General features: G+C 39.4%; 2 protein-coding genes across 9 annotated transcripts; one reads left to right on the forward strand and one right to left on the reverse strand.

Moving 5' to 3' along the window:
- Positions 1-20568: 20568 nt before the first annotated feature.
- On the reverse strand, positions 20569-63441 carry MED23 (mediator complex subunit 23). 8 transcript variants are annotated; one of them, XM_086743316.1, is made up of 31 exons: positions 63309-63441; positions 62902-63085; positions 59041-59072; positions 58845-58932; positions 57965-58089; positions 57708-57819; positions 56357-56455; positions 55616-55717; positions 54587-54656; positions 52840-52952; positions 51517-51612; positions 50921-50938; positions 44066-44266; positions 42512-42655; positions 40874-41019; positions 40082-40327; positions 39751-39893; positions 39012-39186; positions 37152-37315; positions 35889-36013; positions 35206-35411; positions 34076-34256; positions 33122-33292; positions 29179-29395; positions 27821-28057; positions 26242-26407; positions 25276-25348; positions 24067-24281; positions 23094-23214; positions 22367-22498; positions 20569-21681 (listed from the first exon to the last, which is right to left on the reverse strand). In XM_086743316.1, the coding sequence occupies exons 4-31, from the start codon at positions 58929-58931 to the stop codon at positions 21508-21510; spliced, it is 4059 nt and encodes a 1352-aa protein (XP_086599442.1). In that variant the 5' UTR covers position 58932; positions 59041-59072; positions 62902-63085; positions 63309-63441; the 3' UTR covers positions 20569-21507. The 8 variants fall into 8 exon arrangements, 7 of the variants coding, with proteins under 7 accessions (XP_086599442.1, XP_086599438.1, XP_086599439.1 ...); XM_086743312.1 differs by lacking the exon at positions 62902-63085 and having other exon boundaries at positions 63312-63441; XM_086743313.1 differs by lacking the exon at positions 62902-63085 and having other exon boundaries at positions 59041-59069.
- A 7144-nt stretch (positions 63442-70585) lies between these two features.
- Positions 70586-117599, forward strand: ENPP3 (ectonucleotide pyrophosphatase/phosphodiesterase 3). Its single transcript, XM_086744840.1, has 25 exons — positions 70586-70976; positions 76206-76284; positions 79500-79622; positions 80672-80797; positions 82236-82296; positions 84617-84714; positions 87346-87425; positions 87973-88092; positions 89528-89637; positions 91028-91093; positions 91945-92017; positions 93384-93492; positions 93652-93780; positions 95205-95236; positions 98071-98198; positions 100014-100080; positions 103366-103453; positions 105688-105857; positions 105968-106019; positions 106776-106930; positions 110822-110957; positions 111926-112003; positions 113448-113580; positions 115248-115404; positions 116994-117599. Exons 1-25 carry the CDS (start codon positions 70860-70862, stop codon positions 117165-117167), a joined length of 2661 nt encoding a protein of 886 aa, XP_086600966.1. The 5' UTR covers positions 70586-70859; the 3' UTR covers positions 117168-117599.
- Positions 117600-138642: the final 21043 nt, after the last annotated feature.

Consider the following 138642-nt stretch of genomic DNA (forward strand, 5'->3'; position numbering starts at 1 on the left):
GGCTATCCAGAATTGGGAAAAAAAAATTCCCTTTGTCAGACCCAAACTTGGAGCCTGATACAGACCTCATTAATTGCAATACATTGAGTTGATCCTTAATTTCAGTGGCTTTTTGCCTGAAGACTTTCTGGAGGTAATTTCAACACAGATAAAAGGGTGTTTGGAGGTCATTACATTATGGATGAACACTCTTGGTTATACTCCAATGTCCATTCCCATTTACATGCAGAGGCATAGGATTTTGTCACTTTTCCTCTTCTTGTAGGTTGTTGTTAGAACCCTACAGAAAAGAAATTATACTGAACATGATTAAACTGTCAGACTTTTGAGGTCTGCTCATTGCCCATATGGACATGCTGTAAAAAGCTGATATAAAAGTAGGCATCAATGCAGAGAAGGCTGGTACTAATTTCTCCCACAGCTTGTACCATGAAGGAACTTCTCCCCCTGAAAGTGGCCATGGTGCTTGTGATTCACTGGAGTCTTTCTTCAGGGTTACTAGCCGCATCCAAGCTGATGCAGACACACAAAGCTTCGTACTTTCATCTGTTCCCATTTCAAATTAATACAACATTAATTATAGGGGGAGGGGAGCAGTAACTATTTTTGAACAAATTAAAATACTCCATCATGTGCTTTGTGCTTTTTTTCCTAAGCAACTGGGGTTTTTTCCCTCCTCATTAATACTTTTCTCTGAGGATGCTAATGACTCACTCAGTAATGATACCATTGCTTTTAGTTAATCAGTACGTTAGCAATCACTGCTGGTGTCAAAATGAAACCAACCTCCCCATGTCCCATTGAGTATAATTCACACAGTGAATGTTAAGCAGTGAAAGCATTTGCAACAAAAGGTGTGTCATAAGGTAGCTCTTTTACCCAGATACCTTTCTGTTGCAACCACCATACCAAATTCATCATGAACTGTTAATATTTGTTCTCCGTAAATAATATATTTCTCTGCATTTTCTTCTCATCTGCAGAGGGGAACAGTTACACAACTAGAAAGGAGTCTAACCCTCTATAAAATGGAAATAAAAAGTTCTCAGTTGAATAATTTATCTAAGGATAAAATAGGCGATGCAAGGAAATAGGCTACAGTAGAAACTTTTGAGGAATTACCCATTTACATATCAGTGTTGTAAAACTTTGATGGCTGGAACTAGAGATGCTGATCTTGGCACTCTCAGTTTTTTACTACAGTTTAGATATCCATTTTTACAATAATCTGTCTTTTGTAAAGATGAGAAGAATGTTGGTTTCATATTGCAAGAAGCCTGGATAATCTTCCTGTCAATTTTGAAGTTTTATTCCTCTAGCAGAACATGATGGGAGCAACTGGCAGGTAACAACACCTTATCTTACTATCATGGTAGACAGAGCATGTGAAACAAAACCACAAATTGATGAAGAGTTGACTGAACTTATACCATCTGGTTCGCTTGTTATTATTTCTATAGGTAGATTGGCAAGAAATCATTGACAGCAGAGGGCAAAAGGGGACTCACATTCAACACTGAAAGTACAGAGACACCCAGCATCAAGGAGAAAATGCGAACAAATGGTAGCCATAGCCCTGCTCTGGTGTTCCCCAAACTCTGTGCCACGTCGAGGCATAGCACATTTGGGAGATTCAGGGTAGGAATGATTTCATTTGTAGTTCCAGATTGGAGATGTTTGGGAGGAAGGACTGCAAGCTGCTGCTCTGGAAGGAGGGCATACACAAAACAATTTGAGAAATACACTCATCATTGTTTTCTCTTTGTAAGGCATGCACAAGAATTTCAGAGAAGTGTGTTTCCAGCATACTCACAAAGCTCAACAGGTATAAATGCTGACTGATGTAGTTCTTTCCTGAGCCATTTTAAATTGAACCCTAAAATAAGAAAAGTAAATTTTGCATCTTATAACAGCCTGGATTAATTTCAGATTCTGTTTGCTTAGCCCCCATAAATTTGCCATTCTGAATACTGCTCATTACTGGTTGCTTATTTCAGATTTTATTTGTGGTTTTACACCCTGCTGCTGAACTTCGGACACTTTGCACTGGACTTCTCATACATGTCTTCTCCCATTGAAATTTCCTTCTTTTGTCTGCATTCTGAGGCAGCAAGACAGATTGCCCATAAGTACAGACACTTGGCTGGAGGATACAGAAATTTTTTAATTTGTTTTCCATTTCAATCGCTATCTCCTATCAGAGTCAGTGGAAAGGCTCCCATGAACTTCATCAGTTATCAGACTGAGTCTTTATTGAACATCTGCCTTGACAATGATGAAGACAGAAGCTCTCTATTTAGCCAACATAAAGGTAAAAGAAACATAGTAGAAATAGATCAACTTCAACACTGTTGAATATTTTTCCTGCAAGGAATGAAAAAGGTAGTTTAGCCTCTCAGTTTAAGAAGAATATCAGCACATCAGCTAGAATTCCTCTATTTTCATTATTTCTGGTTGGCCTGGAGTAGAAGGTACAAGAGAAGATTATAGGAAGACCTCCTTGAATTTTCTAGGATAATTAGCTGAAGTTACATTTTTTACTCAGTTTAATTTATAATCCTTACACAGTATCTGATCAAACATGCAAAGCATTCCTCCTAACAACACCCTTATAGAGCAGAGGTGTATGAGAAAAGATCACAGCTTCAGAGAAAGAGTAAACAATGTAAGCTATATCCTCTGAGTTTGATCTAGTGCCTTAATGCAAGATGATCCACCTCCTCCAATCTGTAGCACAAAAGCTTTCACAGTGAAGCTGTTGTCTTCCTATTAGACTGGACGCCATTTAGATGCACACCACTGACAAAGCTTGAAATAGTCTTAATATCCACATATTGAAGGAGATCCTTAGCATTTTATGCAAGCAAGGTTAGTGTAATAAACGTTCCCAATTTCTGTGATATTATCAACAGAAGGCACTAGAGAATTAAAGTTCCCCAGGAAAGAAGGCAACATACACCCGACCCCACCGATCTCAAGGGTACCGAGTAAACAAATATATATATATTTATTGTTTGCAAGAAAATGTAAATCACTTCTTATAACTCAATTCTGCCTGAACTTCCATAGGAAATCTTTTTCATAGCTAACCTTCAGTCTTATTGAATCTTGCAAAATAAAAAAAAAAAAAACACAACACAGAGGGGCTTGTTGACAGAGTGGCTTCTTGAGCAAGCAAAGCCTTTTGAACAATCTTTAAAAATACATATATATGCTCCCTGCAAGAAAGCAAGTCTTATACATTATTGGGTCACTTCAGAATAGTTTTTTTAAAATTCTTTTTAGAAAGAAGAGACATTATGAGGATTATGTGGGACACATTCCTCATCAATTACTTTTGTCTTTATTCTGATGCAGTATTTATCGGAACGTTTGGGTCACTAAAGCTTTATTTCCCTAGTATGTTGTATGTTTTCACATTCATAGCTCCCTGATAGTGTCATCCCTGATCTGCCTCTGCTGAACCTTACAAACAAACAGGTGAAATTCTCCCCCTTTCTACCTATGCGCACAAAGCGGTTAGGTCTTCCAGCTCAAACAGGAATGACACCATCAGCATTAACTTCCAAGCAGCGATAAAAGTTTCATAGCTTTTCTTCACCACCAGACTGTGGTGCAGTCAGTCAATTCACTTCTCTCTCTCTCTCATTTAAGGCAAAAGCTGTGAATATTAAGAGAATAACATAAAAGGTTAGTTCCATCTTTGGCTTATGGTGGTATGGCTGCTGATGAATTCAAATTAGAAAATTCACAGCTAATTAACTCACTAGGTAGCTGCTTGTTGACGTAATTTGCTCTATTTGTGATTTAAATTATTCAAGGATAAAAATAAGGCAGTTTCCTACTCACTTTTTTTTTTTTTTTAAAGTTGAATTGGTACCAGTGCTTTTGTTATCCTACTCCTCCTTGCCAAAAGCCAAACAAAGGCCCCTACTGAAAAAAATGTTGCATCATCGAGAACGTTGCATGGTAAAATGACCTCCCCAGGCAGGTTTAAGGGGGATTGACCTTGCTCAGATAAGGGAAGTGCACAGAAACCATTGTTAAAGAATGAGTTTTGTGCAAACAAACTCTTCCAAGTCCAAGAACTTGCGCCACGTTTGCAATCGCCTGTTAGCCAAAGGTGAGGGCTGTGGGAACATGCTGGTAAGATGCGTGGGAAGCACAGCACAGTCAAAGCAAAGGGAGAGACCACCGCAAGATACTGGGATCCAGAGGGCCAAAACCAGGCTGTTTTGAAGAGTTTTAGAAAAGGTATAGAGTAAGAGTGGACCAGGTGTACAAATGCAGTGGTTTAGGCCCACAGGTGAACAGTAGGAGCTGCCCTGTCCTCCTCCATGCTTGGAAACAAACAGCTTTAATTAACCCAAAACAAGGATTATCCTCTCAGATGACAGCAACTTAAACAATTTGATGAGTCATTCAACTAAACCAAAATATGTTGTGCATAATTAAACTCCTTTCAAATTTGTTTTCTAATTTTGCTTCCTTTCTATACCAAAACCTGTTGTTTTGATTGAAACATCAAACCATTCCCATCCAACAGCAATAACATGAAGCATTTTGACTTTTTCAAACCAAGATTTCGTTTCCATGTCTTTTTTTTGTCTCTTTTTTTTTGGCTGTTGAGGCATTTTCCAGATCTGTGTTGCAAGTGGAGAGAGTACAAGAAGAACTGACCTATTTGTAGACGAGCTTTCTGAGGTGCATCTGGGGCTGTTTCTGAGGTGCTAGTATGCTACAGCTACAATACAGAGGACTATATAAATGTGTATATACAACACACAAACAGATTTAGAGAGGAACTGGACAAGATTCATTAATCATTGCTATACAGGACCCTGTGAACACAACTTTCAAAAGTAAATTCTTAAACTGCACATTACGAATGCTGGGGGGATATGCTGAGGAAAGGAGCATGTTTTGTTTTGCTGTTCCTTAGAGTCTGGCTCTAAATTTCTGTTTCTGTGGTGAGTCAATAGCAGTCCTGGGCAAAAGGACACAGAGAAATACTTTACCCTAACAATTCGAGTACTAAAACATTCAAAAATATAAATAAAACGTAAACATGACTGTTCATACTACCTTTCTGCATAGCAAGACTGTAGAATATATATTTTAAAAGATTTTATATTTCTATATTAAATTAGTGACATATATTGAATTATTAAATACATAATTATTAAATTATTTAACTACAAGTAAAAAAAAAATTAAATAAGATTTCTGTTCTACTACAATAATTATTTTTCCTCCCCTCTTGATAGAAGCCTACATTAAAAACTCTGACTTTGGCCCAGCTGGTGGTGGGGAAAAAACAACCCATCCAGAGATGGCTTTTGCTTTTCTGCCACTATCTTGTGGTCTGTTGTGTTACCACAAGGTCTTCAAAATCCAGAAGCATCTTTCGCTCTCCAAAAGCTTTCCTGTAATCTGCCTTCCACAGCTTTTCTCTTGACAGGGAATTGCTGCATTTGCAGAAATGGGAAACTGTAGCAGAAAAGTCTCCTGGTAAAGTCATATTGCACTTATCAGAGCAAAAAGTAAAAGTTCTTGGTTCACATAGGGGATATTGCAGGGCAGATGTCCTAGGTTAAACTCACACAGTAGAGGCCGAGCGCAGTGCTATGGCTATGCTGCTCGGCAGGATGAGGCAATGTGCCATGTGGTTGTTGACCAACCCTACGTGGAGTGGGTCACAGGGACATGAATAAGCACTGCCTCTACGTTTGCTGCAACACACATTTGCCTGTCCTGCACTACCACGCATGACACGGTGTTTGGGCCTGAGAAATTATTCAGACTACGCAGAACCTAACCCACGGCATCTCCAGTGCACTGCAAGGTCTCTTCCCCTCACCTGGTCTCCTGATCCCAAGCCACCACACAGAATGTCTCTGCACAGCAAGAAACCACTGGAGTGCATCTTTCCTTTCTGTTTCACTTAAAACCACACTTACAAAGAGTTCCTTTCTGCTTTTTTTTTTAATTTCCTTGTAATTTTATGTCCTAATCAAAGCACTTCTGAATCCCCCACTCTGCTATTGCAGCGGTTTAGGAATTGAAAAAATGATAATAGTCTTTCCCTAGCTGACAAAAAACGAAGGAACATCACTGATTTTTATTGCTAAAATAAAACCAAGAAAACAACTGATGAGTATAAAATCTTGCATGTGATACATTTTCTTGTCTTTAATGTAGAATTTGTGTTTGTGTCACAATTTGACTGCTGTTCAATACATGCGTCTGACTTTGCTCCTTTGTAATGGGTTGTTTGAGCAAACTCTAAGATTGCATTTCTTACTTTTGAGGGGTTTTTAATTCTCTCATTTACTCTAATGCACAAAATCACAATTCTGCATATTACTGAATACCTTGCCACACTTATGCTTTGCTAAACTCAATTCCACATGGTTTTGGAGCACTATCACATCAAGGTTTGTTATGGCTACAGCACTACTTGGTTTAAAGGTGAACACCCAAGCCTGGATAACTGATCTTTGGAATATATAAAGCTAAAATAGCACTAAATTGCCATCTACCATCTGCTGGGAGTTTGTATGACAAGTGTATAATACTGTGAAAGAGCATCCATTCTGAAGTGGAGAATGTACACAGTTTCATTCTTTCAAAATATTCTTGATTCTATGATTCTTAGTGGGGCAGAATCCAGCTCCTCTGGAAGCCAGGAATTTTTATTGAAGCAGCAGCATTATAATTACAATGAAGGTTATAATGCTAGTATAAATCCCTGCATTTAGTCCCCCTCCTCAGGAAGTTACAAAAGATTCTTCTAAATCGTTATTTATTGATTTGGTTTCAAGGATCTTAACCAAAAAAGATGAACAGCAGAGGACTATTTCACAGCATTCCCCGCAGGAGAAGCAAGGCTCTTGAGAAGCGCTGTGTAGACATCTCAAGGAAAAGTAAATTTCAGAATCAGAAGGTCTGGGGCTTCAGAGCACTTAATGTTGCAGCACAGTTGTGCCTAAAAGCCCTGCTGAGGAGAATTAAAGGTCTGTTTTACATGTTACTGAGAACAGATGGAATAAGAAAGAGAGTTTCTGTCCCAGGGAACTTTAAATCTTGTATGGGATGAGACACAATAGACAAACACATTAAACATGCAGGCAATTTGGCCAATGTAAAATGATCACATTTAGTATGAGCATCAGCTGAAGCTGAAAGACAGTTTAATATCTCAATACACTCAGCAAAGCTGAGTATAATTTTTCTGTGTTACTGCTGGGACTTCTAAAGCATGGATATCATCTGTCTTCCTTCATACACTCCTGAACCTCCATGCAAAGTTTCCCTGACACCACTCAAACCGTTTTTTCCCTTCACTACCTTCTGATACAAACAGCTGCTGATTTAGAAGCAGTGACTTTTGTCAAGGCTCTGCTGCATTCAGTGAATGAACTTGTCTTCTGAATGTTCAGAAAAGTAATGGAAATATCTTTGTTAGGAAAGGGAGAGGAGGAAAAGAGGAGGAGGAGAGCTAACACGATAGAAAGAGTTTCTTTGCACCAGAGTTTCTAACACAACGAATTCATTGGTAACTGCTTCTGAACAACTGGTAATGGTGAGCTGAGAAAGCCATTTGCAAACACTGGGGAAGTCAAGTCCCACCTCTTTATGTGACCAGAAGAGAAATTTTTCAGGTCACTGTGGTCCTGCGTATTTGCATGTGGGAAAAACACAAGCCCAAGCTGCCTGAATTGTTTGCAGTTTGCTGCCACCGACATGGTTGTCACTTCTGGTTCTCAGTTATGGCTACATAAACTTGATATATTAATCCAAAGTGCTGACGGCAATAAGATTAGCTGCAGCGCATTAAGTTAGGCACGCTCTTGCAAGTTTAGGATCTGTATGTATAAACTTAACAGTAATTGGATTTACATACATTTCTGAGTGAAAGCCCGGGCCCCCCATATCTCAGTAGGGCACTGCTTTCAGCACTCTTGGGACCTAGCAGGGCTGGAGAAACATCTCAGCTTTCTTTTTGTCCCACTAAAACCTCCTTGTGACCACAAAAGTCAGGGCTGTATTCCTCCTGGCACCTGTTCATCTGGATTGCTTTGTCCTCAGAGCATCAGGCTCCTGAGAAAAGAGCTTAGGGTGCTGCTGTTGTGGGGGGTGGTGGGCACAGACGCCCCTGTCCTGTTCTCTTCCTCACACCCTCGCTGGCACCGTGTCAGGCCTGTCAGACTGGCAAGGGCCATGATGGCAATGTGGAGGGGTGTCTCGAAATTCGGTGCGTCTGGTGCGAGCAGTGCTGTGGTGGCTCTCCTTGGCTGCCTGCGGGCCAGGATAAAGCAATCAGCATTCAGCTCAGGGCCCGAAACTCTGCATGGGGCAGTGGGGAGGGAGAAGGGGAAGGGAAGGGAAGGGGAGAGGAAGGGGAAGGGAAGCCCCCATCTCGCCTTTCACTTGAAGGGGTAACTAAGTGGTAAGTTTGCCTCCTCTTTTTCCAGGGCTCAGTTGGGAAATGCTTGCCCAGGAAAAAACTACTGGTTTGAGAAACAGGGACAGTGCAATCTGAAGAGTGATCCCTGCTACCCCTTAGGTACTAGTGAATAAATCCTTCCCTGTAATAGCTTCTTCCACATCACGTACTTGAGATGAGAAAACAAGAAGGATTATTATTATCCATAAAAGTGTATTTTCCTGTTGAAAGAAAACTAGCTGTCTATGTTGTCCCGCTGTGCCTGGTTTGGTGTCAGCGGGAGCCACCACACCATCCCCATGCCTGACACTGGGCAGGGATTGCAGAGCAGTGTTGCATCACAGCCTGCCTGTGCTCAGAGTCCATATCTGCTCGCTTGTCTAGCCTGTTCACCGGACACCTGGTAGTACCCCAGGGGTGCTGTTTACAGGAAAAACAGCTTGATATACCACAGAGCAGATGATGAGAGTCTGATTTTTCCTCATTTACAGCTGTGATGTTGCTTCACCACTTTGTAAACAAGGAGGTGAAAGAAACTTAAAAATGCCTTGGCACAACTTGTGGAAGGACAAGCAAAGAAACCTCACCGCAAGGTGGAAGAGGGGCACCATGAATCTTCCACTGTAGATGCTACGGAGTTGCACCACTCTAATACATGAGCCTGGCTGAACAATTCAAGCTCTGCTACAAACAAGCTCTTAGTTCTCTTCTGGACTAAAACCTCCTGATGGTTCCAAACTGAGGGGCTTGATTAGGTTACTACAGGGCTTAATTTGTTCAGCTGTTAGGGCAGTTGTCAACAGTCTTCCCACACCTTCACTAGTGGTTGTTTGTTTTTTTTTGTCCTCCCACTATCATCTGGCTACAGGATGAAAAACCATTGTGCTGTTCCTCTTGCTGAAGGAGGTTCCTTGTCACAGCCCGAGTGCAGAGAGGGTGGCATGGGTCTTGGGGTGATAGTAGGATTGTGGACAGTGATTTCAGCAGGAAGCATCACCCACTCAGATAAACGAGGGGTGTGTAGTACAGCTCATAAAAAAAACCCAACAACCCTACAGGAGAAATATGATCCTGTCTCTTGAATGCTTGTGTCTCTATCTGAAACTTCCTTTCCTATCCTCCTTTGGCTGAGGAAAACAAAATCCACCTCCATCTTAATGATCATTCTATATTTTAACCACTTGAGTTGTGATAGATTTGGTAAAGGGCGCAGAAGCTATTATTTCAGATCCTACAGATGCTGATCAAACAACTGAAAATTTTCTGTAGTACACAGAAACTGTGGCAGCAGCTGACAACTGTGACAATAGCAACAGCAAAGGAGCACAACAAGTTTGGGAATGTCTGCGGAAGACAAAGCAGACAGTACCAGACCATCCAGGGAAGGGATGCTCTTAACAGTTTAGTTCATTATTTTTCCTGTTATTTCTCTAGGGCAATGAGATGGCCCTGAGTGTCATTATGCATAAACAAGTACATTCCAGGCTCAATGGCCCAACAAGGAGGCAATGAAGCCTTATTTGCTGTGTTTTACTGATGAATAATAAAGGCATAGTGAATCTCAGAGCTTTGTCTAAGGTCATTTGAGAAGACTGTGTCAGAGAAGAATGAATCTAGGTTCTTGCAGTCCCTTCTTGAACCTCAACCACTAGCCCATCCCTCCTTGGCGGTTTGTCAGCATTTTACTTGAATGTCTCAAATACTCCAACTCTGTCATGTTTCATCCTAATGTTTTTTTTTAATGCTGTCCTACTTTTCTGTCTTTTAGCTTGTCTAATTTCAGGAAAAAAGACAGACATTTGATGCCAAGGAAATCTATAAATCACTTTATATAATTCGTAACACTACTGAGAAATCTATTTGGGATTTATGTCAATGCAAATGAAATATGCCATTTGCAAGCTGCCTTTTATAATTTATTAAGCAAGTTGAAAATGTTCTTTAAAACAAGCTTTGTTATCTACTGGAACAGAAGAAATAGTTGGCTGATGGATCACAGAAATTGGATTTTTGTGGTGTCCCAGCCATTTTGAAGGGCTTGCTTTCTCTGACAGCGTTGTCACAGGATACCACTTCAGAAGCACTGCACGTACTCCAGAGCACTATCTCTATTTTTATCTCGTACCACTAGCCATTCTACATTTTCCTCAAGTTAGCTGAACACCTTGTGTACCAACTTCTTCATCTGAAAAAATAAGTATACACACATACACACACACACAAACACACAAGTAAAATGTTTAGGGTTGATGTGATGCACATTTGAAAAGTTTTGAATGGAGCATTCATGCCACGTAACCTGCTTCAGGTCGTGGCTGGCTTGCCGCCGGCTGCTGAGCAAGCTCACTGGAGAAACCTGGCAGTGAGGGTGCATGTGCCAGGCCCAGAAGGCCGAATCGCTTACCCAAATCCCAGTGAAGGTTCCCCTGGGCTTCACCAAGGTCTGACAGAGGACTTGAAGGAACATGTCTGAGCAACCTCTCCGTTTTAAAGCTGAGTCAAACCATTGGGAAGGTGCCTAGAGCAGGGGATCTCCTAAGGGCTGTACCGGTATTTTGGGATACAGCACTAGAAAAACCTTCTGTGCATGACAGTTTGAATACACTACATAAAGTTACATATGTTTCTAATGTAAATAAGGCCCAGACGAGGAATGCATATGTAAAAATCTGCTTCACAGCTTGCAGTACTGCAGGTTCTGCTTACACACTGGCTGGAAATGTTATCAAGCCAACGTCTTCTTGAGTATTGATTTCATACACCAAGAGAAACAGAGGATATAATTATAGCACCCTGTTATTTTCATTTTGGCTAGAGTGCTTATTTTGAAGGGAAGAAAGTGGTGGCCCAAACTGCCTCTGAGAGAGGCGAAAGCACCATCAACATGCTCAGTAAAACTCTTCGCAGGCTGGGAGGCTGGACTGTTGCCACAGCTGATGTGATAGCTCATCTCTCACAAAGCTACAGAAAATAAAATTACATAGTGACATTCCTTTGCAGGTGGCAAATATCCTAGGCATGCTCATATGTTAGGGTGACTGAAAAATTCCAAATCCTGAATAAATAAATTTCTGTCAAAGCTGAGTGGCAAATGTTGTTCATTGCATTTTCCAGAATTCTCAAGGGCTTTTTTAGATTTCCTCTGAAAATCATAATGAGAAATTATAGTGAATGTGATTATTATTTTCTTGGTTGTTATAGTTTTTCTTGTTCTCTTTTAAGATAAAAAGTCCCACGCCTTCACCAAATGGTTACTTCTATTTGCGATATGCATGCTCAGCTCTCAGCTGCTTCACACGCTCACAGGGTTGAGGAGCTCAGATCTGGAGGAGGCTGAATCCAGTGGAAGTCATGGCTGATGGCCACCGAAGTTTTGCAGAGGAAAGCTGTGACAATAGCAGTGAGACCAAGACAAGAGTGTGGGCAAGCGGAAGAAATGGGATAACGGCAGCATGGAAACTGCAGAAAACCAAGAAATTGCATTGCAGTGGATCATGATGGGGCCACTCTTCACGGACTGATCTCTCCACTTGCTTGCTGGGTGAGAGAGGAGAGCGCTCAGGCATGCAGGAGCCGCATGTGGTGGAGCCCATGAAGGCAGGGGTGGAAAACTGTTGTGTATCCCTGCTCTGCATGACTCTCCCCTACATGTGCTTGCCCAGTCGTGGCCTGGGCAGTAGAGTTTCTCACAAACAGTGAAGCATAGGAATTTTAAAATGGAAATGCACTGTGGGGAATCATGAAAATCCTCTGGCCTTGGTTTGTCTGTCTCTTCCTTCAGAAAATGCTAAGTAAAAAAAAAAGATAATTAAAAAAACCCCAAGGATATTTCAAAGGGAATTTGAAATAGTTATCAGAGTGCAGATGTGACAGAGTTATTATTGGCCAAGGGTTATCTATGCTTTTAAAGCAAATGCCTTTGTCTACAGCAAAATGAAACTGTTAGGGGGAAAAAAAAAGAAACGGGAAAAAAAATAGCCTCAACCTAAATTATAAATAGCAACATGAGATAGGATGTATTCTGTGAAAGCTTTGTCCTTCAAAGATACCCAGGAGTGCTGCCCAGCATTGTACGTAATGGAAACATGTATTTCTTTAAAACTGCCAAAGTGGCATTTTAGTCATGTGAAAGACTGCAAATTAACAGTCTAAGAAAACAGCAAAACAATTACTGCCTTGCAAGAGGCTCAAGGACAAGAAAGCAGTAACCGCTTCTATTGGGTACGTGCATTTGCTTTTTCCTGTGGGTGGAAAGAAAAACAAACCTTCTCTGTACAGTAACTTCACCTCTATTGCAGGTGAGGGAAGAGTGTTTTCTGCTGGGATGACAGGTGAGAATCCATCATCCAAGGGGAACGAATGGCCCTGTTTGGTGCAGCTCGCCAGTGGCGAAGCAGTGCGACATAATGAGTGTCAAGTTGAAGCCGTGAGCTGGAATAATTGGAGCTCCTCTTTCAAAGGGACAGATAAACAGCATCTCCGGCTTTTGTCAGACCGATCTAAACACTTGCTTGGAGCATGCGAGGCTGCAAATGATGAAGTTGCCACTGTCTGTGACCTTTCTTCAAGGCTGTTCATTCCTTTTGTGTGAAAAAGGGGCTTCGTGGAAAACATGGAAAACTCTTAGACACATTTTTTCTAGAGGGGAGGAAAAAGAGTTTTCATAAATATTGCTTTCAGGATTGACATTTGTCATCTTTGTTTGGAACTTAACACAAGTTTTTTGGGGAAAATCAGAAGTTAATTGTCTGGAGTGTTCAGACAATTGGCTCCCTCAGCAGTGCCTCATCTTGGTCCTCTCTTTTGGCCTATTTCTCCAAACCCTGAGCTTTGCAGAGCTCAAAACTAGCTATTAAAATATGTAAAACTGAGTCTAAATATTAAAAGGTGACTTTTTAATAAGAAAAAGGGGAGAGTTAAAATGAAATTACTATGGTGGTTGTTCTCTTGCATCTGCAGCGTGGGAGCTTTACTCATCCTAATGCTCTCTTGAAGAGTGGAGACTCTGGCACACAGTTACCTTAACTGAATTGAGGCTACTTCTTCAACTAGATACAGTATGTACAGTGCTTCTGACTGTTAAATTTGAGGCCCACAGGACTCCAGACCATAATGCCAACGTCTGGGTGCCATTCAGGCTTCTCTCGGTTGTTCCTTTAATTATAGAGGTGGAAGGCTCAGAAATTCTTTATTGTGCACATTTACTTGCACACTGTCAAAATTCAGCTTGACCTGCAACACGTGAGCCCTCAGTGCCCTCCTCCCTGCACCTACAGCGAGGGCCCTCCGAGGGACAAGCAGGGGATGGGCCAACAGCCAAGAGGCAGCAGAAGAAGTGAAATCCTCTTCATCCTGTCCTCAGGAAGGCCAGGATACTCCCAAGGCATCACATATCTTAATCTGAGATCATAGGTAGGAAAGAGACTGTGAGGGCTCCGTCTTCGGCTGCTCTAAGCGTTTGCACTCAACCTCTCTGAGAAATGTGAGCCTGTAAGGCATTTCTCTGTAAAAATCTGGTTGTCCAGCCAAGATCTCATGAGGAAAGTGGGCACAAAGCCACTAAAGAAGAGGATGCAACATGGCTACTGTGTGACTTGCACTTCCAAAGTGTGGGCACATCCAGGCCCAGAGACCCATTGTCGGCATGGGCTCAGTCCTCTGCAATTCAACAAGCAACAGCAGTCCATGCTGTGGCTTAGGTGAGACTGCACCCCAAATCTTTCTTTCCAACCTCACAGAGCTTCCCTCATTGCTGATCAAGCTATTAAGTAGCCTAAACTTACCCGTTCAACACTTATGACTTCATTTCATGCCAATAGCTCTCCCCTCATGTGCTCACCCCAAGTTGTATCAGCTACCTGCAGCATGGAAGCTGGGAGATGCTCACAATGCCCAACTTCCCCCCGGCCCTGGTGCCTACCCAGCCTTTCCCACGCCAGGTCCCAGCTGGGATCTGCTCCCGTAGGAGAAAAGTAATTTTTACTTTCACAGGGCAGTTCTGCAATTAGGGAGGAGGAGAGTCAGTGGGGGCAAGAAACAGAAGAATAGGTAGGAAGGGAGAAGTGGAAGCCAGTATTGCTGCTGAACTCTTTTTATCACATAGTTTAACACAGCTTTTGGTCAACGCTAATGCTGCAGCGGTAGAGGGGATACATTCTCTGTCTTTCCCCTTTTTAGCCTTAGTCAGAGCACTGCCGTTCATAAAGAGAGGCTATGCCTTGGCTGAAGGCAGACAACAACCTAGTTGTACTTTCATGCATGGAGTCAATCTATGCTCTCTCAGTCATTTTATCTACCTTTTTAAAGAAAGCAAGTTAAAAAAGAGAGGATTTACTCCTGCAAGGGCCCTTAAAAGCTGGTTTGGCTGGGGCTTGATAATACAAAAAAAACCAACAGAAAAGATAATGCTGTCATAAGCTACGGCTGGGTCTCCTTTCTGCTAAAATACGTCTTAGCAGAAACAGCATCAAGGAAGGAAGGAGGTGGCAGGGGTTTGCTTAGAGAATTCAGCCTCATAACCCCTCTGAGAACATCAACAGTCCCTGTTCCCATCTGTTTATTTCATCCTCACCCCTTCAGGCCATCTCCATTTGCCAAACACCTCCATAGACTCATTCAAAGATATCACACATGCCTCCTGCTTTTGCAGCACCCAGAGGAGAAGTGATACACTAATAAGAAAACACAACAAGTTATTATTATTTTTTTCTCAACTATACAATTTTTCTTTTTCTGCACACCTTCATTTATAGGTTGTAAGTTCTTCAGTGCAGGGACTGGCTCATTCAGGACCTTGTTGTGCTCTCTTCACTTTGGCAATATTTAATAAATAATGGCCTGCCTGAGTTACAGCTGCAGTGGGAATCAACTCTGAGTTTCTTAACTCCAGTGCAATCATACAGATAATGCTATGCCGTCATTTCACATGGAACATGCTAATTGTATTTTAAACAACTTTCAGTAGAACTTTACTAATTTTAAATGTATCTGCCATTGCTTTTCAAGAGCAGCATTGGGAAAATGTGCTTCATCAAAAAAAAAAAAGAAAAAAGAAAAAGGAAATGTCATGACAGATACATTCTTCATATTAGTGTGGAACAGGCCCCTGCAAGTCTTGTATCTGAGTACGATGTTACACAAAGGACTGTCAGACTGTTCTCTGGCTGCTCATTTTTCAGTTTGTAGCCATCAGTTATCTATTTGTAATGGCGTGAATCATGGAACTCACCGACACTTGTATGTCCTCTCCTTGCTTGTTTTGCTGTATTTAACATGTCCTAGAGATCAGTAGGTATTATATCCTATAAGCACTTGACTGGATGGTATTCACACCATCCGGAATCCAGCGCCTAGCTTGGCCAGCCGGTCTCCCTTGACTGATAAGCACTCAATGTAAGTGGCAGGCTCCTTCCTGGAGGCCAGTTCAGAGCAAGAACTGAACTGCAGAGGCTTGTGACCATCTCTCCTCTGGCTCCAGGGGGACCCCAACATCATTCACCTTCCAGATTGCCTCTTTAATACGACAACAACCAACTGATTCACTCTCATTTTTTCACCTTGCGCCTTATGTCCTGTACTGAAGAGGATGAATGGATGCTCTAATGGCTAATCCAAGAGTGAGGTCATCTGCAGCCTCGTTTTATCACGTATTTTCCAGGGAATGCAATGCAAGCCTTAGCCTTGTTGATGTGCAGACTGATTTGACTTGGTTCAGCCTACAATGAAAGAGGATCACTTTGCATTTGTGGGCTTACAGCACCACAGCTGTGTTTAAGTCCCCAGGTAGAGCTTACATATCCAACTCTAATAAAAAGCAGCAGTTTTACTAAAGTGAAATGATTTTTTTTCTTTTCAAGTTTCTTTATTGAATCCTAATGTCACCCAACTGCAATTTGCTATCACATCAATATTTTCTGCTTTCATTTTCAAATCATAGCATGGTTTGGGTTGGAAGGGACCTTTAGAGGTCATCTAGTCCTACCCCCCTGCAGATCAGGTTGCTCAGAGCCCCATCCACCCTGGCCCTGAAAGTTTCCAGGGATGGGGCATCCACCACCTCCTCTGGGCAACCTGGTCCAATGTTCCACCACCCTCACTGTAAAAAATTTCTTCCTTATATCCAGTCAGAATCTGCTTCCTTCTATTTTTAAACCACTATCCCTTGTCCTATCACAACAGGCCCCGCTGAAAAGTTTCTCTCCATCTTTCCTGTAGACCCCCTTGAGGTACTGGAAGACTGCTATAAGGTCTCCCTGGAGCCTCCTCTTCTCCAGGCTGAACAGCCCCAACTCTCTCAGCCTGTCCTCATAGCCCTCTGATCATCTTCGTGGCCCTCCTCTAGACCCTGTCCAACTGGTCCACGTCCTTCTTATCTTGGGGGCTCCAGAGCGGGACACAGTGCTCCAGGTGGGGTCTCACAAGAACAGAGTAGAAGGGCAGAATCACCTCCCTCGACCTGCTGGTCACATATATTTTGATGCAGCCCAGGATGCGGTTGGCTTTCTGGCCTGCAAGCACACATTGCTGGCTCATGTTGAGCTTCTCATCCACCAGCACTCCCAAGTCCTCCTTCTCACAGCTGCTGTCAATCCATTCTCCACCCAGCCTGTGTTTGTGCTTAGGATTGCCCTGACCCATTGTATTTTCCAAATATAAATCTCATCCCCTCAAGTCTTCACCACAATAAACAATTCTGACCCAAACAAAGCTTCATGATAGTCCACATAGCTCTTCTCAAGAGCAAAAATCATTAATGAAGTTCCACTTTAAATCTGGAACGTCAAACTTCAAATTTATTTATAGAACAAAGATATGAAAGGATCAGAGCCCTGTACAGAACGGATGAATTATATACTTAGGAACTATTTAATAATGTTGCGTTTTTTACTTGTGCCTGCACAGCCTCCCTCAGTCTCTCCTTCATGCAGCTCAGCTTTTTGCTTCAAAGGTATCTGCATTGCTTTAAAAATTTCCCATGCAGCACTGACATGGGGGCAATTAGGTGTGGGGCCATTTTCACTTTTAATTAAAAAGTTAAACTATAAAGCAGCCTGGGCCTGCTCAGTGCCAAAACAGGGTTAGGGCAGAACTACAGATCCTCTGCCTTTGATGTCTGACAGGAATCCACCGTGTTCCTCTCACCATGACACAGACAGGATTTCCTCACACTTCAGGAAAAAAAATATTTGAAAGTGCTCATTTATCTTTAAAACAACTCACTCCTATTAAATCTGACATCAAATGCACAGCACCAAGTCACAGAGTGGTCTCTGTGTGAAACACTAATGAGGTGAAGGACCAGACCTGAACAGCACTACAATTCACAAGAGCTTATACAGAACAAACTATGAGGCAAGGAAGGAAAAAATTAAAAAAAGGACAAAAAAACCCTCAACCCAAAAAACCCAAGACCTTTCTTTTGATTCCAATGATTAGAAGAAAGGATGGAGAAACACAGTGGTGTCTCTCTGACCACTGCTAATAGCAGATGCATAAGTAAAGAAATAAGGGAGTCTCCCCATTCTGGATCCTAAACCAGAAAAAGAAGTTCATGCCTTACTGTGCTTGTATTTACTGAAGGAACAAAGGCACAGCAGAAGTCAAAAGCATTCACCACCTTGCGGAGTCGTTACTGCAAGTGAAATATTGTGTGATCATTTTACTCAAATACTCACTCACTACTAAGATTACTGAACGGTGGGGGTGAGCCCATCTTGTGGAGAGTCACAGGAATGAGAGAATTCAACAGTCAAAGCAGCCATTTACAATGACATTACCCTTGTCTGGTGCACCTTCAGAAAAGGCTGCATGATCTGAGGTACAGTCTGCCAAGCCACAAGCATTCAGTTATGTCCTAAAAAGTCTTGGTGCTAAAATCAAAGTCAAACACACTGCTCTTATCTATTGCTTATTTTTTGAGGTGATTAAGTACAAGAATCTCTCATCAGCTCTGGTAGGTGTTGCATGCATCAAGTGATTGGCTTTTAAAAAAAAAACCTCAAAATTGTGAGAATTTTGAAAGATTAAAAATTCGTTTGGAAGATTTTGCAAATCCCATAGCTCTAGGGAGTCCTCCAGCAAACTTGTTTACGAGGAAGAGAAATAACAAAGCATATTTTAAACATCAAGGACAGCAGTGTAATATGGCTTCTAAGTTGTTAAATCTTAGATCAAAACGTTGGTAGATCCAAGGAAGATCTGAGCGTTCAGGGTGCTGCATTATACACATAATCAGCTGAAGATCAATTCTTTTGAAGAAATCTCCCTCTGGTGGTTAAAGAGGGAATGCAGATTTTTTCTAGCTGTCTGTTGACTCAGCCAGTCATATAATAGACTGTTCAAGTCTTACTAAATAAATATTATCTATAAAAGGCAGATGAGGTGGTGGAAGCCTAATACTGTTGCATCCATTCCATACTGGCTACCTGTAATTTGCAATATAAAAAAAAAACCAAGAGCCAAAACCAAAGCCTCAGACTTAAGTTTCCCCTCACTACTCACAACTGCTGTGAGTTCCAGCAGAGGGCCAAACGCCATATTTTGAATTTTAAAAGCCTGTCATACGACAGCCAAAATCAATTACAAAGACACATCTGAAATTACACTGGCATTTTGTCTTGCTGTGCTAATAATTCAGAAAGTTAATTTGGTTAGTTGAGTTTTAAAGTGTAAGTTATTTAACTCAAAGAAAGCATTGTTAAAAATTAATTTTTAGACCAGTACTGCTGAAGATGCAAGTGTAGATTTTAGCAGAAGAGATACCTTATTTCAACTAGTGAGGGTTTAGCATCTTCAGAAACCTGGTGAGTTTTGCAGAGAACAAGTGTGCGTGCTCAGAGGAAGAGACAACGTTCCCTTTGCATTTTGTAATACATAAACCCAACCATGTAAATCACTAATTCTGCTAGGTAAGCAAGGGCTCTGGGTCCTGATTCGTAGCACTGTTAGTGGGATATACATCCTTTACGCTCTAAGTCAAAAGTTCAAATGTAGTCCAGTATTCATGAAACACTGGTTTTTCAACGATTTGCTAGTGCCAGCCCAGGTGTGGTAAATCATTGTGCAAGGCCAGTGTACTGCAGTCAGCTTCTCAAAGTAATTGCACATGTGGTAAAGACGCAAAGCTGAGTAAGGAGGCTGTTTCTGTACACCACTTATGCCTGCCACAGAACCAAAGAATTTAATTTTCCAGTCCTACAAGAGAAAGGAAAAAACCAAACCAAAACTAAAAACACCCAAAGCTTTAAAGAATTCCGTCAGCTTTCATGATTTGTTTCTGAAGACAGTTACCCCACTTCCTCAATACTATCTCTGACAACAGGTGCTAGCTTAAATATTACAAAGGACACTCTGGGTCCCACATCAAGCACCAAAACTATCTCAATATGAAATAAGACAATTCAGAAAGATGCTTATGGTGTTGGCATTAGCTCAGTTAAAACATGCAGGCAGAATGGCCATGAAACATGCTGTTTCTACAGGCTTTTTCTATTTGTGTGCCCCAAAAACTGTTTAGGAAGCAAAGTCTTAAAATAGTTTCACTGCTGACAGAACTTTGCTTCTCAGGTCTGCCCCTGAAAACCTACGCAAAGGCCTGTACAGAATGGTCCAGTGGATTTTTGAAGACCAACTATATTCATCCTGTTATCAATATCGAGCCCAACGGTATTAGAGTCACTTGATGCTGGAATGGAATACAAGACCTTTTAAGCCAAACATACAGCATATGACAGGCAAACATGTTTTTCTATCAGACTACAAACTCATGGAAGAGCACTCACAGTTCTCTGTTACTCAAATTATACTTGGCAGAATTTAGGATCCAAGTACAATACAAATGACAGCAGTTTCCAGCAATCTCTGCTGTCCTTCAAAAAAAAAACCAGACAGGAAAACCTTCCACCCATTGAATCCACAGCTCCTTCTCATAACTGTTAAATTTTTAAAGAGAGATACGAATCAGACCTGACCTTACTAATCTGGACTCCATTTGTTACAGGTTAAAACTGGAGTTCTTGTAAAGATGATAAATAACTTGGGACATAGAAGTATACTTGCTACAGTTAATCCTTATTTTTAAGGTAATGTGTATGGAAAATAAATAAAATTAACAATACTAATAGAGTCTCTTCAAGTGTTTTTTTTTTAATTAAAAAAGTCTGTCAAACAATGTAAGTATTTACAAAAGATTGAACCTTTCAATTCTGTTATCAAACCCTGCTGAACACAGTACACGTAAAACTTAAAGTAGAATATTCTACAAATCTGAAATATAGTATTAATACAATTCATGTGATTGACTTAATAAAGACTACACCATTTCCCAAACAAGAAAGATAAAATAAGAACCGGTACAGTCTGAAACTGAATATGCAGACTTCCAATAGAGGCAGCCTCTGGGCAGTAATTTAACAGTCTAGTAACTGACGCCGGATCAAACCCATGGATCATCTGTTGAATGTAAACTGTACATACAAAATTTACAGGTATTTTCAAAGGCTCAGTCTTTGGAAAGATGTTATAATTAACTCAATACAACTGATCCAGTCTCTCTGTCTAGAAGCATTTCTGGATAAGGGCTTAATTTGTCTGCCTGAAAAACAAACATAATTTAAATTCTTCTGCTGGACAAAAAGAATAAAAATTTTTAATAAAGCAGAACCCACATTTAAAAAGATCATTTCCTACCACGCTACATACATTGAGTGTCCTTCCATACCACAGACAGAAAGAAAGGAAAACCTAGATGACTCAAACCAGGATAGGGAGCAGGATATTGTAAACTCTTCAGAAGTCCATGTATTTGCTTGCAGAGAATCTTTACTCAGTGCTTGCAGAGAAAGGTAACATACACCTCATCTACTGTCTGATATAAATAGGTAAGAAGATTGGCATGCATACAGACAGCTTCATTATGCAAAAGAAAACGAAGCATAAATCTGTACATGGTTCTCTTTCCTTTTATACATATTTCATACCAGATTTCAGATCAGATGATGTTTCACTTTGATCAGTAACAAAAGGAAGCTTTCACACCAAGGCCAGCTGAAAACTTCACTTCACTGTGTTACTGGTAAAGCAACGTTAACAGGCACTTGGCTAGGCTGTTGTGCTGGTGACCCACTACTGAGAGGCTGTTGTGGAACAGCAGCTGGTTCCATTTTACTGATGTGTGTTATGAAGCGTAACCGAAGTTTCAAAGCTGGTCTTAAATTACAAATTATCTTCTCAACCTGTTTAAACAGAGAGACAGAAATGCATTTGCTAAAACAGGAGTATTTTGACACATATCACTACTGTACACAAACATCACATTAGCACAAAGAAAAAAGGAAAGAGATATTGTAAATAGTGGTATTCCTGTTCATATTTTATTTACCATGTTAACTTCTGGACCTCTTCTGATAACTAACCTTCAAAAAACCAAAACACTCCCTGGTGTAACAGTTATACACCAAAGCTTTGCAAAACAATTCACACAACTGACATCTTTAGTTGCACATACTGTTATAAACTAAACTTAAATTGGGTGAATGATTTTTCACTGAACATGGATGCATTCTTGTTTTTGTAACATGTCAAATTATATTAATGAATTAGAAATTAGGTAAAAACTTTAAAGATACTTTAAAGAAATAAGGAAAAGTTATGAAACATCCAATAGCTTTATTTCTACTGATTGCTTTACTAATAGTAAAAGCACCCTCAAGTTGTACCTTAAATTTCAGACTACAGAAATTAACCTTGAAATCTGAGATACCTAGTCTACTGCACCTGATGTTTTTAAATGCGAAGTGCATCAGCTTCCTAATTTGCACAGAGACTAGTCAGCTGTTAAGCATTTTGTTGTACTGCTACCTATGAAGATAATTCATAAAAAGATTAAATTGCTATAAAGTATCAACATCTACTGTTTACCTGGTCTTTCACACTGTCACCTGTAAACATATACTTCATATGATACAAGAAGTCACATATAGGATCCACGTAGTTCAGGTGTGAGCTGTACCGATCTGCATTCAGGAGCATTTCATAAAATGCCACTCCAATCTGTTTCCAGAGACACAAAAAGCACCCCAAATGAAAACAAGTTTTAAAATGCTTTAGAGCAGAAATATATTTATTAGACTGTTTAACTACGTACTGCTTTTTAAGTATCTGCGATTCCTAACTATTTCCTTTCTGACAAGGACAAATGGGCAGGTCTAACTCATCCCACTATGCTTAACTAAACCATTTTCCCAAGTTAACTTCCAGTGGGCATAACGCTACATAATTAGCGCTTAAACATCATTGACTGCAATATGGTTTGAGTAAGTGTTGCAGAAGTAGACCTTAGTAAATAACTAGGAAGAGTGTAGCACCAGATTTGAGTATTCTAGAGAGAAGACTTTACAATTTACTGCACTCAGCTTGTATCTACAAATGCATGCATACAGTGCAATTAAAATGCACTGGTTCAAGCATTCTCTACAAAGAGTTTACAGCTACAGTGTTTGAATATACTTACTATGGGAGTGTTGTGCACAAAAAGAATTTAATTCTGAATGTTTATCAAAGATGTCTATCAGATTCTGCCCTGTAATACGATTGCAAAGTTAAAATAATATCTACTGTATAACGCAGACCAAGAGCTACACTTTACCTCTATCATGCATCGTGTCCTCTCCTGCTGGAACCGTTGTAGAAAAGGACCAACAAGGTGGTAAACGTAGAGTAACTGGAACTCTGTTTTCACTATGGGTATCAAGACTTCTGTGAGGAACCTGTAGTATTTCAAGACACTTTCTACTTAAACTGGAACTTTTTTTTTTTTTCTTTCTTTCCTCCACTCCAAATTCTAGCCAAAACATCACATTCTCTCTCACAGACTTGGACCTTCGTTTTAGGAAATACAGTGTAGTTATGCAAATATTAGTTATTTCAAATATTAGTTACTTCAGTGAAGCTCTAGAACATCTACAGGCATTATTACTGGACTAGAACAGGCAACAATTCTAAGCTCTGTGGAACGCTACACAGTCAAAAATTTGTCCTCTGATGTTTTAACTCTAGCCTTCAATCAAGGTTTAGGATTAGCTGAGAGGAATACAACACACCACCTTCATTTTTGTCCAATATTTTAAGACTTAGTAATTGAAGTCTGTTAGTTCTCTCATTAATATGGCACTGGGGAAAGTCTAATCAACTTTTTAATGCAGTGGTATTTTTTTTTCTTGCTTTAATGACTAAGCAGACCACTTCGACACCCTTCAACTTGCAGCGAGAGCGTACTTGCTAGAACTAAGGATACATTTACTGATTACAGTTGATGCTTTCAGAATATGCTACTGTTAATGGTTTAAGAGAAATGGAAATGAATAAAAGCATAAAAGATAATCAAGATTAAAAAAAGGCTCATTAAAGGCAATCATACTCTAGATGAAAGCCCTGAAGCTTAGAGATAACAAGGGTTATGTCAGCGGAAGAGGGAGCTGTAAAAGAACATCTGATCTCTCTGGTGAGTTTTGGATCTCTCTTGTACCTACTTGCTGGTATAAATTGCTACAGGTACAGCTTTGCTATGTACAGTATGCATGGAATTTAAAAGACAAATCATCAACTATCATTACACGTACTTAGGTATGAGAGAAAGTTGTCCAATGCTAGAATGATGCCATACAGCATGTGCCAAAGCCAAAGTGTAGCTACAACTCATCTCAGAATAAGACTGGTGACATGCTGTGAAGTCAAACAGCTGGAATGGGTAACCAACCCACTCTGTCTCCGACGTCAAGCTGGGACTGTTGATTACGCTCACAATGCGATCATGGAGAACAATCCAGTATGGTTCCTGGAAAAAAAACCAAAAAGTCAGAATTGCTTCTGAAAATGACATAATTTAAGACAATAGCTTATAACCCTGATAAACATGAAAATTAAGCAGCACAATACAGAAAGCATCGATTAATGTTAGTGGATGTGACACACTTGAGAGTGTGGTGTTATCAAGACATATCTCATGAATTTAATAGCTAACATAAAAGTCTCCAAAAGAAGCAGAGTAGAGACAAAAAGCCTTAATGAAAGGAGATGGAGAATTTTCTGAGTTTTCTGAGTACAGGAACAAACAGACCAAAAATCCAAGATGGAAACAGGAAATAAAAAAGGTACAAAAGTCAATGAATATAGATGAAGATGCAAGGGGATGGAATAGGAAGAGTAATAAAAGCACTATAAAAATAAAAAGGATTAAATCCATGTTGCCTTTCTTCCAAGAAGAGGAACCATTTGTTGGGGAAGAGAAATTGCAAGGAAAGGACAACTGTTGCACATATAAGCAACAGGTAAGGATGATCAAAATTATTTAGGCAGTCCTGGTCAGGTACCAAGAGTCATTAGATTTAGAAGATCAAAACACAAACTCTAATACTGCACACATTTGCTTTTGCAGTTTTAGGCACATCTCATTTACATGGTTTAAGAGATAAAGGATATGCACGTGCAAGCATTAATAGAAAATTAGCTTTGCATCAGAACCCTTACAGACCTCAAATAATACTACACGTGTCATTTAATGATGTTTTTGAATAGAAGTGATTGACTTCTTTTCGTCCTAGCCTCAAAACGTAATAGAAAAAAAGAAAACCTGGTCAATTTTTCCATGCTGGAGGAGATGTTTCTCAAACATGCAAGCAGCCTTCTGAATAGCTCTCTGTGGAACCTACAGATGTTGGCTATCACATTGCAAACTGTAGAAGTTTTTACAACATACAACAGAAAGATGATAAACTACATGGAAGAAGAGATTTTTAAAAGAAATTTAAAAATACAGCGTATTGACTTACTGGTAAGGCTGTGATAATTAGTCCAATTGCGTTCATCCAAGCTGTGATATTCTCTCTTGGCACCAAGGGCTGACTAGAAACAGAAAAAGAAAACTGAAGCTCTGAAATCCACTATTGCAATTTGTGCTTCTGGGGCACCTAAAGACAAGGTGTACTTATGTAAAGAATATTTCTCAAGTTAAGAGAACTATACACATAGAGGTATTGAGGAGAGCCAACAGACAGTATAAATGCCATTGTGATGTTGCTTGCAAAACTTTGTTCAGGCATGATTTCGTGTTAGTAGATTCAAAGGCCGTTACCACACTGTTCTTCCTACCAAATATGCTTCAGTGATTAAGTGTTAATTGTCCCTTTATTGACTCCTTCAAAACTGAATGAGACTGAGAACGAATCATTTCAGTTTGTCATTGCTCAAAGACATCATGTGAATCGCTGCAAGAATACTAGGTCCTTTCTTTTACTTCAGTTCTTTTCATAGTGGCTGAGCAAGAAACAGAGTCTATGGGTCAAAATTAATGCATAATGACAGAAGGCTAGCCTTGGCACACCACTGTGTTTCACAGTACTTCTGATTTTACATTAGCATCAGGAGGATTCCAAGTCCTGCTGAATGCTATCTGTCCCTTTCTTTGTGTTCAAAGATGCTGTGATATTAACTGATGAAATGTCCTCCTCCCAGCACAGCTGAAAGGAGAATCGACTTCTTCCAGCCTCTCTGCCACTGAAACCACTGGATAAGTTCCTTGACTCTGTGAGGTCTTCCCTCCGTCTTTTAAGGGGATCATGCTGAACCAACTGTTCCTGAAGCACACACAATCCACTACAGCACAGAAATCCAAAATTTAATTTATATGTCACTAAAAATTTATACAAATCTAAGAAAATTAGTATCACAGATTACTTTAGCAATCTCTTAATTACATATTATATATTGCAGAAAACAGTTTCAGAAAGCCAACATACCTCTTCAGCACAACATTCAACAAGGCATTGCCCACATCCTTCCCTGGAACAGGCAGAGCCATGAGCTCAACACAGGTAACATGAAGAGCGTGGGCAGCCGGGTTAGGAAACTCATTGAATCTCCAGTCACAATTTGGGAATGGACCAGGTGATTTGCCTGCCATAGGTGACAATGATTAAGGAAAAAAAGCTGCCCTAACATGGACTAGTGTAAGCAGCACACTGCTTAAAAATATATGCACATACAACACACACTAAGTTGAATTGAAATGAAAGGTAAGTTACTGAGAATAAATAAACCCACCACATTTCATAAAAATAAGATATATGGACTAAAGTATGAATATAAGGCAATGATACTCAGTCACTGAAGGACTGCATGAATACATAGCTATAAATAAGTTATACACACAAAGTCATGCAGAGGATAAACTTCTCTTATTAAGAGTTGAAACAAAACAATACCAACCATCTCATTCACCATCTGCTTCGAAGACAAGAAGATGAAATTACCAAGAATTTTCTACTCTGCATGATCTGAAACATTAATTTGCTTTAGTATAAGATATTTTAGCAGACTTCTAGGGTGACAGCTTATGCAAAATGAGCATCTGCTTAGTTTCTGAAAATATCCTACTTTCCCTACCAAGACTAATTCATTTAAGCTACATATAGAAAAGATCTCCAAACACACTGTTAACATTTGCATAAAAGCAGCAGTTTTTTACAATTTTAGCTTTCTTTAGAGAGATTAACAAACTTATTTCAAGTTACACATAAAAGAAAGGCAATTTTGGGAAAAGAAGTGAAGGAAGATACGTAATATCCAGAAAACTGGGCAACTCCCATAAACCTGACCCAGAAAGCCAATGATGTCCAGGGAGATTCCACTGGTGCTATTCTCTAGAACACAGCTGTGTGAGTTCACCAGCTGCTTCCACAGAAATTTAGATCAGCTGTAGTCATAACTGTAAAAACTAATAAGATACAGTCATTAAGAAAATGTAGGTTTGTGTTTAAAATAGAACTTCCAGTTTTTCCCTTCTAAAACCCAGATTCTCAGCAGTTGTTAACAGCATATATACCGATCTTCAACTAGATACAGCTAGTTATACACCATCTTAAATGTGGCACCACTTACAATACTTTCTTCTCAGTAATATTGATAATGGCATTAGAAAGAAGTAACCTAATTTTCTACATTTTTTTTCAAATACTCATGCTTTGTATCAAGCTGATTTTATGTGGCAATTAGGATTCAATTCAGAATGCATAAACATCAGTATTTGAATTTATAAGTGATGTATTAAACAGTGAAATATTTATAGAGCTGTACTGTACTTTGCTTTCACCATATCTTTCAAGATGTTTTTACTAGGGCAGCACAGTCCTTGTGCAGAATAATAAAAAAAATACATTGAAGCAATCTAATATTAATTTAGACTGAGACGTGCAGCTAAATAAAGACTCCAAGCTTTATTTTGTATCTGTATAGACAGAAATGGAACTTTATATTTTGACGAGACAAAGCGATAAGACATTGGCACAGCTTACTTAATGCAAACTTTAAGAAGGATATTGTCTACTAGTCTTCCAATGAGCTTGCAATAGTAAGTGTCATCAGGAACCCATGGATTTTCTTCCCAGGCATTCATAGCACATTTGAGGTAAGTATCACTTAGGCACCAGCCTAGTGGGCGATTATCTTTGAGAGAGCCAATTATGGCATGAACAAGTTTTCTCTTGAGGTTTGTGCGCTCTCTGAGATGCCTCTCATAATAGTGAAGAGTGTTGTACAGATAAGTTACTGGACGATCTGCCAAGAAGAAAAGGAAAACAACAAAACCCAGAAATAACTTCTAGCATCACTATTATATTTATGGTGGCAAACATAAAATTAAAATCAAGAGCTCTTAAAAGACTAAGTTTTATGTATTTTAAAACAGCACAATTGGAATTGATTCACATTCTTTATTTCACTATACTCTCCAACACTGATTTTTCTTTGTCTCGTACATACGCTTCCATGTGTATGCAGAATAGCAGAAGCTGAGCAAAGGAAGTTAGTAACAGTTTATATCTTACAATACAAACAAATTTGTAAGTAAATCATATAAATCATCTCCGTGTATCAAAACTGTTAAATGGGAAGAATCCAGGTATGAAGTCACAGTAAAGAAAGAATATTGTAAATTGTCTGGGCATAACATAGCAATGACATTGATACAAAAACTTGTTGTAAAAGTGTTAAAAAGAACCAAGTTAAGTTAATTGACTCTTAAACAGGATAGATGGAGGAACTGCTTTTTAGCTGTTTCAGTCTTGGTACCAATGTTTATTAAGACACGGGTCCAAGTACTTACCACTAGAAAGGGAAAGGTGCAAAGGAAACATGAATTAGCAAGAGCTACCTGAATAAAACCAAAATCATAGAATAATAGAATCATAGAATGGTTAGGGTTGGAAGGGACCTTCAAAGGTCATCTAGTCCAACCCCCCTGCAAGGAGCAGGGACATCCCCAACTAGATCAGGTTGCTCAGAGCCTCATCCAGCCTGGCCTTGAACGTTTCCAGGGATGGGGCCTCCACCACCTCTCTGGGCAACCTGTTCCAGTGTTCTATAACTCGCATCATAAAAAATTTTTTCCTAATTTCTAATCTAAATCTACCCCCCTCTATTTTAAAACCATTACCCCTCATCCTATTGCAACAGGCCCTACTAAACAGCCTTTCCCCATCTTTCTTGTAGTCATTGTTAGTAGGCTGAATGTCACAAAACAGGGATTGTAATTCTCTGTGGAAATGTCTGCAGGGCTTACAAAATAGGAAAGGATTAAAACACTGCTGTCCTACTAGATGAAAATTATGAATAAAGGAGGCGAAGGATAACAGAATGATTGCAACAGCAGTAAGAGTCTGTATTTACAGATAACTTACCATGGAATTTGTATAAACCTCCCAGATGATCCAATAAAGTTTCCAGTGATTTGGACACTGGAAGCAATTCCAGAAATCTATGGATTACAATGTCAAACACTGGCAGAAAGCGCAGGCATACATTTCCAAAATAAATTGGTAGGTACTGGGGTTGGATCTGAACCGGGGGATTCACTTGCTCTGCCAAGCCTTCAAAATAGAGCTTTTCAGGATATTTCTGGAGGGAAAGAAATCCCACAAAATCAAAAGTTCTTTCCTTAAAAGCAAGTCATTAAACACACAGCAATATACATTGCTTCAAAAAGACACTTCATAGCCTCCATTATCACACATGAATGCAATGAGATTATTTCACTGTAAAGCTTACTGGAGAAAATGCAATTAAATGCATTTAATGCAAATTAAATCATTTAGTTATTAGACTAGTAGATCATAGAATCATAGAATAGTTTGGATTGGAAGGGACCTTCAAAGGTCATCTAGTCCAACCCCTCAGCAAGGAGTAGGGACATCTCTGACTAGATCAGGCTGCTCAGAGCCCCGTCCAACCTGGCCTTGAATGTTTCCATGGATGGGGCATCTTCCACCTCTCTGGGCAACCTGTGCCAGTTTTTCACCACCCTCATCGTAAAACATTTCTTCCTTCTATCTAAGTTTACCTCCTTCTATTTCAAAACCATCACTCCTTGTCCTATTACAACAGGCCCTGCTGACAAGTTTCTCCCCAGTTTTCTTATAAGCCCCCTTTAGGTATTAGAAGGCTGCTATAAGGTCTCCCCGGAGCCTTCTCTTCTCCAAGCTAATCAACCCCAACTCTCTCAGCCTGTCCTCATAGGAGAGGTGCTCCAGCCCTCTGATCATTTTTGTGGGCCCACTCCAAGAGGTCCATGTCTTTCCTGTACTGAGGGCTCCAGAGCTGGACACAGTACTCCAGGTGGGGTCTCACCAGAGCAGAGTAGAGGGGCAGAATCACCTCCCTCGACCTGCTGGCCACACTTCTCTTGATGCAGCTCAGGATGCAGTTGGCTTTCTGGGCTGTGAGTGTGCACTGCCAGCTCATGTTGATCTTTTCATCCACCAGTGCCCAGAAGTCCTTCTCAGCAAGGCTGCTCTCAATTCTTTCATCCCCTAACCTGTACTGATACAAGTGGTTGCCCCAACTAATGTGCAGGACCTTGCACTTGACCTTGTTGAACTTCATGAGGTTTGCATAGGTCCACCTCTAAAGCCTGTCAAGGTCCCTCTGGATGGCATCCCTTCCCTCCAGTACGTCGACCGCACCACACAGCTTGGTGTCGTTGGTGAACTTGCTGATGGTGCACTCTGTCCCACCATCCATGTCACTGACAAAAATGTTAAACAGCACTGGTCCCAGTACTGACACCGGAGCAACATCACTCGCCACCAGTCTCCACTTGGACATCGAGCCATTGATTGCAATTTTGGCGCATGACCATCCAGCCAATTCCTTATCCAGCAAGTGGTCCATCTGCTAAATCTATGTCTCTCCAGTTTAGAGACAAAGGATGTCATGCGGATCAGCATCAAATGCTTTGCACAAGTCTAGGAAGGTGACGTCAGTCACTTTTACCCTTATCCACCAATGCTGTAACCCCGTTGTAAAGGCCACCAAATCTGTTAGGCACAATCTGCCTCTTAGTGAAGCCATGTTGGCTGTCATCAGTCACCTCCTTATCTTCCATGTGCCTTAGCACGGTTTCCAGGAGAAAGTGCTCCATGATCTTGCTAGGCACAGATGTGAGACTGACCAGCCTGTCATTCCCAGGTTTTCCTTTTTTGCCTTTTTAAAAATGGGAGTTATGTTATCCCTTTTCCATTCAGTGGGAACTCCACCAGGCTGCCACAACTTCTCAAATATGATGGACAGTGGCTTAGCAACTTTATCTGCCAGTTCCCTCAGGACCCATGGATGCATCTCATCAGGTCCTGGACTTGTGCATCTTCAGGTTCCTTAGATGGTCCCAAACCTGATCTTCTCCTACAGCAGGCAGTTCTTCATTCTCCCAGTCCCTGCTTGTGCCTCCTTGTGACTTGGGCGCTGTGGCTAGACCTCTTGCTGGTGACGACTGAGGCAAAAAAGTCATTGACTATCTCAGCCTCCTCCATATCCTGGGTAACCAGGTCTCACATTTCCTTCCAGAGAGGGTCTACATTTTCTTTACTATAGGTACATTTGTGTTAAAAGGAAGACAAGCTTTTCTTGTTGCCCTTAACATCCCTGAACAGCCTTAATTCTATCAGGGCTTTAGCCTTCCTAATCTGATCCCTGGTCGCTCAGACATTCTCTCTGTATTCCTCCCAGGCTACCTGTCCTTGGTGCTCCTTGAACATTAACCAGCTTTCTTGGGCCCCTCTTCCTGCCAGGGCTTTTGGTACTCTGCACAGCAGATCACTGAAGAGGCCAAACTCTGCTCTCCCGAAGTCCAGGGTAGAGAGCTTGCTGTGTGCCCTCCTCGCTGCCCTAAGGATCTTGAACTCCACCATTTCATGGTCACTGCAGCCAAGGCTGTCTTGAGCTCCACATTCCCACCAGTCCCTCCCTGTTGGTGAGAACAATGTCCAGCATGACACATCTCCTCATTGGCTTCTCTATAACTTGGAGAAGGAAGTTATAAACATATTCCAGAAGCCTCTTGGATTGCTTACACCCTGCTGTGTTGTTCCTCCAACAGATATCGGGGTGGCTGAATTCTGCCATGAGGATCAGGGCTTCTGAATGAGGCTGCACTTATCTGTCTACAGTGGGCCTCATCCGCTTGATCTTCCTGGTCAGGTGGTCTGTAGCAGACTCCCACTACAATGTCACCTGTCCCTGCTCTCCCTTTAATCCTGACCCATAAGCTCTTGGTCAGCTCCTTATCCATCCCCAGGCGGAGCTCCATACACTCCAGCTGGTCACTCACATAGATATAACAACTTCAGAATAAACCAAAGTTTCACCACCACTCAAAGTGGACGTAAGAGAACATCAAGTATTCTAAGGCATAGCTGAAAGCAGCCAATGCTTAAGTGTCCCTTGTCAGTATTTAAAGAGAAAACCTAAGGGAAATCAGCACTACTGAAAGTTTCTGCATCATACACTGAATCAGAACACTAGAAATAATATGCATGTAATAACTCCCTAGGAAAGAACTGGAGTGTACTCAAATACTAGATGAGTACAGCTGAAGGCTGAGCTTACAGTGTTTTTCCTGTGATTGAAACTTCTGTATACCAGATTGGGTCTAGTAACTGCAGCCATGTCAGAGCACTTCCCAGGCTAGTACCATTTGCTTTCCTGCTACCCTTACACTTTTAGGCACTGTTAAGATACCGTGCAGCCAAAACAGATCAAATAGCTTCCCGATCAGAATGAGATTGTATGTGTTCAGCTACACAGGAGTTTGCTTGTATCTATTTCATTTCAGTGCTGATTTATCTTTTGACAGAACACTCCATTGGTATATCCTTTTCTAGTCAGCAGAAGCCACTGTGTTTACAGCAGCATTAAAATCTCAGCAATTCTCACCCTAACATATCAGGGTATCATGTTCTTGCCATACAGGAGACAGAAGAAGCTTTAATAATTAGGAGAAAACGTAGGTTTAACTATTGTTATAGTCATAAAATACCAGAAGGAAATACCTTCTCCCCTCTATTCTAAAGGAATTTTAGTAAACCCAAGATTTTAAAAATTATTTGATTTAGATAAGCAAGAATGAATCTCCAACCAACTCTTCAGCTGCTCCTATCTTTGAATATTACTGCATTACAGAAACATAGTGGGTGGTTTTTTTTAATACTAGCTCAAATAAATTACGACTTACTAAGTAACTCCAGAAATTGACAGAGTTGTCCTGTCATTTGCAGGACAAAAGACTCTCTGGCTGATCTCAACTCCACAGAAAGTATTATAATAAAATAATTTTATTAGCTTTGATACCTTGTGATAATTCATATGCTTAGTATGCCAGTCATTCTGCAGCCAGTGCTCCGGAGAATTCTCCTTCACAAAATCACTCACTCTGTTTCTGAAATCGTTAGGCTTCAGTAAGAGTAACTGAATGATGAAGTAACAGACTTGAGCTTCATTTCCTTCATGACTACGCATAGCCTTAAACAAAAAGGATCAGAAAACATGGAATTACCATTGATGCTACTGTCTGCTTTATAAGCCCTGAACATTGGCTAGCAAATTTGGCTGCACATTAGGTGTACGTGCACACAAATTCAGACTGAACATATGGTCTCTCAACTGTATTTTTTAAGTGAAGACACAGAACAGAGGCAGGTTCCAACACCTCCTGTGAAAAGTATCCACCACGCAGTCTTACAAACTCCCCAGTGATAGCACGTTCTCCAAGAGTTTTAAATCTAAGTACAGGATAATTACTGAAGGAAAATTTAATTCTCTGTAGGTGAGTTCTGCTTTATTTTGTAGGATAATCTAGGAAGACAAAGAATGCCATTTCTCTCTTGCTTTTCTGTTGAAACAGGCTGAATTCTAAGCTAAGAAATCATACTCTTATGGGTACCACATTTTCCATTTGCTTGTGAATCACGGCATGACATACCCCTTCTTACTTTTCAGGCTGCAGAAGTAATTGCATAGCTCTGAGGTCAGAGACCCAAAGCACTAAATAGCAACACCTAATATCAGTTCAAGGGTTTCCATGAATTAACCAAGAAACGCTTCCCCTGAAGATTCAGAGAACTGTAAGATTTTGAGTTTTATGTTGCTTACAGAAGTAATCTAACTTTTTACTTGATTACTGCATTAGCAAATAGTCACTATTTAAAACCAATCCGTTTTAAAAAAGATTACTCCTACAAAAGTGACTCAGAAAGCAAACTCCAGGTGAAGAATTGGCATCTTATCTTCTAAGACAATACTTACCAAACACAGTATCAACCTGTCCAGTGTAACAATATTGTATTTCCACACCATGTCATTGAGAATCTCAATGCATTTGTTGAGCTGCTGGCCTCCAGCAGAGGTAGAGAATTCATACACCAAGAAATCTGCAAATGTCCTGACATGTGCCACCAGAGCTCTGGCCCCAATTCTTTCTAACACTCTAGCAGGGAAAAAGGAAAAAACAAACAAACAACAAAAAAAAAACCAAAAACAAACCAACACAAAAAAGCTCTTACAAGAATGCTCACACAGATTTAAAAAGCAGCAAGCAATTGTTACTGTTCTTAATACATTTTTAACTGGTCTGTTTTATAAGTTAGTGGGTTTTAATACAATTATCTTTAAAAAAGAGAGACATAAAACCTTCCCTTTATTAAATGAACTGAAAAAAAACCCCAAACCAAAGAAAAAAAAAAACCAAACAAAAACTTATAAAAAAATAAGAACCAAAAAAAAAAACCACCTCACACCTTAGAGCAACAGAATTCCAAAGCCTGGATACTAAGCAGAAGAAATGAAGGCTTCAAGTTCACTAATTCTTTTGTACAGTATTCTGCCCAGAATCCATGCTTTAGTTATGCATTTTCAGTTATACACCTCTTAGAACAATCTTCCGCAACTTAATTTTCCTGCATTATGTGTTTTAATATAGCCATAGCATTAGAACATTGGTATTTCCTCACCACACAGAAGAGTAACACGTGATATCATATATATACTACTACTTCTACAATACTTTTCATCTTAATCCAACATTTGTTTTTTAAAATAAATAATTGGTCTTTATTCATGTATAAAGCCTAAGTAAATAAATGCTTTATATTTTCTGTTTAATCTTTCAGATTCCCTGCAACACTGCCATTACAAGTAAACTGCTTAATTCAAACACCTCTCATCCTTGCATCTTACCAGGAAGAATATGCATTGCAGAATTAAACACTGCACAACTATTACGATAAGCTTGCTAATATCTAGCTCCACTCCTTTATTCCATGCTCTGAATTAATAAAAAAAAAGTACAAATCAAGCTGTTAATGCACAAGGCCTACGTCCTCAGAACTGAGAGTGTTGCTGTAATAACTTTGAAATAGCACATCTTTTAAGCTTACCTGTAGCCAATTTGATTAATATGATCAGTATCTAACAACATCTTCCATAGGAGACAAAGGAAAAGTGGCGATGAACCTTGCATAGAAAAGCGTGTGATTATATCATTCTCATTGGTCATAGACTTCCACTTCCGGTATTCTTCTTCCACATTCTTCTTCAAGTTAAAACGACTTTCCTGAGGTACATTATTCTGCTTGAAGAATACCTGAAATCAAGTAGGCTTTTCTGTGACCGAGAGCTTTGAATAAAACATCTGAACAGGCCAATTTTTGCCTGAGTTAGCACCTTACGAGTTCCTGCTTCCTACACTACAAACCTGCTAGGCAGGGTTGCTGCTTCACCATAACACCACAGTGTCTGTTTTGTCACTAACAAAGCTACACGGCAAACTGCCTCAAGAAAAAAGGCTTCTTCAAATTTTATTTTTAATTTTTAGGAGATCTGATTTACCTTCTACCAGAAGTACCAGTTGGCCAAATGGGGCCTTAAAATACTCCAGGAAAAGCTAAAGCATTTCTGAGGAAACAGCAATATTACGATCATGCTGCATTCTTTAGGGACTTGAGATTAATGTAGTCTGGATAGGAGAAGAATCTCAACAACTAGCAAAAGGCAAGGGATGTTGTTACAAAGTAAATTATCTGTATTTACAATTATAAAATCATCAGTTTTAAACTATTACCTGTAGAGGAGCTGGAAAACAGCTTAGTGTATGTGATGCCCAGTTATGTGGAGTAAAACTCATGATAGTCTGCAATATATCCTTGCACCAAGTTCCCTGAATTGAATCAGAGCCTGTGAAAAAGTCTAGAAAATGGATTAATGATATTAGAATTTCACAGAAAAAAACACTTCTTACTGGTATTCTTTTTGTAGTTACATGCATCAAGGCTTTCCTAATTCAATAGGGTTTCCTTTCTAGCCAACTTCCTCCACCTCCTTTCTTTGAATCTTATTTACTCTATAGAACAAGCTGGATATTATTTTTTGTATGTTATTGACAATAACAAAACTATTTTTAAATTTTGAGATATAAATAAAGCAATTATGAATTTCAGATTTTATACTTAATTTCCCATAATGACAGCAAGACAAGCTTTTGCTGATTAACTGATCAGACAAAAAAAAACATCGAGGAAGATAATGATGATGAAATTGCCAGACTCAATTTTATATTGCTTTTAAAAGGCTGCTCAGCACTACCTTTCCCAATTAAGTTTTAGAAATAAAACACAAGGCTCACCACCCCCCCAATCCCAGTGTTGATTTAACATTAAAGGTTGAGAAAAGGTTAAAAAATGAAAAATCTAACAAAAAGACGCCCTTTTCCTTTCAAATCACCTCCACTAGTTTTCGTGAAATCAGTTGTTCTAACTTTCCAGTGAGTCTCCAGACTAGAACCATAAAAAAGGAGGCAGCAAAAACATCCCCCTCAAAGCTAACAAAAGCCTCACCCATGTCGTTGCACATTGTTAAAACATTAAAATACACACTGAAAGCTTCCTCCTATCCCTTCTCCAAGAAAGCAAACCCCAACCACACACTACTTTTTCTTAAAGATAAGCTGTAGAGGGAGTGGCTTCCACATGAGCAACATACTTGCTGTGAACATTCCATGTTTTTTTTTTAAATTGCATGTATCAATAATCAATCTAAACATTTAAAATACTCAAACTGAAAATAAGACAGTAAAAAAAATTAGTCACACTGTATCTCTGTATAAATATAACTTTCAAACAATGTCTGATTTCACTACTGCTTCAGTAATAGCTTTTTGCCTAAAAATAACTAGATGGAAATTAAAACTGTACTTTTTTCAGAACCAGAAGTGTATGGAATGTGTCTTATGACTGGGTCATTCCCAGGATATTCTCTAAACAATATTTTACAGAAATGGCTTGACTACAGCCTTCACTTAAGTGTTATCTCATAGTATTACTATTACCTGTCACGTGTGTTGCCCTTGCTAGAGTTAAGATCAAAGCTCTGTTGAGTTCTTCTGATTCTGCTGAAAGAACTGTTTTCGGATCACTGAGGAATCGTGTAAACTGTGGTTGGACTTCTGAGCTGCCCAAAGCTGTGATTAGCCTTAGAGCAGTACTCTCAACACTGAAAATGGGAAACAGTCCAGTTAGCAAATAACGTTTATACTGCTGCTTCTAAGATTAAAAAAACCCTCTATTTTTACTCCATTTTCTGCTTCAAATAATACAAAAACATTTGTTTTGAAAGCAATGTTCTTAATGTTTTGGAAAAGTTTGCTTTTTCCATTGTTTCCTAATCTTGTTATTAACTATGTAATATTAACTACTTAAGTACTTTATTTTCAAATAAAGTTCTCAAAAGTTTTTTTAGTGAAAATTCCAGGCAGAGTCCCTGAAAAAGAGCCTCAATTCTCTCCAATTTAGAGCTCCTCCCTTTTGTTATCTTTTGAACATCTTTGTCTAAACAAGGATACATAGATGCAAAATATATGCAAAACTAGAATAAAAAGCCATGAATAATGCACGGAAAGTTTCAAAGATAACTATCACCTTGAAGCAGACAGCACTAAATTGTCCTTATTAGAGAAATGAGGAAGTATTGCTTTTGATTAAAAGCACTTTATCTTCCCGTGCTCTAGTTGGAAGTGCTTTTCACACCAGGTAGTCTGAAGTCATTTAAAAGACTTTCATAACATTGTGTCTTTGAAATGCCAAAGCCATAGGTTAGTTTACTCCAACGCAGTTGCATGCAGTGCTTATCAAAAGTTACTGATTAGCATCCATATTTGACAGACTAAGATGACAAAACAAGAGTTGGGTTAATAAAAAGAGCAAGACCTTGAATTTAAGGCGAAACTTGTCTTTACTTTTTCTCTTTATTCTTGATAAAAGATAAGCAACTGAGCAATTTGAATTTGGACTAAGAAATTAGTGTGTAATTAGACTTCCATAATATGAACTGATTATAATGAAGTTGCTTCGTCTCCCTCATGTGCCCTCACAAGAAATATTCTACTCTAAGAGTGAATGGACACTCTTTTCCCCAAATTTTGTACAACAAACCCCAGATTCTACAAACGTACTGATTCTCATACCCTTCAACTTTTTTAATACCAAATTAAACTCAAAGCTTTTCCCTAGAATTGTCTGCCTATCAACTCTAGAGCTTCTTTAACCAGCTTTTCCATCTTTCTTGTATGCAAATTAGCCATTGTTTTATATGTGGTTTATGCCGACATAAGACAGACACCATACAACAGAATGGACACTTTTTTCTCCACTCAGGTTCACATACAGACACCAGAGTTTTGTGCTAACTCCTTTACAGCTGCAGGATGAATGAGACTATTTTTGTGATCTGACTGAAAATTAACTTCACTAAAGAATTAAGTGGAACCAACTTAACTCTTGTAATGGAATCCTCTACAGCAGTAAGCCAGCATAGTTCCACTGGCAGACAAACCAACCACTGTGACTACAAGCAGCAGGCACTGCCCTTTATCTCCAGTGTGAGAAGCTCAAGAGTTGTCCGACACTTCCTGACATGACGGTTCTGGAGTGCGTTCCTGTGTTTTGACCTGTGACACTGCTACCTACCACGTCTTGCAAGAAGCTGCCTCATGCAACTCTGCAGAGTACTATACTAACAGCTAACCGTATTTCTGAAACATGACCTGCTGAGATACCACAAAACAATTTAGCCACACAACTAAGACTGGTAAGTACTTACGTCCCATTTAAAACATAGTTCTCATGCAGCTTTCAACACATGATGAACGAGGAATCTGAGAATACTGTTAAATGAGGTAACCAACACTCACCACAGATGAAGCTGGTTCTGATTAGTCTGTGGCACAGCAGCCAAGGAATGAAGATGGCTGAGCAGCTGGACTCTGTAATGAGGCTGGATGTGATGCATCCGATAGCTGAACATTTCCAGCAGGGTGTGCAAAATTCCCCATGCATGAGATCTGAACACAGTTGGCAGGAGCTGACCTTATGAAAAAGAGTTTGTAAAGTAAGTTTTTCAAGTGATTACACTTTAAAATACAACTACAGAGTACACTGTGGATAGATGGTTATATTTAGCTGCAAGTCAGATACACAATTTTTAAATCAAGCATCTCCAAAGAGTGCGTGCACAAGAGCTGTCTGAAGATGCTGTAAATGTGCAGAGCTCAATAGTCTTTCAAATTAATATATACAGCACGCATGCAAACTATTTCAATGAGTGCAATTAAGTATCATTTGCATCTAATTAAGTAACTTTGCTTACAATTTTCCATTAAGTGTATTTTTGTACAATGCAGTGTAACTACTGACCATACAAGTGATGGCATAAAGTGACAACAGCACACTCATCTGAATTTACTGCAGCACTAGGATAACTATTACAATCTCCTTTATATTAAAATAATATATACAGGTAATCAACATGCTGCATCATTAGATTTTCATTTTTACTATGGTCTCTAGTTGCCATTAAAAGAAAATGCTATTGAACAAAAGGAAAGGGGTGGGATGGGGAGGTGGGTAGGGGGGGAAGGTTTTCTTTCTTACTGATAAAGCCTTTGATGCCCAAGGACTCTATTTCCATATAAACCAACAGGCGGCTATAGGTTTCCACAAGAGCAGGAGCCAAGGCCAGACTAGATTTTGCATGAGCCAACTTAATTACCCTTGTAGCTATGCTGTGAATCAGACTGAGGAAAGAAAGAAAGAAAGTATTTTTCAATCAAAAACAAAGACTTCAGAGTTAAGAAGTTTATTAAATAAATAAACAGATCTATACATGTCATGTCCAGACACAGGAAAACTTTCCTGATAATAATTAGTTACACACAGATTTACAGGTTAAAAAAAAAAAAAAAAAAGCTACTGCATACTGTACCTCATTTTGGCATGAACTGTGAGTGAGTCCAAAAGGTTCATTGGCAAGGGGGTAATAGACCCTGAGGCCATGCAATTAGTCCCTGGAAGAGGTATCCTCATGCTGCCATTTCCATAAATAGTCTCTACTAGTACACCCATTGGCAAAGTGAAACACTCTGAATTGGTTGAATAAGCATTGCACAACAAGGCAATCTTGTAGTCATTCATCTGTAAGCTCTTATTTCTTAAACTCTGTTGCAAAAACCTGTGTGTTGAAGAAATTAAACATTATGTACAAAGAAACAAGCAAAAGAATACACATGCATTCCAGGATTACAGCCACAATATCTCCAGTAAAAAAATCCATTGTAAAAAATAATAGAAAAAAATCCCAAATATTACTACATCTAATGCCACAATTTCACTGTGTTACGCTTTTCCTTTATCAGAGAAACACCTCAGGACAAAAATACACTTTAAAAATCACCTTTCCAAACAAAATTTAACCCAACGTATGGCTTACCCACACTCTGCAAGCCACAGCACAGTAAAACAAAATAGTCAATTTGCTTTCAGATTCTCCACCAGTAAAAAAAAGATTTATTAATCTTAGATGTAATTCTGTTTATTTCTGTTAGCTGTATGATAACAGCATACTTTGACTTTGAGCTCTTTCTTAGTCCTGCTTCATTCCTTTGATAACCCTGACACAGCATCCCATCACACAATACATTCTGAATACAGACTTGGAGCTTCCTATTCCGTTATGTCTAGAGACAAATCAAAACATAACAAACCCCCCAAAACTCACTCATGGTGAAGATTAAGAGAATGAGGAATAGGAATCTGTAACTTGGAGTTGTCACTATGGGCCTTCCGATTCAGATGAATCCAAATACAGGTCATTGCAAAAGCATGAGTTGACTGGGGTTTGTTAATATCAGGTACAGGAATACACTAAAGAAAGAATACATGAATGTGACATATTGCATGTATCAATGCACAGAAAATCAACTTCGATAGCCAGCATTCACAAGGTTTTTTTTTCTGACTTGCAACACCATAAGGAACATTTTTAAAGAACAGATTATATTTCACCAAATTTTAAACCAAAAGCTCTGGAGGAGACCTGGACCTCAGTAATTACTCTGAAAAAAAACCAAAACAAACAAATAATCTAAGACCTCAGCAAATGGAAGTTCATGCTTAGAGTATACAAATCCAAGACATACGTGGTTACAAAAAAGTATATACTTTCACTCTCAGCCTCACACTTACATATTAGTCAGAAATGAGTTACAGTGTGCTTCCATAGTAGATACTCAGTGGTTCACCAATATTTTCTGAAAAATCCAACTTGTCTGGCATCATCATTACACTTAAAGATTACACACTTCCTACGAAAAGGAACAGATACACCCCAAAATTCAAAAGGTTTTGGCTACAGACTCAGGTACATCACTGCCACTGGAAAAGGCACTCTGGCTCTCCTCTTTTGCCAACATCCACATTCCTTCCCTTTGGTACAGTTACCAGTGCACAAGCACCACTGATAGCACAACTTAGCAGTAACCATAATCAAGGGGGCAGTAAGACAGATCCTCTTAAAAGCAACAGCTGTAGATAACGTTTAAACTGCTTGTGAAATTGAATCCTCAGACATGTCCTTGTCCCACAAACACTTTAAACAAGCGTAACTCAGAGCCCATCACTACAATTGAAGTAAACAGTCCCATCATTCTTCCCATCTTTTGTGCTAACAAAAGCAGTTGTGAATTCACAAAACAAATTGTACTAAAGAATTCCTGTGGGTCAAAACTAACTTAAGAGGATGAAAAATTGCTACATACCAGTTTGTTACACCACACATTCATGTTAACATATCTACTGACCCAAAATAGAAGGCACTATGATAACAGCAAGCAATCAGGACTTCATGCTGACAATGGTGGCATGATGGAAGTTTAAGAACTTCCCCTAACTCCCCCTTCCTCAGGAACCTTCATTCTAGAGGAAGGTACAAAGCATGACAAGCATTTGATTTGCTACTGCAGAGTGAATTATAAGTCTCATTCAGTTCTTTGCACCTGAAAGTGTCTTCCAGTGTTATTATTCTGTTACAGCCCAGATGTAACAATAAAATTCCATATTATTCCTTAATAGTATCCTCAGTACTTTAACTAACTTCTCAAAACATTAGTCAAATCAAAGTCAAGACAGAGATGAGTTAACAGCAGTCTTTTTAGCCTCTAAAAAACACTGCACAAATGTGGTTACTGGAAAAACATAGCTAGGAAATCCTGAAAGTTTTAATTTAATTATGAAACATCTCTCTCCAACTATGCAGCACACTGCTGTAACAGTGACTCAGGAAAGATAACAACATTGACATACGAAGGTCTCAAGTTGAATTAAAGATAAAACTTTTAATTTCAAAGAGAAGACTTACTTCTTTCTCAGGATACAAGAGGTCAAAAAGCTTCATAACTGGGAGGAAGTCAGCCAGTGCATTCTTCTGGATGCTTCCAGAGATGAACTGGAGTAGCACCCACATCAGATGGTCTCTTCCTTTAATTAGACCACGGCCTGCCAACTGTCAAAAACACTCAGTAACAGACAAATACTGCATGCAGAAGAAAAATCACTGCAAAGATTCCTATAAAAGTAGAATGGTAGACTAAAAGTTTCAGAGATTGGTAATTTTATAGCAGGACTTCGGTAGAAATGTACCCTGTGTTTTCAGAAAGACAGCAAATAGGAACATTAGTTGTAACACAGCAAGAGACTCTAGGAGAGCCACAACAATGAATGGTAAAATGTATTTAGCTCTTAAGGATCACTATTTTGAAAAATTAGTAACTCTAAAATATTGGACTTAAACTGTCATCTTGTAGCCCTGTAGCCAAGTACAGTATTTTCATTGCTAGCAGCAGGTCAAAGGTTTTAGATTAACTCTATCTATAAAGTCTCTGAAGAAGAACAACTTGAACCTGTCTGGATTTTTTTTTGTTTGTTACATAACTTCTTTATCTGTAACAGCAATTCTCTACTAGTTTGCTTTAGTTTTAGATTAGATCCGTGCAACTGTGTTGTATAGTGTCTATTGTTTCAATGGTTCATTAATACTAATTAAAGGAATGCAACCCTGGCAAAACTAACCTCAGGGATACCAAAGAGAGCTAAGAACTAGAATCCATCACAACTATAACATACACAGTAGATTTTGATGCAATATGGAACTGTGACAAACGAAGATGGAGTAATGTGTAGTGCATGCTAGAAACTTTACCTAAATAGCCACAAGCTAATTCCACAGTGAGGAGAAAGAACTCCTTTCTCACCACTGACGCCATACTTTCGTGCAGCAAACAACTTAGGATGTTGCTAACTTAATGTAACCCCTCCTTTCCTTTCTTATGGAGGATTGGCACCACCACCCTTAGAATCCAGAGAGGCACCAGAGAAAATGGTAAATACTGGGAAGTGTATCAGTTTTAATGGAATTATTATTACAAAGTAATAATAACTTTGGACTCTGATTGTTAATATCACTGTAATTGGACAAATGATCTTTGATTAGATTGGTTTGATTGGGTTCACTAGACAAACAAACTATAAATTCTTGCATCCATTTACATAGCATGTTTCCTTAGCTCACAAACTGAACAGGGTGATTGCTCTGTTTGAAGCTTTGTTGTAAACTGGATGCAACAGCACAGTACTCATACCTTCTCAATTATGTCAGTTTATATGCTTGTTCTAGTTACAAGCACATTTTGAACCAAGTATAATGCAACATTCTTGTACTTGAACACACTAGAAACAGACCTAGCACACAGAAACATAACTTGAGAATTTGACTTACTTCTACAGAGCACAATGATCAAAAATTTAATTCTTACACATAAGGTACTTCTTGAAGGGCTGAGTGACCTTTTTTATTTTAAATTTGCTTTGTTTTTAAAATCTTTCTTACCACATGGGAGCGATACAAACAATTTACCTTTTGATGGAGTGACAGGACCATATGAGGAAAACTTGCAAACTGAAAGAGCACAAAGAAAATGAGCTGGCTGGAGAGATGCTGCCACAGAAGCTGACTGGTTCCACCATCATCAAACTTCTCTTCAGTCTCAGATCGTTCCATGGCATACACCACAAGATCCACCAGCTGGTCCTCCAGCACAGGACAGCGCTGCTTGTGCTGTAAGGCAGAGATCAGATACAGTATTCCAAAAGCCTTGCCATTAACTGCAGAACTTGTTCAGTTGCAGTAACAGTACAGTATTTTGACAGAAGGCTGGGAAGCATGAAATGAAGTCTGAACTTAAGTTAAGGATAAGCCAGTATATTAAAGCTGCACTATGTTACAGGTCATGATGATTTTTACGTTTTATCACAAGTAATGTAATTCCCTACTCAGTTCCAAAACACAGATAATCTATTAACAAATAATACCCGGAGTTTTGTTTGTGTTTTTAACTAAATTAATGCAGAATGTTATTTCTCTGATCTTGCATTCATGGAAAACAAAGTCCATTCTTTTAACACACTGGTGGGGGTCCTTTTGTTTGTTTTGGAATTTATTGTTGGGTTTTTTTTTTTCCTTCTTTTTTTTGACCTTTTAGTCAATTTCAGAAGTAGGGATCATCATAAAGAAAGATAAATCAATTATACCACGACATCAAGAGGAAACATCCCAATACACAATATACGTGTTTAATGCTTATTCTCTTTTTCACTCTCATTTTGAGCTCACCTACAACCTACCACTAGCAGCAAAATTAACGTTTGGTAATACTCCTATAGTTAAGTGCTGTTCTACTGACACAGCACCACTTGGTACAAGACAAGATCAAAAAGACTTGAAAATTAGTCTGATAAAAGTGGTATCTTCTACATATTGTGACTAGAACATAAATTATATGTCATAGGTGATGAGCTCTTTAGAAGTTAATTTAGACTGCCATAATCTCCACAGTGAGCTATTCAAACGCAGAAATCGTTTAAAATACACTTTCCGTGATGACTTTTAATAATGATCAAGTAAAGAATGCTTTATGTATTCAGATACATATGTTAGTATAGATATATGTAACGCAGGCCCATTACCAGTGGTTTGGAACTCAGACTACAAATCTTAAATTTAAGACCATCAAGTATAATGCCACATATCACAAGTTTAGTGCAAATATCTTTTACTACCGTGCATTCACACAGTTACACCCATACAGAGTACTATTACTAAGGACAAAAAGCTACATGGAATTTAACTTCATTCCGACAGTGCTAGCGCTTCAGAAATAATCTAACCTCTGTTTGTCTCATTATAATCTCTATTCAGGAATGGTCACTTTTTTTTTCTAACACACCTGATGCCTGTAACATAATGCAGCCTTAAAGAAAACATTATTACTTCAATGATACAAAAGAAAAGGAACTGAGCTGCTCAAACACTAATAATGAAAATGCAGTATCCCTTTCTAGAGGCAAAAAGGTGTATGTAAAAAAAGTCTTAAAAGATTGCTCAAATACTCATAATACATTTTAGGGATGCCTCAGATGAATTCTTTGACTTACTAGCCAGGCAGCCTAAAAAAAATCCTTTTAATAAAAAATAAATAATAAAAGGAAAGAGAGATGCTGAAAGGAGATGCTTGTTCTACCTTCATCGATGGTAGTCTTTTGCCATGAGAAAAAAAAAAAGATTCTCTTCAATTAAAAAGAAAATGCAAGAATGGGAAAAGTTGACATAATACAGTGAACAGCATCCCCTGTTGCATGCTCTTCGCCAGCTCAAAACTGCAGAAAGCTCCAATTCTAGCTGTGCTTTCCTGAAGCATGCTTAACACAAACCTCTGACTAAAACAGAAAGCATCAATTACAGTTTCACCTTCTCTTCCAGTATGCAACGCCATTACCACAGATCATCCATGTTACAGGTTTACAGAGAGCAGTATTAAAACCACCAGTTGAGAATACTTCGGGGTTTTTGTGGTTGGTTCTTTTTCCCCCTCCCAAAGCAACTAATTATGAAGCAGAGCAGGGTGCAACAGACAACACTACAGACTAGTTTATAATCCAGCATGCAAAACTACTATGTACAGGGCTTGAAATTTAATAGTTTGCTAAGCACTGGGTTAATGTCCAAAAGCCTAATCATGTTAGGCTATATTAATTTAGAATAAAGTTATTCAAAGAATATAACAGGAAAATATTACTGTTAAAAAGAAAGCCAGAATTTCCAGTAGGAATTTTCACTGTTCTGAATAATTCTAAGATCAGGAAAAGTTTAGGATCCAGGAAATTAAAAAAAAAAAAAAAATTCACTCTTTTATTCTGAAAATCATACTTTTATTGCTTTAAGAACAATTTTCAGTAAGAAATATAGCAGTACTTCACATTCTATCTTCATTAATTTAATGTTCTGGCATTTTTTTTTTTTTTGTATTTTCAGGGGAATATACATTTCTGCACAAATTCTATAACTATAGTTTAGGAGCAGTCAGAAACAAAATACTGTGCTGCATAAGAACTTGCAGGACTGGGGCCTTGTTTTATCAATTGCTCATAACTGAAAGAACACCTCAGTATGTACTGAGATGAATAAAACACAGGTGAGAGATGATTCCCCTCACAGATAAGTAGGAATTCATGTTTTTATATGGCTTAAACAAAACAGAAACAAACAAACAAAAAAACCCCAAACTACTGTTTTGGATTATATATGGAAAAATATAGCATTCAAAATGAATACGCTTTTTTCCTAGAGAGAATATTATTGAAGTTTTGGTAATTTGGTTATATAAATACATACTCTCCATTTTGCCCTGAAAATAATATTTAAAGATCTGACAAATACATAATCTCACTGAAAACATTTTTAAACCATAAAGAAATACAGTGGGAAAGAAGCGCTACCATGACAACTCGATACTAAAATTTCTCAAGACCAGCCCTCTGATGGACTAGGGGTACTTTTTCAAGTGGATCAAAGCTTCAATAGGGCAATTTGGTTTGGGTTTGGGGTTTTTGTTGGGTTTTTTGGAGGCTTTTTTGGAGTTGGTTGGGGTTTGTTTCTTTTTTTCTGGGGGGCTGAGTAGCATTAAAAGTGTTCCCTAAAACAAAAGTATTTTTAGAAGTCAGTAAGGCTAGCTGCAAGCTATTGCCGTTTTCAAATATTTTAAGCAAACATTTAGGTCAACCGTATTTAATAAATATCTACACTTAAGAAATTGATTCAGAAAACCAAGCCACAGAGCTCAACACCTCTGCAAGAGTAAATAGTGTCTCCAAAAGTCCAATTAAAAAATGTTTACGTTAAATGCCTGAAGTAGTTAATACAAGACAGAACTATAGCCTCCCTCTCACTTCCATTTTCCAAAACTGTACGCTGTCAAGACACAAAACCTTAAAGCTTGTTGTTTATATTATGCCTGATGCTATTTCTACCAAGTTCGATGGGCATTCTCAAGTTTTCCTCATTAAAAAAATGGAGTAAGTTTCAACAAGGAAATTGCACAAGTGTTTTCTATCCACACTCTTACAATCAAAAATGTATTAAAAAAAAAATCACACCCCTTAATTTAAGTACTTTGCCATGTTAACACTATTAATACTGCATAGTAAGTTCCCAGCATCGACCTACTATATTTTAAAAATAAAAAGGAAAGGATAGTGAATTTTTGTATATTGCATTATGTCATTCCTTTCCCTTAATGATTCTGCTTATATAATGCATGGACAAACATGAAATAAACATCATCTTCCCCAAGCAAACTATCCTGGTTTGTAGCTAGGAGAGAATACAACTGCACATTCACCTGAAAAGAGTATGACATTGATCATTTCCTACTCAAAGCTGCAGATCACCACTGCTGGTTTAAAAGATGACCAGACAAATATACTATTTAAAGAGCAAAATCATTAATATAATAGCTGCTAATTAAAAGTTTGTATAACATTCCAGAAACACGACACCTGAAAATTACTTCCTCTTTCAAATATTTCCCAACCCAGAGAAATCAAACTTTAACAAAGTTTTTAATTGTTTAGAGGACTGTAATACAATCCTGACTGCAATTATGCAAGGAAAAGTGTCATTTTATTTTTTATGCAAGTCTGAGAGAAGGTAAAGATAAAAACCCAAATGTTCAAAGTTACTTCTTGTCCTTAAGACACTACTAAACTCAATTTTAAGAGCCAACTCTAGGATTCCTAAACTGAATCTTAGTTTGGCATCAGTGTACTGAGACACTTTGAACTGTTACCATTTTCCAAAAACCAGACTGTTACATACATCAACAAATTATTTAAAAGATAATTAAGTACTGGGAGTATCACCTCAGCCAACAGCAGAATATAAATTTACATGGAATCAGAGAATCACAGAATCATTTAGGTTGGAAAAGACCCTTAAGGTCATTGAGTCCAACCGTAAACCATGATAACATACATGACAAATACAGTTTAAAAATCTTTACTTCCTATAGACCAGTTCAAATAGGTATAAAAGAAAAGGTACTGTCCCACACAGAAGTACACAGTAGCAAAAAATAAAAGTCTCCAGACTCCAACAGAAGGAACATTTCAAAGTTCATATTATTACATCTGGACTTAAAGCCATATGCTTGATAAAGGTATTAGAAAACCTCATCCCATGACAAAATCCCACAGCAAAACTTAGAATTCTGAAAGGAACATATCAATCTATGAACATATCAAATTTTACCTTCATTTTTCTCTCTGCAAGGTTAACAGGACAGCTGGATTTGTACTTTTCTTTCACACAAGTCAGAGATGGCTTGAGTGAACAGTTTTCTAACACAGATCTGCTTAGTTAAGATTGAACCAGAAAATTTCATTGTTCATCTTCAAGAATATTTGAGAACTAGGACAAATTTGGCTGAACCGTACCTAGTTTGTGATGCCAAAAGATTCAAATGAAGGCTCCAATTCTGCAACTGGATCTGTGTAAATAGTTGACAGGGCATACAAGCAGCTTCACATAAATAATTAATGATCATAAATAAATAATGATCATTGCTTTGAGATATTTCTGCATTTATTTTCAAATAAACTTGGGACTATTTGCATTTCTAAGTGTCTTCTATTATGCTGACAATTCATTTCTGCAGGTTAGTTCAGTTCTAATAATAAAATACAAAATTATCAGCCATTTTACTGAAAGCATGAATACAGTTACACAACTTCTGAAAAGCATGCTATTTTTTGTCAGGTAGCTACATTAACAAATTCAACTACAACATGAAGTTAATCTGTACCTAAAAGTGAGTAAAATTTAAATGTTTTCCACAGTTTTAAATAGAGTATATTAATGTTTAAATGGAACATTATTTCCTGTTCTGCACCACTACACCACCCTACTCTATATTTATATTCTTGACTCACAAATTTCCAACAGCCCAAACATCTTTACGCTGGTGTAATTGTAGTAGCACAGCTATAGTTCACGTTCTGTCAGCATTTCCTTTATAAGCTACGTTCTTCAAGTTTGTTCCTTGGCCACAAAAGTCCATGTCAGGTTGAAACTTTGTGTAAGAATTCCTGTACTAATAAACAAATTTTAGGAAGTATAGGTCAATATATTTCGTTACTTCCTTTAAATTTTCTTCAATCACTTTTAGAGGACAGTAAAGTAGGAGTTTAAAACCAGCATTTTTAACATCAATATTTTTTGACCTGAAGGCACAGACCATCCATAGTTAGAAGAATAAAATGGGTTCAATATATTTTTTGTCTAGGTCTTGTATTCTTCACCAGCTACAAGGTGCACAAAGGAATAGTTTGATTTATTAACTGAATGTAGACACAGAAATAGACACAGAATACAAATATTACTCATTTCACTCTAAACCTAGCAGCTCGTTTCCAAGGTTTAACATTTCAGCTGCTTTAAGTCTCAAATACAAAAGATCATCATATCCAACACAGAGTACTGTTTGCCAAGATGTAGGAATCTGCACATTCAAAAATATTGTCCCAATCTAGAAGGAGCACTAGTGTATTTCACTTACAATAGGAAATATACACAAGGTTTCAGGATCATGTGAATTTTATAGTCAAGTTACAAATCTGAAAAAAGTTTCTTAAATGGAAACACTGACACAACCTTCACTATAGTATTGCAAACAGTAACGCTATTTTATAAATCTTAAACAATGTTTTTTAAAGTACGTGTGGAATCGATTATTGTAACAGGGGATCAACTGTAAATATAATACCCATAATTTCAAATTTCAAGCAGAATTCCACTTGGTTGATTTGCTCAAGCGTTTATTTATTTATTTAAACAAGTAGTCAAATTTTAAGGAACTACTTTTCACATGGTATTCTGCACTACCTTTCTTTCACCTAGCTTGGAGAATATTATAATTGCCTGTTGGGAGGTTTGTTAAAGAGGCTTCCTAATGATAAGAAAATTTCACTAGTAAAACTTTTTTTTTTTTTTTTTTTTTTTTAAAACAATGATGTATTTACAGCTTTGTAATTTTACAATCAAGTGCAGTGGATGCTTTTCCACTGGTATAAGGAAAGAAATTTTGAACCAAGAATCTCTCCTCATCTGAAAATTCCAGCAAAGTAAAAGTTCTTATGACTGGCAAGGGAAATGGTAGCAGTCCATTCCAATGAAAATTTTAGGACCAAAGGACCACTGACTGTCAGCTTTATGCTACATCTCATATCTCTAGACATCTGTAGTGAGAATTTGCCCTTGACTAACGGTCCTGCCAATTTCAAGCCCTGACCGTACATGTATTCTCTAACTGGAAATCAGTGGCTACAAAGCGGCCAGCGTATCGTTAGTCACAATACAACAGTAAGGTTGTGAACATACCTGAGCAATGTTCAAGGTCTAGAGCATTGGAGGATGGGCAGGACAAGACAGGACAGAACAAAAATAAAGGAAGAAAAAAAGAAAAGACAAAACAGTGACTATGAGGCCAGCCTCAAGGATCCCCACGTCAGACTAAGCCCTCCCATTCTAAGGTATAAAATGTAACAAAACTAAACCCAGCTTTTCACTATTCTAGTACTGTAACATGCCAATACAACAAAGTACAACAATACTTTAAAAACTAGTAACATAAACAATAACCATTTTTATTATTGCAGCTAGCAGTTTCCTACAGTCTGTCAAAGGTGTACTTGAGGCTGGCCTTATAGGAAAAAAAAGCAATGCAAAAAAAAAATCATATTTTAAATCTCTACTTTTCATTTAACATTCGTAAAGCAATATACAAATGATAGAAACAACAGTGTCCAATTAACCTAGTATGATCTCATAAAAAAATAAAAACAAAAAGTAAAAATAAAAAATTCACTCTCTGGACCTAAACTGTTTTGCTTAGTTAGCTATAGCAAAGAAAAGAGAAAAAGAATAGTGCAGATTCTATGCAGAATTAAATCACATGTTACAGCATAGTACAGTACCTGCTTGTTCAGACCTAGCATATTGCAGACCATATCCCTTGAATAAGGTTGTTCCAGCACATATCTCAACAAAGCAGTCTGCGGCTCAAACAGATCCTTAAAAAAAACCCAAAAAACAATCACATAGAAACACATATTGCCTCAAGATTATGTTTAATACTGAGTTTACATTTAACTGAGTTAAATAATGTAAGAATGAATGTTTAATTTATTCAGATATGTATTATCTGGCAAATCTTTTTGCTCTCTGATACCCAAAAGAAAGGAGGAAATAATCACAGCTCTTAAGGAGTGACAGATTTTATGAGGACCAAGTAAAAGAACATTCTTCATCCAATAAAATGATGGCACACTTTTTGAAACAGCCTTGAGACACTGGAAGACTGTCAAAAACTTGAAGGAAGACAACTGAGGAAGCACATGACCAAGACGCATAAAAATCATGAGCAGCGTAAAGAAAGCAGCTATGGAACAACTGCTCCCTGTATCTTCTAATAGCTGAATCACTTTAAAGAAAAATTTTATCTGAAGCTAGGTTCAAAACAAACAGAAGGAGTTGATTCCTCATGCAATATGAAATTGAAATGCAGAACTCCTTGTCAAAGGGATGTTAAGGATGCTAAAAGCTTACACAGGCTCAAGGGGAGACTGAACAAATATTTGGAAGAGGAAGGTTTACTAAATACACAGAAACTAAATCTGCCTCAAACACCCAAAATGACAATGGCTGTAGAGAGTGAACACTACCTATGTCATTAGATATACTATCACTATATCTTTTCTTAGACACCTGGGATACAGGGAATGGCACGCTGGACAATGTGAATTTTTGTCCTGATCCTCTATAGTTTTAAAATTCTTTCAGGACACCACTATGTCACATGCAGAGTTTCGAGTTTAAATAAGCTAAGTCATATTTAAGTTTGAATTGTAAAATTATCTTTCCTATGGAATAACAAAGAGCACAGAAAAGAAGAAATTGCCTTCCCATTCTCTTTCATCTCCCTACTACTAAACTAATTTTCCAATCAATTCTCTGCTCTCACTTGCTTTCTCATACACACACATCCACAAAGCATGTTAAATATCTCATGTTCCTCAGCATCCTGGTCAGCATTTATACCACACACTACTTTAAAGGCCCTCTGTGTATAGCTTGAAATCATTGAACTATATAACAGTGAAAACATCTACAGTTTCAACGTTAGCCTAGCTGGAACAATTGGATATTCACAGCTGAAATTCTCCCCCGCCCCCCCCCAATGATACAAAAGCTTTGTATTTATTGAATATAACATGATTGAGAAGCTTAGTAAGGCATACCTTATCATACGGTAAGAGACCTTTCAAAGGAAAGCGAAGGGTTGTAGGATCCAGCTTCCAAGAGTTACACATGGCACCCGAGTTATTTACCACAGGAAGAAGACTACAGCGACCTACATGCAATGAAACATAAACTCTACAGTGAAACTGGTCTACCATTTAATCATTCTGATGCAAAAACTGGCCTCAGCCACTTTTATGCTGTCCTTAAATTTCCATGGTTTAAAATTTTTTACAACAGGATTGCTTCAGGCTGATTGTACTTTTCTAACTAATTCTCAACTAATAAAAATATTTAAGGAGTAAAATCCCCATTTGTTCAGATTGAGTACCCCGAAAATAAAAGTATTTGCAAATATTAATCTAAAAGTACCCTTTTAGGTTACCAGAAGACTGCTGCTCCATTGCCATTGCTTGACCTAGGGATTTAATTTTGGTACACTGACCCTTTCCACAAAGAAAATGGTATTACTAATCTAAGTATACCATCTAGTCTTTCAATTTTCCTTCATTCACCCTGTAAGACAGACTGTGGGCAGGATTCTGTTCAGTAAACTAGTCAAATACAAGCATCTGTACTCCAGTTACAGTCAATGGAGACCTAGTCAATTCAGTCAGTGTAGGCCAATGTGATTCAGCTGATCACATGCGAAGAGCTTTTTAAATGCAGACTTGTTACTCAGTATAGATTAGACACTTGGGATTTATTTCAGTTGCTTAAACATACGCATCTGAGCTGAGATGCTAGCGCATCTGTATATGAGCATTTAAATTCAGGTGCCTCACCTTTGACCTAAATCTCACTATCAGTTCAAATTCCATGACTTCTATTGTCCAGACTGGCCGTATTACTATCAGATAAAATAAGAAGTAAATAAATATTTCTTTCTTCCTTTAACCGTACCTACACAGGTCACTGACAAGACTTGTAAAAATTTATGTGTGATCCCTGCAAGTCATATGGAAAAAAAGTATGCCACACTTACAATAGAAAAATAACTACATGCTTCTGATACAAAAAATGGTTTGGAGCATTATAGATGAATTTACATTCTTAATCTCTCCACTGAAGAAGTTCAGTTGCATAAACTTTGCTCAGATCTAAGATATAATGCAGCTACTATTAAGCTACTTAATTCTCAAAGCAAATAAAAGACATTTTTATCTTTTTGAAGAAGAAAAAAAAATGCAACAGGCAACACGATTAAAATAGCCAAATTTTAATCTTCAGATTTCTATTGAAACATTTCTTTCTAATGAAGGTGAGTTTTCCCTGCACAGAGGAGGAGATCCAGTACTCATCTGAGCTAGGAAATGTTCACACAGAAGCCTGCAACAATAGCAATAAGGCTGAGCACCTACAAAAGCTCCAGTGGAAACTGAAGGCAGAAAACACTCAGTGGCTAACATACCAGTGGATCTGTATTAACTCAAAATCCTCAGGCACAGGAAACCTACAATTTTCTTAACATCTACTGTAGTCAGAAATGATATGGCCATATAACAAGTAGTACAATTCCACTACCAGCTTGCAGTAAAAAAATATTTTGATCTCATACGAATTTTCCCCTTCAAAGCAAAAGTGAAGAGAAGCAAGTCTGAGAGCAAACTGACAAGAGTAAAGATACCACATGAAACATAAGCTCTGAATCATTTTGCTTAGATCACTATATGCCCTAAAAGGCTACAAGAAACAAAATAGTTCAGAATAATTTCATTTAAGTCATTCATTAAATCATTCTCTTACCACAAATGGAATTTATTCTTGCTGTAGGTCTGAAGGTATCCACAAAATCTGATACTAAATTACCTAGTAACTGAGTGAGAAGAAGAGGGGAAAAAAAAGAAGTTAAGGGTTTAAGTTGCAGATACCAATAAGGAATATTTAAGTCTTAACAATAGTTTATACATTTAAATTAAATACACAGGAATCTACTAGACTCGATCAACTAGCTTCCTACACATTTCAAGAAGTCGGAGAAATCACCCAGAATCTAAAAGCACAGGAGGAAAAATGTGACCTTATAAAGAAGGGACAGGAAACACTCTTCTTATTTTGCACTCGAATTGGAGTTTATATAATAACTGTTTCTCCTATGCATACTATATTTTTTCAGTGCACACTATTTAGTAACAGATGATTTAAAACCTTTAGAATTTCTGTTCATAACAAATCTGTTTGCCTCTAAACAATTCCACAAAGACAAAGGATCTAGATTAGTACACTCTGAGTTAAATCTTAACTCAAAAGAAGTCAGTAACAGTTTTCCCATTAATTCAAGCAAGTCGGGATTTTATCCTTTTCCTGACACCTAACTATTTTAACAGAATACAAAATTAAAAACTGGATCAACGTTACATTCTTTTTGAAAACAATGACCACTTTCAATGCATGTGGCATAACTGAACTTAAATAAAGAAAGCACCAGTCACTTATTTAAAGCTATTTTTCTTGTCACGAAGCCATAGAGACAGCACAAACTGACACATAACCATGACCTACATTTCCACATGTACTCAACAAAACCAGCTCAGGGCTTCAAGAGTTTTGAATATCTTAGCTCAAAACTGTGTCACCAATTTCATGCAAGAACACAGGGAGCTGCTGCTGCAATCACATCAAGCCTGTATCTTAATTTACATACCTAAATACAGAGCTTACTGTTGCAAAGAAGATTTTAGATCTTCACTTAAACTTTGTTCTAAAAATACAAAAGTAATCTTGTTTTGTGTGGAACAAAACTCCAGATTTTATGATTTGATATCATATACTTACCCAATGGGGAAGTTTTCCTTCAGGATACAGTTTTCTGATTTCTGTAACTGCAAAGTAGGCAGGTAATAAACAGGCATTTCTTTCCAAAATGTAGGCTACCACCTATAAATAAAAAAAAAAATATATCAATGTAAAAGACTTTGGATAAAGTAAACAAAGGTGTAGTCTATCTACTAGTTTGAGGCAGCCCATGAAAACAGATACAAAAATTAAAATACTTTTTCTTAAGTTGCATTCTGATAGTACCCCATTAGATTAAAACCTGTCTCTAACTGTGTAAGTTCAATTGTTTAAGCCCAAGTAAAACTATATCACTATGTCTACTTACAAAGTATTGAAAACAATTACTGGTTTTATTCACTAAGAAAAAAAAAATCATCTAAATATTATCTCATACATCTTACCTTAGGCAAGTCAAACATTTTGCTCTTAGGCCTGACTCTCCTGTATGGATTGTAGTGCTTATCTACAATATCCCCCAAAAACTCTTTGTTTACTGTGTAAAATGGAACTACAATTAGAACACAAAGAGTAAGTCTTTGCTGTTGAATTGCACCAACTCTTAGAGAGCAATCCAAGCTCTTAGAAACTCATTAATAACAAAAGAATGAGGCCTATCTTCCTCTGTAGTGGCCACATATAAAATTTAGTTACATATATTTACACACATTATATACACAAATACTTGATATTTATATTTATATATATATATATAAAAAATAAGACATAAAACATAGTTACCTCTCTGGCTGCTAAAAGCTGCTGTACAACAGCTGAACTCACAGTGTTTGGAATTGTTAAGATTTTCTCCAGGATCACTTTCAACAGATCGCGTACACCCTGAAAGAGGGCACACAAAATTAATGTTCCCCATATTCTTTACTTCTGGCAGAAAGATTACACAATCAATATGGTCAGACAATATTTTCACTGGCAAACTAGCTGTTTGTTGCTAAGTATCAGAAGACAGCCTGCTACTGACAGTTTGAATGCTAATGACATTAGCAGTACAGAAGTGTTCCAGCAGTAGTAGCAGTGTTCCAGTGTAGAGCACTGGAACAGGTTGCCCAGAGAGGTGGTTGATGCCCCATTCCTGGACACATTCAAGGCCAGGCTGGATGAGGCTCTGAGCAACCTGATCTGGTTGGAGACGTCCCTGCTCCTTGCAGGGGGGCTGGACTACATGGCCTTTGAAGGTCCCTTCCAACCAAAACTATTCTATGATTCTATGATTTATTGTTCTTAATAAAACCGAAGCAGGATAATGAGAAAGAGAACAAATCAACTTCCCCCTACCCCTCCCTCTTCATGAACTTAACTTCATTTCAACTATCTCTACCCCACCCTGAGTAGCACAGAGAGGAAGAGGGAATGGGGCTTATGGTCAGTTCACCAGACAAAGGGGAAACTTCTAGCAGCTTCTTAAAGAAGCTGCCACCGTAGCCTCCCTCACTAAACAAAACCAACACATGACATTAAACTCCTTATGGAACTTCTCAATCTTAGGATACTCTAGATGAGAAAATAAGTGTTGAAATTTTGATGTGCATCCAGAGACATCCAACCCACAACGGCTTGCTCAGACTGACCAAAGTACAACGTTGTATTTTACGTTTTTTGCTCTAACATGTTCACCAATGCTGGTGAGGTGATTCCCTCAAGAGACACAGTTTCCTACTCCTTCTGTCAGAATTGTACCCACTCAAAGACTCAGTTTTCGGAACTTTTTCCTACATAGCAACGGGGGTCAGAGCAGATGCAAGAACTTCAGCCTTAATGCTTGATAGTATTACTTTTCCACGTGACCAGTTCTGCAATTGCATTAGGGTTACTTAGCTTGTAACTGAAAGAGGGATGGAAGGTGACTGTGTAATAGAGAAAAGTGTAGGGGGAGTTACATTGTCCATACAGAATTATCTATTAAGGTAAAGCTCAACTATGAAAAAGCATTAAAAGTGGTCTCATTGAATTCCTTTTTTCCTTTCATAATCAAAGCAGACTTAGGTCTTTGACATAAAATCACAAAAAAAAAAGCCAGAAAATAATGTGTCCTACCATGACAAAAGAAAGGGGTGGGGGGGGGGGGAGATACCTTGTAGTCTACACCTCCAATAATCTTCCGGATCAATTTAAATGTTAATGCCCACAACTGTGTCCTTTCCCATTCAAGCGTATCAGAGTTTATCAGAGATTCACAAACCATCCTAGCAGAAGGAGACAATGCAAGGATGAATGATACATAATAAGCACATGTTCTCCAGCAATAATTTTACAACGTCATTGTAAAATAACCTCCAATATTACAACTTCCATGTATCCTATTTATCAATCCGTTCCAACATAGCTTACCTGGGTGGCAAAAGTCCAGTTTCTACTGCCATTGCTAAACAGTCATAAAGAAAAGAAATTCTTTTAGGACTATGTTGGCTGTGAATGAATCTTACAATCCACTGGACGCACTGTTCATGGGATTCCTGAAAAAAACAGTAGAGGGGAGAAAGAATGTATTTACAGGTAGTGAAAGAAAGTAAAAAAAAAAAAAACTGTAAAATTACTATAGTGTTCTACTATGAAGCAATGAAACTAGCAGAAGAACAAGATCATAAATGGTAGAAGTTGTCCAGTTGTCCAACTTTTGAAGAAGTCCAATTGTCCAACAGCAGCTGTCCAGTTGTCCAGTACTGGAAACACCTCCTAGCTGAAACACTTATTTCTACAGTCAACTTTGTTCTTCACATGTAAGTTAGCACAGAATAGAATAAAACAGAACTGTTCTATATTATTCTTTCCTTTTTCACAGTTATAATCAAATTCAGTGAAAATAAAGATGACCAGGTCTCCAATTACAGAAGAGTGCCTAGAGGTATCTAACTTTCGAAAGATAATTTTTGAACACAACTATCTATTTTCTTCCTTTTTCTACCTATTCACTTCTACCAGAAATCTTGTAACAAACTACCTCTTTTTTGTTCATGTCTTTACTATTATACTTCCATTTGCTTATCTTTATTTGCACTGCACACCAACCTCTGCTGAACAACCATACAGCTTTGACATTTATAAGATGAATCTTTTTTCTTGCAAAGTCTTCCTATATCCTTTACTGTGCCATATCTGAAACCAGATCCTGAATGACTGGACACAGAACTTATAGCTTAAGTGTTTCTCTACTTTCGCTATATTAAAAAAAGTATATAAAATACACATAAGCAACAAATCAAATGTTAACCTGGGAAAGACTGCTCCAGAACTGTCTAAAAGCGCCCAGGCAGCTGATCAGTTTGGTTCTCTCATCTTCAGGAGTGTCCATAAACATACTAATGCAAATAAGAACATTAGTTATTAGTAGTATCCAACGAAAGAGCACAAGTAGAAAAATATATGTATACAGAAGTCTTGCACAAATAAACTAACATTACACTCACCCAGGAAAAGCTTCTTCAATTACTTCTGTCTTCTGTAAGAGAAAAAGCCCAAGTAAGCTATTGTGAAAAGGTTTTCTATGAATATCACACCACCAGGATAAAGCACAAATAACAAAAGTCATATTGTGGACTTGTGCAAAGCTTTTGACACTGTCCCGCATGACATCCTTCTCTCTAAACTAGAGAGACATGGGTTTGATGGACGGACCACTCGGTGGATAAGGAGTTGGCTGGATGGCCACACTCAGAGAGTGGTGGTCAATGGCTCAATGTCCATGTGGAGACCAGTCACGAGTGGCGTCCCTCAGGGGTCCGTGTTGGGCCCAGCCCTGTTCAACATCTTTGTTGGCGACATGGACAGTGGGATAGAGTGCACCCTCAGCAAGTTCGCTGATGACACCAAGTTGTGTGGTGCCGTCGACACGCTGGAAGGGAGGGATGCCATCCAGAGGGACCTTGACAGGCTGGAGAGGTGGGCCCGTGCCAACCTCATGAAGTTCAACCAGGCCAAGTGCAAGGTCCTGCATCTGGGTCATGGCAATCTCAGGCACAAATAAAGGCTGGGCGGGGAATGGATAGAGAGCAGCCCTGAGGAGAAGGACTTGGGAGTGCTGGTGGATGAGAAGCTCAACATGAGCAGGCAATGTGCCCTTGCTTGCAGCCCAGAAGGCCAACTGCATCCTGGGCTGCATCAAGAGGAGCATGGCCAGCAGGTCGAGGGAGGTGATTCTCCCCCTCTACTCTGCCCTGGTGAGACCCCACCTGGAGTACTGTGTCCAGTTCTGGAGCCCCCAACATAAGAAGGACATGGACCAGAGGAGGGCCACAAAGATGATAAAAGGGCTGGAGCACCTTTCCTATGAGGACAGGCTGAGAGAGTTGGGGCTGTTCAGCCTGGAGAAGAGGAGGCTCCAGGGAGACCTTATAGTGGTCTTCCAGTACCTCAAGGGGGCCTACAAGAAAGATGGGGAGAGGCTGTTCAGCAGGGCCTGTTGCGACAGGACAAGGAGTAATGGTTTTAAAATAGCGGGGGGTAGATTTAGATTGGAAATTAGGAAAAAATTTTTTACAATGTGAGTTATAGAACACTGGAACAGGTTGCCCAGAAAGGTGGTGGAAGCCCCATCCCTGGAAACGTTCAAGACCAGGCTGGATGAGGCTCTGAGCAACCTGATCTAGTCGGGGATGTCCCTGCTCCTTGCAGGGGGGTTGGACTAGATGATCTTTGAAGGTCCCTTCCAACCCTAACCATTCTATGATTCTATGTTATGGGACTGTATCAGAGACGGATGTATTTCTTCTGCTATGCTACTCTTTCAAAGTTGACATTGCTTTGTTTTAATATAAACAACATACCCTGTGGATCCAGATTAAAGCTCTTTGTTTTGTTTTTTTTTTTTCTTCTAAACACCTAGAGATTAATTTCCTTCCCAAAGTTGGAGAAACTGGTCGATTCTGTTATTACAGCTCTTTTTTCATACTTTGAAAAAATTATGATTTTTCAATCCCATTAAGTTTTTGTCCCACTTACATTCCATGACACTCAGTTACTCAAATCAATGACATACAGTTACTGTCTCACCTGCATTTAGATCCATTGCTTTTTAAATTCCTTTGGATGATTACATGGGCTTGTACTAGGTGAAAGACTATATATGAATATCCAATTTATCTCCTCTAAACCATTCCTTTTTTTTCTTTACTCTTTTTTTTAAACTCCATTTTCCTCAAAGGCTTCCATATAATTATTCTAATACATCAGCAAGGAGGTTCTGGAAAATACTATCCTACAACTTTTTTTAGCATCTATAAGAATTTCATATTATACTCAAATGTGATCTGTAACTGACCATTATATATTTTCATTTTTCTACTGTAGAAATATGTAGTAAAATAATCTTTCTGGAGATCCTTTTCAACCATACAGCCTAGAGCTGCCTGTCACTGCTACTCATAGCTTTCTGAAGAAGCAAAAGAGAAAACGACACTCATCTGTCCCGCACAGAAACTTTGGTAAGTTTTGCTGCTGTCCACCAAGTCAGTAATAGCAGCAGTGAAAGTAACAACTTGCTATTTTCTCAGTTGTGGCTTCAAAAATGCAATTAAATTTTGTAAGGGCCTTTTTTTTGTTGTGACAGAAAAATAACATTGCTCAAAAACGGTCAATATGACAACAGAGTAAAATCACAACGTTAAACATATGAAAATATAATCTGAATGCCACTGCCAACTAAAAAAATCAAGCAATTAATATGCTATGAGGACTTAACACCATTCAAGGAAATCTACATTGTGCATTTTATAACTCAAACTTCAAATGGAAAGAAAAACCCAACCTTCCCCCTACTGAAATCCATCATATGGATCTCATTTTCAATTACACTTCTCTTATGCCTACTATCCTTCCCAGTTCAGACAATCTGACCAGCCTCTTCTGTCCAAAACATCAGACAGGCTCCTATTCAGGACCTTGTCAACTACTGTCACCCCAGTGTTTCAGACCATGAAGTGCCCACATCTATCAAGAAGCTCATTCACTTGTGCTCTACAAAACAACGACCTAACGACCCAGTGACTTGGGTTTACACAGGGAAAGTCCTGTTTAACTAATTTGATATCCTTCTACAATACGGTCATCCACCTAGTGGATGAAGGGAAAGCTGTGGAGGTTGTTTTTGTGGATTTTAGTGAGGGTTTTGATACTGTCCCTCACAGGATCCTTCTGGACACATTATCCAGCTGTGGTATGAGTGGGTTCACAGTGCACTGGGTGAAGAACTGGCCGAAGGACAGAGCTCAAAGGGCTGTAATGAATGGAGCTACATCTGGCTGGCGACTGGTCATCAGCAATGCTCCTCAGGGTTCAATTCGAGGGCCAGTTCTGTTCAGCATGTTTAGCAACAATCTGGATGCAGGAGTTGAATGCACCATTAGCAAGTTTGCTGATGATACCAAATTGGGAGGTGATGCCTACTCTCTTGGGGGACAAGAGGCCTTGCAGAGGGACCTAGATAGACTGGAGCACTGGGCAATGATTAATGGGATGAAATTTAACAAGTCTAAAAGCTGGATTCTGCATCGAGGATGGATTAACAGGCACAGGAATAAACTGAGAAAGGAGTGGCTGGAGAGGAGCCATGCAGAAAGAGATCTGGGGGTGCTCGTTGGCAGCAGGAGCCAGCAGTGTGCCCTGGCAGCTAAGAGGGGAAATCCCATTCTGGGGTGCATGAAACACAGCGTAACCTTCCGGTCAAGAAGTGATTATCCCACTGTATTCAGCTTTGGTGCAGTCTCACCTTAAATGCTGTTTGCAGCTCTGGGTCTCACAACTTAAGAAGGATGGGAAGGTGTCCAGAGGAGGACAACACAGCTGGTGAAAGGGCTGGAAGGCACGGCCTGTGAGGAGCAACTGAGGACTTTGGGCTTGTCTAGTCTGGAGAGAAGGAGGCTGAGGGGCAACCTCACTGCGGCTTTCTAAGAAGGGGACGTGGAGAGGGAGGTGCTGATCTCTTCTCCCTGAAATCCACTGACAGGTTGTGTGAGAATGGTTCAAAGCTGCACCAGGGGAGGTTTAGACTTGGCATTAGGAAGCTTTTTCTTACCAAGAGGGTGGTCAAACACTGGAACAGGCTTCCTAGAGAGTTAGCCAATGCCCTGTGCCTGTCAATGTTTAAGAGGCATTTGGACAATGCCTTTAACAATGTACATCAGCTTTTGGTCAGCCCCAAATTGGTCAGGCAGTTGGACTAGATGATCGCTAGTGGTCCCTTCCAATTGAAATATTCTGTTCTATTCTAACAACCTACTGAACTATGTACGCTTCATGTTGCAGGTACCATTGTATTTCCAAAAATCACTCACATCATTCAGTTGCTCTGCTGAAACCAGGACAACGCTCAGTCCTTAAACAGACTCGGCAGAGGGAGGATTTTAGCTCTGAAAAAAATCACATTCCCCCACTCATCTCCCGGTTGCAGCTCGCGATGGGCCCGCCGGAGGCAACAGCACGAAATTCTGCCGAGAAGGACGGCGGTGTTTCACACCTCTGGGATTTCAATGCATGGAATGCGCCAGAAAAATAATTAAAAAAAAAACCTCTTTCTCCCCCGTTTTATCTTCTTCAGGATGCCCTCACTCCCACCCCCGGGGGAGCACACAGCGGGCTGCAGGGCTGCGGACAAGCCCCGGCCCGGGTCGGGCCTGGCCGGGCCCGGCCTGACCACAACGCTCCCCCCCGCCCCGCCCCCGCGCTGCGAGGTCGGACTCACCACCACCTCCTCGAAGATGCTCTGTAACTGCGTCTCCATGGGCACCATGGGGATGGCCATGGTGCTGGGCCGCGCCCCGCAGCCGAGCGGGGCCTTCTGTCAGGCGGAGACGGCGGCTCGGCGCCCACGCCCCCGCCGGAACCTCCGTTCCTCGTCCCGCCTTCCCCCCCTCCCCCCCGGAAGCGAATGCTCGGCCCGGCCGTTCCGGCAGCGCAGGGTTCCGGTCGGCAGCTGAAGCCTCTGCCGGCCCGGAGCGGCTGCGAGGCGGCGGGAGCGAAGCGGGCGCCGGGGGCCGAGGGAGGGAAAGCAGCAGCCATTAAAAATTTGGGAGTTAGTTGTTTGGTGGTTTGTTTGGGTTTTTTTTTTTTGACGAAATTATTTATTTAGGCTTTTTTGGGTTTTGAATATCTGTTCTTAGAATAATTTGGCAAAATACCTGCTCTGGTTCTTGCAGGAGGGGTCCCTTCGGTTCTTCTGGGCCTGGAGTTTTCTGTAATTACTGTAGAGTTAGACCCGTAAAAAGTCACGAAGACAGAACAAACTGAAAGTTCATTTATCTGAAAACGTCTGAGAATAGATATATCTGCAGTGGCTTTTAGATTAAAAATACATGTAAAATGCCAAATCGAGTCAGCTTTAAATTTTTTTTTGGCTCTTTGATGCTGACGCTGTATTTTCTGAGCTGCCTGTGGCTGCTTGGCTGTGAACCTAAATTCAGAATAGTGCCGCTACCCAGGTGCAAACCTGTGTCTAGAGTATCCCCAATTCTGGCTGATAGATGAAGACCTCAGAGCAGTGAGAAATTAATGTTTCTAGGCTTGGGGCTGAGCGGAATATTACAGGGTGTACCCATGGGGGAAAAGCTCACCTGGAACTGGATAGAGGATTATTTGTTCTAAGTGTAAACAGCTTTTCTCTGAACAGGCCCAGAAGAATAGATAACATGAGCAATAAGAAATGTTATAAATAAATTTTAAAAGTACTCCAGGAAATTGTGCCATGAGGGGCAGCAGGACTTGCACGGCTAGCGGAGATAGGTGCTGTAGCCAACAGGCAGTAGTACACGTGATTGAAGTCGACACGTTCTTGTCAGTAATGGGAAATACCTGGTTGGAAAACAAGTAATGCATACCTGTATATTATTTACCTACATGTACATGTAATGAATTGTAATTGGAAAAAGAGAGAATGTAATTGAAGATCCCTTTGTACTTGCTTGTGGTGTTTTTCTTATAATCGAGTTGCCCCTGGTCTTAACACAAAGCTATTTATTCTGTAAGAAATGCTTACAGCATACCCCTCACTGTGAGCTTATTTAAAACATCGAGTGTCAGTACTTGCCCACCCTGGGCAGACTGGATTGTATTTCATCAAACTGGCAACACCCAGGATAGGTGTCTACTCTAACTCTGTGCCAAGCTCCTAATCTGTTCCCACAGTGACCCGTAACAGGACTGGAAATGGAGCCCCGAAGTGGTTGTTTCACTTACCATTATGTTTTATCTTTATCTTGAGGACTATTCTTACTTTTATCTGCTTTAGGGCTTGGTCACACTCACAGGCTAACGCTGTTCCTAACTATGCTGTGGGCTCCAGACCTTGATCGAACCAAGCCACAATCTGTCCACGACTTTGTGCCTAATACAGCTTTATCTTGATTTTAGATCATTAACCAACATTCATTCTAAACTGTACTTACCATGCCAGTCCTGAATCTAACTGACTACTTTTTTTAGACAAACTTGGTCTAACCTTAACTAGAGTCCTGGTCCACAACTTGGCCCAAATGCTCTACCCAATTTTGAGTTTTAAAACTGGACCGCGTGATAGCCTTGAGCCCCCTAAGAAGTCCCAACAGTGACAGTGATTTATTTCCTACAATAACCCCTCATCTAACCAGATTTCATTTTAACAAAACTGAACTACGTATCATCCTACCTTTGGGAGAGAATTTGGTCATTGGGGTGGAGCTGAGGGCCAGGGGTGCCATAGCAGGTCAGGCCCAAGCAATGGGCATCCTGCTTTGCCTAAGGGAACCAAATATCCAAAAGGAGGAACAGTATGGATCTTATCCGCAGGGATTGCACCCAGGTGTCTCTGCCAAGGCACAAAGTCCTGTCGGACACTGTGTGTTAGGTAACACAGAGCCACAAACATCACCAAACAAGGAAGAAGAACAGCATTTGCATGAGGAAGAAACAACCCTCTTCATCCAGAGACAGAAAAGGAAATGCTCTTTTCATAGTGACTGTCAATGTCACAGAATCACAGAATCACAGAATGGTTAGGGTTGGAAGGGACCCTCAAGGGTCATCTCGTCCAAACCCCCTGCAAAGAGCAGGGACATCTCAAACTAGATCAGGTTGCTTAGAGCCCCATACAATGTCATGTTACTCTGGCAGAAAAAAAACCTTCATCAAAATGACCGTTTTCCCTCTCATTTATGAGAGAAATGGTTAAGCTTTGAGTTTTTTTTTTTCCTAAGTTGGTGCCATTTGTTTTAGAAGATGGATGACAAATGAGTATGAAGGTGTCTTTTAATTGATTATATGTAAGGCCTACCTAGTTCTTAATGACCTTAGAGGTCTTTCAGATGCTTTATATTAGTAGCTTAAAATGACAGGAATTGTAGTGAAAATTGCAAGCAGCTACACCACAATTCTGTTAAGAAATGTCTCTCCCTATTTCCCCAAGGTGCTTGCTTGTTAACATATGTACGGCAGAAATGTCCTGCCTGTGTTCTTCAAAACCATCTTTGTGTTTCGGGAAGTGCCAGATTAACTAAGGACTGCAATTTGACTATAGAGGAATGGGTTCGTCTGTACCCTAGCCCTGCATTTGTATAGTGTTGGACTGTATGCAGGGTAGTCACTTACATTTACAATTCAGTAACCAAGAATGGAAAGGATAATTGATGATTATTTCATTATTCCCTTTGTTTTCTTAAGCATTGATCAATTGATCATATGGATTGCTTCTTTTATGTGGATTGCCTTTTGGAAGGGATGAAAAAAAATATTTTTAAACATGTAAGTCCTTTGATCTTTAAGCAGAAAAGGCTTGGTTCTTGGACAACTGTAATGAAGATTTATATTCTTATTTTATCAGTGAGAAATTTCATAGAAATTAATCCCATGGGCACTAATGTGTGTGAGATCAGAGCAATGATTAGGTAAAAGTAGCAAAGTCAAATATATAAGATCACATCCTGTTCCATTTGCTAAATTATTTTCTTTGATATCAATAGAAGCAGAAATTCACTCTGAGTGCCTACACTGATGATTCTCATTCTCAAAGGTCAAATTTGCTACTTCTGTGCATTTATGCATTGGTTTTGGCTGGGATAGAGTTAATTTTCTTTATAGTAGCTTGTACAGTGCTGTGTTTTGGATTTGTGATGGAAAACAGCATTGATAACACTCTCCTGGTTTAGCTGTTTCTGAGCAGCGCTTATATAGCCTCAAGACCTTCTCTGCAAGCAGACTGGGGCTGCAAAAGAGGTTGGGAGGGGGCACAGCTGACCCAGGGGTTATCCCACACCATATGATGTCATGCTTAGCATATAAAGCTGGAAGAAGAAGAATGAAGTGAGAGGATGTTCAGAGTGATGGCATTTTGTCTTCCCAAGTAACGGTTACGCATAATGGAGCTCTGCTTTCCTGGAGATAGCTGAACACCTGCCTGCTAAAGGGAAGTGTCATAGTTTAGCCCCACTCAGGACCAAGCTACACAGTCTCTCTCTCTCACTTCCCCCTCAACCTCCAGTGGGACGGACAGAAGAATTGGTAAAAAAAAGCCAGCAAGACTAAGATGAAACAAAACAAAACCAAAACAAAAAAAAATAAATTAAGTGAGATATCAGAAGAAAACAAAACAGAGATGGAAAACAAATACAGTACAATAGTTCACAACAAATCCCAATACCCAGTTTTCTCCCAAGTAGCAGCAGGCTCCTTTTAGCACCCTCCTCACTTATATACTGAGCATGATGTCACATGGAATGGAAGAGCCCTTTGGCCAATTTAGGCAAACTATCCCAGCTGTTGGCTAATTAGTAACCTATCCCAGCTGGGTGCCCCAGCCATAGGAGCCACCAGCTCCATTTCTCCTCTCAGCTCTGGTCAATGTTAACTCTATCCCAGCCAGAATCAGCACAGGAAGTAGTGATGAATTCCTTGTTTTTACTTGCACACACAGCTTTGCTTTACCTATAAAATGGTCTTTATCTCAACTCACGTGTTTTCTCACTTTTACCTGGCCAATTCTCTCCCCCATCCTACGAAGCAGGGAGTGAGCAGGGGCTGTGTGGGGCTGAGCTGCCTACTGGGGTTAACCCACAAGAGGGCTTTTTGGCACCCAGCACAGGGCCAGAGGGGTTCAAGATAAAAACAGATTTGATTGGGATGTGCTAGACCAGATTTATAGCTGCTACAGCTGTTTAGCTATTAACTGGCAGGCTCCTGTGCTCGCCATGGGACTTGCTTGCTTTGCTATGTATTAGAGACGCTAGTGATTGTGCCCCTGTACTTGGCGCTGGTGAGGCTGCGCCTCAAATACTGTGTTCAGTTTTGGGCCCCTCACTACAAGAAAGACATTGAGGTGCTGGAGCATGTCCAGAGGAGGGCAATGAAGCTGGTGAAGGGTCTAGAGAACAAGTCTTGTGAGATGTGGCTGAGGGAACTGAGATTGTTTAGTCTGGAGGGAAAAAAAAGGAGGCTCAGGGGAGACCTTATTGCTCTCTACAACTACCTGAAAGGAGGTTGTAGGGAGGTGGGTGTTGGTCTCTTCTCTCAAACAATAGGACAAGAAGAAATAGGACAAGAAGAAACATCCTCAAGTTGCACCAGAGGATGTTTAGATTGGATATTAGGAAAAATTTCTTCACCAAAAGGTTTGTTAAGCATTGGAACAGGCTGCCAAGGGAAGTGGTGGAGTCACCATCCCTGGAGGTATTTAAAAGATGTGTAGATGTGGTGCTTAGGGACATGGTTTAGTGGTGGACTTGGCTTTGCTAGGTTTACAGTTGAACTCAGTGATCTTAAAGGTCTTTTCCAACCTGAATTATTCTATTATTCAGGAGCGTACCTGCTCCACTGAGGACATACCCGTAGCCACAGACCCTTTGGGGTGCTCCAGCATGGAGTTCCTCACAGGTCACAGTCCTGTCAACTGGAGTTCAGACTGTGGTTACAGCATGCCTACTACAGCAGAACAGAAACAGCAGCAATGCCCTGGCCATATGCCAGCCCAGGCACGTGGCCAGTGCTGTTATCAAAATGTTCCCAGGCACAGCAAAGTAGGATGATAAACACTACAGCAAATAGCAGCCAATCTGATAGACAGCAAAGCAAGCAAGTCCCGAGCACAGGAGCCTGCCAGTTAATAGCTAAACAGCTGTAGCAGCTATAAATCTGGTCTAGCACATTCCAATCAAATCTGTTTTTATCTTGAACCCCTCTGGCCCTGTGCTGGGTGCCAAAAAGCCCTCTTGTGGGTTAACCCCAGTAGGCAGCTCAGCTCCACACAGCTCCTGCTCACTGCTTGCCTCGTAGGATGGGGGAGAGAACCAGAGAGGTAAGAGTGAGAAAACACGTGAGTTGAGATAAAGACCATTTTATAGGTAAAGCAAAGCTGTGTGTGCAAGTAAAAACAAGGAATTCATCACTACTTCCCATTGGCAGGCAGGTGTTCAGCCACTTCCAGAAAAGCAGGGCTCTGTCACACCTAACGGTTACTTGGGAAGACAAAACGCCATAACTCTGAACATCCCCCTTCCTCATAACAGTTGTTCTCTAGACCCTTCACCAGCTTCGTTGCCTTCTTTGGATGCACTCCAGCACCTCAATGTCCTTCTTGTAGTGAGGGGCGCAAAACTGAACACAGTATTTGAGGTGCGGCCTCGCCAGTGCCAAGTACAGGGGAACAATCACTTCCCTTGTTCGGCTGGCCACGCTATTTCTGATAAAAGCCAGGATGCTATTTGCCTTCTTGGCCACCTGGGCACACTGCTGGCTCATATTCAGTCGGCTGTTGACCAATACCCCCAGATCCTTTTCTACCAGGCAACTTTCCAGCCAAGGAAAGGGACTGTGGATAAGTCCATACCAGAGCATGGGCAAGGAGAGGAGTTCATTGCAATATTAAAACTTACAGCCTGGTTCAAAGGGACCACATGTGGAGATCGTAATGGATGTAATTATATGTCCCTGCTCCTTGCAGGGGGGTTGGACTAGATGACCTTTGAAGGTCCCTTCCAACCCTAAAAAAAAAAAACCACAAACTTTAAATTGTTGTAATTCGTCATTTGAGTTGCGCGTTATAAGGAAGTACTACAGCAGGAACGACCTGGGCAGAGGACAAGCCTCACAAGAAGCCCTGCAAGTGTGACCCAGCCTGAATAGGGTTTGGCAGGGAGTAACTGCACACAACACACTGCCTTTCCTGCCCTGAGCAACCACTGTAAGAGATGGAACCCTGGTCGTGGAAGAACAGACCTCAATGGATATTTTATGGACATTTTACAGGGGTGGCCCACAGACTAAGGGAATTACATCTGTCTGTGTATCAAAGGATGGGCGAGGGGGGTAGGGAGTGATTAATGGAGATGTATTGAATAATGTGGGACCTGAGCATGATACAAATGCTATAGAATAAGGGGCAGAGATTGTACTGGTTTGGGCTGGGATGGCATTATTTTTCTTCATACCAGCTCTTATAGTACTATTTTTTTATTTGGTTTTATAATTATAAATATTACAAATTTATGTATTATAAACTACAGCTCATGCAGTGCTCACCTTTAGAATCAGATCAACGTTTGAATAGTTACACTTGCATAGCCCTAGTAGGCTCTGAAGGTACATTTTCATAACAAACAATCCTTCCATTAACTACCAAATTCAAAATAGATTTCAAATTGTATTTAAACACAACCTTTTTATTTTCTATTGAATTTGATTTGGCTGTATACTGTTTGTTTTTAATGAATACATCTATCATTACTGAATAGGCATTAACAAGCTGAAAGAACTATGTGACAAAGATGGATTGAAGGTAAACGGGAGGAATCCTCTGGTGCTAAATAAGGGAAAGGATCTGAAAACAGGTGTGACTCAGAGCAGGAGTTAAACTCTGTGCTTTCATAGTGGTTTTGTTTAATATATTTAACACTTTCTTTGAAGATAACTATTACTCTGGGTGATAAGCTTTTAACGAAATAGCTGAGTACTTGAATTTGTGTCATTTTTGCATTTTATTGCTTAGCTTAGTATTAGTCCTAATCTCCAGTTAAGAGTTGACCTAATGCTGTCCTTACCTTGAAATGTGACAGACAGGTTCCTTCTACACAGATAATGCTTTTCAGCCTTTGACCGTTCTGAGTCGTTTTCCTGCTTACTCTGGCTTCCTGCAAACTTATCACTGATGAAAAGCTAGGATCTCATTAAAAACCTGTGAACAAAGTACATACCCACTTGAAGCAGGAGCAGCTAACCCAGCCAGGGAGGCTGAGAAGCACAGCATACACGCAGCTGAGAGGCAGATCTCAGCAAAATGGAGCTTCAGGATGAAATCCTCGAGCATCAGATCAGACATTTGGATGAGGTGTCTTTAAAACCAACAGAGTATGTGAAGAAAAAAAAACTCCTGAAATACAAAGTCGTCTGTGCTGTAAGTAGGTGCTGTTCTTCGGGGCTACTAGTTTAACAATTCTCAAATCTGCAGAATTTTTGTAAGTTTTATTGTTTTAATGTAATCATTCAGGGTAGCTTAGTAATTGGTGCTTAAAGTTTTACAGCATGAATGCACTAACTTCACTGGCAGATTTCTGAAGTTCTTCTGGTACTTACCAAGCGAACTTTTTTTTTTTTTCTGGCAGTTAACTGCACTTTTTGTTTTACTACAATAACTTTTACGCAGCAAAGACAATGCTTCAATTTCATACATTTGTTTAAAACAGATGCATGTGTGGCCAAAGCAGCCGCAATTCCTTTTTGCTTACTTTTTTTATCTTTAGATTTGTCATTAACAAAACAGAACATGTAAGCAAGGCATGGGAAAAGACTAATGAAATGTTTCATGCGGCATTGTCAGTCCCATTTCTCAAATATCGTGTCAGTTCTTTCCCTCTTCCCCAGGGCTTTAAGAGTCACGCAGCTGCCTTGTAAATAAAAATGTGCAGGGTTTTTGTTATGTTTTTAAAACCTTTTGTTGTAGTCAATACACAGTTCTAAGCTTCTGTTGGTGACCACAAAAGAAACAAACATTAAATACATATGTGTACTCACAAATAGTAGTCACACTGTCTAAGAAGTCCTCCAGAGAACAAAGCATATGCATTAAGAATGACTCTTTTTTTTACAAATAAGCAGCCGTAGTCCTGAATTTAGACATAGAAGTTAGCTGTGGAAAGTCTGAGGGTTTGAATAGGTGCTAGCAATGTTATTTCACCTTATGGATGAGTGTCCCAAAATCAAGTGTCTTTGTGTAAATGCTATAATAAATGCAGCATCTCATCTATATACCTGCTATGCGTTTTTGGTTTTTACTTCAGCTCTCTCATTGTTTGCAGCAGTGGGAATGGTTTACTGCTGTAATAGCTGAACTTTCACTTTAGTATCATCTATTTATTTCAGTTACAAATGTGAGTTTTAAGGAAAATGGAGGGTAAAACCATAGTGAACTTTAAGGTAAAGAGCGCAGGCTGTGGTGATTGCGCTGATCTGTACTCAGTGAAACAAGAGCTGTTACATTACGCTGGCGGTGTTATCCTCCCTGCTCAGAAAGAGTGGCCACTCTTCTAACCCAGATGTGTCCCCTGGTTCTCTGTCCTTGATGACTGAATTTAGGATTAAACTGCTGCCTTCATGCCTGCGGTCTCTCTTCGAGGGACTTCAACATTTCTGCCACTTTGGGCAATCTTTCCAAACACGCTTGTCCCATCTCTCTCTCTTAGCCAGTTCTCTTGCCAATTCCATTTCTATTCCCACTTTTAGGGTATTTCTCCTGTGCAAAAAAAACCAGAGAGTGAGCAGCAGGAAGAAAGTAAAGGTGGGAGAGAGGAAGTGTGAAGGAAGTGGCTTTGGTGTTGCTTGGGAAAAAAAAATCAGTGACAGGCTGGAGAGGGTGGGCAGCAAGGGAGAAAGAGGAAATTCTCGAGCATGGTCTCAGGGAGCATAGCAGCAGGAGGAGAAAGTGTGGGGTCTGGAAGGAGCTGCTGCAACTGTGTCTGTCCAGAGGAAGAGGTATGTGCTGCTCCAGACCCACGGTTAGATCTCCTAATTGCCTCTGTTAGAGGGCTAGTCAGAGTGTGCCACATTCCTGACTTTCTGGCTTGCATACCTGGAACTTCCTGGTCTATGGGAAGGAATAATGTGCACTTAAATTGTGTCCTGGCATGGAGCTGGTCCATGGCCAAAGTGTACACACGCACCTGAGAACTAGCAGGCCTTCTTGATGCCACACTTCTGCCCAGCACCTGCAAGGCAGGATGGGCAGTAACAGAGAGCATAGGGTGTTTTTGTGAGCAGGGATGGGCGAAAAGTAACAAGACGGCATATATGCACTTGGTTATATCCTACCCACACATATAGTTTTTCTCAGCTCCTTATAATTGTTGTAGTCTCAGTTAAGAGGCTCCATTACAGTAATTGTACATTGCAGGCGATAGAGGAGCCGACAAGGAGGGGTGCCATGCTCGACCTTGTGCTCACCAACAGGGAGGGGCTGGTGGGGGATGTGAAACTGAAGGACAGCCTTGGCTGCAGCGACCATGACATGGTGGAGTTCAAGATCCACGGGGCAGCAAGGAAACTACATGGCAAGCTCTCTGCCCTAGACTTCAGGAAGGCGGACTTCGGCCTCTTCAGGGACCTGATGGGCCAAGTGACCTGGGAGGCGGCCCTGGAGGGAAGAGGGGCCCAGGAAAGTTGGTCCATATTCAAGGAGCACCTCCTCCAAGCTCAGCAGAGGTGCATCCCAATGAAGAACAAGTCGGGCAAAAAGGCCAGGAGGCCGACGTGGATGAGCAAGGTGCTCCTGGACCAACTGAAAGTGAAAAAGGAAGCCTATAGAGGGTGGAAGTAGGGACAGGTAGCCTGGGAGGACTACAAAGAGGCTGCGTGAGTGGCCAGGGATAAGGTAAGGAAGGCCAAAGCCCTGGCAGAACTGAGGGATATAAAATGTAACAGGAAGAGCTTTTATAGGTACATAGGGGACAAAAGAAAGTCCAGGGAAAATGTAGGCCCCCTCCAGAAGGGAACTGGTGTCCTGGTTACCCAGGACATGGAGAAGGCTGAGGTTCTCAATGACTTTTTTGCCTCAGTCTTCACCGACAAGAGTTCCTGTCCCACCGCCCAAGCTGTAGAAGGTGCAAGCAGGGACTGCGAGAATGAAGAACTGCCCATTGTACTCGAAGAGCAGGTTCGGGATCATCTGAGGAACCTGAAGGTGCACAAGTCCATGGGTCCTGATGAGATCCATCCGCGGGTCCTGAGGGAACTGGCGGATGAAGTTGCCAAGCCACTGGCTATCGTATTTGAGAAGTCGTGGCGGTCTGGTGAGGTCCCCGATGACTGGAAGAGAGGGAACATAACCCCAATTTTTAAAAAGGGGAGTAAGGAAGACCCAGGTAACTACAGGCCGGTCAGCCTCACCTCTGTGCCTGGCAAGGTCATGGAGCAGATTCTCCTGGAAACCATGCTAAGGCACATGGAGAGCAAGGAGGTGGTTGGTGACAGCCAACATGGCTGCACCAAGGGCAGATCGTGCCTGACCAATTTGGTGGCCTTCTGTGACGGGGTGACGGCATCGGTGGACAAAGGACAAGCAACAGACATCATCTACCTAGACTTGTGCAAAGCTTTTGACACTGTCCCGCACGACATCCTTCTCCCTAAACTAGAGAGACATGGGTTTGATGGACGGACCACTCGGTGGATAAGGAGTTGGCTGGATGGCCACACTCAGAGAGTGGTGGCCAATGGCTCAATGTCCATGTGGAGACCGGTCACGAGTGGCATCCCTCAGGGGTCCGTGTTGGGCCCAGCCCTGTTCAACATCTTTGTCAGCGACATGGACAGTGAGATAGAGTGCACCCTCAGCAAGTTCGCCGACGACACCAAGTTGTGTGGTGCCGTCGACACGCTGGAAGGGAGGGATGCCATCCAGAGGGACCTTTACAGGCTGGAGAGGTGGGCCCGTGCCAACCTCATGAAGTTCAACCAGGCCAAGTGCAAGGTCCTGCACCTGGGTCATGGCAATCCCAGGCACAATACAGGCTGGGCGGAGAATGGATTGAGAGCAGCCCTGAGGAGAAGGACCTGGGAGTGCTGGTGGACGAGAAGCTTAACATGAGCAGGCAATGTGCCCTTGCGGCCCAGAAGGCCAACTGCATCCTGGGCTGCATCAAGAGAAGCATGGCCAGCAGGTCGAGGGAGGTGATTCTCCCCCTCTACTCTGCCCTGGTGAGACCCCACCTGGAGTACTGTGTCCAGTTCTGGAGCCCCCAACACAAGAAGGACATGGACCAGTTGGAGAAGGTCCAGAGGAGGGCCACAAAGATGATAAAAGGGCTGGAGCACCTTTCCTATGAGGACAGGCTGAGAGAGTTGGGGCTGTTCAGCCTGGAGAAGAGGAGGCTCCGCGGAGACCTGATAGCAGTCTTCCAGTACCTCAAGGGGGCCTACAAGAAAGATGGGGAAAGGCTGTTCAGCAGGGCCTGTTGCAATAGGACGAGAGGTAATGGTTTTAAAATAGAGGGGGGTAGATTTAGATTAGAAATTAGGAAAAAAAATTTTTACGATGCGAGTTATAGAACACTGGAACAGGTTGCCCAGAAAGGTGGTGGAGGCCCCATCTCTGGAAACGTTCAAGGCCAGGCTGGATGAGGCTCTGAGCAACCTGACCTAGTCAGGGATGTCCCTGCTCCTTGCAGGGGGGTTGGACTAGATGACCTTTGAAGGTCCCTTCCAACCCTAACCATTCTATGATTCTATGATTCTATGATTCTAATACCAAGTATGACGGTAAGCGTCTCCTATTTCTACTTTATTTTGAATCTTAGTATGTGCCAATGCTGAGTGGATCCTGGAAATGTCAGGAGATAAAAGAAGGCTCTGAGGCAAAAATGGGAAGTAAACTGGGCTGGTTTATCCTGATTTTCTGTGATACTCATTTTCTTTCCCATCGTTGCCTTAGTGAAGTGGAAAGTCCATATACTATTAAATACTCGAAGAGGGTTGTCACTTTTCACTTTGCCTTTCAACCAAGAGACATCATCATTCATCTTGAGTGCCTGTTAAGCTGATAGACATCTCCTCAGCTCTTCCCTAATCTCCCAAATGTTATGCTGCTTTTTGTCATGAGGTTTCCTTGAGCTGTTTGTCTCTTTCCAATTTCTTCTAACCTCACTAATGGGGTGATTTATTATGAGAAATTGCCATGTGGAGGAAAATTTGACACTTGCAGCCTCCATCCAGCTGAGTCTCTTAAGAAATCTCTGTGGACGTTTCAGGAAAATACAGAAGCTAAATAAAAGCGATTTCCTTCTCTTTACACGGATTAAAAATTTGCAAAACAGGTAAATATGTTGGTTACTTCCTTCTGTGTCTTTTCCCCAGCAAAGACTTCCCCAATTACAACATGGGACTGGCCATAGGTTGAAAGTGTGGTATTAAGGCGTTGGCTTGTAAGCATGCTGTTCACAAGATTATCATTCTTGGGCCTCTCCTATCTTCAGGCTCTCAATGTCTCCGATTTTTTTGATTAACAAGTTCAGAGAAATGATTACTTCATAAGAAATCATACACCCATAGACATAATAATTGCACAGTTAATTTCTAATAAACATAACAGTTTATCACAATTGTGGACTTTAATTTCCCTGTGTCTATGTCACAGGTTCTGCTGTGCACTTTGGTGGTTGTTTCCCTGGGCCTAGGTTTAGGACTAGGCCTGAAGCGTGGAGACCAGGAGCAAGGTATGTTTATGATACATAATTACCACTACTGCTGAAGGTCGATCTGGTAAAGTCCTTCAGCAGAGGCTCTTTTAAAGCATAGCGTAAATGCTCTGCAAACACTTACCACTTGTGAAAATAAAGTTCTTGCATTTTTCAAGTTGGATTGTATAAAAACTGTACACGCACAATCTGTACTTGAAAAACCTATCCTAAACCACTGAGTGCCTTGCTTCTCTTTCTAGAAGTGTTAAACCTATTTCACAAAGGTTTGGAAATGTTATTTTAATAATACTTCTAGGAAATTTGAGATATGAGTTATCTTATTACATATAATATCTTGCAATTATTTAAGCAATATGTTTTGTAGAAGAGATATCATTGGACCATCTTTGGGACTCATGTTTTGGGTACCTTTGGCATAGTTCAGGTGGCTAATGTTAAAACAGATTACGAATTTTCTCTGAAAACTTTAATTTCTGTAAAGCTATGGTAAAAAGGGGATAATGCTTTGATTTGGTGGCATGTTATTTTTTGGTTAGAAAAACAAAGTAGCATTTTGATGTCAGGAGGTCAAGCCAGATGAGAACAAACACGTCACATGGTGAATTAAATAAAACACTTCCTTTAGAATCAAAACAAATAGTAATCTCATACTGGAGAAGGTCAAGGAAGCACAGTATCTTTCTCATTCCTGATCAACACATATTTGACTTGTTTACTTAGTTATTAATCAAGTCTTAGCTCCTTCTGACATCTTTCAATACCATGGGCCTAGCAAATAGGATGAGATGGAACTGTAATTGCTTTTCGATGACATGTATGTTCTGTTACATGTATGTTCTATTACAAATTTCTGTGTAAGATATGTAGATACCCAGAGCTTTAGTCTTCACTGACGTTTACCTGAGGAACTTGGTCATAGTTGTAATAAGGGAAAGATGGTACCAAATCAGCATGTTAGCATTTTTGGTGCCTCTGACTGCAGGTGTTACAGAACAACCCTAAACAGGGACTGACTAATTTTATTTGCTACTTTGGCAACCAGAACTACCTGGGAAGGACAATTAGCAACACATGATATTACACTGTGGAGTGGGAGGGGAAGTCTCAGCCCTGAGCAGCATGTGTCTTTGTGGAGTTGCATTGGCTATGAGGGCAGTGGGAAAGACTGTTGGGGTTCAGGAGCAAAGGGAGTTGTGGTGGAGATGGGTGCTGGGGGCTTGTGATCTCAGAGGGAGAAGGAGCTTGGAAAGGAGTCAGGAGGACCTGTCATTCTGTATGTTTAAAAATTGGCACAGAGTTTACATTTGATGATAGTACCATTGATTCTGTTTATATGCTCAAGGTAAATTTCCTTGTACCTCCTGTAATTGTGGTGACTATTAAAAAAAAAAAAGTTAATTAAATGCTAAATTCCTGACCCTGCATAGTTATGTAAATATTGTAAAGAAATTAGAAACATAGGTTGCAAATTATAAGGGGTACGAACAGTCCTATTACAAACAGAGGAAAAGGTTTATATTTTTTCTGGCTTAGACTCACCATGCTGTATTCTATATAATTTTAAATCAGGTAGATTGTCTGAGCAACTTTGAGTTGTACAAAAGCCAATGAATAGAGGAAAAATTAAATGAAATATTCTAAACTTCAGACAAAAAAGCACAGAAAAAACTATTTACATATTTGTGTACATGTGTGAAAAATCATAGCTCTTTCTTGACAGAACAGACTCCAGTCATAAAACACTTTACCTTCAATTACTTCTTTCCATCTCTACTTTTGACAGATCTATTTATGTTCATCACATATATTGTTTGTTATTCTAATTATTTGCAAAGTTTTCTTGCATTGAACAGTAGTTGTTGATGTAAGCACTTAAAGCTCAAGGTACAACATGAGAATTTTCCACATATGAAACAAGCTGGCTGGCTTGAAAAAAAAATCATTTTAGCTCCACATGGTTTCTACAGAGTGGATATTAAAGCCTGAATTTTGTAGGCAGTGCACCCTGCAAAAGCATGAACCTTTTGGCAATTATAATAGGATTGCACCAGCAAATCTCAATAGTTATACCTATCACAGTGTAAGTGGACAAGAACTGGAAATGCAAGTACTCAGAATGGCTCAAGCAGTATTTCTGCAGTACAGAGAACGCAGACACAAGGCTTGCCCTGGCTAGTGTGAAGCTGTGGGCGACATTTGGAGATTTGGGGTTGTCCTCAGCTGTCCTTGGGAGAGCCAGAGCTCTCCCTTCTCCCTGCATGAACGTGGCAGAGCTGAAGTGACGAACTGCATGTCTGCACTTCCAACACGAAGCCCCTCATTTGGACCCTTTTCTTTCTTTCCATCAAAACAACCAACCCTGCGGATTTTTAAGGGATGTTGTAACAATTAAGTGAGAGAGGTATGGTCAGAGTCCTGAGTGCACTGATAAGCTTTACAGGCCCTCCCCAGGCCCCTGGGGCTGGCCCCACCCTGCCCTCAGCCGTGGACCCCATTTCAGCCCCGCAGTGCCATCAGCCCCTGCCTCAGTGAAACTGCAGCAGGGCTGCTCTCCAGCTGCTGGCAACTTTGCCTTGCACAGCCATGGGCCGTGCTGAGCCAGGCCCACTCACAGGCCAACAGCCTGGCCTTGGCCTGTTCCTATCCCCAGGGAGGTGCCCAATGCCTGGGGTGGGCTGCCTTGGTGCCCCTCCAGCTGTCCTGCTCTTGTCCGGGGCGATGGGACAGGCCCTGGCTGCCAGGCCCTCCATAGCTGGCTCCGGGGATCCCCCATGGCTCTGGGTGCCTGCCCCTGAGGGCGCCCCCATCCCACACAGCTCCCTGGCAGGTACATTAGGGAAGACCCAATGTGGGAGTTGCTCTTCTTCTTGCATCCCAGAGCCAGAAATGAGTAGGGGGAACACCAGTTTCTCCCTTCTCATGCTAGGAGGGTGGAACAGGTGGGCATTGTCTCCTGGGGTGACCTGCTACAGAAGCAGCCTGGCCACAGGCTCTGGGCAAGCATGGCTGAAACAGCCACCAGGACCCTTGATGTCCAGAGGACTTCCTACAGCTTTCGTTCTGCCTTGCTGACCCTTGTCCTAATGACCGCATTGGAATATGACTCGGGAAACGGATTTGGGAAATTATTCAGCAGATTTCTCCCCACAGCCTGTATTTGTGATCCATTTAACTGACCCGTCTGGAACAGGGTTATCTGAGCACTCAGAATCGCTGCCTTCTCCTTACAGTCAGCTGCAGGCACAAGTGCAATGAGCTGCGCAGGAAGGAGGTGCCCGGCTGCCGGTGCGACAGCGGCTGCAAGGAGCGTCAGGATTGCTGCTGGGACTATGAGGACACCTGCTTGGAGCCAAGTATGTTCCGTTACAGGCAGTGCACACCATTTTTCACTTTATTTTGTGTTTGTTTTTTTCACGTTCAGTAATAGGAAAAGGATAAATTCTCTTATTTATGCAGATATATGGAAGTTTTATCACATCCCTCAGGGAGGGAAGGATGTGGTGGTGTTGAGTTGCTGCTGCACTCACATGGCTAGAGAGCCAAAACTTGGTGACTTGGCATGACACAAAATCTCCCTGCATCTTTCTCAAGTCAGATCCCTGTATTTTTGTCCCCCAGGGATAACCAAAGCATTTGCAGGGCGTGTTGCTCAGCCCAGATAAAGCTGTGGATGACTGTGAGTGGAAATTGTAGGTTATCTTTCACCGGGGCCCTGAAATGATGCCACTGTGCTGGCACCTCTTGCGCTTTCAAAAATGAACGAGTGTTTCCCGACCAGGTGCACTCTCAGCCTCATGCAGCCCTCAGCAGGGGCCTGGGGTCAGAGGAGTGCACTCATCTGCCAGGGGACCAGCCTGGCTCTGCATCGAGGCCAGATTCCTCTCTAGTTACTCTCTCTGCTCTCCTGGCAGCTGCTCGGATGTTTCTTCATCCTTATCGCTTTTTCTGCCCTCTTCAGCCCTTACTTCTCATGTTTTGCTATCTGCTGGGAATGACGTGAAAGAGCAGGAAAAAGATCAGTTTCCCTCTCTTTCTCTTCTGTAGGAGAAATTTGGGTTTGATTGGGTTTTTTTTAGATCTTCCTGGAAGGGGGGAAGGCATTGAACAGGGTGACTTTGGGGACATATTTGTAAAATAAATTATTCTATGACTCTTTGCTACTGTTCAATGGCCGCAGAAATAGGCTTTATGTGTTAAACAAAATCTTGAATTTTCCTTTCAGATAAAACTTCTAAAGCAAGCCAAGCAGGACATATAAATTAGTTTAACAAAAACTGTGGTGTTGTTTTTTTTTTCCTATACCTGTTTAGGGGATTTCCACACAAAGGAAATTAGAGACACACAAAGGAGTTTAGATAAGGTTCTCTGAACTGAATCATAATATTTTTCTTCCAATTTTCAGCCCGATCTTGGAGGTGCACTAATTTCCGTTGTGGTGAGACACGGATACCTGGAAGTTACTGTTCTTGTTCTGATGACTGCTTGCAGAAAAAAGACTGTTGTGTGAACTACAACAGTGTTTGCAAAGGTAAATCAAAAGTTAAAAAGATTTATATATAAATTGTCCTGTGAAATAAATAGATGGGGCATGGCAAACATGGCAAATATAAAGGTAGATGCATTTGCTTCTCAATATTAAAGTCTTACAGTGACCTTTCAGAAAATGAAAAGCTTTTTTGTAGTTTTAACTGGGAAAAATATGATTTCTGGAGAACAATGTGAATGTGTATCATTCATAAAAAAGATATAATGTTTTGAATATTGCAGTAGTATACTCAATGTGGGTTTTTTGGGTTGTTTCTCCTATTTTTTTTTTTCAAAAATAGGTGGAGACATGATTCGTGCTTCAAACTTCATGCAATCCAAAGTACATGTTGTAGTAATCTTCTTTAATTAAAACCTTCCCATGCTTTTTATTAGAAATTAATTTTCAGATTTGGTTTCTTATGTTTTACTTATTTCGGAATATTTTTGTTCATGGATGATTGTTTCATACAGACTCTGGATAAACACATAAATAGCACTGGTAAAATCAGATTACAGAAATGATACCTGAGGAGTATACTGGTGACATAAAACATTATATCTGTTATCAGAATTCCTTTATATTGTGAACTGGCAGAGATTTAAAGCAACTCCTGCAAAATTATATTTGTCACCTAAATGTAAATTAAAGCTAAAAGCAGTCAAGACTTTGACTAGGTGCTAGATTGACCTAGTTAAGGTCACTATCTATCTCTGCCTTTGGTTGCTTTCTGAGAGAGAAGCTTTCTGTGGTAAGCCAAGAACTACAACAGCCACTAGTTCTTCTCTTTATATTTTTTTTCCTTTCTTGGATGCTTTCCTTCTTTTTTCTGTTATTGACCTCCTTTATTTCTTCCAAAGAGATGAGCAAACATTATTATAAATGAGTATAGCTGTGAGGCAGGTGGAGAATATTCAAAGGACAACAGAAAGAATTACTTGAAATTTGGAAGCCATAGTCAGCAAGGAAAGGCTGAAGGAGATTGGGCTTTTCACAGGGAAAAAAAAAAAAAAAAGAAGGAAAAAGGATAAAGGGAGCCCTGGCAATCATCTCTAAATGTGTAAGTGGTATCTGCAAAAAAATAAGGCAATAATCCAGCGTGGATAGAATACAGTTTAAATCTTTTCCATTTAAAACCAGGTAAAACTTAGGCTAAGCTTTCATGGTTATTTATTCTCCATTTTGTTTGTTTGCTTGTCTGTGTAGGATATGTGTTTTGCTTTCAACTTACATTTGTAAGCATTAGCCCTTTCAGAGTTTGAGGGCCTAATAGGTTGCACTAAATGACTTCTAAAGGTATCTTTAGCCCTACATTACTATTAAATGTATTAAAGCAGAAAAAGTATCAGGAAGAGCTCTAATAAGATCAACCAGGAAACTTCTTTGTTGTTTGTGTGGGGTTTTTTTAATGCTGACTCCATATTTACTTTTGTCCTTTTAGGTGAAATACCTTGGGCAGAAGAACCATGTGTATCACTTGAAACTCCTCAGTGTCCAGCTGGGTAGGGTAAAATGATTTCTTAATCTTAGCGAATAAAATCATTTTGGTGGTCAAAAATACTCCAATGGCCTGAAGCAGGTCTTCGTGAGGTTTTTCTATTTACTGAAAATAAGGTTTGTGCCCTGAGGAATATTCTATAGCAGCAGTTTGTGGCTAGCAATGTTTTTTTTTCTTTCAAAAACCTTTGTCATTTTGCTGCACATTCATTTATCATTTACAGTTTAGAGCAGAGTACAGGAGTTCAAATCCAGATAGAAAGTCAATATGCAAAGATCTGGAAAAACTGTTAGAGTTATCTTAAGGTTCATCTGTCACAAATTGTTTATAGTCCATTTTATGTAACCATATTGTATCTGTGATAATTCTGATAAATCACCTTATGCAAGCTGTAATAACTGTTAGAATCTGTGATTGCAATTCTTTAGCTAAGTCACAGTGGTTTTTTTTTACTTTTATTATCTACAGGAAGAAAGGTGTGTTAAAAAGGAAGCTATGAAAGTAGCTGTATGTGTACAAATGCTGAAACATGGTAATTCCGATATCCACCTGTAGATATTTTGCTATTTGTGCAGTATTGTAGAATCATAGGTAGAGGCTGGGCAGAAACACAGTTTAAAGGTTTCTCAAAGAAAAATGGATTATTTTCTGATTCAGTTATAGTATTTGTGATATTCTCCATTATTCTGTTTATTTTACTGCCAATTTAGTTTAATTGTAACAATAATACCTTTAGTATTGTGGCCTCTTCATGGGTTCCTGCATGCGCTTCCCGACATAGGTATAAAAATATACATTTTAGGTTAACAAATAACTTGCTGAGTTAACACAGTTTCATAAACTAAAGCTTGGAAACTAGTGGAGGAGGGCTTCTTTAAGTGCTGTAATCAGCATTGCTATATAAAGCTCCATTTAATTTCAGATTCAAATCAGGAAGGTGTTTTATACAAACTGTTTTTGTACAAATTGTTGATGCCAGTGTACTTCTGTGTTTTGGAAAGACCACTGTGAATGAGAAACAAACTGGGATAGTGATTACTGCCTGATGTGAATACATAACTTCTTTTTAATAGTTATCACTCACAGTACTACTCCAAAAAATAGCTTGGAGTCAGTTATCAGTAACTGTATTTTATGAACAATTTTCTCCCCAAGAGTTTTCAGGCTTATGTAGTGAACCATTCGTATAAATCACAAATAGTCAGGATTTTATTAGCTACTACATGCAGTGAAATCTGCTTCAAACTACATTTTAAATTTAATTGTATATTTGCAATTTTTATGTTTGTATGTTTTTAAGGAGACTGCGGAATGCATAATGATGGTTAACAAAAGGACTGCATTTGCAGAACTAGATTACTTGATCCTACTGATTTTGTCACTTGTTGTTAGGAAAAGGGGTGCTGTAGCACCAGCACTTTATAACTGCTAATGGATGTTTCTTCAGGAGTCTTTTTAAGTTGGTTAAGAGAAAGCATGTTTAATAACTTTGAAGTTTATTTGCGCAGCTGGCAGCTCATAGTTGGAATTTTTATAACAGGAATTTAAACACTATTCTAGAGATCAGCTGCAGTTTGTGCCTAATTTATCACATCTACTCTATGAACTCAGATCTGAGGCTTTTATCCTTGTTTCTTTACATAAAGTCTTACATTAGCACATTAGCATTCCTTTTGTAGCTTTGAGTTCAGTTTGTCAGGGGCCTCGAGGCAAAGAAGTGTCCTCCACGTCCATGAGGGCTGAGAAGCTTGAAAGAGATAATCCACAAGCACTGAGGGCAATTGACCTTAACTGCTTGCTGGGTGATTGCTGTACTTTTACAGTCCTTGTGCAGCTGCCCTAAAAGATTTTTTAAGATACATTAAAAGACAAGAGCCAGAATTCAACCCATTACTCTGTACAGAGGTACTTTGGCTGTTCTGTACTCTGGGCTTGTATTTGGATGCTAGTCTGCAGCATCCAAATTTGTATTTATTTGTATTTGTAATTAAACATTTGTAATGAAAAGATTAACAAAACTCAGTTTCTTTTTCTAGGTTCTGTATAGGCTGAGTAGCTTGTATTTTATTCCTCTAATGTGTTTTTTTGTTGTTGTTGTTGGGTTTTTTTTGTTTTTTTTTTTTTTGTTTTTTTTTTCCAGGAAGATTGTGTATTTCCTTTCAGAATTGAACAATTTGTTTATCTCACACTGTGATATTAATTCTGGAAAGTACATGGAAATTCTGGATCCTACTATTAAAAGCAGAATTTATATTGTTAAAGATCTTAATAAGTCACGAAGTCTCCAAGCTCCTTTACAATGACAAACTTGTATTTTCTTGCAGGTTTGATCTGCCACCACTTATCCTTTTTTCAATGGATGGGTTTAGAGCAGAATACTTGCAAACTTGGAGTTCTTTGCTGCCAAATATTGAAAAACTCAGTAAGTTACCAAGAGTGCTTAGATTATTTTCTTTAAAAGTCTGCATGCAACCTCTCTTTTGCTGCTGTCATGCGTATGTGTTGCTCAGCAAAAAGAAAATCACAGATCAGATGTCCCTCATCAGTTGTATATTTTCATTATTATATGTTCTACATTAATTCTTGTATTTGAGTACACAGCAAACATGACTTTTTTTTTTAACAGCAGCTTTTTATTAAACAAATAGTTTGAATTATACATTCAGATACAGTTTAAAACTGAAAAAAAAGTTCCGGAGAAGGATTTCCTACATCCTCTGTACCCCATTGAAAAATTCTAGCTGATAAAGAGATCATCATTAAACTACAATATGAAAAGAATTTGTATTAGGTTATTGGGAAATTTTCCTCAAAGATGCACATTTTCAAGTTAGATATTTTAAGATATTAAAGAGCAGCTGCATATTTTAAAGTACATCAGACTTAAATGCAATGTAATTTACATATTGGTATAATTTAATATATTGATATGATTGCAGTAAGGTTCAATTAACTGTTACCCAGTATTTCTGAATATTGGGAGAAAAAGTAAGTTGAAGAACTTCAGCTTGTGCTGTAAAGTGCTTTAAAACGTGAGACCCATAAATGTACATTTCATTAAAATTTCCTGAGTGTTTTAGAGCTCAGCTCTCAGGATACTTTGTACCTGGATAAAATGTCTACTTAGTTATTAATTTCTTCTCGGCAGTAATAGTCTAAATTGACTGTGTTTGTATCTGTTCTGAATATATCATTCTCTATTTCTATTGCACTTATTTGAAAAATTCACATGGATGTTACAAAGTATTACATTTTACTGAATAGTTAATAATCTTGTTTGTGGATAATGAGGGTGTCCAGAAGACTGAGCTTGAAGCAGTATGCAAACCTGACTTCTTGAGCAAATATTTTATTTTTTGATGTCATTCTGACTTTGGAAGGAATTTAAATCAGTGAGGAAATCATGCATGGAGAAGTCAGAGTTTGGTTCCAGTCTTTTGAAACAGGTGAAAAGGAAATGCCAAATTGACAAAAGGCATGCAAACCATGCTATTTTTGTTTCCAAGAAATTCTTTCAAACAAGAACAGATCTAATTCAGCATTACTCCTCTTTGTGGTCAATTTTAACAATTGCTTATGCACATTCATGCTTTTACTTCTCAGAAAACTACAGTGGAAAGGAAAAGGAAATTCCTTTTTCTTTCAAAAGAAAAAAAACGTAATGCTGATTTGTAGCATGAAATATTTCCTCTTTATTATAGGATTTTCCGTAGAGCTAATCAAGCTAGTTATTATAAAATATGTACACTATGAATATAACTCCTTTACCGTTCAAAATAAGTCCATTAAAAATTATGCTGATTTTCTCATGTATTTGTCAATTATTCAGCCCTTCTTTGAACACTTTTTAAGCCTTTTTTTTTTTTTCTGTACCACACTGGAACAGTTTTGCTGAATAATTTCACCTGTCATTGTTTAGTTGAGATTGTTCAGTTAAAATTGGTTTCTGTTCTTTGACTGAAATGCTGTATGTGAAAGAATAAAAAGTGTTTGATAATCATTTGACTACAGCTTAACCCAGAACTGTTTCTCCACATGAGTTAAATTTTTTTAAAATGGTATTTTGGCATCTTCCAGTTTTCATACCTTTGTTTTGTGGGTAAATAAATTGGATACTACAGTGGATTTAGATATTACAGATGTCAGGTGTGGTAACTGCCTTAGATTGCTGAAAAGTGACACAATGTTTGGAGATAAAGGTAAGACACCTGAGATAGGATTCACTCCAGAGCTGGACTCCTACATTTGGATATGTTCTTGGAGGTGTCTGCATGTGAGATGTCTACATGCTCACTGTAGTCAGTGCATTTATGGTTAGTCCAGTCTGTACAGCACAGTGCAAGAGCCCAGAGACCAAGTCAGCTCAACTAACAGACAGAGGGTGCCACAGGACAAATTGTTGCCTTTACCTGTGTTTCTAGTATACTTCAGAGGGCTGTGGCATATCCTAGGTGGCCCTCAGCAGCTGTGTCAGGAGGACACAAGTCTCCCAGAGATCTTGCATCAAAATTGCCAACTTTCATGCAAATATCTTGAATATCTGAGAGTATCTCAAATGGCACCAGGCTCCAGTGCTTAAGCAACTGAGTCCTTCCCTTCCCGCTCACCAGACAGCTCTGCAAAATGTCTTGCCTGGGCTGACCTGAGGCTTCAGTCTCATCGTTAAACATATATGTCTAGTGCCATTTTGGGTCTCAGAAGTATCTGAGACGCTCGTTTTGTTGGCAAACAGGATGTAGGAGCAGCATGTGAAGGCCAGGCAGGATCACTAGAGCATCACTAAAGATGTCTCAAATGGCCTTAGGCGTCTAGGCTTTAGGTAGCTGAATTGAGTGTCCAGGGTCCATTGACTGCAACAAGATGGTAGGCCTAGCTTACAGGGAGACACCAGAATGTATGCATCTTAATTTGGAGTCACATTTCCCCTCTAATACCACAGCCACTGATTGTGGTGATTTTTTTTTGTTTGTTTGTTTGTTTGTTTTTAAGACTGTTAGTTTTCAATTTAAAAAAATTATAACCAAATTTATATTGCTTCCATGATCTGTTGCAGAAACATGTGGCACACATTCAAAATACATGAGAGCTGTTTACCCCACAAAAACCTTTCCAAACCACTATACTATTGTTACAGTAAGTGAGAATTTGCTATTTTTCTTTTTTATTATCTGGACAACATAGAAAGGATTTTGTGGTGCCAGTCTTTTTGTGGGACATGGGAACTGAAGCTAGAGGAGTAAAAGACAGAGAGATGCTGAGACAGTACCTGCAGGCATGATCTATGTGGCCATATGTGTATGCTGTCTGATTCTGGCCTGTGAACCGGTTATTCCTGATCTTTGTCAGTCTAATTGGGTATGCCGTTTGATGAGGGTGTGTGTTAGGATAGGTTTGGCAGCTGATACACAGCCACATGACATGTATGGTACTTTATAACTTTATCAGGTTTTAACTGGGCTAGGGAGAAAACAGGGAAACTCGAGGGAACTTGACAGGCACGCTGAATTAATTGGCAGGAATCTGGTGATCTGTGTGAGTTAGGAAAGCGTGTTCTGTTTCTGTGCTAGAACAGCCCTAAAGATAATTACAACACTGCAACAGCCAGCATTACAACATAGTTTAGGCTCCGTTTGATTTCAAGATTAATCAGGATTTTTTTTTGTTTATTTTCATTTTGCAGGGATTGTATCCAGAATCTCATGGTATTATTGATAACAACATGTATGATGTAGACTTGAATGCACATTTCTCGCTTTCGGGGACGGAAAAATTCAAACCTTCATGGTGGAAGGGGCAGCCAGTAGGTTTATTTCTCATCATTATATTCCTTTATATCTAGAGTGGCTCATGTGCCATATTATAAAACAAAACAAAAAGATAATAAAATGCAAAGCTGTGTGATATATTTGCAGTACGTGCTAAATATCCTGTAGGCTTCATGTTATAGCCTGCCTACAAAACAGTTTGCTTTTTGTGAAAGTAAAAGAACTCTTAAAATGTTAATTGTGAGACTTCTAAATTTCACCTAATGTGGCAATTAGTAAAGATGACTTACATACTTTGGCTAGTCTTGGAATGGCTCTCTTACCACAGGAAGCCATGGTAAATTTTTGATGTGCTTTTGTTGTGGGGTATTTTTTTTTGTTTGTCTTTTGACAACTAGCTACAAATGAAATACTTCCAAATTATATCAATTTATAAATACACTTCCAAAGTCCAAGCATATAATAACAAGGAAGAGAATAGCAAAGAGCCTTATTTTCAACAAAATGGACACTTTATATATAACATATGGGACATTTAATAAAAAACTCCCTCCCTGATTGTACCTATGGTTATGAGTAATTATTAATATTATACATTTATTAGAAATACCAAGCTGTAAATAACAGTACAAAAATATAAAAAATGTCCATGCAGTATATAGTATAATTACTTAATAACATTTATGTGTTTGTGTGTGTAGATATATGTCTGTGTAGTCATGTTTATAGTATACTCAAGTACCCAGGTTTTGTCGCTATTCTTTTCATGAAGGATTCCAGGTTTGAAACAGAACCACAGTTGCAGTCTTTAAGATGAATAGAAATGTGCCCTCTTATAATAAAGTCATATAACTAGAATCCATATCTTAGAGTAGAATAGAATAAAATATTTCAGTTGGAAGGGAGGTCCAATGATCATCTAGTCCAACTGCCTGAACAATTCAGGGCTGACAAAAGTTAAAGCGTGTTGCTAAGGGCATTGTCCAAGTGCCTCTTAAACACTGGCAGACTTGGGGCATCAACTGTCTCTTTAGGAAGCCTGTTTCAGTGTTTGACCACCCTCTCTGCAAAGAAATGTTTCCTAATGTCAAGTCTGAACATCCCTGATGCAGCTTTGAATCATTCTTCTATCTTTATGATCCATTCCACTGGCATTTGCCACAAGAAAAAGGTTCACTACCTGTTGCCAATTATGGAAATACCTATATGATTTTTTCTTCTATGCTGAGAATACCCAAGAAATTGCAACACCCTGGCTTCTGTACTACTAATTTTTCTTTAGAATATATGTATAGAAAAAAAACTTCAAATCAGAGATGGTCATTACACAACTGCATGATGTGTGAAAGAAGAAAGAGAAATGCTTGCAGCCCATATTTCTGATCCCATGATCTATTTTTACTTTGGTGATCTGAGGTCCTCCAGTGGTGTAAATGCCATAAAATAATTTCTTTGTATCTTTACTCATAGGTCTGGCTGACAGCAATGTATCAAAATTTGAAAGCAGGCACCTTCTTTTGGCCAGGCTCTGATGTTCCGATTAATGGAACATACCCCACCTTGTACAATGTCTACAACAAGTAAGTTTTTATGTGGCTTGTAGTAAATTCCTGTAAATTATTCCAAAAATCCAAATTGCCATATGACAGTTGAAGGAACTGAAGTATCAGATTTTTAAACTACAAGATTTCAAAACAACAGTCTGAGACATAACTGCCGTATAACACCATCCTGTTTTTTTCATGGAACTATCTATAGTAGTTGAAATTTTCAAAACCATTTAGGGCATTCACAATGAGAAAGTCAAAGGGTACTGTGTATTCTGCAGTCCTAGACAGCTTTGAAAGTTTCAGCCAACTGCAAACCACTGATCTCCCACTAGGAAATTGTCCTATAACTGATTAGTAGCCACTGCTAAGCTATACCAATGATTTACCTTATTGTCCCACATAAAATCTACACGTACTGGATAGCCCTTTAAAAATACTTGTACTTGAGTTACTTAAGATTTCAGATAACCTAATACTGTGAGATAATGTACACAAACTTGGAAGCCATGGCAAGAGGCTAGAGAAGGCAGATACTAACTGAAGAGAGGATGCTGGATAGGGAAGCTCCTGAAGGAAAATGGGCTCTAAATCAATTCCCTCTGGTCTCGCTTGCATGTAAGATAATGTGCATGCTGCTGCTGAATCGTAGTTCTCTATGTTCTGTCTAGTTAATTCATGGATTACACATGTGAAAATATAACAATTACCTCCATAGTATTTTTTCTTATGGAAGGCATTTATATTAGTTAATTCTAAATTTTCATGATGATTTCAGTAAATCTCCCATGATTCTTCACATTTACAAAGATAATCTAAAGCAAGTATATAACCGTAAGTCTCTACAGATAACAAAGATTTTGCAGTGATGTGTAGGATTGGTACTCAGAAAACACCCGAGTACTCTAGGTAACTCACATAAAGCTTGTGCACAACTTTGGGGGAAATCAAAGCTATTAGTAGGTGAATTCCTTTATAGGAGACAAAGCATGACCTCACAAAAACTTTGATGGGGGCATTACTTGCTTTTAAAATTTGAAAATCCAAGTTTTATACATCCCGGAAGGAATAAAAATGATTCTGACTTGTACTTCAGATTTATGTCATGAACTTGAAATCACTTTTTTTTGCATATGTTTAATTATAAATATATGAGTATTCCTGCCAACAGCACATGTTTGTGTTTGCAAAATCAGGATCTGTCTAATTTACCATTAAAAGTGAGTTACGTTTAATCAAAAATGGGAATAATAAAACTGATTGCTGGTACCTTGTTAAGATGCATCATTCTTGAAATCCAAATCTGGGACTTCACTATATGACTAGAGAGTGGATACTTTCTCTGTATCTTGGAGTTAGAAGGACTTATCAGAAAAGTGTTGTTGACGTCATAATATTTTTTTTCTTTTTTTTTTTTTTTTAGTTCAGTTACATATGAAGAGAGAATTTCAGGAATATTGAAATGGCTTGATTATACCAAAACTGAGAGGTAACACTTAGTAACATCCAGCTGGTTTGTGAGACTATAGTTTAGAAAGGTTTTAATGCTTAGCAATTGAAGTTTCTCTTGATGTTTGTTCCTCACCATCTCAAATGGTAATTTGCTGAATTTAAGCCTGTTCTATAAGTATAGCTAATCATTTTCAGGATAAGATTGTAGATCCAAATGAAGAAATAGTGCACATATATCTGAATGAGATGTAGATGTATAAGTTTTATTTTACTGTTGTGTTTATTTTCTTGGAAGAGGAAGCATGGAACATTCCGTTGCTAGTCTAAGTGTATGGATAAAAGATTTTATATGAAAGATACTGCACAAGAAAGGTTAAATATCAGAAAGTAATTCCAGATAGTAATTCAGGATGAAAAGTAGATGTCAGCACTGATTGTGGTGCTTAACTTTGTGATATGTAAACAAGTGAAATCTTTTATATGATAATTTGTTAACAAATTCCTAATATATTTGCAGTTAGGAGGTGCTCCGTAGAGCCTCACTGCTTAATAAGGAAAAGATCTTTTAGGTGGTAGTTCAACTTACATCTCAAAAAGGAACAGCTTGCTCTGCTGTCTGAGATCTTGAAGTTTTTCAGAGTGACTTCTGGATACCAGTTAAAAACACTGAATATTGTTTCTGATATTGTAACCTCAAATAGTCCATATTGCCTAATTACGAAACTCAGAGGTAGTTGAATGATTATATTTGCTGTCTGGACTTTTATTAAGGTTTAAAGAAGTTATTTATAATTCTGGTTTAAGTTTAATTTTTTTTTTTAAATATTCTTTTGAAATGCTGTCTCCAAACTCTCATAATATTCCATTCTTATTTATTTCTAACTCAAGGCCTGATTTCTACACTTTATATATTGAAGAACCGGATTCTGCTGGACATTCATTTGGACCAGTTAGTGGTGGTGTAAGTAGTTTTTGTGTTTTTCTTAGACTAAATTGCAATAAAAATGGTGTTGTACTACGAATTTAACCAACTTATAAACTTGGAACAGATAGTAGATCAAAAATTACTGTGACTATTTTATGAGTTTTTATTGAGAACTCTTGTGGGTTGTTGAGCCCATTGTTATGAGACCAATACTGTGTATGAATCAAAAGATCTGTAAAGCAAACGGATTGGCAGAAAATATTTTCAGATCATACTATTAGAAATAATTTTAATAGTTTTATTTACACTGAAATTTAATTTTATTGCCAAGTGATATTTGGAAGAGTATGGCCTAACATATCCTCAGAACTGTCTTTTATTTATTTCTAACACTCTACTTCAATGTTTGTTAATTTGTAACCCAAAAATGCTACATTTTTACTTGTGTGCAGGCAAAAAGTTCAGTCTTTGAGGCGCTTGAGACTAATCATATCAACTCCTTCCTGGAATGCTCTTATTTAATATATTTGAAAATAGTCTTCAGCAAAAGGCCTTGTTGTAGTGGACAAGGACAGAAAAACTCATCTTTGTAGGATAGTTTTAGGCTCCCTAATTGGAAAGGGAACTCAATTTTGCACATAAAGTGCTTTAAAACCCATTACTGTATATGTAATTGTGTATGTTATCAATGCATGCAAGACATTCAAGAGAATAAAGCAGAGTTAGAGGAAGAAGAAGGGTGCAAGTGCTCATAAGAGGAGTCCTAGACAAGACGAAGTCCTTACTGTAGGACTTACAGGAAGAACTGTAAGTCAGCTGCACCAACTAGGGAAGAGCCATCCTCTGTGAATGGCTGCAGGGTGTGTTGTGCTGGATTTCTCCCAGACCACTTCAGTGGTGGTCAGTGTTTTTATGTAGGAAGTTTAAAGAGACTGTATATATGGGAGAAGGGCACCATACTTTCCTGGATGCTGTACTAGTCTTATAGATAATACATGTGTGTAAATATTTTTGGAACACCGCTTATTGTTAATACAACATCTTCATACTAGAAGAAAAATTGTATTTAGTGTTATAAATCTGATATTTTATGTAAATTTCGGAGTGAGGAACAGATTTGATCTGAACGGGTTCATTTTTTTCTTTCAGTAAACATGTTAAAGCTCAATTTTTCTAAGGTAATAGAAAAAGATTAATTGTGAATCTTTTTTTAAGTTGCATATTCTGTGGTAGAGTAGTGCAATTCTGCACATTCATACTCTAGTGGTGATGTAAAAAGAAAAGAAGCAACATTAAGAACCTGAAAACTGACAGAAAAGCTCACTTTTTCAGACTTTGATTACATCTAAGTGAGAATTGAAATCAGAATGAAAATTTGTAATTAAGCTGGTTTATCTTACAGGTAATCAAAGCCTTACAGCTAGCAGATCAAGCCTTGGGGATGCTAATGGATGGACTTAAACAAAGAAACCTGCACAAATGTGTAAACCTCATTGTTTTAGCTGATCATGGTAATGTATATAGTTCTTTTTTTAATCTAAATTTTACTGAGACATATTCTTCCTCTGTGTAATATATGTGTCTACTAGTTTTAATTTATTTTATAATTCACTTTATCTTCCTTGCCATATATTGTACATAAAAATAACTGTTTCTATATTGTCTTGTAGGGATGGAGATGACCTACTGCAGACAGTTAGAATATATGACTAATTACTTCGAACAGATTGATTTCTACATATATGCTGGGCCTGCAGGTCGCATTCGAGCAAGAAATGTTCCAAATGACTATTTTACCTGTAAGTGTGGACAAATCCTGGGACTGCACAGTCAATATAACGGGAAATAAAGAAAGAAATAGGGAAAATGGATGATGAGTAGTAATCAGCAGAGTGAACAGCTTTCTGTTTCACTTAACCTGGCTTTGGAAGTTGTTTGGTTTGGTTTTGTTTTTTTTTTTTTTTTTTTTTTTTTTTTTGCAAAAACAACCTGTTTAGATGAAATTGAAGGTTAGAAAAGCTTGTTGAAGACTCTGATTTGCATTTTATTGGCATGTGGAAAAATAAGGTAAAGAGAGTTTTATTGTTTTGAACTGAAACTTCAGGTCTTTCATAAGTGCATTGCTCTCCATAAATTTCTTGTGCAACATTGGCAGTCAGTCCTTTTGAAGCAGTGACTATTTCTAACTGCACGTACAAAGTTACGAAATCTGAATCTTAGCACAGTGGGATCTAAGCCTTGGTTGAACCCTTTAGCTATTTCACAAAAACCCACAAAACTGAAACAATGTGAGCTAACTCTGACTTGGAATAGATACCGTGCTATCAGACTGGAAAAAAAAAAATCCCAAAACTTTCTGTGTGAGAGAAAAGCATGCAGAGAGGTAAAACCATGGAAATACTCTGTTTAGTGAGTTTATGGAATTCATAAAGTATTCTGAAAGGCATAATTCTTGCAGATCTCAAATAAGAGCTGGGATCCCATTGTACTTCTTATTTATCTGTTTCTAATTGCATTTATATTTGTAGGCACAATAGTTATACAACGTAAAGCAGACTTTCCTTGGGTTAAGTAGAAGACAGTTCAAGTCAGACAAGAGCAGGTTAACAATCAGAGGAGAGAATAATGATATTTTGTATGTGTCTTAATCTCAATATAATTGTTGGCTCATTTCTTCTCATGGTCTTACTCTTTCTGAAGGAGTTTTCAGTCTGTAAAGTGCTCAGATTTGTTTTTTAGAAAGCTAATCTCAAAAGGTTAAAGTCACTCTTTGAAAATACGGAAGGTGAAAGTACTAAGACAGACTGCATTTTTCCTTGTGACTGCTGCTGGAAGTGGAATACAAGACAAATGCTCCAGGTCCAGTTCAATGTAAAAAAGGTTATACTTCAAACAGAGGTTAGGGAGGAGAAGAAAATTTGGTTCTGATGATGTGTCAGCTTTAGATGTAGGCAGTCATCACCATGGCAGTTTTCTACAGTCTGTCTTTATATACTCAAAGTGCTAGGTACTTCCACAGGCTACCATACTTACCGTCAGTTACCCTTGGAAACATAACATTCCTACCCATGGAAAGTTATGGGTACCATAATCTTCACAGGCTAATAAAGAAATTCAATTTTACAGACATTTGCTGTAAAAAAGCATGGTGAATTTTTTCTTGTGAGACTTTGGATTTTCAGCTGTTTGAATGTATGTTAATTCATGTTTTCTTTTTTAACAGTTGACTCAGAAGGAATTGTTAAAAACCTCACAGTAAGTAAATACTTTCATAATTTTTCCTCATAGTTCCTCTTAATAGGAATCTGATAAAAAAGAACAGTTTGTGAAAAATTGAGACTACAGTGCCAGTTTAAGTAGTTTACTGACTCCAGTGTACCACAGGAGGCAGTTCTGGAAGTTGTTCAAAGATGGTATACAAAAGTTTGCCATGGGGGATCTCTGTTCAGAGCAAAACAAAATACTTCTGTACTTCACTTTGAAAGAGAAGAAGTAGCTGATTTCACGTGGAGAAAATAGGTTATATCTTCTTTATAGAACAGAATACAACATAGAGATGCTTTAGATAGCTGGCATATGTTAGCTCTGGACTACAAATTCTGCACCCAAGCTAGGTTGAAGCAACTTTTCCACACGATAGAGATTTGCACTGTAGAGTGCATTGCCACAGGGTATTGTAGAGGCCCTATAAATAGGAAGGGGGGATTTTAGTCAAATTAATGGAGGACATGCCTGTAAGGGCTATTAAACATGATCCACAAGCAACCTCTGACTTAAGAAATCCCTGAAGCCTGGAGGAAACTGAGCAGGTACAAGAAAGAAGGTTCATTCAATACTTTACTTGTTCTTACACACTTTCTCTAAGTATCTTGAGTCTGAAAATTCTGGAGATCTGATTGGAAAGAGAGTACTAGGCAAGATGGCCCTTTGTCATGAGGCAGTGTGGCTCTTTTAGGATCTTTTATGACATGTCACTGAAGTACTTGCAGTGCTTTTAGTTATAGTGCACTCACACTGAGCCCCATACTGAAAGCTCTGCTTGGCTCTCTGCCATACTGTGTGGATGTCGCACTTCAGGGCAGGTCCATGCTTGGCTGTCTCTCCCATGTAGACCATTGCTTCTTGTGGGCACGCTCTATGACAGCTGAGGTCTGAAGGGTGCAAAGGAGTGCAGAACAGAGTGCTAAACAAAGGAAGGTCAAGTCTATTTCTTTTACTGATGGGTGATAAGATGTGACAGTGCGTGCTTTTCCTTATACTTTTTTAAATAGATAATTTGCTGCCTTTATTTTTTTAGTGTTCAAGATACACATTAATACATGTGGGACAAACTAAAATGCATGTAGGAAAGTTGTCTTTTTGTATTTCTTTGCTTTTATAATTTACAGTGAGTTGAATGTTTAAACTGCTTGAAAATTGTCATATTTTTCCCTTTTTTTTCTTCACTTCCAGTTTGTTTTCTATTCTGTGACTAGCCCTAGTCCAAGCAGTAGACAGATGTTCTGACACTTTTAGAATAAACGCAATCAACTTGGAAAATTCTGGGCTGTCTCAGCTGGGTATATTTCTGATAAATTACCACTAGAGGTCTTCCTTTGACCTGTTGAACAACTCAACTGTGCACTATTACATGTAGCTTTTGCCTGCCAGTGAAGTTCAAACGGCCGTGAGCATTCCTGTTTAATTTTTTCTTGATTCTGAATACCTAAGAACATATCCTTTATCCCCCAGCATCCAAAGCAGATGCGTGAGTAGGATATCAATGGTTGGGAACAGCAGAAGGAGCTTTCTCAGTGCTATATCCCCTACCACAATGTATGATGTGGAGCCTGTCATATCAAAGAGCATTGGTGTGAGGGGAATAGCAAAATTTGCATGTTCTCATCCTCAGCTGAAACTGCAGCTGCTAATAGTTACAGAGATGTGACATCTCTGCCTTATAGTAATAGCCTGGTGTCTTTCCTTTTCTATTCATGCATAGAGCTTACGAATTTTGTCCCTTTCGAGTTCTTAGAACAAGAATTTGATGCAGAGAAGGGAGTTGTGTGTTGTATATTAATTGCTAGTCAATACACATAAAGTCATATTATATATTGATTTCCTTTATTTTTCCCTTTAATTAGACTATCCTTTGTAGAATGATCTCCTCTCCTGGGCTAGCAAACCCATTGAATACTTATTTTTCATATTCCTGGATTCCACTATGCTTCTTTCATAACTATCCAGGCACACTTACTCTCATTTCACATGTTAATGTCATTCTGTGCAGAGTATACAATTCTAGTACTTGGAGGTGAAGATGTCAGATCAGACTGCAAGAATGCTATAGTTTGTACTGCCTGTGTGGTAAAACAGATCCACTTCTCTGGCTTGCCCAGCTTTCTAGCAGCTCTTCCCTCAGCATTTTAGATGTTCTGTGTTGTCCCAGTGCTGGATTCCTGATCGGAAGCAACACTTCCGAAACATTGCCACGATGCTTGCAGCCAGCTGGAATGGCTCCTGCTGGCCACATGCAGTTAAATCTTTGCAGTATGTCCTATGTCATATGGTTGTCATTAGGCTCTCAATGCCAAACTCATGGCATGCCTGCTAACACAACAGTGATAGAAACACATTAAATGTAAGTGTGAAAGCTAACACATTTAGCTAACAGCTGAGCCCGGGACACTTACATGGCATGAGAGTACATGTTCAGTCTTGCAACTAAAACCCTTTACTGTGCTATGTTGTTTATACTTGATTTTCTTTGTTATTTATTGAATGGTAAAGTAATGGAAGATGGCAGAAATGAACTGCCAGGGAATTTTCTCTTGTAGAGTGTAATCTTACATACAAGCTGCCAGTGACATTAGTAAGGACATATACACTAAACATTGTAACTAAATGTCTTTCAGCCTTAGGAGTACTTTTACCACAAATGGTAAAAATTGGGCCAAAAATGAGACCTGCACGTTATCCAAGAAGCCATCTGTGAATAATGTGCTTTGTGCTTACATTCCTGTCACTAAGATGTCTGTGATAATCTTGGATGATGTGTTTATTTCTGATACTGAGCAAAACTCATGACTGGGCTGTTTCCTCTTGCACAGTGCAAAAGATCCCCTCAGCACTTCAAGCCTTACCTGACACCTGACTTGCCAAAACGATTCCACTATGCTAACAACATTCGTATTGATAAAGTTCATCTTTTGGTGGATCGACAGTGGCTGGCTGTGAGGTAACATAGTTTTTGTGGCTGTTATCTTTTTCATCCCATTCTCATCCTTTTAATTTCCTTTACAGGTGTCTCATTTCCTGTTTTGTTTTAGACTTGTTACATTTCCATATTTGTTACATTTAAAATCTTACTATGTGTAAAAAGAGAACACGCCTTATGCATAAAGCCAAAAATGTATTATTAGTATGATTCAAATCTTAACAGTCTAATAAAAGAATCATCATTACTCCACATCAAACTTTTACAGAAAAAAGAAACTAAGAAAACAAAAAATAAAGAAATGAATACTACTACACAGAAAAGGTCTCAGAAATAATGCAGTTTAAATTGTTATACAAAGTCATGGTAGTATTTAGCCATTTTCCTGGTGTTATGGTTACCCCATCCACAGTCCTTCTGGGTCCTAAGGTTGATGGCTTCATTCTGATGCATGTGTCGATATGGCCAGTAATCAGCAGTATGAGTCCTCCATCAGCATGTTGATGCTTCTTCCTCATTCTGTGATCCAAATGGAGCCCTTCCTTTATGTGTGCTAACACTACAACTTGCTCACTCTTCACTGGCCTGTAAGTTAACATTACATCTCAGTTCACTAGATATGGTGCATTCTACACGTGTTAGATATTTGTTGTTTATTCTCTCTCCTACCTCTAAGTCTGGTTTTGCTCAATTGCAGATCTTCATTTCTTTAATTGACCAGCAGTGAGTTGCTTCTAGCCTTGCAGTCTCCATTCTGCACAGAATAACTAATTGTTACTGCTGTGTAAAAGCTATGTCTTTGCCATGCAAAGATAAGCTGATGAGATAACAAATCAGACATAACCACCTTGTAATTACAAAAGATTGCTATAAGAGTTGAACAATAAAAAAATAGCTCTAAGCAAGTAAAGAGCAGTTCAGACAAGCCTTAGTCCTGAGGCTTTGAAAAATCAATATTAAGCCTGTGGTGTTAGCAGCAATGCTGTATTTACTGAGCTACAGAGTTGCAGTAGGAGAAGCATGAGCCAACTGGGAATTTCAGGAGTATTCAAATAGCAGAAAATGCCCATTCAGAATATGACTTGATTGTTTGTTTCAATGCAACCAAATAATTGTCCTGGACGTAAAAAAAAAAAAAAAAAAAGAAATACTCACTGGAAAAGCTCATATTCACCCTTTTTTAAACTATGCTAAAATGTTCTTGTGCCTCTGAAAACAGAATACATGTTCTTGACAACTGTGCATTGAATCAGTATGGGATGACTGTCTCTTTATCTTTCCATGTATCTCAGCAACGAATAAATTAAAACAAGTGTTAGTCATTATAAGTCAGACTATTCTGACATGTTATTAATTCTATAACCCACATCACACATCCACATCTCTCCTTCACCCTTTAGGATCCATAATGATCTTATTTAAATTGTTCCACAGAGGCTAACAGCAGAGTTCTCCCATTATATTTTTTTTTAATTAAAATGCAGATACCACAGAATATGACTGAGGAATTCTTCCTAGGCAGATTACACTTGTTTTGAAACTTGTAGCTAGGTGAAGGCCTCAGTTAAAAAATACCCATTTTTTCAATTTATTTTGAAAACATTGATTGACTGTGCACTCAGTAGCTACCTAGGATAATTTATTTCTGTCCATAGCAATTTCTGTTACAGGAGAAAGAAATCTTATTAAAGGGAACACTGGATGAGCAAAAAGTACTACAATATTATGCCATAGTCAGTTCTTAAGACACAATCCAGACTCTAGTGATTCAGGATGACTTATTAACTGCTTCTCTTTGTGGCATTTTTTTTACACTATATGATGGTTTCTCCTTAGGGATGAAAGTTACACATATTGTGATGGGGGTAACCACGGCTATGACAATGAATTTAAAAGTATGGAGGTAAGATGATTCCTATTCAAGTCTTGCACCTTCTTATATAGAAAATCACAATGTGCTAGGTGAACAACAGGAATATAGAATATATGAAATTTTTTGCAATGTGCCTTTTCTTCCATGTCACCCAGACATGTAAACTGTGAACATATACTGGGTCCACATATTTGTATTGCCTTCCATCAATGTGTATGAGGCCTGCTTCCTTGGGATCCTGTAGTAAACCTTGTCTGGGCTCACTTTAACTCTGTGGAGCCGGGTAGACTACAGTAAACCAAGCATACCACGTTTAGCTATGGGACACTGAATTCTTTAATTCTTTCGTTATTCTACTGAAGCAATGACTGAAAAATCTCTACAGGCTCTAGGAGTTCAGTTGAGCATCTGAAAACCGGTGTGCTCAAATAAACTAAATCTCATTGTCTCTGCTTATCTTACAAGACTTAATCATGTCATCAGAGCAAAAAAAGTCATTAGCATAACCTGTATGTTAGTATAGGCTGTATTGCAGTTTGATCTCATTTTCACTTCTGGTTACAGTGCAAATATTTTGAGATCTTGAGCTTTTGTTTTTTTCATGTACTTTCTGTGATGTGAACCTTTAAGTAAGGTCAAGCATGCCACTACTAGTTCCATATTCTGTGCCTAAGAATCAGATTCTTCACAACTGCATTAAAACTGTATGTCAGTATACTGATCACAATGGTACTGAATGTTTGTGTGGAAAGAAAAGGTAAATTCTAGTTTGTTGACGTGGAAGTAACGGACACTGCTGATGACCAATATCATCAAGCAAATGCCAATTTATTGTTGATACATCCCGGTTAATATAGCCCTTCTAATTCCGTATCATGCGCAAGCTCTCTACTAATTGGTTAACTATATCATGCACACGCTCCTAGCTAAAATATGATTCGTTAAGTCTCTATGTTCACGCGGACGGGTCTCTCCACCTGCACCCTGCTTCACGTTCAGCCCCCAGTCACGTATGCCAGCTGTTTTCCTTCTTCTCAAGGTTGCTTCGTTTACTTTCTCACAGGAAGCTTCATTACTTTCTCACAGGCGGCCTCATTATTTTCTCACAGGTGGCTTCAGTACTTTCTTACAGGCAGCTTCAGTACTTTCTCACAAGCGGCTTCAGTGATGTCCTTGAGGCCTGCTGCTCACAAACATAACAATTCCATTCGGTCTGGATTGTTCACTAAGTGCCCCTGGTACTCCAGGTATCCAACACTAGTTAACATGGAGACCTTAATCATAGATAACCTTGTGCTGGTGGCACAATGTCTGAGGAAAATGTTTTTCTTTATAAAGAAGCAAAATGTCTTAATGTTGTGTTTTTAAGATAAATTAACAATTTTCTTTTCTACTATGGGAACATGAGAATATTATTTTAGAACAGATCATAGTCTTGTTTAGTCATGTTTCCTGTATCTTATGGCAGGCAGCTCAGGAGGAGTATAAAAAGTAGTAGAAACTAATGTGAGACTGTAAGTAGTTGTCGTAGTTCAGCCCTGATTGGGACCAGACTACGCAGTCTGTCTCTCACTCCCCCCACATTCCGAGAGAACAGGGAGAGAAAATATAAGAAAAAACGGCTTGAGATAAGGATGGGGAAAAATCCTTAAAGTCACCATTATGGGCAAAACAGACTTGACTTGGGGAAAACTATTCATTTATTACTAAAACTAGCAGGAGAATGAGACACAGAACAAGATAACCTCTCCCCCACCCCTCCCTCTTCCCGGGCTTAACATTATCTCTACTACCTTCCCCCCACCTGAGTGGCACAGGGGGGAAGAGGGAATGGGGGTTGCGGTTAGTTCATCACATGTTGTTTCACACCACTGCTTCATCATCGAGGGAAGAACTCCTCGCATTCCTCCCCTGCTCCGTTGGGGGGTCCCACCCATACGCCACAGTCCTTCATTAAAGTGCTCCGGTGTGGGTCTTCTCTTCCACAGGGTGCAGTCTCTCCAGAACAGCTGCCCCAGCGTGGGCCCTCCACAGGCCACAGCCTCCTTCATGCCCTGATGTGGGGTCCTCCCCGGGCTGCAGGTGGATCTCTGCTCCTCCGTGGACCTCCATGGGCTGCAGGGGGACAACCTGCTCCACCATGGTCATCATCACAGGCTGCAGGGGAATCTTGGCCAAGAGCCGCATTACTCCTCCCCCTCCTTCTTCACTGACCTTGGCATCTGCAGCCATTCCTCTCAGAAGAAAAATTCTTCACAACAGGCTGGCAGATGTCTCTTAGGATCTTTTTACATCTCATTCACATCTCATCTCCTCTCCACTTCTTGCAGCCGGGGCGGGCTGAGTTGGGCCCGGGCAGCCACCAGGCGGGAGGCCAGAGGGTGAGGCCTGCAAGGCCCATGAGGCCTGCGCCTCCCCCTCTATGCCCCCGCTCAGCTTCTTCGCATCTTCTCTACTTTTTTTTTTTTCTGTTTTTCCCTTCTTAAATACATTATCACAGAGGCGTTATCACGGAACATTCTGCTACCAATCAGCTCAGCCTTGGCCAGCAGCAGGTCCGCCCTAGGCCTGGCCGAGTCCACTGAACAAAGGGGAGCGACTTCTAGCAGTTTCCTACAGAAGCTACCACCTTAGGCCCCCCCTCACTAACAAAACCAGAACAGTAGTATAAGTGTTCTGCTAGAATGCTTGCAGACTCCAGCAAGGGGTGCCCAGCCCTATGTTGTACCATTGGCAGTACTGACAAAGGACATTGCTGAGCTTGGGATGGGTCTCCCCAGTTCCCTGCTCCTTGCTTTAGCCATGGATATGAGCTCTTAATGATCCAAAGACTTTTGAGAATGCAACATGTGTTACAACAAACAAACAAGCAAACAACCCCCAGCCCCCCAATGCCTATATTTCTGGCTTATTATTAGCCTTTAGATAGGCTCTGCGAGTGTCATAACTCTACATTTGTTGAAATGGCATTGTTCCTGACTGTTGCAATAAAAACGTAAAGAAGATGTGAATTTGAAACACAAAAATTTATAATTTTTGTAAGTATGCATCAAAAGAGTAAAGAAGCCCCACACCCCCTGATTCATTATGTAGTTTAAAGTATCCTGAGAAATGAATTTATGTTTTTCATTTTTCTTCAAATTATATGCAGTGGACGAAATTTGCCTTCTTTACCAGAACAATCCTGTATTTTAACTTTTATGACCGTGAAAAGACTGTATTTTGTTCCAGTGTCCCTATTTCCATAAAATGCAACGGAATTGGTTTTGAATTTAGATTCCTTTAGATAACAACTTTTGTTTTATTACAATCTAGGCTATATTCTTAGCATATGGCCCAAGCTTCAAAGAGAAAACAGAAGTGGATGCTTTTGAAAACATCGAGGTTTACAACCTTATGTGTGGTGAGTAGAAACAATCCAGTACTTTAGATGATAAACCAACAGTGCTTTCAAACACCAGTCAGAAGAAAAGTAACTAAAAATTCAGTGAATTCATTCAGAAGCTAGATTTTTCACATAAAACACTGAAGCCATGCTCTTTGCCTTCTGTACAGTGCTAAAAGTTAACTGCCAGAAATGGTTCTGCTTTGAAGGTTGTTTTTGATTTCAGAAGGGCTCCACTAAAGAATCAGAGAGAAGCTCTCCTGCTACGTGGGCTTGCTATTGAAATTGTGCCTGTGGAATGATCTGGGGACGAGTCTTATAGAGAGTTACCACTCTTGCTTATAACTTAGAATGGACCACTGCAGTCTTGGCAGTGAGTAATTAGGAAGTACGTGCCTCAGAAAATATGGATTAAGGCATCACACAAAAATGCAATAGGCTAGTACACTTCTGTCGTAGTTCAGCCCCGATCGGGACCAGACTACGCAGTCTCTCTCTCACTTCCCCCACCTTCCGAGAGAACAGGGAGAGAAAATATAAGGAAAAACGGCTCGAGGTTTGAGATAAGGACAGGGAGAAATCCTTAAAGTTACCGTCACGGGCAAAACAGACTCGACTTGGGGAAAACTATTCATTTATTATTACAAACAGCAGGATAATGAGACAGAGAACAAGATAACCTCCCCCCACCCCTCCCTCTTCCCAAGCTTAACATTATCTCTACTACCTTCCCCCACCCGAGCGGCACAGGGTGAAAGAGGGAATGGGGGTTGCAGTCAGTTCATCATACGTTGTTTCACACCGCTGCTTCATGGTCGGGGGAAGAACTCCTCACATTCCTCCCCTGCTCCATCGTGGGGTCCCTCCCACGGGCCACAGTCCTTCGTGGAACTGCTCCGGCGTGGGTCATCTCTTCCACGGGGTGCAGTCTCTCCAGAACAGCTGTCCCAGCGGGCCCTCCACGGGCCACAGCTGCCTTCAGGCATCCACCTCCCCCGGTACGGGGTCCTTCACGGGCTCCAAGTGGATCTCTGCTCCTCCGTGGACCTCCATGGGCTGCAGGGGGACAACCTGCTCCACCATGGTCGTCACCACAGGCTGCAGGGGAATCTTGGCCAGGAGCCGCATTACTCCTCCCGCTCCTTCTGAACTGACCTTGGCGTCTGCAGCCGTTCCTCACAACAGGCTGGCAGATGTCTCTCAGGATCTTTTTTTACATCTTATTCACTTCTCATCTCCTCTCCACTTCTTGCAGCTGGGCCGGGCCGAGTCGGGCCCAGTCGGCTGCGTGGCGAGAGGCCAGAGGGTGAGGCCTGCAAGGTCCATGAGGCCTGCGCCTCCCCCTCTGCACCTTTGCCCCCGCTCAGCTTCTTCACATCTTCTCTTCTCTCTTTTTTTTTTCTGTTTTCCCCTTCTTAAATACGTTATCGCAGAGGCGTTATCACGGGACATTCTGCTACCAATCAGCTCGGCCTTGGCCAGCAGCGGGTCCGCCCTAGGCCTGGCCAAGTCCACTGAACAAAGGGGAGCGACTTCTAGCAGTTTCCTGCAGAAGCTACCACCTTAGGCCCCCCCTCACTAACAAAACCCCGACAACTTCACAGTGTGATACATTTGCAATCATATTTGTACTATGCATTAATTAATCTAATCTTATGAATGTTATGGCAATGTATAAAACTGTATCAACAGTACTCAAATAAATAATTACCAAATCTTCATGCAGTGGCAGATAGCAATGAACCTTCATTCTCTTCCTCTATGCCACCCTTGTGACATGCAGAGCCTGTTGACGAGGGGTAATGGTTTTAAAATAGAAGGAGGTAGATTCAGAGTGGATATAAGGAAGAAATTTTTTACAATGAGAGTGGTGGAATATTGGACCAGGTTGCCCAGAGAGGTAGTAGATGCCCTGTCCCTGGAAACATTCAAGGCCAGGTTGGATGAGGCTCTGAGCAACATGATCTAGTTGAGATGTTCCTGTTCCTTGCAGGGGGTTTGGACTAGATGACCTTTAAAAGTCTGCTCCAACCCAAACTATTCTATGATTCTTTGATTCACACCTAGAAAATTACAAGTTGATGGTAGTAGTTACCGTAATAGTTTAGATAAATGAAGAAGTTATTTTTTTCTATACTTAGAAGGAATGCATAGGAAATGCATAGAATTGGAAAGATAATTACTTTTTTAAATGCCATTTTAGTCTTAAAATAGCTTTTAAATATGTTTACAAGTTTCAAATGTTTCAACAGATTTGCTGCATATTACACCAGCACCAAACAATGGAACACATGGCAGCTTGAATCATCTCTTAAAAAAACCTTTTTACAATCCTTCACATGCAAAAGAAGACTCATCTCCTTCTTCATGTCCAGTTTTCCATCTGACTCCCACAGATGAACTGGGATGCTCATGCGTGCATGTAAGTAGGGGCTTCTGGAATCTTTTAATCACCTGTGTAAAGTGTGTTCTCTTTTCTTTGTTTTTTCTTAACTATGCATTCATTCTGAATGATTCTCTTATGTTTTACAGGTATCAAATGTTTCAGTAGTAAATGAAAGGTTAAATCTCACCGCAGAAGAAAGTAAGTAGCAAGAAATGAAAAGGACAGCAATATTTTTAAGTCTACGCCTGGTTTAGACTTCGTATTATTGGTTTCAGTGGGAATTTTTGCCATGTTAATTACAATTTAAAGTGAAGTAGGAAAGCCAAGTGAAAAGCATAACTTTTTTTTCCTTTTTCCTTTGCTTTTTTTTAAAAAAAATGCTAATTGATACTGTTATAGCAGCATTTATGCATAGGAACTGGATCTGAATCCCATTAAAATCTTGGAAAAAACCACAGAATTCAGTGGTTTTTGGAGAAAGCCTGAGCACTTCCAGGCTATATGCCATAACTCTTTTTCCCTACCTTGTCACCATCATTTTGCCTTTCTCTGAGCAAGAATTCCCATAGATATTTCTGTGTGCTTTTTTATGAGGTTTCTGGAAATCTTAGGAAGCATTGTGATGCTTCCTAGCCAAAAAAGATGTAAATTTCACTCAACTGGCAAGATAAGTTTGAAATATTTATATTGGTATGAAATTGCGAAGAAACAAGAATTTGCAAGTCTGATATATTACATTGACTTCTGTTTGTTAAACATAATATGAAAACTATTTTCTCTATTATTTATTCCACTCAGAATCTAAGAGCTTAAAGAAACACACACCCATGTTTACTGTTGGTTTTATTTGTATTTATTAATGTTTAAATTTACAATTTTCTCCACTCACTTAAAACTTTGTGCCATCCACAATGTTGTAGAAGAATGAATCAATAATTATTGTTTAAATTCTAGTAAAGGAGGCAAACTCGTATCATTTGCCATATGGGAGACCCAAAGTTCTTCAGAAGGAAAACGTCTACTGCCTCCTTTCGCATTATCAGTATGTGAGTGGATATAGCTATGATATCTTGATGCCACTGTGGACCGCATACACTGTGAATAAGCCTGTAAGTTATCAAATATCCACACTTCTCTTAAATATGTAATATAATGGATTGAAAATATGGTTCATTCATCAGAAATCCTGGTTAAGAGCTGGTGGATATCACATGATTAAGGCCCTTATGTCTGAAAAAGAAAAATTATCTTTGATAACTTAAGTTTCGACTGTCTTAAGATATTATTTTAAAAAGTGTGAATGGCCATCTGTTAGGGACACAAAAGATATAGAGTAGAGCTGCTGGTAAGCTTGTTCCATTAAGTCTGTTCTGCAAAAGGGATGAGCTGTCAAAAAAGTGCTCCAACCTGCTTGTCAATTCTTGAGGAAAAGCAGGCTGTGATTTCCAAAATCAGAAGCTTTTAAGCTTTCCTATGAATACTATGATCTTCCTCCTATTAACAAACCTTTGTACAACTCTGCAAGACAGTTTGTACTAATGCATATTTCTATATGTTCTGTTTATTTGGTCTCTATGCCATGATATAATTTTTGAAAAATATAATTATAGCTGAATGAACCTCTGAGAGTTCAAGGGTATGTGACTCTGGAAGAGATTGTTTGAGTTTTCAGGGTCAGTAAACTAGTGGACATTCATGGTCTTCATTCCCTCTGTAATTTGACCCTTTTTCTAAGTTGTCTTGAGGAATTAACTTTTACACTGTTTTTTCTGTCTGAAGAGAAATGTTGTTGATGTCTACATGATTTCTTGTTTTATCAGTACAAATATGGGGAAATTATTTTAATCAAATATATGCTGCTAGAATGTTAGTATTTCAGAAAGTCTCACTCCATACTTTCTACTGATTTTTGACAATCTGAGTGAAGGATCACAAATCCAGCCCTAAGAAGGCTTAAAGTCTAGTGAAACAAATGTCCATTTCAACAATTTTTACTTCATCATATTTGAAGATCTGCACTTATAGCTTACGAAGAAAGTATATTACCTTAATGAAAACCGGTTAATTGTGGGCAGATTTTTTCCCTGATTTTGCTTTAAAAAGATTTAAAAGTCCCATCAAAGCTGGGGTCTTTTTAATATTTCAGCAACAGCAGCAAAAAAAAAAAAACCTCAAAAGAAGCAAATAACTTCTCAGACGTTTTCCTTTGTAAAAAACCAAATTCTTCTTTGGAAAAAAAAGTGTATAAGGAAAGTCCTTGCTCAATAAGACATCTAAATCAATAGAAATTTATATTTGTGGGAGTTTCTTGAAGTGGTTTATGCAACATTGTGGGAAGCAGCGAATGACTGAGACTGAAATATTGAAGGATATAGTTCACAGCAGACTCTAATACAACGGTGTATGTTTTCTACAGAAAGAATAGGAAAGAATAACTTTTCTTTGTAATACTCTGAGACACGAGGGTGAAAGGTTACAAGTGTAAGAGCTCACTCACTAACTTACACAGTAAGCTGACAGCAGTAGAAGGACAGAGGGATACAGCTAATGCCTTTGACAATAAGCTTTGGCTACAATACTTGGGAGTGACAAAAAATTGCAATTTCTACAGAATTTTTATTGCATCCTAGGTTATTTATGTGGTGGATAAAGCCTGTGCAGTGATTTACACAATTTGTAACATAAGGCATTTATTGACATTAGGTAGCTATAAAGAAGGCCTTAAACAGTAAAAATAGGTAGTGCAGATTGAAATTTTGCTCATTTTGTATGGATTGGCAGTTTTGGAACTGGGCTGGCTGACCAAACCCACACAGTATTATTGCACCTGCATGTGATATCAGAATCAGGGATATTATGAATAATATCTAGTTACAGATATTAAATAAATTATGTCAGATAGAGCTTTGCTTACTTAGTATTCTCAGTCAATGGTTCTTTGACCTGAAAGACAAAGAGCCACAGGGCTAAAGCTCTTAAACTGGTGATGAATGTTTCTTTCTGATTCTGAAGTTTTGAGGCAATGGCTATCACTTCAAAGTCTTCTTTCTTAATAAGTGAGCAATTTCAACAGCTTCTTTGAGAATTGTTCTATGTTTATTGATAGGTGATCTGATTAAAAATAGTTTATTCTTCTCTTTTGAAGAAAATAAATGAAGAGAGGTTGTAGTTGTGGGTGTGTTAGTTCACAGAGCATTATGGCTTGCAGTCTGGCGTTGCTTTGATTGTTGATCTCATTGTACTAAAAGGTGACACAGACATAGCTATTCTCACCTCTCAGCAGCTTTTGATATTGTTTATTTCCTGACTTGTAGATCCCTTAAAAAAATAGCTGAAATTGAGTGGTTGCTTTTCCAGTATTTTGAGAGTTTGTAGGTTCATTTTGAATTATTTTTTTCTTCAGTTGGGGAATTTTATCGTGTGATGTCCAATGGAAATAGCCATGAGCAGCCTCCATCTCCTAAATGGAGGAGTGTTTGTGAAAATACAGGTTATATGATGTGTTACACATGTGATAGACAGACAGCTCTAAAACACTGTCCTCCTACCTTGGCACTTGGATTAGAGCTGATAGCTCATACAGTTAGCTTCAGGAAATGTGAAATAATGAGAAGAGAGTTGAGTGATGTCCTCATCGCTTCAAGTTGGAGAAAATGTGAATGCTATTAAAAACACAGATTTATGATACAGGTCAAAAGCAGGTTCCCTGCTATATTTAGATAACATCAGGTGATACCACTGTGTTTAGTGAGAAGAATGAAATAATTTTCAGGACAGTCCTTGGCATGTTTATTCTGGCCTTTATTACTTTGATTCAGGTTTCCTTTCAGAGACCATAAAGAAGTTGAAGCCATTGTTGAATATTGCAGCTCAATTATTAAGTTTAAAATACTTGTTTCTTCAGCTACCCTAATACATTAACCCTGCCTTACTGAGTTGGGCACTAGAAAGGACAAATTGCTCAGATGAATTGGATTTCAGTTTTCTGTTGGGATTTACATTTGCTTGACCATAACAACTTATCTGCTCAGGTGGCAAAGGCAGTCTTTTGTCTTTTTATTTGTTTCCATGTGGTATATATATCTTCCATTAATACACAACCTGACGATAATACGATAATCTACAGGAATTCTCATAAAAGCACATAAAGAAATGAAAACAAGGAGTACAAAGAGGCACAAGAAGAACATTCCACTTCTTCATTTCTGCTCGGTTTTAACCGATCAAAATAAACAATGTACTGAAAATCAATTTAGATGTTTAACTACTGTTTTTAAAGATATAAAGCAAATAAATATGTTCCATTCTTACCAAAATGGAAATAAATTACATGTAAACGAATATGAAAAAGAAAATGCAGTTAAGCACAGAAAAACATATTCAGATGTTTTAGTTAATGCCATTGTAAAATTACAATAAAGGTTATAGAAAAAAAAAAGGTTATAGAAACAATTATACTGATCAGAATCACTTCTGGCCAGTTCTTAGATAGTGTGCATGTTAACCTGTCTCAGTTGAAGTTCGTGAAGCCAGCCAGTAAAATGTACTTAATTTACCATGAATTTATTTAGCTTTAACTCCTTAGCAGCACAGACTCTTATTATGGAGACAGCCTCCTCAGATGCTAAGATGAGGTGATAGTGTCATCTTTATATACTAGCTGCTTTCCAGGAGGATGTGACATCAAGTCTGTGTTTCCAGAAATACGTAAAAGTGACAAATGAGCCAAATTTGTCACCTGTTTTTGCCTAAGGTAAAATTGTAGTAGCAAAATAAGGTTATACATGCTGCATAAGGATTTCCCTGAATTACCTAAAAACAGAAGCAGGGGAAAAACATTAGGCAGAAAACATCGGTGTCCATTACTTGCATTGACCTGATTCACTATGTAAATAGGAGAAGATTCAATGAAGTCTGTTCTAGAAAGTTAAAACCATACAAAGCGCTGGCTTAGCCACAGCCGTGGGTGTAATACTTTTTTTTTTTTCCCCTTTTCACAGGAAAACACATCTGCTCTTCCTCCCACTGTTTCAGACTGTCTGCGGGCTGATGTTAGAATCCCTGTTGCTCGGAGCCAAAATTGTTCCAATTACCCAGAAGGGCTGACCTTCACCCGCAGTTTCCTATATCCTCCCAGTGAGCATGGTTCTTTTTATAGCTAGAGCTTAGAAAGTCTTAATCAGCTGGATGTGGGTTTATGTTTAAACATATACCCAAAACACCAAAACAAACTTATTCGGATCAGCATGTCGAGCAGAAAAAGGTTTCCAGTGTTTGTAGACTGACCAAAAGCAGGACAACTGCTACTTGTATCTAAATATTTTCAGTTTAGAAAATATAAGTTTTTCTTTAAAAAAATGAAACAACTTGAATGTGATGAAAACTGGCTGGAAAGATGCAAAGGGTTGGAGTGAAGGGTTGTCCCTCTTCCTCTGTATTAATATTCATTTCCTATTGTCAAATTTAATAATTACTTTATTGAACACATTGTACAAACAAATGTGGAGATATGTTTGCAGTAGGGGCATACACTTATACTCAAATATCAATTTAATTTACAAATGGTTAGGAAACAGATAGTCCTGGCACAGACCTTTTTTTCAGCATATCCCCAAGATGCTATGCCACTTGGTATATTTCAGAAGATACTTTCTGTTTGGGGAACTTACTTCATAGGGAGAGGAAATCAAAAGAAAACACATCTCATGAAAACTGAGTAGCCTGGAAAAGTTAATAGGTGATTAACAGAGTAACCTTGTGGTCTATTAGTTCCTTTATTGCCCACTGCATGAACAAATACACTAAAATTATTCTCTGAAATATTACATGTGAGAAAATCTGTTGTTTATCCCTCATTAATATTTGCCAGAATTATGAAGGAAGCTTTCCATCCAGCATGAGATGCTGCAGACATCACTTTGTCTGTATATGGCTTCATGTGCTGCATTCTGTCTTCTGCAGAATAGCAGGAAGTTTAAGTGTTAAGAAATGTAAATTGAATTAATGTAAAATGTAATTGAATTACATGTACCTGCAATTTATAGTGACATATGAATCAAATTTGTATAGTATTTCATTAATGTACGCTTTATTCTTTTATAAAGACTTCAATTCATCTGCTCTTGAACAGTATGATGCCTTACTCACCAGCAATATTGTCCCCATGTATAGAGCTTTCACAGGTAGGTTGCAAAGTTTTGATTAGTTTTGTTTAATATTCTGTAATTATGGTTCTGGGTTTGATATAGCTATGACAAGGACTTAAAAACATTAATGCATGGCCTGCAGTATATCCAGATTCTTGTGCAAATGTATTTAAAACTTTTTAGAAGAAGATGTGTGAAATTGTAAAGTGCAATTATGGAAGTTAATTTTTTTTCTGTGTATGTTTCTGTCTGACCTCTGCTTAGGTGTACCTGTTCACTTTAGATTTTTCTCATAAATTCCTGTGTGCTGTCCTAACATGAAATGCTAGCTATGAAACCCTCATAAAAATATCCCCTTGGGTAAATGCTCAAGGTGAATGAAAATGGCACATTTTCCTTCCTTTGGCATGGTCTTAAGAGAAGACAGGACAAAGTTTGTAAATAATGTCCTGATACAATGCCTGTTTCATCAAGCAGAAACTCAAACTAGACAATATTAATCTTGGAATATTTATTTCAGGCAGATGTTTCTATTATACAAGTGGAGTAAAGGTACATTAAGTCTTTCCATCCAGCCTGACTCCCATTTGTTCGTAATCACTCATAAGAAATTTTCTACAACTGCATATTGTCCATTGTGTTTTACTCTTAGGACTAGGCTCATTTTCATAGACAAAGGATAGACAGGAATTCCAGAAGGAAAATGCTGGAGGAAAAGCAATGGTGTAACTACCTTTCTAATGCATTCAGACCTGATTTATTCATTCACTCATGTCATATGAAAAACATAGAGATCTAGAAAATCTAAGTGGCTTTAATCTTCCAAATAAATCAGAGACGTTATGAAAAATCAATTTTTCCAAGGAAAATTCTACAAGAGATTTAAACTTACAAGAAATTACTCTAGACCATTAGCAAGAGGTAAATCAATATGGAATACCTTCAACCCCCCCAAACCCATCTGTTTTTTTTTGCCATTATAACTAAATATTTTAATAGTCTCACTAGCTTATATGTTACAAATTGTATTTTCTCAAATAACATCTGTGAAATAAACTAAATTGCCTAGTGAAAATGGTCTGACTAACTCAGAGGTGGTAAATATCCCTCTCACAAAGCCATTATCTCAGTTGCTACTACTTGGCACAGTTGCGGGTGCTCGCAGATAGGCCAGAAATGAATGACCTCTCAGCTCTAGAATTGTAGCTTCAGCTTCAGATTAAATGCCTTATCTCCAGTAGTGCAATGGACCTCACAGAGCTATAATAGTATTTACCGTGCCTCTTTCAAGGTCAAGTGAGAATATGTCCTTTCTGATGAAATCCAAATTTTGTGTAACAAAGAGTTGATTTTACAGGCAGTTTAGTTTGGAAATTTTTATTGTTGATCTATAGTGAAAAAGGAAATATGTTCTTTTTCTTTAGTGGTGAAATAACTTCAAATTTCTGTTAAATATATTTATATTTTCTCCTACTTACAGACATATGGGACTATTTCCATAATGTCCTTCTTCAGAAGTATGCTAGAGAAAGGAACGGAGTAAATGTTATCAGTGGACCAGTATTTGATTACAATTACGATGGCCATTTTGATACTCTTGATGAAATTAAGCAGTAAGTACACGGAAAAGACAGAAGTCAAGCGCCATATTATTTCCCACTGTATTTCCACACAAATTTATATTCAAAAAGAACAAGAAAAAAGTGTAATGGAGAATGGAGTATTCCCTTTATACAACATTCACTGTTACTCATAAAACAGCAAATACTCCTGCAAACAGATACAGCATTGTAGAAGCCGAAGTCCCAGTAAAGAGGAAGAAGCTTTGCAGTTGCATGTGTATCTGTGTACATCTGTACAGATACAGACCAGTAACTTACTTCCCAAGCTTATGCCTTGATTTTTAGGCCTCTGCCACAGAAATACTGAGAGAGTACATAGCTTCTAAATATGCAGAATATGTATTTAAGCATAATTTTCTAACTTTCATTTTGTGCTTACTCACCTGTTTCTTTTTTCTCCCTGTTGTCTCAAACTGATGTGTTTTATCAAAGATCAGATGTTTGTGTTTGCCTTCACTGAATCAAGTAACTGGGAATGTAACTTGTAACATTCTTGGGTGGCACTTCTGCATAGCTATGGCTTACACAGGTCACTTGGAGGTCTGACAAGTTCTAGGTACATTTTAGTGAGCTCTGGTTGCATAACAAAATACATTTTAAAATTAATCTCTGTATAGAAACAGGAATAAGGGAAGACTTACATTAAAAATTCTATAAAAGAGAAATGTAAAAGATAAAGACCAATTATTTGGTTAGTGAATGGGGATAGAAGGAGGAAAAACAGAATAAGAACAAACATCTTTGTTCCAAATATAGGGAAAATGCATTGTGACAGTAAGAACACTTATGTAGTAGGAAGGTGCTGGGAAATCTGCACAGCTGAATCTGTCACTGGAGATGTTTTATTCAAGGCTAGACTTAATACCACATCTGTCAGAAATGGTTTGAGAATGGGAAAATCAGCTCTGCCAGGAAGTAGGAGGGTGGAAGGGAGGAGAGACTAGAACTTCCTTCCAAGCAGAATGCTGTAATACCCAGTCAACCACATAATGTTGTCTACAGTCTGGAGTAATCATGTTTTATTCAGCATGGTTAGTCAGTCATATGAAGCATGTATGTGATGGTGTTTTTTTGAATACTGAAGATGTACAGCAAATTTGTGAAGCATTCAGCTCCTTTTAAGTTTATACACAAAAGTGACCATGTTCACAGAATAGCCAGAAAAGGGAGGCAAAGACATTTTCAATCAGGTATCCTCAACTGGTTTCTACAGCACATAACCACAAGTCGTCATTTTGGCATTTCTTGCTGGCAAGGAACCAGAAGCTAATTTTCTCATCACTCTTCTCCAATTCAGTTTCATGTGGTTGAAATTCTTAATGTAATAAAGGGCAAATACGATGCTCTATCCTGTATCTTTCAGATGTAGAGATCTCTGGCTTTGGCAAAATAGAGTGTTAACCACACAAGCAATCCTGTTGGTTTCAACGGGACTGCTTGTAGCAAAAGGACTTACAAAAGAATGTGTGTTTGGCTGCTTATGAAACATACACTGAGGCTGTCTATCCCATCAGGTATTTATTTCAATTATAAAATAAATAAAAGACATATAGTAGTGAAAGTTCTATGCTGAGATATGTTCTATAAATTACTATCTGCATCAGTGGGTTTAATACTTTATGTCTAGATAAATCCCTTAATTAATGTTTGTTTTATAGGCATGTAAACAATACAGAAATCCCTGTCCCAACCCATTACTTTGTGGTTCTGACTAGCTGCAAGAATAATTCCTATACGCCACTGAACTGCTCAGGCTCCCTGGATGCTTTGTGCTTTATCATTCCTCATCGACCTGACAACACTGAAAGCTGTGCTGTAAGTATAGTTCTATGCTCCTGTGTGCCAATGAGCTTTGTGAACTGATTCCCAAAGGGATCTAGTAATCTAGAGAATCTTTAGAAGTCAAACTGTTTATTTTATTCATCCAACATGAGTTGAGAGCTAAAGCAATGACTAGGACAGCAAGACGCTCCAGGAGATGTAGCTGGAAACTAATGAGCCCATTACTAAAGTAATGGGCTCAAACTAATGAGCTCATTACTAAAGTAATGAGCAAGGAAGAGGAAGAAAGGAGAGTTTGATAAGAGGACTTGGAAATGCTGTCACCTGAGAACTGCAGCACAGCCAACAGGGTGATGAGATAGCTTTATGGAAGGCTGCAGGATAAACTTACTGCAGAGGTATCAGAGGACTTGGAGTGTAACTCCCTTGAGAGTAGCTAGAAGAATTCCTTGAGTCCTTTGTTCCACCTTTAACAGCAATTAGACAGTAGGCATTTAGATGGATGGTCCTGCAGTTAAAATTCATACTTCAATTAAATAAAATCTATGCTTATCACTGACAGTGTAAATCTCATGTTTTATAGCAAACAAAATAAATTAGCTGAGTGTAAAATGTGTTGCTGAGCCAACTGAGTGTCTATCCCATAAATTCTGTGATGCAGAAGGTTCCTTAGCTCAATGTGTGTATGACAGAGTCTTCCCACACACAAGTATAGCTGCACAGACCTGAAGTGATCTTCAAAGTAATACAACTGTGTTTATTTTGTTTATATATAACTTTAAACTTGTAACTCCAGACAAGTGCAAGCTTGCACTGCTTAGGAACAACTTGGGCGTTTCCTCATTTGTGGTGTGGGAAATCCACAACTGCCCAGTGATCTTTTTTGGTAGTTGAGAGTTGGCTAAATACATAAAATAAATAATTTGAATGATTAGTCTTTATATTTTAGAAATCAACAGCTGTTATTTCTAAAGTTTAGCAGTGAACCCCAAATATTGTTGCACCTTTTATTACTTGTGTCTTGCAGTGACATAACTTCAGTGAACTATTTGTGTCAGAAGCAGATATTGTTAATGGAAAAGCAAATTACCATCAGTTTGCAAAAAAAAAAAGCCTTTGTAGTAAAAGATTTGAACAACTACATTTTTGATTGCTTTAGTGCTTACATTTCCATTGTTTTCCCTATCTATCTAGCAGTTATTGTTGCTGTCCAACAATCAAGACTGAGCTGCTGTAAGGATTTTGTTCAGCTTGTCAGGTGCCGGTTGTTTGGCTAGCCTGAGCACTGCAGCTAATTTATACTTGACTAAAACTATCCTTACTTGTATGTTTAAAACATGACTCAACTGTACTTTGTAGTTAAGTCATACTTGCCATTTTAGCATGATTTTTCTTCTCTATTACTTTGAAGGTGGGGAGAAGGGACATCCATTTGATTATGTTTAAATGAGATCCCTAAATGCAAGGCTGTAAAGATTTCTAGAGAAATCTGAAATAAGCTTTGCCAACTGGAGGCCTTTCACCTGTCAAAGCAGTTCAATCAGTGGTTATTGTTTAACACCACCACCAAACAACAGAGTGCTTTTTATGTGTTTAAACGTTGTTTTTGTTTGTTTTGGCAGGAAAATAAGACACTTTCTGAATGGGTTGAAGAAAGAGTTCAGGCTCATTCTGCACGTGTTCGGGATGTGGAGCTGCTAACTGGGCTTGACTTTTACCAGGAAAGAGAGGAACCCATCTCTGAGATCTTACAGCTGAAGACATTTTTGCCAGTATTTGAGACTGAAATTAACTGAGTATCCATTTAAAAAATGTCACTGCTTGGAAGAAAGCAAATTTAAATTATTTAACTTTTTTCCTTGCTAAAGTATGTGGGAAACATGACTACAGATCTTCTACAGGAAAACATACTTAAAGGATCTGATTTCTTTTTTCAAATTCATGTTCTTCAGTCAAATGTTTTGTGCCAACTGAATAAAAATTACCTAAAGTAAATTAAATCATCATTGCTGAGCCAGGCTTTTAAAATAGAGAATATTTTATTAGTAGTGATTTGAAAAAAAACCTACAAAGGAACATATTTCATAGTAGACAGACCCCAGAATTGTAAACTGTATAGAAAATATTTCTATAATGGAATTGGAAAGTGAAACAGTCTGAGAGGAGTGTGTGTGTTTTTCCCCGTGTGTTTATCAGAGAGGTTGTGCTTATGTAATACTAGTTTGTCCTGAAATCATAGAATCATAGAATGGTTAGAGTTGGAAGGGACTTTCAAAGGTCATCTAGTCCAACCCCCCTGCAAGGAGCACGGACATCCCCAACTAGATCAGGTTGCTCAGAGCCTCATCCAGCCTGGCCTTGAACGTTTCCAGGGATGGGGCCTCCACCACCTTTCTGGGCAACCTGTTCCAGTGTTCTATAACTCGCATCGTAAAAAATTTTTTCCTAATTTCCTATCTAAATCTACGCCCCTCTATTTTAAAACCATTACCCCTCGTCCTATTGCAACAGGCCCTACTAAACAGCCTTTCCCCATCTTTCTTGTAGGCCCCCTTGAGGTACTGGAAGACCGCTATCAGGTCTCCCCGGCACCTCCTCTTCTTCAGGCTGAACAGCCCCAACTCTCTCAGCTTGTTCTCATAGGAAAGGTGCTCCAGCCCTATTATCATCTTTGTGGCCCTCCTCTGGACCTTCTCCAACTGGTCCATGTCCTTCTTGTGTTGGGGGCTCCACAACTGGACACAGTACTCCAGGTGGGGTCTCACCAGGGCAGAGTAGAGGGGGAGAATCACCTCCCTCGACCTGCTGGCCACTCTCCTCTTGATGCAGCCCAGGATGCGGTTGGCCTTCTGGGCCGCGACGGTGCATTGCCTGCTCATGTTGAGCTTCTCATCCACCAGCACTCCCAAGTCCTTCTCCTCAGGGCTGCTCTCTATCCATTCTCCGCCCAGCCTGTATTGTGCCTGGGATTGCCATGACCCAGTTGCAGGACCTTGCACTTGGCCTGGTTGAACTTCATGAGGTTGGCACGGGCCCACCTCTCCAGCCTGTCAAGGTCCCTCTGGATGGCATCCCTCCCTTCCAGCGTGTCGACGGCACTACACAACTTGGTGTCATCGGCGAACTCGCTGAGGGTGCACTCTATCCCACTGTCCATATTGCCGACAAAGATGTTGAACAGGGCCGGGCCCAACACGGACCCCTGAGGGACGCCACTCGTGACCGGTCTCCACATGGACATTGAGCCGTTGACCACCACTCTCTGAGTGCGGCCATCCAGCCAACTCCTTATCCACCGAGTGGTCCGTCCATCAAACCCATGTCTCTCTAGTTTAGAGAGAAGGATGTCATGCGGGACAGTGTCAAAAGCTTTGCACAAGTCTAGGTAGATGATGTCTGTTGCTCGTCCCTTGTCCACTGATGCTGTCACACCGTCATAGAAGGCCACCAAATTGGTCAGGCACGATCTGCCCTTGGTGAAGCCATGTTGGCTGTCACCAACCACCTCCTTGCTCTCCATGTGCCTTAGCATGGTTTCCAGGAGAATCTGCTCCATGACCTTGCCAGGCACAGAGGTGAGGCTGACCGGCCTGTAGTTACCTGGGTCTTCCTTATTCCCCTTTTTAAAAATTGGGGTTATGTTCCCTCTCTTCCAGTCACCGGGGACCTCACCAGACCGCCACGACTTCTCAAATACGATAGCCAGTGGCTTGGCAACTTCATCCGCCAGTTCCCTCAGGACCCATGGATGGATCTCATCAGGTCCTATGGACTTGTGCACAAATGTTCTGAATTTCTCTTCCTCACCTATTAATTCACATGGAAATTGCTATCTATTTAAAAAACATGTTCAGACTCACAAAAAGTTTGTATATAGTGAAAGTGTCTTCTGTGGTCATGCCCTGTGTTTTCCACTTTGGTTAATTCATTATGCTAGTAACAAGTAAAGTGAAGTTAGATCAAATGAGATATATTCTGTACCTTTCAGAAATCTTAAAGCATACCAAACATGAAGAGGTAAAAGAAATGCTCTAGCCAGAAGCATTTTGTCTGGATATTTACCTGTATTTGCAACAATTTCCAAATGCCTGGCAATACCTAAATGTGTCTATTTTAAAATAGTTAAATCTGAGATAAGAGAACAAAATTAGTGGTGACATAAAAAAAATAGTCAGCGTTTCTTTCTGTAGTGGCTTTATACACAGAGACTAACTCACACTGTGCTGTACACAAATTACTACTGAGGGCAGGTAAGTGGGACAAGGCAGTGGAAATTCCCAGATCCTGCTATTACAGAAATGTCACGTCTTAACTGAGTGTTGAGCTGGTTTTCTCCACTGAAAATGCTGCTAAGCTCAGATCTGAATAACAGCAGACAATTGACCATTTGTCTGATTTTAGGCACAGTGGGGGAGTTTTAAAGAAACATGTCAAGGAGTGTTTCAATCTGTAACTAGTAGTGGACTGAAGGAGATATGTCTGTTTAAAAAAGAAAGCTTTAAAAGCCTATACAAAAAAAAAAAAAATCCCAAATCACCGCAGGACGTATTTTCTCCACATCTTAAATGATCAGTGTATGCACATACACTCCAAATGTAGTTTAGCAATATTTATCTTATATCAAGATGTGTTACCAAGCTGAACATCAAGATTTGTGTCTTTGGTTAAACCATTACACCATCTCCTTGAACATGGCATTGTATTTCAGCCTGCAACACTATGGCATCTAAGTCTGTCCATCTGAATTGGAGACTTCTGCTCAACTGCGTCAATTAAGAATACAACTGATTTTTCACTGCGTAGTAAATCATACCGTAACTTAGTCAATGAATCTGCATAGCACATAATAATTTAGGCATGTAAATTAACTAGTCTAGAATAATAAAATTGCTTTCAGAGATAAGAAGAAACAAACAGTTTCTTAAGAGTATACTATTTGGTATGTCTACATTAACAATTTAAAGTAGAACTAGCTTGACAGATGTGATGTTGTTGTGAGTTGATACATTTAGCTTTGAATTAATCCCTGTATCACCAACCATGGCAGCAATACAAGCTTCAGGCCAATACTCTAGTTCAGTTATGAAAGCAAATTTCTGGTCTAGATATGCCTTTGTGAACAGTTACACTCGTGTTTTAATTCTGTATATCTCTGGGGACCTGCATGATGAAAGAATGTCTTTGAGGTTTGCCCAGATTTCTAAAAATGAATTTCACAGGTACTAGACTAAATAGCAGCGACATTAATTTGCTGTCCTCCTTCACAAGATTATTTAATAATATTCTTTATCAAAACGTCTAGCCTCCCCCTCCCAAAAGCACCCCACCCTGCTGAAAAAAGTTGGCCCCTTCTGCGTAAAGATCCCTACCTATCAGGCTGATAAAAACTGTGTTTCTCATTCAGTATTTGTATAGTATCTAACACAAGAGGATCTTGATCTCATACTTGGGTTTTACACAAACTTTTGTGGTAACAGAGTCTGAAGTTGCAGTTCCTCTAAGAAAGCAAATATGAAAGTGGTTTTGCTGTAGTCATGTTTATTTCCCCTACTATCGGTTCAGCTGTCACAATATCTAGCATTCAAAAGTGTAGTGGGTCATTTACAGATAAAAGTACAGAGATCACATCGGAATAACTAACTGAAAATTTTCTCTGAGGAACGGACTTGGTTCTTAGCCCTTTATTCTTCCCTTGGCACTGATGCCTGGGTACTCTCTTCATGTTGCAGAGCCTCCAGCTCCCTCAGTGCCAATTCTCTATGCAGTATCATACAGCTTCTGTCACATCTCGTTGACATAAATTCTACTATAAACTGCTTCTGGCAGCCTTGTGTCCCCTCTCCTCCCCAGAGGCTGTATTGACCATCTGTTAGCTGATCTTCTGATTTCACAGGCCTCCTTAAACCTGTTGCATTTTTTGTTACTTACAGGAGCAACCATGGGAAGTTTTCTTTCCCCCATTGCTACTAAGTTCAACCAAGGAGCCTAATCATCCACTGCTTTAAAACACGTCTGGATTTCTGACTGATTTGGTGGAACACTGTGGGCTGAGTTTTCTTGCTTTCCCTTCCCTAGTTACATGAGCCAGTGCCTGCACTGGGGATTGGGAGAACTTGTAGTGCAGTTGATAGAGTGACGATTAGGGGGCAGATTTGGCTCTGTGTAGCACTCTTGTGTCACATAATTAAAGCTGCATATGGTAGGAAGTGCAGCTCTCAAACCCTGGAGATGTATGCAAGGGAAGTTAATTGGTGTTTGGGCTTTCATGACCTCATCTAAGATTTTTGACAGGTTCATAGGCTTGCACAGGCATTTTTGTTTAAATTTGAAAATAAATGTAATGCCTTATCCATTTATAGAAATAAAAAAATCTTGCCAGTTCGTAAGAAAACTCTCCACACTGTACATATGGTTGCATTACCAGTAGAGATATACCCTGAAACTTAGGCAGTTCCCTAAGACACATTTAAGGATCTTTTCCTTTTTGAAATAGAGTAACTTCTGCAATTTAAATGGACATGGAAACTCACAGTTGTCTCAAACAGAATTCATGTGGCACCAAAGCTACAAACTACAGCACAGTCATTCTGAAAATGAAAAAAAAATTATATATTTTATTAAAATAACATTGACCTGGAACAATTTAGCCACTTACATTTCAAGACTCTCAACTGGTTGTCCTGTCTTGCATTTCAAAAGCAAAGAGTACTTATTCTTCATTGAAGTTATCCGTTATATGAACGTTCTGGTATGTAGAGAGTACGAGGGGAATAAGTTCTGTCTGGAAGTTCAAAGGCAGTGAAACTGTAAGTGACATTGTAAGAAGTCTACATGGGACGTGTTCCTTGCTATAGGAAATCAGGACAAAAGAACAGTTGACTGAATGTATAAAACTGATTTATTTCTGTTTAACTCAGAAATGCTGAGAAATTCAGAAGTTAAAACAACCAACCACACTAAAAGTCACACCAAATAGACAACACATAGCAAAACCAGCATACAGCAAATATTTAATTTAAAAACATACTCCTTCTTTGATAACCACTCTGCTTTGTCCTGAGAACTAAGAAATTATATTGTTTCTGAAAGTTTCAAATTTCTCCTATTTCCTGGAGGATGTGGGTAAAACTTCCCAAAAAAGGCAAGCCCTTTGTTTCTGTGGTTCTAAGCCAATTTTGGGACCCCTAAGTATCAAGCTGGAGTGGGACAGGCATAAATCAGTCTGCTGACTGTAAAACCAGATGTTGCTGAGTCCCAGCTCTCATAGCCACCTTACATGTGAGAATTAAAAACGTAAATTCTGTAAAACATGGTTTTCTATAAACCACTATCGAAGCTGAGAAACTGAGCATTCCTGTAGCCATTGAAAATCTGAACTCCGGAGGATCTGGCTGTTTCCCTCTCTTATGCTTGGGGTTTTTTTTTTTAATATTTAGAGTATTAGAACCAAACCTGTAAGCAAATGTAGAAATTTGGCACTGCCTATAGTTAGTCTTGTCTCCGTAGCAAGGCAGAGTAGTAACAAAAGGGAGCAGGCAAGGGAAACACAGCCTACACTGCTCCAAAAAACCCCACAGCCAGCGCTCAACTGAATTTTTTTTTTTAGCAAGTGTTACTGTGTTTCCCTAGCACCACACCCTGGGCCTGTGAGACTGTCACCATATAAAACAAACTTATTTTTTGCTTAATATTTATTATAGAGACCACTGGCTTTTTGTCAAAAAAACCTTGGTGAAAAGTGAGGTATTTGAATTTCAAAGTTCATAAAACTGAACTCCAAAGTTCAGTCCAGACATTTAAATGGCACGGAATACCCTTGACTCCTACCTTGGACATTGTTCCATAAGGAAAATAGTATTAATGAATATAGAAAGGGCTTTTTTTAAATTTTCAAATGACTTCCCACACAGCTCCTGCAATGTTTGTACAGAGGATGATGGGATTTTTCATATGCAAACTGTGCAACTGTGTTTACAAATTTTTTTTTCTACTCTAACTATGCCATTTCTTTGCAGTGCCACTGGATGAAGAGTTGTTAATAAGGAGGCAAGAAAGTCTTCATGCCCCTGGACGTGATGCCTTGGCAGAAGTGGAGGTTCAGAACTGTCCCCTGAATCAAGTCACTTCTCCCTGCCCGATCACATTTCCCCTGGGGAGGGGCAAGTGAAGACTACCGAAATTACTTTCCTTCCTACAGTCTGGAAGTAGCAGGAAATTTGAATCCTTCTCAGTCCCTGGAGCAGAAACCAAAGAACCAGAGTGTCCTCAAAAGGACAAAAAGTGGTGCGTGGAATGTGATTTTGTATCAGTTAGGGTCAGGGCTTAGGACAGCTTTGGGTTTGGGAATAACCAGACATGAAGTGGGAGGAGCCTTTTGTCAAGGACCCAAATTACTTATGAACATATATTAAGGAGACCTAGCAACTGATGTGGCACATAAGCCAAACTTCTCACTGTCCAGGAAGCTCAGCCACAGCCTGCTTTGTCTGTAATGGCTGGAATTTGGAAGGGGAGCAAGTACTTCCCAAGGCTGGCTGCAAGGAAGGGCAGATCTCCAGATCTTACTCCATGTGAGAGAAATGTGGCTGGGGAGAAGAGGACTTCAGTTTTCCAGAGGCTCTCTGAGGAAAGGCAAACTTGCAGAGTTTTGTTTGCTGTCTATGTTGCCTCTTATTGCCGAGTCAGATTGCTGCTTAACAGATGGAACAACTCGACAAAGGCACGTATGGTTTTGTACACGACGAGGGACTGTAGAGAGTGGTGTTCCACAATAAGATGCAGGGTGGTTTCATCTGGGCAGAGAGTGGGCACAGTCTTTCCTTCCTACCAAAGAAGAGGCTCAAGTAATCTGATATTTAGCAGTAAGGAAGCCACTTCTCCGGCTGGTTGTACCCCAACAATAAATGTTGTTCATAGTTATGATGACAGCAGGAGATGATTTAGAAACCACTCTCTTAGGAAGACCATGGTTGAACAAGTGAATTTTGACCGCATTGTGGCATCAGCAAGATCAACTGTTCACAAACAGATATGCCAACCATACCAACTCCAGCTGTGCTTGCAAGGCATACAAAAAAGGCAACTGAGGGCTTTTAAATAATTAGCATGACTGTCCGTAGTGCCATGTGGCTGAAAGAGAAATGAGCTATTGATTAGGCTCCACGCTTTGACAGGGGCATGATAAGCTAAAGTTAAGTTCTTTCATTTCCTTAAATACAAACCCCCTAGGTTTTTTTCCCCTAGTTCTTCCCTTTAGCAACATGTATTCTTCTAAGCAGGCTCCGGGCAGGATATCCACAATAATTCAGGAGGATCTCTGAGTGACTACAAGAACCACTTATAGGGTAAGATGGAGGAAAAAGCCTGAAAAGACTTTTAACTTAAAGGTTACTCAAAATTTATTTTCTAGATTATTGCAAACATAGTAGATCTCAATACACCAAATAAGTTTTTTCTTATGTTTAAGTTGGATTTCCTGTGTCTCAGTTTGTGCCCACTGCCTCTTGTCCTGTCACTGGGCACCACTGAAAAGAGCCTGGCTTCATCCTCTTTGTGTTCAGCTTGGTGCCCACCAGGACCCTCAGGTCCTTTTCTGCCAAGCTGGTATCCCCCAGCATATACTGGTGCATGAGGTTGTTCCTCCCTAGATGTGGGACTTCGCACTTCCCCTTGTTGAATTTCATGGGGTTCCTCTCAGCCCATTTCTCCAGCCTGTTGAGGTCCCTCTGGATGGCAGCATGATCTTCTGGCATGTCACTCCTCCTAGTTTTGAGTCATCAGCAAACTTGCTGAGAGTACACTCTGACTCATCATTAAGATGATTAATAAGGATGTTGAACAGTAGTAGATCCAGTATAGACTGCTAGTGACTACTCAGTGATGGGAATGCCTCAAAGGTTGCAAGGCTAATCATTGTGTTTTTTTCAGGAATGCTTTTTTGAAACCAGTGGTTTTATTTATTGTTATGAAATGTTCTTAGTGGCAGAATACAAGTCCATTATTCTATAGGCAGGATAAAAGAGTTTTCTCAAAGTCCCGCATTTCAGATATGCCAGACTTTTTTTTTGTATGAGCAGCTTAACATGCATCAGCACAGATGGAAGCTGTATCAGTCAGTTATAAATATAAAACACTCAATTTTATCAGCCCAAAAAACCCTCTTCATAATAACTATGGGAAATAACAATCTTTTTGTCCTTCTCTTATTATCATATGCAGGACTTGACACAGAATTATCTCTTGAATCTCAGGAGTAACCAGCTCCCTAGGGGAAGACAGAGAACTGATGGGGAATGGCTAAGAAAAAGCATTTTGGCAAGGAATGCTCTTTTTGCTTTGCAGGCAAGCCAGTGAATGTAATTTCCACCTGTTCAGCTGTTCTGCTTTGGATTTTTTTCCCCATTGCTATTTGTTTTCAGGAGAAAAGCTGATAGATTTGTGTCTAACTACCAAAACTACAGCTGTAAATACCATTTCTATAATCTCTAGAACATTTGAAGGATATTCCCATCAGCCAAGAATGCAAAACGTGCTTCAGAAATGACAGTTGATTTTAATTTCTCCTTATGAATTTCTCCTCCATTTTAGGCAAAAGGATGCCTTTTCTGTATCTGGAAGCACATTTTCATGCAGCAGCAGATTCCAAAGACATTACTTTGCAGTCCTCCTTTCCAGTCTTCCCTAAGGGGCATTGTCCACATCTTTTCATCTCACCAGTTTATATTCTTCAGAATTTTTTGTTCAGATTACGGATGCTGGATATCTCCCTACCACCGTTAAGCATTTCAGATCAGTCTTCAGCTACAAGGAGGAAGAAGGGCAGAAAAAAACTGCTGTCTGAACACAGAAAAACCCCAGGATATCCAAGTTTTTGTTCCTTGGCATTTTTAAAAGCATAACTGCAGACCCATGGGAAAGGTGAGTTCAAACTGTTGCTTACTCAAATTCTTTCCACAGAATGAGAAATCCTGCCTCATTTCCTTTCCTCAGTTAGGAATTAGATCACATTTTATGTGGTAGGCAACTTAATCTTATGAGCAGTACATACTTTTGGAAACAGTTTAACTGCATAGACTTAGGAAACACACATTACATGTTCTTGTATTTGTTTGAGTAAATTTTTATTTACGAACATTGCCAACAACTTTGAGACTCTGTTTGGCATATCAAACATGCTTCTGGTGCTTTGGCAGCAAATAATTCCCTATAATCCTGGTTCTTAAAGGCACAGTCAGATGGAGTGACAGCAAACAGGACACTGTCTGGTGGGAAAGCAGAGGAATGAGAAAAAAGAAGGAGATGGCAGTGAGGCATGTTTCAAAAAGGACTGGAAATATTTCCCTAGGAGACTGTGGGCTGTGGAGGACATAAGGACTGGCTGGTGACCTCGCTTTGTAGTTCACCCACGACACTGTGCATAAGAAGCCACCACATCAGTTTCTATTTTTTGTGCAGTGTGTCATTGGCTGTATCTGTCCAGTACCTTCCTTTTCCCATGGTTCCTCTTTATCATTTCTCTTACTTCAGTGTGTCTTGTTCTCTTCCCAGCCCCAGTCATGTTTCTTCCCTGCACCTTTGGCTCAGTGGGATCTTTGGCTTCTTCAGCTGTTGCCACTTGCAATTAAAGAAGTCCCCATTCCTTTCTCCAACTTGGCCCTTAGCATTTGGCCCAACTGTTCACGTGCCAGCCATATTCCCTAAACAATTAATTTGGAATAAAACCAGTAAACTAGCTCCCTACTCTGTCTTTGGGACTCTGATCACTGCCACTCGTGCTTTCTCAGACCAGAAATCATGCTGCTTCTGCAAAACAGGACCTTCAGAAAGCTTCGTGTAAAAGTGGTGAACTTAGTCATTAAAATCACATGGCTTCTGCCAAAGGAATAGAGTAAGCTATGAAAAGTCCTGAAATAAACTTTTTAAATAACAAAAGACTTCAAGATTTTATGATAACATGTATGACATTATAACTGTTCTCTGAGGTACTGATTGCATCTAGCGTACTGGTGTAAAGACCCTCAGGTAGAAAATTTTTGTTGTTCTGAATTACTTGTGCATGAGAACTTACAGGTAGACATAATTGTACCAGAAATGTTATAAAACTGTATGGATTAAAGAAGTATATAAAGTCTTACTTTCAAAATCTTCCTCACATGCAAAATGCTTAAGAGAAATAACTCAGTGGAAATGTCGTCGGGGTACTACCAAATGTTCTAGTTATTAAAAGCTACCAAATATTAAAAGATGTGTATAAAATCAATGTGAAAGTTTTTTAGAAATAGGAATAAAAAGAGAATAAAAGATTTTTGTATCTCACACAAAGACAAGCAGTGTATAGTCCAAAGCAGAAGGCAGAAATTGTTGCCTGCTGTTCCCGCAGTTATGGAAGGCTCCCTCTTTTCCAGTTGTGAACAACCTAATATGACCATCGCCAGATTGCTGTAATATTGCTTGACAAATTTGCTGATTGATTGCTGTAAAAAACTGGTCCTGGTGAAACACAATTGATGAAGGACATAAAGTCAAAAGGGAAGGTGTCTAACTGATTTCTGGAATTTCTCTAGAACTTTATGAAACTCATTGTAAGAAAGATTCTATTTCTTCATAAGAATTTATTTTCTATTTTCTATTATATGTTTCTATATTGCGATTAATGCAGAATAACTGCAGAGAAACATAGCATTGACAAACTTTGTGTGGTCTGGCTAAAGCTTCTGCTTTATGAATCACTCAATCCACAGTCTACTTGTCCGACAAAGCTGCACAACATTCTGGACAGCTATAGCATGGGATAATGATACACGAGACATGACACACGAGTATGTTTTTTATGCTCAGGGATTTTCCTGTGTGACGTCTTGGGTTGTTTACTGAGGTTTGAGGTTAAACTGAAGAAAACAGTGATTTCCTCTTGGTCTCTGATAATCCATCTCATTTTTAACTACTCGCTGTCATTTGTGAACTGCTGTCAACTTCTACATATCACTTTGTATACAAATGAGGTGCCCTATGTGTATCAGTGTTTATATAGGCACAAGGGCTTGGCTGGACTGAGTGGCAACTGCAGTGATGCCCCAATAGTCAAGCAGAGGAGAGGAAATGAAGAACAGTGTAATTTCTTCTTTAGATATTAATTCTGAGTGGTTTCACATATAGATACTTACAGGTTTGACCAGCTCCAACTAGACAGCACAAGAAATGTCTTGTAGATGTGGAATGACCATCACGGGCAGTGAAGCTTCCAAGAAGGTGGTCTTAGTCCTCCTGAAGCCTGTACAGAGTTCACCCAGAGCTGCAGCAGCCTCTTACCCAACCAAAAGCTTGCTTTAAAGTGAAAAAGGGTGTGACTGTCACTGGTGTGCCACCTCCCCATCTTGGATTGCTAGTTGTCAGTACCTAAGCAGCTTGTCAAATATGGTCTCCAGAAGTGGTAGTTGTAGGTAGAGATAGAGCAGACCTGATGTAAGGGTGGCTAATGCACATTGATTATACATTTTTGTGACTGTCTAGTACATGAAGGGGACTTCAAACTGTAAAGGAACATTGTAATTCCAGTTACTGAAGAGGTGATTTCAGTTTGGAACAGGAGCAAAGGAAGGCTCCTGCTATCATATGTAAAATGAAGTCCCTATATTCTTACCTACTTTAATCTCTTCTCAAACAATAAGAGATTTTAAAAGCTTGTCTTGTTTAGCAGAGCAAACCCAGAATCTGAAAGGAGATAAACAACTCTTTCTAGCTGTACTGCTAGGAGTGGTAATAATAATGAACAGCAGAGAAAGAAAAAAAAGAGCCACCTATGGTACAGAACAGTGTTAGCACCAAATAATTATAACTGAATATGAATTTGCTAGCAGTATATTTCAGCTGGAAATTAGAAGACAGATTCTTACCAGTAAGCTTCTGGAACAGCTCCTCAAGGGAAACTGCAAAGGATAAATAAAAATACTTTTAAGAAAGAGCTTGGTCAACCTATGAATTGGCCTGGATTACACAGTTACCCATGATAACACAGAACTGCCTCAATGACTCGATTGGATCTGTGTTCTTTGCCTCAATGAATAATGATTAAATGAAAGAAAAAAAAAAGGCATTTATTCTGAAGAAAGGTAACGCAAGATCTGTTTGATTGAGAGAGTGCTCAAAGATATTTAACGGACATTAACGCCAAAAGTCCTCAGGGCCAGGAACTTGAGAGACTTACCTGGGTTTATTGCAATTTAAATAAAAATTATCTGTGTTTCCAGGGTTTGTGTGAGCACTGCCCATGCTGCCATTTCAGCAGCCCTAGCTTCTGCTCTGCTTTCACTGCTTGTGAATCATCCTCCTGAACACTTGGATGGGAATTTTTTTTTCCTACTTGCTTTACTTCCAGCTGTGTTTGTGAGGTTGGGAAGTATGTGTGTGGATGGCTGAAGGAAAAGGTGGGAGTGAGTGGAGGGGTCCTTTACTCCAAGGGTGGAGTTGTAATGCAACTCATCAATACCTCCTTTCTGTATGGACTTTATTGACTGTTTTGCACAGCATCTGCAAGAATGTGTGAGAGAGAGCTTCTCTGAAATGTGACAACAGATGTCATGCTGAGACAGAAAATGTCTGTACAAAGTATCTTTGACTAGCTAGGGAAAAAAGGGCATGCTTAATAAAACTTCACTGGGTATTTGGTTTGGGTTGGGTTTTTTGTTTTTGTTTTTTTTTTTTTTTTTTTAATATGAATTAGTCAGCTCACTGAATGAAATAATTTTGCAGAGTCTGACTTTGCTTTCAGTCTTGCCCCTACACAACCTTGTCAGTCAAACAATTTTCAGAACAAGGTTAGATGCCAATATATCATCTCCATGACTTTTTTTTTCAGGCTCCTCCTTAGCTGACAAACCTGAATCTGTCGAGTCCTGGCTGACAGGGGTATTGCTCCATGGCTGGCTGGGCTGACAAAATCCATAGTTTGGAGCAGCTTGGATGCACAAGTTTGATGCTAGATTTTGTACAACTTGAGTGAATTTGTTGCCTTTCTGACTGATTGCTGTCCCCATCTGAAAGCTGGCCATAACCTGGTGCCAAATGTGAGAGTTTCTGAAGTCCTAAAAATTCCATGAGGACAGGAAATTTTTTCCAGCACAGCATTTTTGCCATGACTCTCTTCTTCAGCACATCCAAAACTGATGCTGTTGTCCTTGCTTTCTTTGCCAAAATTCTATTCCAAGTCCTCATAAGAAAAATATATGTGAATTTTAGTTGGAACATATACAGAGACTGGGGCGAGACAGCCTGGCTAAAAAGAGCCCAGATGCATGATGAAGGATGTGGTAGTTATTGGATCTCCTCAGAAGTTTTCATTGCAGAGAAGATGCCTTGCAGGTCATTCCCATTTACATCCACTGAGAGCAGAGTCAGTCAGAAGATGGAGATGAAATGCAGGAGGCTGAAGGCAATTAAATATATTAAATTATCTAGATATGAGACCTGATGGGACTGTTATGCGTCTATCATACCAGCTGAGTCCAGCCTGTTTACTGTTTTGGATACAGGATGCAGTGGTTGATCACTATTCATCAGTATCATTATTTCATTACTGACAGAAGACTACTCGGCTGTTATGCTATGATGCTGGACAGTAGAAAGACCTGCCTGCTTTGTAGCTTGCAGACTGCCAGAGCAGTTGAAAAAAACCCCATATTCTACCTTTCTGTCCATCTTTCCAATTATGTAGGGGACACACAAAGTATAAGATAAACATCAATGTCTGAGACATAACCTCAGAAAGAAGATCAGAGGGAAATGGTTTATATGATTGAGCCTATGCGTGAGCTAAAACTGATATGCTGGAGCTTTGGATTTTTATATTGTAAAGGGGAAGACTGAGCAGATGTACTCATGGCTTTTATAAAAATATTACTCCAAATATTTTTCATCTTTTCACTAAGCCGTGAAGGATTCAGCATTTATATAGTTCATAGGGTACAATTAATGCTTACTTATCTCTGCTTTTCACATAAAGCTTCTAAAAAGATAGATTTCTGGCATGTAATTTGAGACTTTAAACTCACATGCAGAAAGCAGTACATTAATATTTTCCTTGCATCCTCAAAACCCATTCCACTAATAACTATCTCTCAATAATTACTGGAGAAGCTAAACAATAACAATATTTGCTAACACATAGGCTTTTTTTTTTTTAAACAAAGTACAGACCAAACAAAGTACAAGGGTAGTGGCAGTGCTGAGACTGGCCATCAGTGTTCGAGATACATCCCACCTTATTACCTGGTGCCGACTGACTAGTTCATTTCTGGGACTAGTGGCTGTGGTGAGAGGCCAACGTCATAGTGGGAGCCCCAGGTGTTGGTTCTGTGTAGGTAGGTCTCCTTATCAGGTCTGTCTTCCGATTGATCTCAGAGTTGTTGAGTTGGATTTCCTCATGTTAGAGAGAAGTGAGCCATGGAAAGAGACAGGCTTGGGGCTCCTGAACTATATATTGTGCTAGTAAAGAGGGCTGTGACAAGATCCTTTCAAGAGAAGAAACTATGGCTTGTCTACATGGGCAAATAGTTTGTGTTGTTTCGGTGGAAAAGCAAATCTGCATTTACAGAATCTTTTTAGACACTTGCATTGCTCTCTAAGAACGCCAAGAAGAACATGGAGCTACGCCCAGAGTTTTTCTTGTTTCGTAATTGTTTGCATGTACTCTAAAAGCCCATGGGGCATGGTGAACTGCTAAGCCAGAAGAATATAGGCAACGACTTCTGACTGTCAATTAAAGCACATCATTACTTCATCTTAAGGAATCGCTTGCCCTACCCCTCTCCTCCATGGAGAGTAATTCAAAGTAAACTCTGGATCTTTTTCTAAATAGGCTAGATTAAAAATATTATTTGAGATTAAAAATACAAAAAGACCTTGTCTAGCTGTTTGATTAACAGTTCTAACCATGTGTTACAGGGCATCACTGTGAGTCAACTTGCTGTTTATGAACACTATCATGATTATTGACACTAAGCAAGTCTAAAGGCGTAAATAACAAGCGCCTTAGCACAAATGCTTTGCCATTTCAAAATGTCAGCTACCACCACTGTTCAGATGCTTTCTCCATTAATTCTGCTGCAATTCAGAAGATAAGAGTAAGTACCAGGGTGACTATGTGCAATGCCCCTGTAGTGGGTTAACACCCTGAAATTGTTACAGGAAGATACCTTCCAAAGGCAAGCAATTCTTCAGAAGCTTAAACAACTAATCTGAGACAAGCTGATTTACCAATAACTTGTAAACTATGTGGCCAAGGTATCTGGTACACAGAGCTCTTGGAACTTTCCATGAAAGAGGAACCCCAGACAAAAACAAACATTCACTAAAAATACACCATGTTTCTTTCTGGGGTGAGGGTAAAATGACTTTCAGACACCACTAACATCCTGGTTGAGTCAATTCAACCTCCCTTAAAATACATAGTTGGGTTTGGTTGAACATACTAGTTTTTAAATGGTGGAAGTCTACAGAAACATCCCTACAAGAACTGACAATAAAAGTGGCGTTTTTTTTTCTTCATATCTTCTTAAAAAAACAACAAATAGGAAAAGTAATAGAAAAAAAAGAGCTTTTAAGATTTTCTCTGGAGGAGTTATTTGTTCTTTAGGTAAATTTCACACACCTGCCTTTTGAGATATTTTCCTTTTTTCCAGCTTTTTAGTCCTAGCAGGAAGAGCTCATGTGAGAAGGCAACACCCGCATGGAGTCTGCATTACATATCCTATAGCAAGTGATACTTAGCCAAGATTTCCTGAGTAATACAGACTTTCTCATAAGTGACGGACTACTGAGAAACTGGGGACAAACAAGTTTAGGCAAGGGAAGCAAACATGGAATGAGCAAATCTGTCTCTGACATCTGAAGTTAATCGAGTTGTGGCGTGTCCATTTAAAGGAATTGCTCATTTAGTTTACTGTAGACATCTGCAAAAAAAAAGTTTGTTGACAAACTTGACATAAATGATTTGGGAGTTTTATAAAGGATACTTAACCCTACTTCTCAGAAGATTCATTTGCAAATTAAGCTGGAATAAAAGAGTGGCTTGAGTAATGAACAGGCGGAGAGTCTTCTGCCTGAAATACCTAGTGCAGGCTTGGAGTCGGCCGATGAGTGGCTGCTCTGTTTGTAAAAAAAAACCTGCTTTTTGTTATTCTGCTTCCTGAATAGGTTCAGGAGTATTGCCTTACACTTCTCTTACAGGCTATAGGGACATATGAAAGGAGAATAGCAGAGACTGGAAGACTTACATTCTTACTATTCCTTTATCCTGATTACGAAGCCAGTATTGACTAACTCGCCAAGTGTCTCTTTAGGACTTGTTTAGCATGTGTTGCCCAGATTAGGTCTGTCAGCCTCACCTGCAGACTTCAGTTCTCTTTGTTTACCAACACACTCAAATTCTGCTCTGAAAGTAGGACAGTGGGTTGAGACTGGATGGCAAGATATCCTTTGTGATTTTCTGGGCTCCTGATGATCATGCATAGGGCACTGTGTACAGACCTTGAACCAAACTTGGATGGATGTGCTTCCTGACATTCGCCACAGTCTGAATTAGCTGTTCTTCCCGACACCTAGCTTTGGTGAATCTGTGGACAGTCTTTTGATAATGCCCAGGTCAGGCATAATATGCCCAAGTCCTTAAAGCAGCAGGGATTCAGCAGCAGGTACCCTGCTAGAGACTTCATGCTGGTTCTCAAAAAAAAAGGGGTAGGTGCAGTAGGTGCCCCAGAACACCTACTGCATCCTTGAGATATAGTCTTGAAGGATTTTTTTTTTTTTAACAATTATTTAAGCATGCATTGTTTTCCTTTTCTGGTGGGCTTCTCGCCATGTCCCAGAAAATGGTTTCATCTTATTACTCTGAAGCGGCTTTACAAGAAGCAATGTTGTGCATCCTCTTGTACTTTCATAAATATTTCTAAAGATCTGCTTTCATAAACGCAGAGGAAGCAAATTATAGAGCCCAAAATAATACTAAAATGTTCTCCTGGAATTTCCCTGGGTAGTTTTCTTTTGTTGTGGGAGGCTAAGAGGAAGCAGCATGGGTTGGCTGGGTGGCAAGGCAGAGTTAAAGACTCTTGAGTTGAAGGAGGATTGGGGTGAGCTCAGGTGCTGGTCACATCCACTCACACTGTTCGGAGATGAGAGTGTGAATATTTCCTACCAGGAGACAAGGTTTCCCTGCTCAGTGTATTTTTCTTTATGTGCAGCCTTGCATCAAGCCAGAAGAAGCACAGAAGCAGAACGAGTGCGCAGGTGATGTGTGCCAGTGAGGAACTCGGGCATAGGCTGACGTGGCAGTGCAAGGACAGGCATTTATTCTTAACAGTAATAACATGTAAGACTCTAATGTTAGAGAGTTGTTTCCATTGGAAAAGAGTTACAGTCATCCTGAGAAAACACGATTCTAGTCAGCTTACTCAGAGACTATTAGAGAGCTCTAAAATTCATGGTTGATTAAAATCTTTATACAGATGTTGTTCTTAAACAGTGTTTAAGCTTTCAAAAACGTTTGTGCACAGACCTGTCAGGATTGCAAAACCAGATGTCCAGTGAAGGCTGTGATGGCCAAGACTCCAGAAATGTGGAGTATTTGTTGTTGTTACTCTGAAGCACAGGAATACCACAGCTATTCAAATTACGTGGAGGCTTTATGGGTATCCTTTTACGGATGGGAAATTTGATCCAAATAACAAAACGTTTTCATTAGCTGTTTTGTTCTATTGACTCTGATAATCTCCTAAATTTACAATGCTTGCATATGCAGCACTGTAATTCAGATTAACGAGAAACAGCATCTGCAGCATTAAAAACAAAAGACACGGCTTTCCCCCTCTTCCCTCCCAGATGCTCCTCTCCTCTCCCTCCCTTCCAAGATCTTTGAGTTTTATCTCTTAATTTTTCCAGTTGGTCTTAACATTATTGTTGTCAAGTATAATGTTAATATTAATAATGTTTAAACTCCTGTCTTATACCTTCATTAGTTTTTTTTTTTTTTCTGAAAGGAAATGGTAAACAAATGGTACTTTTCTCATTATCCTTGCACATAGTATTTTAATTGTTTGTGTGGATTTCATTGAGCAATATCATATTTTACAATACCAGATGTTTCTTTAAATGCACAAGAAGTTCCTGGATCATCTGTGGTCTGCTAAACACTGGAAGAAACATTTTGCATTGTGGAAATCACAAATTGGGTTTTTTTTTTCATGATAATTCAGTGCAGTCAGTCTTAAAGCATTATTCTGGGTACTTTTCAAAAGTAAAGATATTTTCCAGAATCTTGCTTTGATGACATTTTAGTATGTTCATAAGAAATAGATGTTGTTCCAGCAGTAAAATACAAACTTGGCATTCCATGCAATAGCTTCCAGTAAAAAGGCAGTCAACGCCAATGCCTGTAGCTGTCATGTTTTACATGACTACAATAAATACTAAAACTTAAAGAGGTATTTCTTCAGGCACCAAGAATTAAACTGCAAAACTTCCTACTGCAGAATGAGGTAGATGCTAGAAGTGTGCATGTATTCAAAAAGTTCGTAGACATGATGAAAAATTATCTCAAACACTATTTAGCAGGAGACCTTCCCTCTGGCTCAAAAATCTTCTCAGCTGCAGGTCTCTGACCCCTGTTTAACCTGATTTAATGCAGCAATTGTACTCTTAGGCATGAAATAAAGGTGGATTTCAAAATTGTCTATGGTTTAGGAATATAAATCTATCTGGAAATTCCTAAATTCCCTAGGCATTTTTTCAAATCTCTGTCCCTAGTTCTACCATCTATTTTGAAAACCTTTTTTTTTTCCCCCCATCCCTGTTCGTAGTGAATCTTGTTCACTTCGAGTTGCCAAAAATCAATGAGATGTAAGGGGATTTCTCAGTCTGCTTTAGGGTGGTGAGGCTGGGCCTTAGGAATACATCTAACAGAGTTAGTTGATGTAATTTCGCAGCAGCCTTTCTATATGTTACCTTCTGGATTACCTAATTGTTGTAGATGTCTTAGAAGAAATGGGGTTTACGGTAGAAACTGAAAGAGGAATTAGTTGTAGCATATCTATATCATGCAGAGACCAGTATGGATGAGAACACAAATAAGACTTCTGTTTATTTAGCTAAATTAAAAGTAACACAATATTTAACTTGTGAAAGAATGTTTTATCGTCTTTAAATCACCGGCTAGCTGCAGTGGATAGTGCTAAATACCTACACGGTTGCTTTGTTCTGGACCCCTCTCAGATTGATAAGCACTGCTTTTAATCTCAATAGAAGCAGAACTGAATTAACCCTTCAGGTCTTCAAGAAACCACTGGACTAGTTACTCTAATACAGTATTTTTCCTTTTTTTTTCCTTCTTGTTGGTGAACATCCTACCATTTTTCCACTGTAGGTACAAAAGTATTCTTCCTGGTAACAGGCTTGCTTGTGCAGACCATTTAGATACAGCAGGTGGGTGGGCTGGGTTTTTTAAAACTGTGTTTGCTAGAGCAATTACACTGATAACAGCATAATGAAAGTCTGCTTGGGTAGCATTAAGGTATTCAAATGTCTTATAATGCGCTTCCCACCAAATACTGCCAATACATTGTCATCATGTCGGGATTTTATAGCTCAAAGGTGTTTAGGCATTTTTTTCTGAAATCAAATAAAAGCATTTTTATATTGCTTAGAGAGACAGGCAATCACTGTCAAGCAAGTACTTCCTATTGCTAAAATAAAGCCTTTTCATAGTTTGCTTGTATTGTTGCCAGCAGTCTAACAACTGTTAGATTAACAGTTCTTAAATTTGCAATAACATATGCCAAACGAAGACTGAAAGCAGACAAGATTATGCCATTTTCCAATGATACAGGAAATATTAGGTGATCAGTTAATTATCCTTAGATCGTATTTTTCTTAAAGACCAGTAAAAAAAAAAACATTAAAAAAGGTAATCCTTTGCAAAAACAATTGTCTTTGTATACTTATCAAAAAGGGGGCATGTTGGAGAGTAAAATTAACGGACTCCAAAACAAGTAGTTATAAACGACTAAGTAATTTTTTTCTGGCAAAGAGATACCATGATGGAAAGTTCAGAACCTGAGTCTCACAATGTGTGTCTTGAATCTCTACCTTGTGACTTCCACCTTTGCTCAGCTAGGTACCATCCCTTCATGCTGGTTTTATAGATACAAATCTGAAAAATACAGTTCAGCCCACACAGTTTGATGTGCCCATAAATGCCATGGGATTTCTGACTTCATCTTAGGCATTACTGCTAGACACAATAAAACAGTTTCAGATATACCTCTAGTTTCATTTGACTCTTTTATTAAGAATTTCTTCCATTTTTGTAAAGTTTAAGGTATACTTTGAGTATACTCCATAAGGGTATCTCAGAAACTAAGATAATTGCTATTTTTTCATTAATTTTTAGAATAATTTACATGCAAAAACGTCAGAGAAGTCCTCACAGCACAAGCTGAGGAACAGATCTTCATAAGCTCCTATAAGGTGGAGAGTCCAGTGTTACACTGAGCAGCAATGTTCTTTAAGAAGCAGCTTCAAGCTCTTAGTCTGGAGCTCCTGGCCTTTTTTATGGCTACAGAAATTTTGCTGAGGATTAGAGACAACGCAACATGAAACAGTTGCCACAACCACCAACTACCAGGAGAAGGTTTATGCTGCAATTTACACCACAAGTTGCAGCTAGCCTGGAGCTGATTATCAGAGGCAGCTTTGCAGGATGGCACTCCTCTGCCTGCCAGCTTGGTCTGTCCCCCTGCTGTGAGGGTAGCAGGGTCTCCACACTCCAAATGGAGTGAGCTGATAGCCCAGTCATGCAACGAGGTGCAATTTACAGTCTCTGTTGCTAGCCCATAGCTTCTATTTATGCCATAGCCACCTCAAAACTGGGGTCAGATGTGGGTTATGCAGGAACTTGGTGTTTGCCCCGGTCTTTCTAAGAGACAGACATTTGGTAGAGATTTTATCAAGGTAAAAATACACAAGTGACAAGCCTCACAAGCTCTGAGATGCAGCAGCATGGAAAACTCCTCATGTTTACCTTTCTCTTCTACCACATAATTTATGTTTGTTTGTCTTCCCTGCAGCCCCTAACGGCTGAATGAAAAATGAAAACTGATAATCTCTGATGATTTCCGTTGCAGATAAGGCCTGGAAACACAAAGCTGGTGTTGCTGCTTCTCTCCCTTGACATTTGGTGAGGCAGCTTGATTCAGTCACAGCTGGAGCTGGTAGCTGAGCTGGCAG

This window comes from Chlamydotis macqueenii, chromosome 3 (genome assembly GCF_036417535.1).
Source record: "Chlamydotis macqueenii isolate bChlMac1 chromosome 3, bChlMac1.mat, whole genome shotgun sequence".
Taxonomy (NCBI): Eukaryota; Metazoa; Chordata; class Aves; order Otidiformes; family Otididae; genus Chlamydotis; species Chlamydotis macqueenii.

Bases quoted from the DNA above. Each gene is read 5' to 3' on its own strand.
- MED23 (XM_086743311.1), bottom strand. From the start codon at position 63,368: ATGGCCATCCCCATGGTGCCCATGGAGACGCAGTTACAGAGCATCTTC. The intron at 24,282-25,275 runs GTAAGTCAATAC...TTTTTTTTCCAG, and splicing joins TAATTATCACAGCCTTACCA to GAACCATACTGGATTGTTCT. The intron at 23,215-24,066 runs GTACGTGTAATG...GAAATACTACAG, and splicing joins CAACTTTCTCTCATACCTAA to GTTCCTCACAGAAGTCTTGA.
- ENPP3 (XM_086744840.1), top strand. From the start codon at position 70,860: ATGGAGCTTCAGGATGAAATCCTCGAGCATCAGATCAGACATTTGGAT. The intron at 87,426-87,972 runs GTAAGTGAGAAT...TTCATTTTGCAG, and splicing joins ACCACTATACTATTGTTACA to GGATTGTATCCAGAATCTCA. The intron at 91,094-91,944 runs GTAACACTTAGT...TTCTAACTCAAG, and splicing joins GATTATACCAAAACTGAGAG to GCCTGATTTCTACACTTTAT.